General features: G+C 45.2%; 1 protein-coding gene and 1 pseudogene across 1 annotated transcript; both read left to right on the forward strand.

The window, feature by feature from the left end:
• Positions 1–21529: 21529 nt before the first annotated feature.
• Positions 21530–84644, forward strand: LOC147976260 (uncharacterized; annotated as a pseudogene).
• A 25633-nt stretch (positions 84645–110277) lies between these two features.
• Positions 110278–119222, forward strand: AT-HF (HIS HF). The gene is made up of 17 exons (XM_048715867.2): positions 110278–110491; positions 110604–110885; positions 110960–111129; positions 111209–111323; positions 111517–111572; positions 111660–111698; positions 111803–111901; positions 112093–112155; positions 112241–112303; positions 112385–112467; positions 112960–113068; positions 113144–113197; positions 114831–114918; positions 114990–115027; positions 115386–115491; positions 116594–116760; positions 118986–119222. The coding sequence occupies exons 1-17, from the start codon at positions 110344–110346 to the stop codon at positions 119046–119048; spliced, it is 1743 nt and encodes a 580-aa protein (XP_048571824.2). The 5' UTR covers positions 110278–110343; the 3' UTR covers positions 119049–119222.
• Positions 119223–144179: the final 24957 nt, after the last annotated feature.

The following is a 144179-nucleotide window of genomic DNA, read 5'->3' on the forward strand; positions in this document are numbered from 1 at the left end:
GAGGAGCTCAATGGCCCATTTTGCAATCTGGCCCATTGCATCACGGTTGTTTATAATATCATTGAGTGGTACTTCCGAGGTTACTGTTATTGAACACCCTTGAAAGTAGTGTCGTAGCTTCCGGGATGCCATGAATACCGCGTACGCGATCTTTTGATAATGTGGGTACCATGATTTGCAAGGAGTGAGGACAGTGGACACATAATAGACCGGCTTCTGAAGGGGGAATCTGTGTCCATCCGTTTCTCGTTCGATGACGAGCACTGCGCTTACAACCTGATGTGTTGCTGCAATGTATAATAGCATTGGTTCACCAATATTTGGCGCGGCCAGGACTGGGTTTGTTGCAAGTATGGCTTTTATCTCCTCAAGTCTGGCCGTGGCTGCATCCGTCCATTCGAAGTGTTCGGTGCACCGAAGGAGGCGGTAAAGGGGTAGGGCCTTTTCTCCCAAGCAGGAGATAAAGCGGCTTAGAGCTGCCACGCATCCGGTTAATTTTTGTATTTGTTTGAGGTCCTTTGGGATATCCAATTGCGACAGAGCTCGGATCTTGGCCGGATTTGCTTCGATTCCTCTACCGGATACAATGAAGCCCAAGAGCTTTCCGGCTGGAACGCCGAAAACGCATTTTTCCGGGTTGAGCTTGATGTCGTATGTTCGGAGGTTATCAAATGTGAGCCTCAAGTCGTCTACTAGAGATTCGACATGTCTTGTTTTGACGACCACATCATCTACATATGCCTCCACTATTTTGCCGATCTGGCTTGCCAGACATGTCTGAATCATGCGCTGATATGTTGCGCCGGCGTTTTTGAGACCGAAGGGCATTGTGTTGAAGCAGAATGGGCCGTGTGGTGTGATAAATGACGTTGCGGATTGGTCAGATTCTGCCATCTTGATTTGATGGTAGCCGGAATATGCATCGAGGAAACACAACGAATCGTGTCTTGCGGTAGCGTCGATAATTTGATCGATGCGGGGGAGGGGGAAGGGATCCTTTGGGCAAGCCTTGTTAAGGTCTTTAAAATCAACGCACAAGTGCCAGGATTTGTCCTTCTTTGGTACCATCACCAGGTTTGCTAGCCAGTCCGGATGTTTTATATCTCTGATGAATCCGGCCTCCAATAGCTTTGCTAGCTCCTCTCCCATAGCCTGTCTCTTAGGTTCGGAAAAACGTCGAAGAGCCTGTTTGACAGGTTTGAATCCTGTTTGGATATTTAAGCTGTGCTCGGCCAGCCTGCGTGGGATTCCTGGCATGTCTGAAGGGTGCCAGGCGAAAATGTCCCAGTTTTCTCGTAGGAACTGTCGCAGTGCGGCGTCTACATCATGGTTTAACTGTGCCCCGATGGAAGCTGTTTTATTTGGGTCCGTTGGATGGACTTGGAATTTGACTATTTCGTCCGCCGGTTTAAAGGAGGTGGACTTGGATCTTTTGTCGAGTACCACATCGTCCCTATTCACCATAGAGCGCAGCGCAGTCAGTTCCTCAGCCGCTAGGGCTTCGGATAGTGCCTCGAGGGCCAGTGCAGCTGTCTTGTTTTCGGCGCGGAGTGCTATGTCCGGATCACTAGCAAGAGTGATGATCCCGTTAGGCCCGGGCATTTAGAGCTTCATGTACCCGTAATGGGGTATTGCTTTGAAGATTGTGAACGCTTCCTGCCCTAGCAGAGCGTGATAACCGCTGCTGAACGGAGCCACATGGAACGTGATCTCTTCGGACCTGTAATTATCCGGCGTGCCGAACACCACATCTAGTGTAATTTTTCCTGTGTAGCGTGCTTCCCGACTGGGGATTATTCCTCTAAAGGTTGTGCTGCTTCACTCAATGCGGTTCTAGTCTATTTCCATTTTTTGAAGGGTTTCCTCGTAAATGAGGTTCAATCCGCTGCCGCCGTCCATGAGTACCTTGGTAAGACGAAAGACGTCCACTATTGGGCTGAGGACCAATGCGGCTGGTGCTCGGGCTGTTCGGAATTTAGGTTCATCACTGGCGTTAAAGGTAATAGCCGTGTCACTCCATGGGTTTATTGTTGCTACTTGGTAGACTTCGGCAAGGCTACGGAGTGTCCTTTTTCGCATATTATTTGATGCGAAAGTCTCGAAGACTGTTAATACCGTATGGGTGTCTCTAGGGTGGCTTTTTGTGGCCTCCGGAATTAGGAGGTTTTCGCCAATTTTGGCCACCTGCCGGAGTATCCAACATGCTCTAAGGCTGTGAATTGGTGTGGCGTCCTCTGTACTGTGAATTTTACAGGGTCCGTTAAGCCATCCTTCCAGTACGGTTCCATGCTCTATAGAGGGTTTTTGCTTTTTGGTATTTGACCTGGGTGTCTGGTTATGCTGCACCCTTTTATTTCGGACTGGGTTTTTACTTTAAGGCCGGATTGTCCCAAAATTTTATTTTGGTTTTCCAGGCGCTTTCCATCGCACAATACTTTTGTACAATGGACGCCAAGTCAGCGAAGCGTGTGATATCATGGCGACTTATGGCGTTGAGTATTCCCTTGTCCGTGCAATTATTGCAGAAGATTAAGATTGCATCTTCCTCGCGGCAGTTCCTTAGCCTATTCTTAACCAGGAGGAATCTAGCCCAGTAATGATGTACTGTTTCGTTGGGCTCTTGTATGATTTTGGATAGATCGCTTATGTTGGGGTGGGTGGGTGGAGTTAAATCCGAAGCCTCACCCCGTCTGAGACTCGGAGGCCGAGGAATTTTTGAACTTGAAAATATGGATCCCTGGGTGTTGTCCAATGAATCCAGCCCGTCGCCTGACTCTAAGTTCAGGTCTTGAGTGATATCCTCCCCTCCACGGGTATCCGGCTTGGAGGGATCGGGAATCCGGACGTAGCGAGTCCTTAAGATAGACGAAGGGTCGCCGCATTGTCCCTCTACCACGGCAACGTGGTGGGTGACTTGGGGAGAGTTAATCTCTCTCAGATCAGTTTTAGGCCCAATCTGGTTGTAATCCGTAGCGACTCCCAGGGCGGCGAAGTGATCCAAGAGCTCATTTATGGAGGAAAGCTCCATTGGATCTAACTGCTCGGCAAGTTCCGAACTGACATGAAGATTGTTTTCGATGGCTCGAGAGGTCATCATCGGCGCAGAAGCCGAACAGGCGGTCATAAGAAAACCACCTAGCCGGAGGGTTTGGCCGACAGCCAAAGCTCCCTTAGCAACGGTGCCGTCTTTAAAGATGGGGCGAGGCATCCTTCCTGATGGCGACGACACAGAGGAACTCTCAATGAAAGCACCAATGTCGGTGTCAAAACCGGTGGATCTTGGGTAGGGGGTCCCGAACTGTGCGTCTAGCCCGGATGGTAACAGGAGGCAAGGGACACGAAGTTTTACCCAGGTTCAGGCCCTCTCGATGGAGGTAAAACCCTATGTCCTACTTGATTAATATTGATGATATGGGTAGTACAAGAGTAGATCTACCACGAGATCAGAGAGGCTAAACCCTAGAAGCTAGCCTATGGTATGATTGTTGATGTGTATGTTGTCCTACGGACTAAAACCCTCTGGTTTATATAGACACCGGATAGGGTTAGGGTTACATAGAGTCGGTTACAATGGTAGGAGATCTGAATATCCGTATTGCCAAGCTTGCCTTCCACGCCAAGGAAAGTCCCTTCCGAACACGGGACGAAGTCTTCAATCTTGTATCTTCATAGTCCAGGAGTCCGGCTGAAGGTATAGTTCGGCTATCCGAACACCCCCTAATCCAGGACTCCCTCAACACCCTCATAATACATTTTGGGGTGGCAATGCTCCTTGCCCTGCGGCGGCCCCTTCGTCACTAGCTTCTCGGCGTCCATCTTGGTCTAGTGCACCTTCGCACGGGCAAAAGCCCGACGTGCACCTTCGATGCAGACAGACCGCTTTATGACTTTGAGCCGTGGGCAGGCATCCACAAGCCGCCTCACCAGGCCGAAGTAGCTATTGGGAAGGGAGTCGCCAGGCCACATACGGACTATAAGGCCCCTCATGGCCTGTTCGGCCGCCTTGTGCAGCTCGACCAGTTGCTTCAGCTGGTCGCTCATAGGCATCGGGTGTTCGGTCCCAATATACTGAGACCAGTACAACTTCTCCGTCGAGCTTCCCTCCTCGGCCTGGTAATACTTTGCGGCATCCGACACGCTGCGGGGAAAATCTGCGAATGCTCCTGGAGAGCTCCGGACTCGGGTGAGTAACAAGTAATTTACTTTCACATGCTTGCTTTGCATATTGAAGGCCTTACCCACCGCTATCTTCCTCATCGCCTCAATTTCTTGGAGGGGCTTTTGGGCTTCATCCTTGGCATGATTTGTGCTCTCGAGGGCCGCGGCAAGCTCGGACTCTCGCATCTTCGAGTCAAGCTCCAAAGCCTCATGCTTCTTCACGAGAGCCTGGAGCTCTTGCTGCACCTCGCCCACCCGTGCCTCTTGTTTTTCCCGCTCGGTGCACTCCTTGGCCGCTTTGTTTTCGGCCTCGGACAGCGCTTGCTTCAGGGTCGCCACTTCGGTCGTGGCCCCTGACACATCCATGATGATCCTATCATTTTGCAACCGCATCTTATATATATATATGGACAAGGCATTACTTACCTTTGTTCTCCTCGAGCTGCCTCTTGGCAAGACCGAGCTCTTTCTCGGACCGCTCGAGGTTCTGCCTCAGTGCAGCGACCCCCGCAATCAGTGCGGCAGAGGTCAGCAGCGAAGCCTGCATACGCATACAGACATACTTATCTTAGACTCCTGCAGATATTATTTGATCCTCTATTCGGCTTTTCTTTGTGAACACCAAACAGAGCATCAAGGGCTACTGTCTATGCGGTAATATTTTCCTATATTTTAAATACTTACCTCAAAGCCTGTGAGAAGGCTGGCACAGGCTTCAGTCAGTCCACTCTTGGCGGACTGAACCTTCTTGATCACCGCACTCATAATAGTGCGGTGCTCTTCGTCGATGGAAGCGCCGCGAAGCGCTCCCAGCAGGTTGTCCAGTGCCTCTGGATGGACAGAGGTCACCGGCATGGGCGGCTTGCCCCTCTTGGAAGGGGGCCGCCTGCCGGAGTCCGGAACCACTGGAGGTCCCGGCACGGCGTTCGGCTGGGGGCCAAACTTGGAGCCCCTGGGAGTCTTGCTCCCTTCACGCCTGGAGTCCGGAAGGTCGCCTTGAAGCGCCTCCGGGACTGTCTCCCCCCGGCTCGGTGCCCCTTGAGACAGTACCTCGACATCGTCCGTAGGGCGAGGAGAGGAGGCGGTTGGAAGTGTATCACTGTCCATATCCAACGAGTCCAAGGAACCGTCCGACGAGGATAGGGCTCAGGGCGGACTGCATGATCATATTCGACGATTAGGAGAAGCAGTGCAATAAAAGTATGCTATGAGTTACTCTGGTATCTGAATACTTACGACTTCACCAGGGGCTTGGCCCTGAGTAACCACTCGTCTTCGCCGTCGGCGGCGGTGGTGGAACAATCCGAAAGGAGAGCCCTTCCCTTCTTGGACCCTTCGGCCTCCTCGGTTGGGGTGGCCTTCCTTTTCTTGTCTCCCCTGGCTGGAGGGGGAGAGTCTTCATCTTCCACCTCCTCGTTTTCACGGGAGGAGTGCATCTTGGAGTTATCGGATGAAGAGTCCGATACCACCTGGCGCCAGGAACTCTTTCGGGTTCCCTTGGCCTTCTTCTTGGTCTTCTCCGGCACCTCATAAGGAGCCGGAGTCCGCATCTCTGTCCGGAGATCGTCCGCAGGGTCTTCGGGTAGAGGGTCCGGACAGTTAATCTGCTCTGATGTCTCCACCCAGTCCTGTTAAAGGCATGGGAGCTCAGACCCCGCACATGGTTAAGCTATGGGAAATAAGTACCCTATGTACAAAGCTTAACGGATTCGTAGGGTGCTTCGTGTTTAGCCCGCCATCCTCGGTAAGAGAAGGGGGCACCTCGGCGCCCTTGAATAGCACCTTCCAGACATCCTTATGTGTCGTGTCGAAGAGCTCGCGCAGAGTCTGGTGCTGGGCCAGGTCAAACTCCCACAAGTTGAAAGCCCATTGTTGACATGGGAGGATCCGGCGGAAGAGCATGACCTGGACTATGTTGACAAGCTTAAGTTTCTTGCTTGTCATGTTCCAGATACACTTCTGGAGTCCGTCCAGCTCCACCGATGAGCCCCAAGACAGGCCCTTCTCCTACCGGGAAGTGAGCCGCGTGGGGATTCCGGATCGAAACTCGGGGGCCGCCACCCAGTTGGTGTCGCGCGGCTTAGTGATGTAGAACAACCCCGATTGCCACCCCTTTATGGTCTCCATGAAGGAGCCCTTGAGCCATGTAACGTTGGGCATTTTGCCCACCATGGCTCCGCCGCATTCCGCTTGTTGGCCGCCTACTACCTTCGGCTTGATATTCAAGGTCTTCAGCCATAAACCGAAGTGGGGCCGGATGCGGAGGAAAGCCTCGCACACGACGATGAACGCCGAGATGTTGAGGATGAAATTCGGGGCCAGATCATGAAAGTCCAGCCCATAATAGAACATGAGGCTGCGGACGAATGGATGGAGGGGAAACCCCAGTCTGCGGACAAAGTGGGGGAGGAAAACCACCCTTTCGTGAGGTTCTGGGGTAGGGACGATCTGCCCCGCGGCTGGCAGCCGGTGCGCGATATCCGCGGCTAAGTATCCCGCTCCACGTAGCTTTTTGATGTGTACCTCCGTGACGGAGGAGGCCATCCACTTGCCTCCCGCTCCGGACATGTTTGGAGAGAGTTGAGGAGGAGGATGTGGACTTGGGCGCTGGAGCTCGAGTGCGCGAGAATGGGTAAGCGAGAAGGAAGAAGGCGTGGGTGTAAAAAGTAAATATATGTCCCTTTATAAGGGCGGAGGAGGCGATGAGTCTCCCCACTTGCCTGGCAAAACTGCTTATTCCCCAGGCGCCGCAATTAATGGCGCGGTTGGGTTACCCACGTCCATATTGATGAGAATCCCGTGATAAGGGGAACACGATCTCTACTTTGACAAGACGTATCAAGAAAACCGCCTCGCGATATGTGCGGAGCTGGTTGAGAAAAGTGGTTCGAATAATAACCGGGCCATGAAGTGATGTCATACTATCAAAACGCGTCAGCAAATTAGATTTGTGAAAGTATTATTCTCTCTACGGTGGTATGTGGAACTTATTTTGCAGGGTCAGACACTATCCTTGCATTCAAACTCTTCCATGGTGTATTCGTAGGAGGAACCCGCCTTGCAATGCCGAAGACAACACTGCGTGCCGGACTCATCGTCATTGAAGCCTTGTTCAGGGGCTACTGAGGGAGTCCTAGATTAGGGGGTCTCCGGACAGCCGGACTATATCCTTTGGCCGGACTGTTGGACCATGAAGATACAAGATTGAAGACTTCGTCCCGAGTCCGGATGGGACTTCCTTGGCATGGAAGGCAAGCTTGGCAATACGGATATGTAGATCTCCTTCCTTGTAACCGACTTTGTGTAACCCTAGCCCCCTCCAGTGTCTATATAAACCGGAGGGTTTTAGTCCGTAGGACAATATACAATCATACCATAGGCTAGCTTCTAGGGTTTAGCCTCTCTGATCTCGTGGTAGATCTACTCTTGTACTACTCATATTATCAAGAATAATCAAGCAGGATGTAGGGTTTTACCTCCATCAAGAGGGCCTGAACCTGGGTAAAACATCATGTCCCCTGCCTCCTGTTACCATCCGCCTTAGACGCACAGTTCGGGACCCCCTACCCGAGATCCCCGGTTTTGACACCGACAACATGGAATCGGAGAAATTTCGAATAACACTATGTTACCTCAACGGGGATATGCACATCCCCAACAATAAGAATATCATATTTCTTTTTGACAGTAGGTAGAGGAAATTCAAAACCTCCAATAATAATCGATGGAATTTTTCCAATAGAGTTGATACTGTGGACTCGAGGTTGTTTCCTTGGAAAGTGTACCATATGCTCATTACCATTAACATGAAAAGTGACATTGCCTTTGTTGCAATCAATAACAGCCCCTGCAGTATTCAAAAAGGGTCTTCCAAGAATAATAGACATACTATCGTCCTCGGGAATATCAAGAATAACAAAGTCTGTTAAAATAGTAACGTTTGCAATTACAACAGGCACATCCTCACAAATATCGAAAGGTATAGCAGTTGATTTATCAACCATTTGCAAAGATATTTCAGTAGGTGCCAACTTATTCAAATCAAGTCTATGATATAAAGAGAGAGGCATAACACTAACACCGGCTCCAAGATCACATAAAGCAGTTTTAACATAATTTCTTTTAATGGATCATGGTATAGTAGGTACTGCTGGATCTCCAAGTTTCTTTGGTATTCCACCCTTAAAAGTATAATTAGCAAGCATGGTGGAAATTTCAGCTTCAGGTATCTTTCTTTTATTAGTAACAATTTCTTTCATGTACTTAGCATAAGGATTCATTTTAAGCATATCAGTTAATCGCATACGCAAAAAGATAGGTCTAATCATTTCAGCAAAGCACTCAAAATCCTCATCATCCTTTTTCTTGGATGGTTTGGGAGGAAAAGGCATTGGTTTCTGAACCCATGGTTCTCTTTCTTTACCATGTTTCCTAGCAACAAAGTCTTTCTTATCATAACATTGATTCTTTGATTGTGGGTTATCAAGATCAACAACAGTTTCGATTTCTACATCATTATCATTGCTAGGTTGAGCATCATCATGAACATTATCATTAACATTATCACTAGGTTCATGTTCATTACCAGATTGTGTTTCAGCATCAGAAATAGAAATATCATTGGGATTCTCAAGTGTTTCAGTAATAGGTTCACTGGAAGCATGAAGAGTCCTATCATTTTTCTCTTTCTTCCTTTTAGAAGGACTAGGTGCATCTATATTATTTCTCTGAGAATCTTGCTCAATACTCTAGGGTGGCCTTCAGGATACAAAGGTTCCTGAGTCATTCTACCCGTTCTAGTAGCCACTCTAATAGCATAATCATTATTCTTACTATTCAATTCATTGAGCAAACCATTTTGAGCTTTAAGTACTTGTTCTACTTGAGTGGTAACCATAGAAGCATGTTTACTAATAAGTTTAAGTTCACCTATAACATTAGCCATATAATCACCCAAGTGTTCAAGCATATTTGAATTGTATTTCAATTGTCTACCAAAATAAGCATTAAAAATCTTCTTGCTTCACCATAAAATTATCAAACTCATCTAAGCATTGGCTAGCAAACTTAGTAAGAGGGATTTCAGCTTTATCATATCTATATAGAGAATTTACCTTTACTACCTGTGTCGGGTTATCAAGACCATGTATTTATTCAATAGGTAATGGATTAAGATCATATGTTTCTTCAACAGGCGGTAAATTAAGACCGTGTATTTCTTCAATAGGAGGTAAATTCTTAACATCTTCAGCTTTAATACCTTTTTCTTTCATAGATTTCTTTGCCTCTTGCATATCTTCAGGACTGAGAAATAGAACTCCCCTCTTCTTAGGAGTTGGTTTAGGAATAGGCTCAGGAAGTGTCCAATTATTTTCATTTGTCAACATATTATTCAATAGAATTCCAGCTTCATCCAGTGTTCTTTCCCTGAAAACAGAACCAGCACAACTATCCAGGTAACCTCTGGAAGCATCGGTTGGTCCATTATAAAAGATATCAAGTATTTCATTTTTCTTAAGAGGATGATCAGGCAAAGCATTAAGTAATTGGAGAAGCCTCCCCCAAGCTTGTGGGAGACTCTCTTCTTAAATTTGCACAAAATAATATATATATATATATATCCCTCAAAGCAGCTTGTTTCTTATGAGCAGGGAAATATTTAGCAGAGAAGTAATAAATCATATCCTGGGGACTATGCACACAACCAAGATCAAGAGAATTAAACCATATCTTAGCATCACCCTTTAATGAGAACGGAAATATTTTAAGGATATAAAAGTAGCGGGTTCTCTCATCATTAGTGAATAGGGTGGCTATATCATTCAATTTAGTAAGATGTGACACAACAGTTTCAGATTCATAGCCATAAAAAGGATCAGATTCAACCAAAGTAATTATCTCAGGATCAATAGAGAATTCATAATCCCTATCAGTAACAAAGATAGGTGAAGTAGCAAAAGCAGGATCAGGTTTCATTCTAGCATTAAGAGATTGCTGCTTCCATTTAGCTAATAACTTCTTAAGATTGCTTCTATCATTACAAGCAAGAATAGCTCTAGCAGATTCTTCATCTAGAACATAACCCTCAAGCACAACAGGTAATTCATATTTATTAGGGGGAGAGTCTTCATCATCACTATCTTCAGTATAATCAATTTCAATAATTTCATTCTCTCTAACCCTAGCAAGTTGTTCATCAAGAAATTCACCAAGTGGCACAGTAGTATCAAGCATAGAAGTAGTTTCATCATAAGTATCATGCATAGCAGAAGTGGCATCATCAATAACATGCGACATATCAGAATGAATAGCAGAAGCAAGTTTAGGTGTCGCAAGCTTACTCAAAACAGAAGGTGAATCAAGTGCAGAGGTAGATGGCAGTTCCTTACATCCCCTCGTAGTTGAGGGATAAATCTTGGTTTTTGGATCTCTCAAGTTCTTCATAATGATAAGCAGATATAAATCCCAAGTGACTCAAAGAATAGGGCTATGCTCCCCGGCAACGGCGCCATAAAGAAGTCTTGATAACCCACAAGTATAGGGGATCACAACAGTTTTCGAGGGTGGAGTATTCAACCCAAATTTATTTATTCGACACAAGGGGAGCCAAAGAATATTCTCAAGTATTAGCAGCTGAGTTGTCAATTCAACCACACTTGGAAACTTAATATCTGTAGCAAAGTATTTAGTAGCAAAGTAATATGATAGTAGTGGTAACGGTAACAGTAGGTACTGATAGCAAAGGTAATCTTTTTGGTATTTTGTAGGGATGATAGCAATAGCAACGAAAAGGTAAATAAGTGAAGAACAATATATGGAAAGCTCGTAGGCAATGGATCGGTGATAGAGAATTATGCCGGATGCGGTTCATCATGTAATAGTCATAACCTAGGGTGACACAGAACTAGCACCAATTCATTAATGTAATGTAGGCATGTATCTGAATATAGTCATACGTGCTTATGGAAAAGAACTTGCATGACATCTTTTGTCCTACCCTCCCGTGGCAGCGGGGTCCTAGCGGAAACTAAGGGATATTAAGGCCTCCTTTTAATAGAGTAGCGGACCAAAGCATTAACACATAGTGAATACATGAACTCCTCAAACTACGGTCATCACTGGGAGTGGTCCCGATTATTGTCACTTCGGGGTTGCCGGATCATAACACATAGCAGGTGACTATAGACTTGCAAGATAGGATCAAGAACTCTCATATATTGATGAAAACATAATAGGTTCAGATCTGAAATCATGGAACTCGGGCCCTAGTGACAAGCATTAAGCATAGCAAAGTCATAGCAACATCAATCTCAGAACATAGTGGATACTAGGGATCAAACCCAAACAAAACTAACTCGATTACATGATAAATCTCATCCAACCCATCATCGTCTAGCAAGCCTACGGTGGAATTACTCACGCACAGCGGTGAGCATCATGAAATTGGTGATGGAGGATGGTTGATGATGATGATGGCGACAGATTCCCCTCTCCGGAGCCCCGAACGGACTCCAGATCAGCCCTCCCGAGAGGTTTTAGGGCTTGACAGCGGCTCCGTATCGTAAAACGCAATGAATCTTTCTCCTTGATTTTTTTCTCTCCGAAACCAAATATGTAGAGTTGGAGTTGAGGTCGGAGGAGCTCCAGGGGGCCCACGAGGTAGGGGGCGAGCCCAGGGGGCAGGCGCGCCCCCCACCCTCGTGGCTAGGGTGTGGGCCCCCTGGTCTTCATCTTTTGCAAGGATTTTTTATTATTTCCAAAAATATGTTCCGTGAAGTTTCAGGTCATTCCAAGAACTTTTGTTTCTGCACATAAATAACACCATGGCAATTCTGCTGAAAATAGCGTCAGTCTGGGTTAGTTCCATTCAAATCATGCAAGTTAGAGTCCAAAACAAGGGCAAAAGTGTTTGGAAAAGTAGATACGATGGAGACATATCAGCGGCTCTCTCCCCCTCTCTCCCGGTGGCGCCGGAACACCGCCGGGGCCATCATCGCGACAACGATCTACACCAACAACATCACTGCCGTCATCACCAACTCTTCCCCCCTCTATGAAGCGGTGTAGCCCCTCTTTTACCCACTGTAATCTCTACTTAAACATAGTGCTCAACGCTATATATTGTTTCCCAATGATGTATGGCTATCCTATGATGTTTGAGTAGATCCGTTTTGTCCTGTGGGTTAATTGATGATCGTGATTGGTTTGAGTTGCATGTTCTATTATTGGTGTTGTCCTATGGTGCTCTCCGTGTCGCGCAAGCATGGGGGATCCCTGTTGTAGGGTTTGCAATATGTTCATGATTTTCTTATGGTGGGTGGCGTGAGTGACAGAAGCACAAATCCGAGTAAGTAGGTTGTTTGCATATGGGAGTAAAGAGGACTTGATGCCTTATAATGCTATGGTTGGGTTTTACCTTAATGATCTTTAATAGTTGCAGATGCTTGCTAGAGTTCCAATCATAAGTGCATATGATCCAAGAAGAGAAAGTATGTTAGCTTATGCCTCTCCCTCAAATAAAATTGCAATAATGATTACCGGTCTAGTTATCGATTGTCTAGGGAAAATAACTTTCTCGTGACAAAAAGCTCTCTACTGAAACTAACTTAGTTGTGTCTTTATCTAAACAGCCCCTAGCTTTTATTTACATGCTCTTTATTATCTTGCAAACCTAGCCTACAACACCTACAAAGTACTTCTAGTTTCATACTTGTTCTAGGTAAAGCGAACGTTAAGCGTGCGTAGAGTTGTATTGGTGGCCGATAGAACTTGAGGGAGTATTTGTTCTACCTTTAGCTCCTCGTTGGGTTCTACACTCCTACTTATCGAAAGAGGCTACAATTGATCCCCAATACTTGTGGGTTATCACACCATAACATAGATGATGGGTCAGCATTCTCAGGATTCGGTCCTCGGACCATGCATGGGTAGAAGCCTTGAGCAATGGTTTCAGGCTCCGACTTTGGCTGCAGATTCCTGTACAAGATATCACCCCATGGGTGCTTGATAGCATTCTTCTCTACATATTCAGGAGTTACAAAGTTATACTTGAACCATTGTTCAGCCCAATATCTTTGAATGCATTGAATTCGGGTCTTGCGCTGACCGTAACTTTCTTCAGGATCTAATTTGTACAATTCATACAGATCCGGAGCTGTGTTGCCTCTGCGCTGCCTGCCACCTTTCCATTGAATTCGGGTCTTGCGCTGACCGTAACTTTCTTCAGGATTCTAGAGCTATGTTGCCTCTGCACTACCTGCCACCTTTTCTTGCTGATTTCTCTGTTGCCATTATATTCAGACTGATTGGCTTTAGAACAGTGAAAGGCTTCCGTCTACTGGTCAGACAAGAACTGGCTTCAGGGGAGTGAATATGATGCTGTAAGAACTCTGCAAATGAATGCAGACTATGAGAACCAAGGGATTCTCCCACGGACATGTACTTGTGACAGCATTAAAGGTGCGAGGGAAGGGGAAGAGGTCATGTGCATTCTTAGAAGATTTTGAAGATAAATTGGTTTGAAGACATTGACCTCACAGAGCAAAGACATTCACTTATTTGAAGAGAGTTGGTTCCAGATTTGTACGAATCCAGGAATAAGTACAAGTGAGGAATCTAACTAGTTATGAAGCATAAGTGAATACTCTTAGCATGATATGAGATGCAGATAAATACGGATCCATATTTGGAAGTGTAGAAACCACTTTTGGTTGAAGTGGATGGATTTGACGGATTGAAAAGGCAGTAAAAAGTGAGATTGAGTTACCACTTACGAACTGCTAGACAAGGCAGAGTTAGAAGCCGAGCAGTTCAATCTCCCGCGCCCTAACTTGGCGGCAGAAGACACCTACGGTGGCGGCGGAGAGGATGAGGTCCGCGGCCGGCGTGAGGGCGGCATCGAAGAAGTCGCGGCAGCTAAGCGCTTTGTCTCCGGCGTCGACTCGAGCTAGCAGAGGCGCTAGGGTTTGTGCAAGGTGGTGAGGTGGAAGAAGAGATAATGACCGCGAGGTGTGCGTATTTATAAGGATAGGGGCGGCACAGCATAATTACGCAGGTGCCCCTAGTGGTTCACATCTGAAGGACATGTGGCATGCATGCAACTTATTGGAAGTTGTTCCATGTTCCCACGCATGCCTGGATAGTCTGGTGGTCGTTCCGGCTTCTTCGGTATTCATGCAAAAAGGATATGGCATTTAAAATAGATTTAAATGTTTGTCTCTGTGTCTTCTGCTGACAAGGACTCAGAGAAGACATTTGACAGGTTTCAATAGAGTGCATATGACTTGGATAGATAGAATTTGAGGTAGAAGCACAGAGAGGGTTAGGATCCGATCACATTCACTTAGATCAGAAAAATTCAAGAGTGAAGACATAGCTATAAGTGAATTTTGTAGAGGACAGAACACACACACACGCACACACACACACACACACACACACACACACACACACATATATATATATAGAGAGAGAGAGAGAGTGGCACTATTCTAATCCCAGGATTAGAATAGCTATTTGGATCATGGGGCCCTATATAGGGAGCGACGCGGTGTTCCTCAAATCCCAAAGATGCAAAAAAGCACCAACCACCGTCCCCCACCTCCCGCACCTCTCTCCCCTGGATCCCCGTTGCCACCCAGGAAACCACTGACCCACCCATCACCGGGGACCACCCAATCGCCGCCGCCCTCAACCCCAGGTGCCGTCACCCCCGACCGCAGGCGCCGCCACCCCGCCAACCCCGTGCACCGCTGCCCCTGAAAACCCCCAACCGCGAATCAACACAGGCTGCCTACCCCACCTAGCGTGACGACGCCTCCTACCGTGCCGCGGCCGCAAGCCTTCTACTGCGACGCCAACGTCGGCCTCCTCCCATAGCACCGCTGGCGCTTTGCCGGTAGAAGTTTGAGGCTGAATCCGGAGGAAGTTCGAGGGATCCTCCTGACATCTCCTGTAGCACGCCAGAGCCGCTCGCCACCCCCCGTGTGAGGATCCTTCTGGAGAAAATGAGATTGACCTGCCAAACCAATGGCTCTTCCCGAGGTCTGCCGCCCTGATCCCATGATCGCCGGCCCCCTGCACCAACGCCCTTGCTCCCCGAAGCCGCCGCCCAGGGGCATTACGCAGTCTGCATGGCCTCTATCCAAACACACCATGCTCCTTAACTCAACTCTGCAACTGCTGCCTTGGCATCCTTCATGCGTGACCTTCTATAGCTCCTTTGATTGACCTTCCCATCATCTCTTGCTTGAACCTCTGCACCACTTCTTCCAAATCAGCTCTACTCGTTCAAAGCTACAGGAAACTTTGTTGCTTCTACAATATTGTTTGCAAATTCAATTTTGCTGGTTCTCTACTGTTCATCTTAGTATGTTAAAAGAAGAACCATGGACGATTGGGTCTGTATTGATCTTCATAAAAGGGAGCCCATTTCTGAGTATCGATTTGAAAATTCATTTCATATGCTGTTAAAAAAAGAATTAACCATGTATAATGTGAGGAACTGAGATGTACATGCTAATGCATGTGTTCATACTTTATGTCTACAAACAAAGGACCATTTAGAAATCCTAATGTGCAGTTGTTCTTATGTGTGTGTTTTGTCCTTCAGAGCCTTTTCTTCTAGGCAGTGGAGAGCACCCTCACCTTGATCCGATCTGCAGGGCCACCACGCGTCCTCCCAAAGCAACCCGAGTCGTTGAACTACACAGCCACGGGCCGTTCAACGACAAAGCCGCTGGCTGTCCATGAACACATCAGCCTAGATCCTGCTGCCCACCATCCAGTTCAACTTCTACTGAATCTAGTGAAGGGAGACTTCTTCTGAGACCAATTCCCTCTTAACTTTTTTTTGTTCAAAGTTTTAGTTTATTACCTACCATGGGTGGCACGCATTCAGCTAGGACTTTCTTTCTGTTTCCACATGTCGCTAGTTGCCATTTGCCTGAAAAGATTTATGTATACTGGGATCTCCATGTACTGTACATGTTAAAAAGATATCTCATGTATATTCGTACCTCGTGTGCTGCAGCCCCTTAGCTCGCCGCGACTTCTCCAGCAACCATGGTGGTGAGTTATGCGTGACCCTACATCCAAAATTGTTCCTGGCAGAGACGCCGCTCTGCTTGTCGCTACCTACATCCCGTGGAAGACAGCGCCCATGGCCTTGTTGTAGACCCTGCACGTTGCTGGCGGTTGTACTCTTGGCTACCTAGACGTGCCCTTGCCTCTAGCACCCCCGGCTGCCCCGCTGGCCAACTCCAGAATCCCTCCAGAAAATTGGCCACCATTGCAGGTCCGCTTCTCCTGATGGGCAAGTCCAGCTGCAAAAAGAAGAATGCATGGAAGCTTCTCCAGAAAATTGGCCACCATTACGGTTGCTTTCTGAATCAAGATGTTGCTTGTTTCAGAGTACAGGGAATAAGAACAAAAGCATGAAGCAGATAATGCATCAACACTTTGTGGATAACGTGAGACAAGATACGAAGGGAATGTGTGGTGGAGAAATGTAAGTCTGCCACTAGTTAGTGCATTTTTATGTAAAAAGGATTGGGTGCATGTAGTTACTGTGTGGCCAGGTCATTTGAGAATATTGTTTGTAAGCGTGCACTGTCTTTTTGCTGCTGATTCTTATGCTCAAATTATCCCCAAATTTCTATAGCTTTTGCACACTCATTTTACATCTTTCCTTCTTCTCTTTGTGCATGTTTTGCAACTTAGAAATTGTCCTATTGAAAAGTTCATGTATTACTACCAAGGAATTCATGAAACAAAAATTTAGAAGTCGGTTTTTTAAATCTAGAATGAGTTTAATTTTTTTAGCTCGGCAAGTTCATAGGAAAAAACGGGTGGTTTTATTTTCTTTTTTTTGTATATAAGAGAAAGAGAAAGAAGTTCAAATATAAGAAAAAAAAAGTTCAAAAAATTGTAACATGATAAAAAGTCCATGTATGAAATTCACGTGCAGAAATAAAATGAAAATTCATAATGAAATTCATGTATAAAAAAACTTGAAGTTTGCATAGAGTAAAAATGTGCATTTTTGAGAAGATGTACTGAAAAGTAGATCTTCCTAATTCCTGATTTTTGCATGGTCGTCCCCGAGGCGTAAAAACACAACGGTTTGAAGGTTATTAAAATAAAACTAAGATTTGTTTTTTCCGTTACTACAAAAATTAATAAAAACCAAGAAGTCCATGTTGTGGTGCGTGGACTACAGCAACGACTGAATCAGACCTTCCCCAGCATCACCATTCTTCCTCTCGCCTGTCTGACAACCTGCACCGCCACTTGTGAGGCTCCACCCACTAGTATCAGAGACAAAACAATTTTGTACTAGAGAAGTTCATGTATTATGCTAAAAAAATTCAGGGAAGTTCGTTTGTTTATGCTTGTGGGAGTGTAACCTTTTTCATTTGACTACCAAAAAAATTGTGGATGTGATGTGCGTGTGTGTGCTTAGTACACAAAAATGAGAAAAAATATATTTTCTCATGTACAACGAAAAAAGAACAGAGAAGAGAAGGAAGTTCGATGTTTACGAAAAATTATTGAGATTTTTTTCATTACTAAAAGAAAAATAAAACCTAAAACGGTGATTTTCTCGTAAAATACTAGAAGTTCAAATACAAATAGCAAAGCGGTTCAATGCTTATTATTACATTAGGATTTTTTTTCCCTTACTAAATAATAACCCAAGAAGGCCAAATTAAAAAAATAGAGCAGCTCAAAATTTATAGAGGAAATGGAATATCCCCGTTCTACAAAAAAACCTAGAGGTTCTAATTTAAATAATGGGGAAGTTCCATGTTTATTACAATATCAAGAATGTCAAATTGAAAAAATAAAACTGCATAAGATATAACATAGTAAGTTCATAGAAATGGTGGAAAACATAATTTTGTTTTGTAAGTTTAACCATTTTTAAAAAATACCTTGAAGTTCAAATTTATATAATACGGCGGTTCAATGTTTATTACAAACCTGTAATTTTTGCCGTCATTATAGAATAAACCAAGAACTTCAAAAACTAAAAATGGAGCAGTTCGAAAAGTTTATACAAAAAGGTGTTTCTACATTTTATTAAAAAATTGGAGAAGTTCCAATTTAAAAAACATAGAAGTTCAAAATGTTTATAAAAACCAGGAAGGTCAAATTAAAAAAACGATCAGTTTAAAAAGTATGTAAACATGGATTTGCCACTGTTATTTTAAGATCTGGAAGTTAAAATTTAAAGAAGTGAGTCGTTCGATGTTTATTACATAACTAGGACTTTTCCCTATAGTAGTGAATAACACCAAAAAATCATATAGTCCTAATTAAAAAATCTTGATATTTCAATTGGAAAAAGCGGAGCAGTTTGATACTATATTTGAAAAATTGGATTTTTCCAGTTAGTAAAGAATAAACCAATAAGTTCAATTCAAATCAATGAAGAAGTTTGATGTTTCTAAAAAACCTCCAATTTTCACATTTCTAAAAATACACAAACGAAGTTCAAATAAAAAAGGTAGAGCACTTCAATGTCTATAAAAAAACTCAGATATTTTCACGTAACCGAGAGAAGTTCGGTTTGATAACTGCCAGAAGTTCACGTACTACCTTGTGTGCATTTGTATGAAAAAAAAGAATGAAAAAGCAAAGGCCGAAGGTTTTGTTGCTAGAAGTTCAAGTGCTCGGCCCCATAAAGTTTCAAAATTCTTCCGAGAGAGGTTGAACAAAAATACGTGACAGAAATTCAAGGAGAAAACAACGGCAAGTTCAACTACTACACGGAATGCGTTTCAGGTGAGAATAAAAGAATGTAAAACTAAAAGCCTAAAACGTTTGTTGCAAGAAGTTCACGCGTGCTCCTCCCAATGAAGTTCAAGAACTCTAGTCTGAGACGTCCGACCTTCAATTACATGTAAAAAATAGGCAAAAATGATGTTGTTTTGCCATTTTTAAAACTGCTCTTAAACGACAACAAATTTGTAAACGCATGTCTACATCAAAAAGATGCTCCTATTCATAAGCTTTCCAATTGTATATAATATGTGCTATATTCCGATGAATGGTTTAAAAGTTTTATGTATACTGTTTAAAACACATTTTTGTGTATTCAAAAAATTCTTTTGAACCATCACGAGTATGAAAAACTGATCAACATAGGAAAGTTGCGAGTTTTCAACAGGTTTCATCGGTATATCATTTGCTCAATTTCAGTAAGTGGTTTGGGAGTTACTGGCAAAAAATAGCACGTCAAAAACGGAGTGAAGTTCAACTAGACATGCCCCAGAAGTTCAACTACTTCGCGCAGTGCATTTCCTTTCGCGTTGAACACAGAAATCATGATCTCTCCATTTTCCAATTTACTTTAAAACGGCAGGAATATCATTTGTGTGAGTTCAAGTCCTCGGTTGGAGAAAGTGCAAAAAATTATGGTGAGAGAGGTTTGTACAAAAGGAATATAATTTGTGTAACACTGATGAATGGATGAGAAAATTACAAAAAAAAAATACGTCATAGAAGTTCAACGTGAAAACAACACAAAGTTCAACTACTACGTTGAATGGATTTTAGAGAAAAACTTTTATAATCGTCACGAGTATGAAAAAATGATCAACACGTGAAAATTGTGTGTTTACAACAGCTTTCCATCGGTATATCACTTGCTCAATTCCGGGAGTGGACCGAGAGCTACGAGTAGTGGATGGAGATCTGCGAGCAAAGAAAAGCACGTCGAAAACAGAGTGAAGTTCAGGTAGACATGCTGAGAAGTTCAGGTTCTTCACGCGGTGCATTTTTGAAGAATCTGTTTCACGATAGAGGCAGAACGAATGATACCGCCATTTTCGAAATTACTTGAAAAAGGCTAAGAATCAAAGAAAACCATCAACATGAAAAAGTTTTGCATTTTCCGTAGCTTTTCAACGGTATATTATTTGCCCAATTCTGATAAAGTTTGTAGAAATTACGGCGAAAATACGTTTTTTGCCATTTTCGAAACTGACTTAAAACCATAAAGAATTGGGACCAAAAAGTTCCCCATTTGTTCAAGCTTTCCAACGCCATATCATTTTCTGCATTCGGACGCACGATTAAAAAATTAGCTCGAAAATACGAACTCGGTAGGACTTGGACCATTTTCTAAATTACTCTTAAACACTTCAAAATTAGAAAAAAACTTTCAAGATGAAAAAGTAGCGCATTTTCATAAGCTTTCCAACACAATATCATATGCCTCCATTGGATTAGCCGTTTAGAAATGACATCGAAAAAATGAACTTAGCTATTCGGTTTACGAAAGTTTACCATTTTTTCAAATTACTCTATAACGATAGGGAATTAGAGAAAACTTTCAACATGTGGAAGGAGCTGTTTTGCAGCAGCTTTCCTACACCATATTATATGCCTCATTCCGACAAACGGTTTAAAAATGAGATTGAAAATACGATTCACGTTTTTTGTGTGAAGAAAAAACGGTTTTCAAAACTGCTCTTAAACCGCTTACATTTTGCCAAAAAATTAAGTTGGGTCATGATATTGGGGTCCATAGCTTTCCAACGGTATATCGCAAGTCCCATTTGGGAAATGTTGGCGGAAGTTCAACCTAGTTCATAGGGAAGTTCAACGTACTACTAGCGGGACAGGTCAGGTTGTGATCAGAATATTATTCTGATCCCGTGATCAAAATAGTGTTTATATATAGAGTGGCACTATTCTGATCCTGGGATCAGATAACTATTTGGATCATGGAGCGCCCTATAAGGGCCCGATGGATCCCTCCCGAACTCTGCGAGCCCCCCAGCCCCGCTGCGCACCCCAACCCCCCTGCCGGCCCACCCGCCTTCCCATGCCATGGCCGTCCCGCCTCCCCCACACCTCGATCCCATCCCGCCCCCATCCTCCCTGCCTTCCCAGACCTCCGTCATGAGATCCCGTCGCTGCCACGTGGATCCAGCTCCGCGTCGGATCCCGTCGCCGACGCGCGGATCCCGGCACCAACCCCGTCAACCGCCAAGACCCAACAACCCATCGCGCCACCGTGACCCAGCCACCGCCCCCACACTGCCGCTTTGGTCGAGCTTCCCCAAAGAGCAACCACCAACCGTGATGCACTCCCCAACCACCGCGCATCCCTGGATCCGTCGCCACCACGCGACGGCGAACTCCCCCGGCAGGGATCCACTGGGGACGGCGGCGGCCCGATCCCCTGCCGCGCCCAACGACCTCCTGCTCTGCCCTTGCTGTGGTGGCCGCCGCCGGCCTTCCTCCGCGCTGGAGCTGCCCGTCCCCTACCTCCCGACGATGCCTTGGTCTCCCCCACCTTCGGCAATAGCTACAACGTCGGACATCTCATGCAGTGGATCAGGTCATTGACCACTGCCTGATGCGGCGTCGGACTAGCGGATCCACGCTGCTCCTCCACCTCCTGACCAATGCCTCTGGCCCGTCCTACTGCTCACCTCCTCCTCGCATATGCATCAACAAAATATGGCAGCCGCTGCAGTCCACATCATTGAACAGTAGCAGGTTAACTCCTGCAAGGTCACACGAGCTCGCCGCCAAAAGCCCATGGTCTATTGAGCCAGAGATGGAACTGGACGCCGCCGTGGCCGGTCATCTGGATCGGAGCCACCAACCCACGTCCGCACAGAGGGGGCTGGTAGCAGCCCCGTTGATGGGGATTGGGCACTATCTTCAGCTACAGGTGGCATCGACCTGCAGCTGTAGGGAGGGTCGACCTGCAGCTGGAGGAGGTGTTGACCTAAAGCTCGCCACACACGGCACTACGACCTACAGCCACAACGGTCCACCACCTACAGCTGGCACTGCAGCGCCTCGGTCGTTCAACTATGCCACCTCAGGCCGTTCAACTCCACTCGGTGCTCGTCGTGGATGACCCGCCATCGTCGACTCCATTGGCTTCCTTCCGTTCTACGCGGCCAGCTCCATGAGCTACTCGCCTCTACTCTGTTTAGAAGAGCGTCGTGAGCTCGTTCAACTATGGCTGCTTCTCTGCTGGTATGTATGCCCATGGAAAGAGTGTAGGAAAAAAGTTCAGACAAAACTAGCAGGCAAACTTGTTCAGTGTTACATTCAAAAAGCAATTTGTTCAGTGATGCGTTCTTGCATGTTCGTTGCTTCAAAATGTCAACCTTTAGTAGATGCTGGTAGTTCATTCTTTAATTCTCAGGGCACCGACAATGGCCGGTCCCTATTATCTTGATGTACTATAATCTTCTGACCATTACATTTGACATGTTCGATGGAAAACTTACTGTTTCATGGCAATTCACTAACAAAAAGAATTGTTGCAGTAAAAATATAAAAGTATTTGAAAATTAACTAAGAAGGGAATAATCCAATTTCTATACAAATAATGTGGTACTAGTTCAAATATATATATTTACAACAGTGCGTTGAGAAAAAAGAAACACACCTAAAAGAACTCAAAGAAGGTCGTGCATATTTTTGCAGACCTTGGATTCAAAAGAAAAGATGTGTATAAAAACGGGGTGATTACGAAAGTTCAGGTTAAAAAACATCGAAGTTCAAACCAAAAAAATGTAAACAAAAAAACATGGAATTCAATGATTAATAACTATGGAGCTTCATAAAAAAATAGCACGCGAAGTTCATGTTTCAAAAATTTCAAAGTTCATGTATAGTATATATAGAAGAAAAATCATCAAATGAAAAAGGGGTCGCCTAGGCCATATCACCAAAAAGCAAAAAATGCATAAAATGTCGCGATAAAATTCTATAAGAATTTCAAATTTTAAACCGAAGCAGGTCGACGTTAACAAATGAAGTTTTTAATATGTAAAAGTCAAATTTGGAAGTTTCAAAAAATTTGAGCAAGAAGTTCAAATAAAAAAAGTACTTCAAAAATCTTTATAACAGGGTTTCCCCATTTATAAAAAAAAATTAGAGAAGTCCAAATTAAAAAATAGGAGCATTTCAAATGATTTTATAAAAACTATCAACATGTGGAAGTCCAAATGGTTTTCCAAATTACTCTTTAATCATAGGGAATTAGAGAAAACTATCAACATGTGGAAGGAGCGGTTTTGCGGAGCTTTCCAGCGCCATATTATTTGCCTCATTCCGATAAACGGTTTAGAAATGCGATCAAAAATACAATTCATGTTTTTTGTGTGAAGAAAAAACAATTTTCAAAACTGCTCTTAAACCGCTTATATTTTGCCAAAAATTTAACTTGGGTCATGATACTCATGTCCATAGCTTTCCAACTGTATATCGCAAGCCCCATTTGGGCAATGTTGGCCGAAGTTCAACCTAGCACTGGAGGAAGTTCAGGTCGAACAAATCAGGCAGTAAAATTGCAAAAAACGCAAGTTCATCACGACCCAAGAGCAAAATCTGCCAACGAGCGAGTGACAGAAGTTCAAGGAAAAAACAACGGGGAGTTCAACTACTACGCGGAATGCGTTTCAAGTGAGGATAAAAGAATGCAAAACTAAAAGCCTAAAACGTTTGTTGCAAGAAGTTCACGTGCTTCTCTGAGTGAAGTTCGAGAACTCTAGTGCTAGACGTCCGACCTTCAATTACATGTGAAAAACATAGTGAAGTTCAAACAAGCATGCCCCAGAAGTTCAACTACTTCACGCAGTGCATATCCATTCGCGATGAACGCAAAAATCATGATCTCGCCATTGAGGTTTGTTAAAAAAATATTGTGAGAGGGTTTTGTACAAAAGGAATATCATTTGTGTAACACCGACGAATGGGTGAAAAATTACAAACAAAAATAGGCGACAGAAGTTCAACGTGAAAACAGAAGGAAGTTCAACCACTACGCTAAATGAATTTCGGGTGAAAATGTTATAAACCGTCGTGAGTATGAAAAAAATGATCAAGACGGAAAAGTTGCGTGTTTACAGCAGCTTTCCATCGGTATATCACTTGCTCAATTTTGGTGAGTGGATGAAGAGCTACAAGCAGTGGATGGAGAGCTGCGAGCAAAAAAATACATGAAAATAGAGTGAAGTTCAGGTGCGCATGCCGAGAAGTTCAAGTTCTTCACGCGGTGCATTTTCGACAATCTGTTTCGCGAAAAAGGCAGAACAAATGATCTCGCCGTTTTCAAAATTACTTGAAAACGGCTAGGAATCAGAGAAAACCATCAACATGAAAAAGTTTCACATTTTCCGTAGCTTTTCAACGGTATATTATTTGCATCATTCCGATAAAGTTTGTACAAATTATGGCAAAAATACATTTTCTGCCATTTTTTAAATTGACTTAAAACCGTAAGGAATTAGGAGCAATAATATATACCAAAAAGTTTCGCATTTCCTCAAGCTTTCCAACGCCATATCATTTGGTGCATTCTGACCTACGGTTCAAAAATTATCTCGAAAATACGAACTCGGTGGAACTTGTATCGTTTTCTACATTACTTTTAAACCGTTGAAAATTATAAGAAACTTTTAACATGGAAAAATAGCGCATTTTCATAAGCTTTCCAACCCCATATCATTTGCCTCAATTGGATTAGCCATTTAGAAATGGCATCAAAAATACGAACTCGACTGTTCGGTTTGCAAAATTTTATGATTTTCCAAATTACTCTTTAACCATAGGGAATTAGAGAAAACTTTCAACATATGGAAGGAGCGGTTTTTCAGCAGCTTTCCAACGCCATATTATTTGCCTCATTCCGATAAACGGTTTGGAAACGCGATCAAAAATACGATTCACGTTTTTTGTATGAAGAAAAAATGATTTTCAAAACTGCTCTTAAACAACTTACATTTTGCCAAAAATTTAACTTGGGTCATGATACTCATGTCCATAGCTTTCCAACGGTATATGGCAAGCCCCATTTGGGCAATGTTGGCGGAAGTTCAACCTAGCACTTGGGGAAGTTCAACGTACTACTGTCGGGGCAGGTCAGGTTGTGATCAGAATATTATTCTCATCCCGTGATCAGAATAGTGTTTATATATATATATATATAAGACCAACTCAACATTGCGATGATAAACTTAAAAGTCAAGTCAATGTTGAAGACAAACCAAATGCGAAGACTATGCAATTATGACGCCAAATTAAACACTTCAAAAGGTTTTTGGTGGTGGCGTTACCCACCGTATAGGAAGTATTAGACCCAGACACGGTGCACAATTATCGTGGCGCTCTGAAGTCAAATTCCGCGTTGATGTATTCACACTTAGAGTGTATGTCTTCATTGATTGAAGAGATACATTACTTCATGTGTTGCACATCTAAGTCATCAACATGCATAAGCGTTAGGATGCGTGTCCAGCTACAGGACATTTGAGGATTCTAAGATATTTAGCTCACACCGCAACTTGAAAAACCTTTTCTCATCCAAGGGCTTTGTGAAGATATCTGCCAATTGCTCTTCAGTGTTGACGTGAATGATATCAATATCTTCTTTCATGACGTGATCTTTGAGAAAGTGATGACGGATCTGAATGTGCTTTGTCTTCGAGTGCTGAACTGGGTTGTTGGAAATCTTGAGGGTGTTTTCATTGTCGCAGTAGAGAGGCACATGCTTCAAGTGGATGCCATAGTCCTTGAGAGTTTTCTTCATCCATAGAAACTAAGCGCAGCAAGATCCAGCAGCAATTTATTCAGATTCAACAGGGGAGAGGGATACACAGTTCTGCTTTTTTAAAGACCAACAGACAAGAGATCGTCCAAGAAAGTGACATGTGCCTGATGTGGACTTGCGATCAACCTTGTCGCCAGCATAATCAGCATCTGAGAATCCAACTAGATCAAACTTGGAGCCCTTTGGATACCATAATCCTAGTGTTGGGGTGTAAGCCAAATATCAAAGAATTTGCTTCAGAGCTAAGTGATGTGATTCCTTTGGTGCCGCTTGGAATCGGGCACACATGCAAACGCTAAGCATTATATCTGGCCTAGATGCACATAAATAGAGTAAAGAACCAATCATGGAGTGGGGTACCTTTTGATCGAACTCTTTACCATTGTCATCGGGGCCTAGATGACTTTTGGTTGGCATTGGTGTCGTGTACCCTTTGCAGTCTTGTATTCCAAACTTCTTCAGGCAATCTTTGAGGTATTTTTCTTGTGATATGAAGATGTTGTTGCTCTGCTGATGGATTTGAAGACCGAGGAAGAATTTTAGCTCACCCATCATGGACATCTGATATTTCTCTTGCATCATGTGTCCAGACTCGTCACTGTATTTCTTGTCTGTGCAGCCGAAGATAATGTCATCCACATAGATTTGGCATACAAACAGTTCGCCATCGTATGTCTTCGTGAAGAGTGTGGGATCTAGGGAACCAGGTTTGAAGCCTTTGCTCTTCAGGAAGTCTTTGAGCGTGTCATACCAAGCACGAGGAGCTTGTTTGAGGCCATACAGTGCCTTGTTGAGCTTGTATACCATGTCAGGATGCTTTGGGTCTTAAAAACCAGGTGGTTGTGCAACATACATTTCTTCTTCAATTTTTCCGTTCAGGAAGGCACTCTTCACATTCATTTGATACAGAAGGATGTTGTGATGGTTGGCATAGGCCAACAGTATGCGAATGGCTTCAACCCTAGCCATGAGAGCAAATGTTTCATCAAAGTTAATCCCTTCTACTTGAGTGTAACCTTGAGCAAGTAGACGAGCCTTATTTCTGACGACTTGACCATGCTCATCTTGTTTGTTGCGATAGATCCATTTGGTGCCAATGATGTTATGCTTGCGAGGATCGGGACGCTTAACCAGTTCCCACATATTGTTCAGCTCAAACTGTTGAAGCTCTTCTTGCATAGCTCGGATCCATTCGAGTTCCATGAAGGCTTTAGCAAATTTCTTAGGTTCGGATATAGAGACAAATGCAAAGTGCCCACAGAAATTTGTTAGCTGTGTTGCTCTCCAACGAGTGAGTGGACCAGGTGCATTGATGCTATCAATTATCTTCTCAATATGTACTTCATTTGCAACACGAGGATGAACTGGACGAAGATTTTGCTCTTGCTGATCGTTGTCTTCATATTCAGCATTGACTTCAGGCTGAGCATTGTCTTCGGGTTGATTAGGTGCAGAAATGATGATTTCTTCTTCAGCTTGAGCCTCTTAAGGTATGATTTCTCCAGTACCCATAAGCTTGATAGATTCACTCGGTGAGGCTTCATCTAGCACATTTGGTAGGTTCTCTCTTTGCGAGCCGTTAGTCTCATCGAATCGCACATCCATAGTTTCAACCACTTTATAGTGAAAGAGATTGAAGACTCTGTAGGAGTGAAAATCTTTTCCGTATCCAAGCATAAAACCTTCATGTGCTTTCGGTGCAAATTTTGAAGTGTGATGCGGATCCTTGATCCAGCACCTAGCACCAAATACTCTGAAGTAGCTGACGTTTGGCTTCTTACCAATTAGTAGCTCATATGATGTCTTGTTTAGAAGCTTGTGAAGATAAACACAGTTGATGATGTGGCATGCAGTATCAATGGCTTCAGGCCAGAACTTTCTTGGAGTCTTATACTCATCAAGCGTCGTTCGTGCCATCTCAATGATGGTTCTTTTCTTGCACTCCACGATGCCATTCTGCTGAGGTGCGTATGGAGCTGAGAACTCATGTGTGATTCCCAATGTATCAAGATAAGTGTCGAGGCCGATGTTCTTGAATTCTGTGCCGTTGTCACTTCTGATGTGCTTGATCTTGATGCCATAGTTCGTCATGGCATGATTGGCGAATCATCTAAAGACATCCTGCACTTCATTCTTGTAGAGGATTATGTGCACCCATGTATATCTTGAGTAATCATCAACAATGACGAAGCCATAAAGACAAGCAGTGGTAGTAAGTGTAGAGTAGTGAGTAGGGCCGAATAAGTCCATGTGAAGCAGCTCGAAGGGACAAGATGTCGTCATGATTGTCTTCGATGGATGCTTGGCCCTAGTCATCTTTCTAGCTTCGCGGGCACCATATAGATGATCCTTCTTGAACTTGACGCCCTCGATGCCTACGACATGCTTCTTCTTCACTAGAGTGTACAATTTCCTCATGCCGGCATGCCCTAGCCTCCGATGCCAGAGCCAGCACTCTGAAGTTTTTGCTAGAAGACATACGGCCAACTGTGGTCGTGCTGAGAAATCTACCATATACAGATCGTCTTCTCGATATCCTTCAAAGACTAGAGACTTGTCAGATTCCATAAGAACAAGGCAACGATATTTCCCAAATATCACAATCATGTTCAGATCACAAAGCATTGAGACAGACATTAAGTTGAAACCAAGGGATTCAACAAGCATCACTTTATCCATGTGCTGATCCTTTGAGATTGCAACTCTACCTAGACCCAATACCTTGCTTTTACCAGTGTCAACAAATGTGATGTGACTCTTGTCAGATGGACGTAGGGTTGAATCCATGTGAAGACTTCGATCACCAGTCATGTGGTTAGTGCATCCACTGTCCATAATCCACTCAGAAGCCTTTGATGTCGTACCCTACAGTGCAGTTTGGGGGATAGGCTTCACCAAGGGAAATGTGAAGCATAAACATTTGAAGAACAAGCATATTATCAAAGTTCAGATCCTGGTTAGGATAGATAGGATGGTTGTCAAGGAATCCTGGAATTAAATACATAGTAAGACCATTTGGACATTTTATCTTGTGTCCCACAAGATGTTTTAGGTCCCCAGCATAAGCATCAGAAGCCTTTGATTTTTGGCTGGAGACCTTTCCCTACAAAAGAGAGTTAATTTTTCTTAGCCACCCACATCTTCATGTGGTCTCTAATAACAATCGATATACCCGCTTTTTACTACCCATACGCAGCTTGCCCTTGAATAGGACATGTCAAATAGTCCTATTTTTTGCTTATTGCACTACTCGTATCAGTACGCTTCGACGTATTATTTAAAATAACAATGCATAGAATTAGTCTATTATTGCATTATCCATCCTTTTTTATATGTTCATTTACGACAACTTGCACCCGTACATTCTGGTACGGTCAATACGCCAGGGGCTTTCGTTTACCCCATAATACGGCGTGAGAAGTCCGAACACTTTCGACAGTGCAGCACCCCGAACTTATAGCATTATATGCATCAGCTCAGAATCATGTCTTGGGTCAATAGTTGGGTTTGCCCGGCTCCCATGTTTTGGCACCTTACGTTCCGCTATATCGGCTAAGGTAGCACTGGGAGAACTACTGCGATTGTGTCCCGGTTCTTCCGGACGAGCACCTTAGTAGAGAAAGCCAAAAACTGACGGTCATGATAAGGCGAGAGCTGGTCGCTGTTCGAGAGGTCTCAAGTCCTTAAAGACTTTTTTTGCTTCGGGCGAGGAGTCGGCCTTGCCCGACTTAGGTGTATATATAGCCCCAAATTCGGCCTTCCGAATACTAGGGGCTTCGCCAAAATTTAAAAATGTAGACTTCTATGGCTAACTGAGAGTGATAAAGCCTTATAGTCCGATTGCCTGGTTCGTTGTGTTGAACACCTCCCTCAAAGGACCCAAAATTCAGATAAAGAGTGCTCAGGTTTATCCTGAACACCCCAGTACTAGTTACATGGGGGCAGAAGCCGACGACTGGCCAACTCTCAGATTTTATAAACGGTCGCACAGAAGGTAATATTTTAAATTCAAAAAGCGTTGCATAGCGCAAATGAACTCGTTTCACATTACAAGATCACATGAGCATGTTAATTCAAAAATTACATCTCTAGCACATTCCTCCGCCACAAGGCAGGAACACTTCAGGACATTGTCATAATACATTTCGGGACAGCGATGCTCCTTGCCCTCCGGCGGCCCCTCCTTCACCAGCTTTACGGCGTCCAGCTTCGCCCGGGCAAAAGCCCTGCGCACCCTCGATCTAGACGGACCGCTTTATGACTTCAAGCCGTGGGCAGGCATCCACAATCCACCTCACCAGACCAAAGTAGCTGCTAGGCAGGGGATCGCCAAGCCACATCCGGACTATAAGACCCTTCATGGCCTGTTCGGCCGCCTTGTGAAGCTCGACCAGTTGCTTCAGCTGGTCGCCCAAGGGCATTGGGTGTTCGGTCCCAGTATACTGACACCAGAACAAATTTTCCATCGAGCTCCCCTCCTCTGCTCGGTAAAACTCCGCGGCATCGAGCACACTGCGGGGAAGATCTGCGAACGCTCCTGGAGAGCTCCAAACTCGGGTAACTAAAAGGAAAGTTTCCCTCACATGCTTGCTTTGCATAATGAATGCCTTACCCGCTGCTATCTTCTTCACCGCATTAATCTCCTGGAGGGCCTTGTGGGCTTCAGCCTTGGCGCTCTGTGCGCTTTCGAGCGCCTTTGCAAGCTCGGACTCTCGCGTCTTAGAGTCAAGCTCCAAGGACTCGTGTTTTTTGGCAAGAGCCTTGAGCTCTTGCTGCACCTCGCCTACTGCTACGTCTTGAGCTTGCGTCGGTTTTCCCCGAAGAGGAAGGGATGATGCAGCAGAGTAGCGTAAGTATTTCCCTCGGTTTTTGAGAACCAAGGTATCAATCCAGTAGGAGCCCACACTCAAGTCCCTTGTACCTACACAAAGCGATAGCTACTCGCAACCAACGCGATTAGGGGTTGTCAAGCCCTTCACGATCACTTACGAGAGTGAGATCTGATAGATATAATATTTTTGGTATTTTTGATATAAAGATGCAAAGTAAAAAAGTAAAGACAAAGTAAAAAAGCAAAACAATATTAAAGTGATGGAGATTGATATGATGAGAATAGACTCGGGGGCCATAGGTTTCACTAGTGGCTTCTCTCAAGAGCATAAGTATTCTACGGTGGGTGAACAAATTACTGTTGAGCAATTGACAGAATTGAGCATAGTTATGAGAATATCTAGGCATGATCATGTATATAGGCATCACGTCCGTGACAAGTAGATCGAAACGATTCTGCATCTACTACTATTACTCCACTCATCGACCGCTATCCAGCATGCATCTAGAGTATTAAGTTAAAAACAGAGTAACGCCTTAAGCAAGATGACATGATGTAGAGAGATAAATTCATGCAATATGAAATAAACCCCATCTTGTTATCCTCGATGGCAACGATACAATGCGTGCCTTGCTGCCCCTTCTGTCACTGGGTAAGGACACCGCAAGATCGAACCCAAAGCTAAGCACTTCTCCCATGGCAAGAACTATCAATCTAGTTGGCCAAACCAAATGGATAATTCGAAGAGACTTGCAAAGATAACCAATCATACATAAAAGAATTCAGAAAAGATTCAAATATTATTCATAGATAGACTTGATCATAAACCCACAATTCATTGGTCTCAACAAACACACCGCAAAAAGAAGATTACATCGAATAGATCTCCACAAGAGAGGGGGAGAACTTTGTATTGAGATTCAAAGAGAGAGAAGAAGCCATCTAGCTACTAACTATGGACCCGAAGGTCTGAGGTAAACTACTCACACTTCATCGGAGGGGCTATGATGATGTAGAAGGCCTCTATGATGACGGCCCTCTTCCAGTGGAGCTCCGGAACATGCCCCAAGATGGGATCTTGTGGATACAGAAAGTTGCGGCGGTGGAATTAGGTTTTTGGCTCCTGTTCTGATCATTTGGGGTTACGTGTGTATATATAGGAGGAAGGAGTACGTCGGTGGAGCACCGAGGGGCCCACGAGGCAGGGGGGCGCGCCCTAGGGGGGTGCCCCCCACCCTCGTGACCTCCTCTTTGATCCCTTGCAGTAGGGTCCAAGTCTCCTGGATCACGTTCGGTGAGAAAATCACGTTCCCAAAGATTTTATTCCGTTTGGACTCCGTTTGATATTCTGCTTATCCAAAACACTGAAATAGGCAAAAAAACAGCAATTCTGGGTTGGGCCTCCGGTTAATAGGTTAGTCCCAAAAATAATATAAAAGTGGAAAATAAAGCCCAATATAGTCCAAAACAGTAGATAATATAGCATGGAGCAATCAAAAATTATAGATACGTTGGAGACGTATCAGGCATCCCCAAGCTTAATTCCTGCTCGTCCTCGAGTAGGTAAATGATAAAAAGAGAATTTTTGATGCGGAGTGCTACTTGGCATAATTTCAATGCAAATCTTCTTAATTGTGGTATGAATATTTAGATTAGAAAGATTCAAGACAAAAGTTTATATTGACATAAAAAAATAATAATACTTCAAGCATACTAACAAAGCAATTATGTCTTCTCAAAATAACATGGCCAAAGAAAGTTATCCCTACAAAATCATATAGTCTGGCTATGCTCCATCTTCCCCACACAAAGTATTTAAATCTTGCACAACCCCGATGACAAGCCAAGCAATTGTTTCATACTCTAACTTTTTCAAAACTTTTTCAATCTTCACGCAATACATGAGCTTGAGCCATGGATATAGCACTGTAGGTGGAATAGAAATGGTGGTTGTGGAGAAGACAAAAAGGAGAAGATAGTCTCACATCAACTAGGCATATCAACGGGCTATGGAGATGCCCATCAATAGATATCAATGTCAGTGAGTAGGGATTGCCATGCAACGGATGCACTAGAGCTATAAATGTATGAAAGCTCAACAAAGGAAACTAGTGGGTGTGCATCCAACTTGCTTGCTCACGAAGACCTAGGGAAATTTGAGGAAGCCCATCATTGGAATATACAAGCCAAGTTCTAAAACATAAAATTCCCACTAGTATATGAAAGTGACAACATATGAGACTCACTATATGAAGAACATGGTGCTACTTTGAAGCACAATATATGAGATTCGCTATATCATGGTGCTACTTTGAAGCACAAGTGTGGAAAAAAGGATAGTAGCATTGCCCCTTTTTTAGGGGGGGGGCTTTCTTTTTTTCTTTGGCCTTTCTCTTTTTTTATTTGGGACAATGCTCTATTGAATGATGATCATCACACTTCTATTTATTTACAACTCAATGATTACAACTCGATACTAAAACAAAGTATGACTCTATATGAATGCCTCCGGCGGTGTACCGGGATATGCAATGAATCAAGAGTGACAAGTATGAAAGAATTATGAACGGTGGATTTTCCACAAATACTATGTCAACTACATGATCATGCTAAGAAATATCACAATGATGGATGTGTCATGATGAACTAGATGGTGGAAAGTTGCATGGCAGTATATCTCGGAATGGCTATGGAAAAGCCATTATAGGTAAGTATGGTGGCTGTTTTGAGGAAGGTATATGGTAGGTGTATGATACCGGCGAAAGTTGCACGGTATTAGAGAGGCTAGCAAGGGTGGAAGGGTGGGAGTGCGTATAATCCATGGACTCAACATTAGTCATAAAGAACTCATATACTTATTGCAAAAATCTAGAAGTTATCAAAGCAAAGTATTACGCGCATGCTCCTAGGGGGATAGATTGGTAGGAAAAGACCATCACTCGTCCCCGACCGCCACTCATAAGGAAGACAATCAATAAATAAATCATGCTCCGACTTCATCACATAACGGTTCACCATACGTGCATGCTATGGGAATCACAAACTTCAACACAAGTATTCTTTAAATTCACAACTACTCAACTAGCATGACTTTAATATTATCACCTCCATATCTCAAAACAATTATCATGCTTCAATCTTTTCTTAGTATTCAACACACTCAAAAGAAGTTCCACAAATCTTGAATACCAAGCATATTATTATTAGGCAAATTGCCATGCTATTAAGAGACTCTCAAATTAGTTTAAGTGAAGCATGAGAGATCAATAGTTTCTTTAAAACGAATCCACCACCGTGCTCTAAAAGATCTGAGTGAAGCACATAGAGCAAAACTACTTATCTCAAAATATATAAGTGAAGCACATAGAGCAAAACTACTTAGCTCAAAGGATATAAGTGAAGCACATAGAGCAAAATTACTTAGCTCAAAAGATATAAGTGAAGCAAATAGAGTATTCTATCAAATTTTAATTCATGTATGGCTCTCTCAAAAGGTGTGTACAGCAAGGATGATTGTGGCATACTAAGACACAAAGACACAAATAATACAAGACACTCCAAGCAAAACACATATCATGTTGGTGAATAAAAATATAGCTCCAAGTAAATTACCGATGGAAGTGGACGAAAAGAGGGGATGCCTTCCGGGGCATCCCCAAGCTTTGACTTTTTGGTGTCCTTGGATTATCTTGGGGGTGCCATGGGCATCCCCAAGCTTAGGCTCTTTCCACTCCTTGTTCCATGATCCATCAAAAGAATTCACCCAAAACTTGAAAACTTCACAACACAAAACTCAAAATAGAAAACTCGTGAGCTCCGTTAGTGAAAGAAAACAAAAGACCACTTCAAGGTACTGTAATGAACTCATTATTTATGTATATTGGTGTTAAACCTACTGTATTCCCACTTCTCTATGGATTATAAACTATTTTACTAGCCATAGATTCATCAAAATAAGCAAACATCACACGAAAAACAGAATCTGTCAAAAACAGAACAGTCTGTAGTAATCTGTAGCTAGCGCAAAATCTGGAACCACAAAAATTCTAAAATAAATTTCTGGACGTGAGGAATTTATATATTAATCATCTTCAAAAACAATTAACTAAATAGCACTCTTAAAATAAAAATTACAACAGTTCTCGTGAGCACTAAAGTTTCTGTTTTTTTACAGCAAGTTCAACAAGACTTTCCCCAAGTCTTCCCAACGGTTATACTTGGCACAAACACTAATTAAACACAAAAAACACAACCAAAACAGAGGCTAAATAATTTATTTATTACTAAACAGGAGCAAAAAGCAAGGAATAAAAATAAAATTGGGTTGCCTCCCAACAAGCGCTATCGTTTAACGCCCCTAGCTAGGCATAACAAGCAAGGATAGATCTAGGTATTGCCATCTTTGGTAGGCAATCCATAAGTGGCTCTCATGATAGTTTCATATGGTAATTTTATTTTCTTTCATGGAAAGTGTTCCATGCCCTTTTTTAATGGAAATTGAAATCTAATATTCCCTTCCTTCATATCAATAATCGCACCAACCGTTCTAAGGAAAGGTCTACCAAGAATAATAGGGCAAGAAGGATTGCAATCTATATCAAGAACAATGAAATCTACGGGCACATAATTCCTATTTGCAACAATAAGAACATCATTAATTCTTCCCATAGGTTTCTTAATAGTGGAATCCGCAAGATGCAAGTTTAGAGAGCAATCATCAAAATTACGGAAATCTAGTAAATCACACAAAGTCTTGGGAATAGTAGAGACACTAGCACCCAAATCACACAAAGCATAAAATTCATGATCTTTAATTTTAATTTTAATAGTTGGTTCCCACTCATCATAGAGTTTTCTAGGGATAGAAACCTTCAACTCAAGTTTTTCTTCATAAGATTGCATCAAGGCATCAACAATATGTTCGGTGGAGGCTTTATTTTGACTATAAGCATGTGGAGAATTTAGCACGGATTGCAACAAGGAAATACAATCAATTAAAGAGCAACTTTCATAATTAAATTCCTTGAAATCCAATATAGTGGGTTTAGCAACATCTATATTTTTATTTCTTTCAATCCCACTTTCATCAATTTCATCATTAAGATCTAAACACTCAAAAATTTTAGAACGCCTTCTAGGTAAAGGAAGATCATATTCAGTTTCATCAAGATTCATATTGCAAAATAAAGATTTAATTGGAGACACATCAATAACTTTTAGATCTTCATCTTGATTTTCATAGGTATTCGGTTTAGCGGCCATCTTATTGACTAAGGTGGCTTGCATATCCGAAATTTCAGCAGTCATCTTCTCTAGACGAGCAATCTGGGATCTTATACCCTCAAATTCTTTAGACATATCATCAAGCTCTTTATTCATATAACTCATAAAACTTTTTTGTTCCTTAAGCTCGTTTCTAAAGAAATTATTATGCTCAAATTGCAAAACCATAAACTTCCAAACGTTGTTTTCGATCTCCTCTAACCTTTTAAGGTGAAGATCAGCAAATTTTGGTTGAGCCATCGCGACAAACAAGCAATCTAACACACGAGCAAACAAAAAAAGCAAGCGGACAAAAGAGGCAAATAGAGAGGGAGGATAGGGAGAGAGAGGACAAATAAAACGGCAAGGGTGAATTGGGGGGAGAGGAAAACGAGAGGCAAATGGCAAATAATGTAATGCGAGAGATAGGGATTGTGATGGGTACTTGGTATATTGACTTTTTGCGTAGACTCCCCGGCAACGGCGCCAGAAATCCTTCTTGCTACGTCTTGAGCTTGCGTTGGTTTTCCCCGAAGAGGAAGGGATGATGCAGCAGAGTAGCGTAAGTATTTCCCTCAGTTTTTGAGAACCATGGTATCAATCCAGTAAGAGCCCACGCTCAAGTCCCTCGTACCTGCACAAAGCGATAGCTACTCGCAACCAACGCGATTAGGGGTTGTCAAGCCCTTCACGTTCACTTACGAGAGTGAGATCTGATAGATATAATATTTTTGGTATTTTTGATATAAAGATGCAAAGTAAAAAGTAAAGACAAAGTAAAAAAGCAAAACAATATTAAAGTGATGGAGATTGATATGATGAGAATAGACCCCGGGGCCATAGGTTTCACTAGTGGCTTCTCTCAAGAGCATAAGTATTCTACGGTGGGTGAACAAATTACTGTTGAGCAATTGACAGAATTGAGAATAGTTATGAGAATATCTAGGCATGATCATGTATATAGGCATCACGTCCATGACAAGTAGATCGAAACGATTCTGCATCTACTACTACTACTCCACTCATCGACCGCTATCCAGCATGCATCTAGAGTATTAAGTTAAAAACAGAGTAACGCCTTAAGCAAGATGACATGATGTAGAGAGATAAATTCATGCAATATGAAATAAACCCCATCTTGTTATCCTCGATGGCAACGATACAATACGTGCCTTGCTGCCCCTTCTGTCACTGGGTAAGGACACCGCAAGATCGAACCCAAAGCTAAGCACTTCTCCCATGGCAAGAACTACCAATCTAGTTGGCCAAACCAAACGGATAATTCGAAGAGACTTGCAAAGATAACCAATCATACATAAAAGAATTCAGAAAAGATTCAAATATTATTCATAGATAGACTTGATCATAAACCCACAATTCATCGATCTCAACAAACACACCGCAAAAAGAAGATTACATCGAATAGATCTCCACAAGAGAGGGGGAGAACTTTGTATTGAGATTCAAAGAGAGAGAAGAAGCCATCTAGCTACTAACTATGGACCCGAAGGTCTGAGGTAAACTACTCACACTTCATCGGAGGGGCTATGATGATGTAGAAGCCCTCTGTGATGACGGCCCTCTTCCGGCGGAGCTCCGGAATAGGCCCCAAGATGGGATCTCGTGGATACAGAAAGTTGTGGCGGTGGAATTAGGTTTTTGGCTCCTGTTCTAATCGTTTGGGGGTACGTGTGTATATATAGGAGGAAGGAGTACGTCGGTGGAGCACCGAGGGGCCCACGAGGCAGCGGGGCGCGCCCTAGGGGGGCGCACCCCCACCCTCGTGACCTCCTCTTTGATCCCTTGCAGTAGGGTCCAAGTCTCCTGGATCACGTTCGGTGAGAAAATCACATTCCCGAAGATTTTATTCCGTTTGGACTCCGTTTGATATTCTGTTTATCCGAAACACTGAAATAGGCAAAAAACAGCAATTCTGGGCTGGGCCTCCGGTTAATAGGTTAGTCCCAAAAATAATATAGAAGTGGAAAATAAAGCCCAATATAGTCCAAAACAGTAGATAATATAGCATGGAGCAATCAAAAATTATAGATACGTTGGAGACGTATCACCTACCCGGGCTTCTTGTTTTTCCCGCTCAATGCGCTCCTTGGCCACTTTGTCTTCGGCCTCGGACATCGCCTTCTTCAGGGTCGCCACCTCGGTCGTGGCCCCTGGCAAATTCATGATGATCCTATTATTTTACAACCAAATTTCTTTTTAATATATAGACAAGGTATTGCTTACCTTTGCTCTCCTCGAGCTGCCTCTTGGTAAGGCTGAGCTCGTCCTCGGACCGCTCAAGGTCCTGCTTCAGTGCAGCGACCTCCGCAGTACGTGCGGCAGCGGCCAGCAGTGAAGCCTGCATATGCACATAGACATATTCTGATTAGACTCCTGAGTCATTATTTGACCCTCTATTTGGTTTTTCTTCACGAACGCCAAATAGAGCATCAGGGGCTACTGTCTATGCGGTAACATTTTCCTATATTTTGATTGCTTACCTGAAAGCATGTTAGGTGGCTGGCACAAGCTTCGGTCAGTCTGTTTTTGGCGGACTGAACTTTCTCGATCACCGCACTCATGACAGTGCGGTGCTCTTCGTCGATGGAAGCGTTGCGAAGCGCTTCCAGCAAGTTGTCCGGTGCCTCTGGATGGACAGAGGCCACTGGCACGGGAGGCTTGCCCCTCTTAACGGGGGGTCGCCCGCCGGAGTCTGGAACCACCGAAGGTTCCGGCGCAATGTTCGGCTGGGGGCCGAACTTGGAGCCCGTGGGAGTCTTGCTCCCTTTGCGCCCAGGGTCCGGAAGGTCGCCTCGAGGCGCCCCCAGGACTACCTCCCCTCAGCTCGATGCCTTTTGAGACAACACCTCGACGTTGTTCGTAGGTCAAGGGGTGGAGGCGATCGGAAGTGAATCGCTATTCATATTCGACGAGTCCAAAGAACCGTCCAACGAAGATACGTCGATACGGGCTCGGGACGGACTGCATAATCATATTCGGCGTAAGAAGAAGCAGTGCAATAAAACATACCATGAATTACTATGGTATCCGGATACTTACGACTTCGCGAGGGGCTTGTCCCTGGGTAACCACTCGTCGTCGCTGTGGGCGGCCGTCGTGGAGCAGTCCGGAAGGATGGTCCTTCCCTTCTTGGACCCTTCGGCCTCCCCGGTTGGGGCGGCCTTCCTTTTCTTGTCTCCCCGGCTGGGGGAGAACTTTCCTCTTCCTCCTCCTCGTTTTCATGGGAGGAGTGCGCTTCGGAGTTATCGGACGATGTGTCCGATATAACCTTGCGCCGGAGACCCTTTCGGGTCCCCGTGGCCTTCTTCTTGGCCTTCTTCACCGGCACCTCGTAAGGCGCTGGAACCAGCATCTCTGTTAGGAGAGCATCTGCAGAATCTTCAGGCAGGGGGTTGGGCAATCGATCTGCTCCGATGTCTCTACCCAGTCCTGTTAATGGCATGGAATCTTAGATCCCGCACATGATTAAACTAGGGCAAATAAATATCATGTGAGATATAAAAACTTACCGGATTGGCATGGCACTTTGCGCTGAGTCCGCGGTCCTTGGTAAGGGGAGGAGGTACCTCGGCGCCCTTGAACAGCACCTTCCAGACGTCCTTGTGCGTCGTGTCGAAGAGCTCTTGCAGTGTCTGGTGTTTGGCTGGGTCAAACTCCCACAAATTGAATACCCGTCGTGGACACAAGAGGATCCGGCGAAAGAGCATGACCTGGACCATGTTGACGAGCTTGATTTTCTTGCTCATCATGTTCTTGATGCAGGTTTGGAGTCCGGTCAGCTCTACCGGGGAACCCTAGGATAGGCCCTTCTCTTTCTAGGAGGTGAGCCGCGTGGGGATTCCAGATCGAAATTCGGGAGCCGCCACCCAGTTGGTGTCGCACGGCTCGGTGATGTAGAACCACCCCGATTGCCACCCCTCTATGGTCTCCACATAGGAGCCTTCGAGCCAGGTGACGTTAGGCATTTTGCCCACCATGGTGCCTCCGCACTCTGCTTGCTGGCCGACCACCACCTTCGGTTTAACATTGAAGGTCTTCAGCCACAGGCCGAAGTGGGGCCTGATGCGGAGGAAGGCCTCGCACACGACGATAAACGCCGAAATGTTGAGGATGAAATTGGGGGCCAGATCATGAAAATCCAGCCCGTAGTAGAACATGAGCCCGCAGACAAACGGGTGAAGGGGAAATCCCAGTCCGCGGACAAAGTGGGTAAGGAAAACTACCCTCTCATGGGGTTTGGTGGTAGGGATGATCTGCCTCGCATCTGGCAGCCGGTGCGCGATGTCCGCGGCCAGATATCCGGCTTCCAGTAGCTTTGTGATGTTCTCCTCCGTGACGGAGGAGACCATCCACTTGCCTCCCGCTCCGGACATGCTTGGAGTGTTTTAAGGAGAAAGACGCGAACTTGGGTGCTGGAGCTCGAGTGCGTGAGAATGGATAAGCAAGGAGGAAGAAGGCGTGGGTAAAAAGGGTGAATCTTTGTCCCTTTATAAGGGCAGAAGAGGCGATGCGCCTCCCCACTTACCTGGCAAAACCGCTTATTCCCCAGGCGCCGCAATTAATGGCGCGGTTGGGTTACCCACGTCCATATTGATGAGAATCCCGTGATAAGGGGAACACGATCTCTGCTTTGACAAGACGTATCAAGAAAACCGCCTCACGATATGTGCGGAGCTGGTTGAGAAAAGCGGTTCGAATAATAACCAGGCCATGAGGTGATGTCATACTATCAAAACCTGTCAGCAGATTAGATTTATGAAAGTATTATTCTCTCTACGGTGGTATGTGGAACTTATTTTGCAGGGTCGGACACTATCCTTGCATTCAAACTCTTCCATGGTGTATTCGGAGGAGGAACCCGCCTTGCAATGCGGAAGACAACACTGCGCGCCGGACTCATCGTCATTGAAGCCTGGTTCAGGGGCTACTGAGGGAGTCCTGGATTAGGGGGTCTCCGGACAGCCGGACTATATCCTTTGGTCGGACTGTTGGACTATGAAGATACAAGATTGAAGACTTTGTCCCGTGTCCGGATGGGACTCTCCTTGGCATGGAAGGCAAGCTTGGCAATACGGATATGTAGATCTCCTTCCTTGTAACCGACTCTGTGTAACCCTAGCCCCCTCCGGTGTCTATATAAACCGGAGGGTTTTAGTCCATAGGACAATATACAATCATACCATAGGCTAGCTTCTAGGGTTTAGCCTCTCTGATCTCGTGGTAGATCTACTCTTGTACTACTCATATTATCAAGAATAATCAAGCAGGATGTAGGGTTTTACCTCCATCAAGAGGGCCCGAACCTGGGTAAAACATCGTGTCCCTGCCTCCTGTTACCATCCGCCTTACACGCACAGTTCGGGACCCCCTACCCGAGATCCGCCGGTTTTGACACCGACAACATGGAACCGGAGAAATTTCGAATAGCACTATGTTACCTCAACGGGAATATGCACATCCCCAACAATAAGAATATCATGTTTCTTTTTGATAGTAGGTAGAGGAAATTCAAAACCTCCAATAATAATCGATGGAATTTTTCCAATAGAGTTGATACTGTGGACTCGAGGTTGTTTCCTCGGAAAGTGTACCGTATGCTCATTACCATTAACATGAAAAGTGACATTGCCTTTGTTGCAATCAATAACAGCCCTTGCAGTATTCAAAAAGGGTCTTCCAAGAATAATAGACATACTATCGTCCTTGGGAATATCAAGAATAACAAAGTCCGTTAAAATAGTAACGTTTGTAACTACAACAGGCACATCCTCATAAATACCGAAAGGTATAACATTTGATTTATCAGCCATTTGCAAATATATTTCAGTAGGTGCCAACTTATTCAAATCAAGTCTACGATATAAACAGAGAGGCATAACACTAACACCGGCTCCAAGATCACATAAAGCAGTTTTAACATAATTTCTTTTAATGGAGCATGGTATAGTAGGTACTACTGGATCTCCAAGTTTCTTTGGTATTCCACCCTTAAAAGTATAATTAGCAAGCATGGTGGAAATTTCAGCTTCAGGTATCTTTCTTTTATTAGTAACAATTTCTTTCATGTACTTAGCATAAGGATTCATTTTAAGCATATCAGTTAATCGCATACGCAAAAAGATAGGTCTAATCATTTCAGCAAAGCGCTCAAAATCCTCATCATCCTTTTTCTTGGATGGTTTGGGAGGAAAAGGCATGGGTTTCTGAACCCATGGTTCTCTTTCTTTACCATGTTTCCTAGCAACAAAGTCTTTCTTATCATAACATTGATTCTTTGATTGTGGGTTATCAAGATCAACAGCAGGTTCAATTTCTACATCATTATCATTGCTAGGTTGAGCATCATCATGAACATTATCATTAACATTATCACTAGGTTCATGTTCATTACCAGATTGTGTTTTAGCATCAGAAATAGAAATATCATTGGGATTCTCAGGTGTTTCAGTAATAGGTTCACTGGAAGCATGAAGAGTCCTATCATTTTTCTTTTTCTTCCTTTTAGAAGGACTAGGTGCATCTATATTATTTCTCTGAGAATCTTGCTCAATTCTCTAGGGTGGCCTTCAGGATACAAAGGTTCCTGAGTCATTCTACCCGTTCTAGTAGCCACTCTAACAGCATAATCATTATTATTACTATTCAATTCATTGAGCAAATCATTTTGAGCTTTAAGTACTTGTTCTACTTGAGTGGTAACCATAGAAGCATGTTTACTAATAAGTTTAAGTTCACCTTTAACATTAGCCATATAATCACCCAAGTGTTCAAGCATATTTGAATTGTATTTCAATTGTCTACCAAAATAAGCATTAAAATCTTCTTGCTTCACCATAAAATTATCAAACTCATCTAAGCATTGGCTAGCAAACTTAGTAAGAGGGATTTCAGCTTTATCATATCTATAGAGAGAATTTACCTTTACTACCTATGTCGGGTTATCAAGACCATGTATTTATTCAATAGGTAATGGATTGAGATCATATGTTTCTTCAACAGGTGGTAAATTAAGACCGTGTATTTCTTCAATAGGAGGTAAATTGTTAACATCTTCAGCTTTAATACCTTTTTCTTTCATAGATTTCTTTGCCTCTTGCATATCTTCAGGACTGAGAAATAGAACTCCCCTCTTCTTAGGAGTTGGTTTAGGAATAGGCTCGGGAGCTGGCTCAGGAAGTGCCCAATTATTTTCATTTGTCAACATATTATTCAATAGAATTCCAGCTTCATCCGGTGTTCTTTCCTTGAAAACAGAACCAGCACAACTATCCAGGTAATCTCTTGAAGCATCGGTTAGTCCATTATAAAAGATATCAAGTATTTCATTTTTCTTAAGAGGATGATCAGGCAAAGCATTGAGTAATTGGAGAAGCCTCCCCCAAGCTTGTGGGAGACTCTCTTCTTAAATTTGCACAAAATAATATATATATATATATATATCCCTCAAAGCAGCTTGTGTCTTATGAGCAGGGAAATATTTAGCAGAGAAGTAATAAATCATATCCTGGGGACTACGCACACACAACCAAGATCAAGAGAATTAAACCATATCTTAGCATCACCCTTTAATGAGAACGGAAATATTATAAGGATATAAAAGTAGCGGGTTCTCTCATCATTAGTGAATAGGGTGGCTATATCATTCAATTTAGTAAGATGTGACACAATAGTTTCAGATTCATAGCCATAAAAAGGATCAGATTCAACCAAAGTAATTATCTCAGGATCAATAGAGAATTCATAATCCCTATCAGTAACAAAGATAGGTGAAGTAGCAAAAGCAGGATCAGGTTTCATTCTAGCATTAAGAGATTGCTGCTTCCATTTAGCTAATAACTTCTTAAGATCGCTTCTATCATTACAAGCAAAAATAGCTCTAGCAGATTCTTCATCTAGAACATAACCCTCAGGCACAACAGGTAATTCATATTTATTAGGGGGAGAGTCTTCATCATCACTATCTTCAGTATAATCGGTTTCAATAATTTCATTCTCTCTAACCCTAGCAAGTTGTTCATCAAGAAATTCACCAAGTGGCACAGTAGTATCAAGCATAGAAGTAGTTTCATCATAAGTATCATGCATAGTAGAAGTGGCATCATCAATAACATGTGACATATGAGAATGAATAGCAGAAGCAGGTTTAGGTGTCGCAAGCTTACTCAAAACAGAAGGTGAATCAAGTGCAGAGCTAGATGGCAGTTCCTTACATCCCCTCGTAGTTGAGGGATAAATCTTGGTTTTTGGATCTCTCAAGTTCTTCATAATGATAAGCAGATATAAATCCCAAGTGACTCAAAGAATAGGGCTATGCTCCCCGGCAACGGCGCCATAAAAAATTCTTGATAACCCACAAATATAGGGGATCGCAACAGTTTTCGAGGGTGGAGTATTCAACCCAAATTTATTTATTCGACACAAGGGGAGCCAAAGAATATTCTCAAGTATTAGCAGCTGAGTTGTCAATTCAACCACACCTGGAAACTTAATATCTGCAGCAAAGTATTTAGTAGCAAAGTAATATGAAAGTAGTGGTAACGGTAACAGTACGTAATGATAGCAAAGGTAATGTTTTTGGTATTTTGTAGTGATGATAGCAATAGCAATGGAAAAGTAAATAAGCGAAGAACAATATATGGAAAGCTCATAGGCAATGGATCGGTGATAGAGAATTATGCCGGATGCGGTTCATCATGTAATAGTCATAACCTAGGGTGACATAGAACTAGCACCAATTCATTAATGTAATGTAGGCATGTATTCTGAATATAGTCATATGTGCTTATGGAAAAGAACTTGCATGACATCTTTTGTCCTACCCTCCCGTGGCAGCGGGGTCCTAGCGAAAACTAAGGGATATTAAGGCCTCCTTTTAATAGAGTAGCGGACCAAAGCATTAACACATAGTGAATACATGAACTCCTCAAACTACGGTCATCATCGGGAGTGGTCCTGATTATTGTCACTTCGGGGTTGCCGGATCATAACACATAGCAGGTGACTATAGACTTGCAAGATAGGATCAAGAACTCTCATATATTGATGAAAACATAATAGGTTCAGATCTGAAATCATGGCACTCGGGCCCTAGTGACAAGCATTAAGCATAGCAAAGTCATAGCAACATCAATCTCAGAACATAGTGGATACTAGGGATCAAACCCAAACAAAACTAACTCGATTACATGATAAATCTCATCCAACCCATCACCGTCTAGCAAGCCTACGGTGGAATTACTCACGCACGGCGGTGAGCATCATGAAATTGGTGATGGAGGATGGTTGATGATGACAATGGCGACGGATTCCCCTCTCCGCAGCCCCGAACGGACTCCAGATTAGCCCTCCCGAGAGGTTTTAGGGCTTGGCGGCGGCTCCGTATTGTAAAACGCAATGAATCTTTCTCCTTGATTTTTTCTCTCCGAAACCAAATATGTAGAGTTGGAGTTGAGGTCGGAGGAGCTCCAGGGGCCCACGAGGTAGGGGGCGCGCCCCCCACCCTCGTGGCTAGGGTGTGGGCCCCCTGGTCTTCATCTTTTGCAAGGATTTTTTATTATTTCCAAAAAGATGTTCCGTGAAGTTTCAGGTCATTCCGAGAACTTTTGTTTCTACACATAAATAACACATGGCAATTCTGCTGAAAACAACATCAGTCCGGGTTAGTTCCATTCAAATCATGCAAGTTAGAGTCCAAAACAAGGGCAAAAGTGTTTGGAAAAGTAGATACGACGGAGACGTATCAGGGGCTCTCTCCCCCTCTCTCCCGGTGGCGCCGGAACACCGTCGGGGCCATCATCGCGACAACGATCTACACCAACAACTTCACTGCCGTCATCACCAACTCTTCCCCCCTCTATGCAGCGGTGTAGCCCCTCTTTTACCCGTTGTAATCTCTACTTAAACATAGTGCTCAACGCTATATATTATTTCCCGATGATGTATGGCTATCCTATGATGTTTGAGTAGATCCGTTTTGTCCTATGGGTTAATTGATGATCGTGATTGGTTTGAGTTGCATGTTTTATTATTGGTGTTGTCCTATGGTGCTCTCCGTGTCACACAAGCGTGGGGGATCCCTATTGTAGGGTTTGCAATATGTTCATGATTTGCTTATGGTGGGTGGCGTGAGTGACAGAAGCACAAATCCGAGTAAGTAGGTTGTTTGCGTATGGGAGTAAAGAGGACTTGATGCCTTATAATGTTATGGTTGGGTTTTACCTTAATGATCTTTAGTAGTTGCAGATGCTTGCTAGAGTTCCAATCATAAGTGCATATGATCCAAGAAGAGAAAGTATGTTAGCTTATGCCTCTCCCTCAAATAAAATTGCAATAATGATTACCAGTCTAGTTATCGATTGTCTAGGGAAAAATAACTTTCTCGTGACAAAAAGCTCTCTACTGAAACTAACTTAGTTGTGTCTTTATCTAAACAGCCCCTAGCTTTTATTTACATGCTCTTTATTATCTTGCAAACCTAGCCTACAACACCTACAAAGTATTTCTAGTTTCATACTTGTTCTAGGTAAAGTGAACGTTAAGCGTGCGTAGAGTTGTATTGGTGGCCGATAGAACTTGAGGGAGTATTTGTTCTACCTTTAGCTCCTCGTTGGGTTCTACACTCCTACTTATCGAAAGAGGCTACAATTGATCCCCAATACTTGTGGGTTATCACACCATAACATAGATGATGGGTCAGCATTCTCAGGATTCGGTCCTCGGACCATGCATGGGTAGAAGCCTTGAGCAATGGCTTCAGGCTTCGACTTTGGCTGCAGATTCCTGTACAAGATATCACCCCATGGGTGCTTGATAGCATTCTTCTCTACATATTCAGGAGTTACGAAGTTATACTTGAACCACTGTTCAGCCCAATATCTTCGAATCCATTGAATTTGGGTCTTGCGCTGACCGTAACTTTCTTCAGGATCTAATTTGTACAATTCATACAGATCCGGAGCTGTGTTGCCTCTGCGCTGCCTGCCACCTTTCCATTGAATTCGGGTCTTGCGCTGACCGTAACTTTCTTCAAGATTCTAGAGTTGTGTTGCCTCTGCACTGCCTGCCACCTTCTCTTGCTGATTTCTCTGTTGCCATTATATTCAGACTGATTGGCTTCAGAACAGTGAAAGGCTTCCGTCTACTGGTCAGACAAGAACTGGCTTCAGGGGGTGAATATGATGCTGTAAGAACTCTGCAAATGAATGCAGATTATGAGAACCAAGGGATTCTCCCATGGACATGTACTTGTGACAGCATTAAAGGTGCGAGGGAAGGGGAAGAGGTCATATGCATTCTCAGAAGATTCTGAAGATAAATTGGTTTGAAGACATTGACCTCATAGAGCAAAGACATTCACTTATTTTGCAGGGTATCAGTAGATTAGATTTGTGAAAGTATTATTCTCTCTACGATGGTATGTGGAACTTATTTTGCAGGGTCAGACACTATCCTTGCATTCAAACTCTTCCATGGTGTATTCGGAGGAGGAACCCGCCTTGCAATGCCGAAGACAACACTGCGCGCCGGACTCATCGTCATTGAAGCCTAGTTCAGGGGCTACTGAGGGAGTCCTGGATTAGGGGGTCTCCGGATAGCCGGACTATATCCTTTGCCCGGACTGTTGGACTATGAAGATACAAGATTGAAGACTTAGTCCCATGTCCGGAGGGGACTCTCCTTGGCGTGGAAGGCAAGCTTGGCAATACAGATATGTAGATCTCCTCCCCTGTAACTGACTCTGTGTAACCCTAGCTCCCTCCGGTGTTTATATAAACCGGAGGGTTTAGTCCGTAGGACAACAACAATCATACCATAGGCTAGCTTCTAGGGTTTAGCCTCTACGATCTCGTGGTAGATCAACTCTTGTAATACTCATATCATCATGATCAATCAAGCAGGACGTAGGGTATTACCTCCATCGAGAGGGCCCGAACCTGGGTAAACATCGTGTCCCCCGCCTCCTGTTACCATCCGCCTTAGACACACAGTTCGGGACCCCCTACCCGAGATCCGCCGGTTTTGACACCGACGAAGTTCTTCGTACTTAACGTGAAGGTTTTTAATGTCTTCAGTTAACGACTGAGTTCGAGTCATTTCCGCGTCCAACAGGTCATTGCTTTTGTCTATCAACTTTTGAATATGTTCCATAGCATTTTGTTGTTCTGTTGCAATTTTAGCAAGTGTTTTGTAGCTAGGTTTAGATTCACATTCAGAGTCATCTTCACTTGATGTTTGAAAGTAAGCATCATGTGAGTTTACCTTGGCACCGCGTGCCATGAAGCAGTAGGTGGGAGCAGAGTCATCCTCATCATCAGCATCGGCGTTGGTGACGAGGTCATTGTCTTCGGTGTTGAAGATGGACTTGGCGACATATGCTGAAGCTAGAGCCAGGCTTGCCATGCCTGAATCAGACTCATCCTCAGACTCCACCTCCGCCTCCTCAGAAGCAGACTCCTCCTCTGAATCCATCTCCTTTCCAACAAACGCACGAGCCTTGCTTGATGAGCTCTTCTTGTGTGATGAAGACTTAGATGAAGATTTTGATGAAGACTTTGAGGATTTCTTCTTCTTGTTGTCATCATAATCATATTCTTTGGTCTTCTTCTTCTTCTTGGTCTCATTGTCCAATTGAGGACACTCAAAGATGTAGTGACCAGGTTTCTTGCACTTGTGGCATGTTCTCTTCTTGTAGTCATGAGAGGAAGCTTCATCATTTCTTGAGCTGGATCTTGAAGACTTTCTGAAGTCCTTTTTCTTGGTGAACTTCTGGAAATTCTTCACAAGCATAGTGAGCTCCTTTCCAATGTCTTCAGGATCCTTAGAACTGCAGTTAGATTCTTCTTCAGATGAGGAAACAACTTTTGCCTTCAAAGCGCGAGTTCGGCCATTGTTGGGACCGTAGATATCTCTTTTCTCAGATAACTGGAACTCATGTGTGTTGAGCCTCTCAAGTATGTCAGACGGATCGAGAGTCTTGAAGTTAGGGCATTCTTGAACCATCAGGGCTAGGATGTTAAATGAGCTATCAAGTGATCTCAGGAGCTTCTTGATGATTTTGTGCTTGGTGATCTCAGTGGCGCCGAGTGCGTGAAGCTCATTTGTGATATCAGTGAGGCGATCAAATGTGAGCTGGACATCCTCATTATCGTTTCTCTTGAAGTGGTTGAAGAGGTTGCGAAGAACATCAATCCTTGAGTCTCTTTGGGTTGAGATGCCTTCACTGACCTTGGAGAGCCAGTCCCAGACTAGCTTCGCAGTTTCCAGTGCACTCACACGGCCGTACTGTCCTTTGGTCAAGTGACCACAGATGATGTTCTTGGCGGTCGAGTCCAGTTGAATGAACCTCTTAACATCAGCAGTGGTGACACCTTCACCGACCTTGGGAACACCATTCTTGATGACATACCAGAGGTCAACGTCAATGGCTTCAAGATGCATACGCATCTTATTCTTCCAGTAGGGGTAATCAGTGCCATCAAAGACAGGGCACGCAGCGGAGACCTTGATTATCCCTGCAGTCGACATAGCTAAAACTACATGTGGTTAAACTGAATCACATAGAACAAGGGAGCACCTCGCTCTGATACCAATTGAAAGTGCTAGTTATCGACTAGAGGGGGTGAATAGGTGATTTTTATGGAAGTCTTTAATACACGGGGGTTTTGAAGACAAACAGTATAAATGAACCTATTGATATGCAGCGGAAGGTAGACTACACTAGATAGGCCATAGTCAAGTAAGCAATGAAGTGAAAGCGCGAAGACTATCAGCAGCTAGGTAGTATGGATCAAGATGGAAGATAGTATGAAGCTAAGCGGTAAACAGTCTTCAAGCAGTGAAGACACTCAGATCATGCCAGCAATCAATGACTTCACGAAGACAAACTGTAAAGTAAAGGGAAGTGAAGGATAGAACCAGTAGCTTGGAGAAGACAAGGATTTGGTAGACCAGTTCCAGTTGCTATGACAACTGTATGTCTGGTTAGGGAGGCTGAGATTTAACTCAGAAGACCGTGTCTTCACCTTATTCCCCTTGAGCTAAGGACACACAGTCCTCGCCCAATCACTCTGGTAAGTCTTCAAGGTAGACTTACAAACCTTCACAAACTTTGTTCACCGACAATCCACAATGACTCTTGGATGCTCAGAACGCGACACCTAACCGGCTGGAGGATTCAAAGTCCTCAAGTGTAACAAGTCTTCAAATCACGCGGACAGAAAGACTTTAGTGATGCCTAACACTCTTTGACTCTGGGTGTTTTGGGCTTTGTCCTCGCAAGGATCTCTCTCTCATATGCTTCAGAGGTGGGTTGCTCTCAAACGACAAAAGCCGTGCACTAACTGTGAGCAACCACCAATTTATGGTGTAGGGGGTGGGCTATTTATAGCCAGGAGGCAACCCGACCTGATTTGTCCGAAATGACCCTGGGTCACTAAGGAACTGACACGTGTCCAACGGTCGGATTTCAAACACACGCGGCAGCTTGACTTGGGCTACAAGTAAAGTTGACTCATCCAGCTCTGGATAAGATTTGCTCTCATTGTCTTTGCTCTAAGACATAGGATTTGGTTGAGCATCACTTCAGTCACTCTGACTTTGTTCACTTGGACCCCACTTAATAGTATGGTGGTTCCTATGACTCAACAAAGAAGAAAAGGAAAATGCGAAACAACTATGTCTTCACACTCCATAGTCTTCATGTGAATGTCTTCTCATGTCATAGTCTTCACTGTGAATGTCTTCACAGACCACCATTGTCTTCAATGTCTTCACACATTTTTAGGGGTCATCTCTGGTAGGTAAACCGAATCAATATGGGACTACTACCTGTGTTATCCTGCAATTCTCACAAACACATTAGTCCATCAACCAAGCTTGTCGTCAATACTCCAAAACCAACTAAGGGTGGCACTAGATGCACTTACACTAGGTCTCATTATGCTCATGGGGGAGTCGCCACATAAACCAGCTCTCCTCTAGTTGTGTCTAGCCTTCAAGATTATTTCGCCCCTTCTTGGGGTGCCCTGCCCCTCCTTATATAAGTTGGAGGGGCGGGTTACATATGGATTCCTACCAGGATTATGACTAGTTTATCTTCTAATGCAAAACCGGATACTAGTCCGGGTCTTGATTCCTTGTAAGGGGAATATTCCTCATGCCTTTCCTCTTAAGTTGGTCCACCATCACATGAACTGGCCTACTAGGCCTTGGGCCTTGTCGTCCGTCCAATCCACCCGCCGGGTCACCAGTGAGTTGCAATGTTCAGGCGGGTTGCCCGTAAACCGCCAGGTCTGGGCGGGTCATCAGTAACTCGCCAAGCTCTAGCCGAGTCATACATCCAGCGGGTTACACCATGGGGTATATCCCCGATAGCTCTTGAAACATCTCATATGCTCCATGGCATTCAAAACATTTTGAAGTCCCGGTTCTAAGCCGTAAAGCATGGTGCACTAAACTATCAAGTAGTCATCATACCGAGCTTGTCATATGTTCATAACGTCTGCATCTGCTCCTGCAATAGGTCTGTCACCTAGCGGTGCATCAAGGACATAATTCTTCTGTGCAGCAATGATGACAATCCTCATATCACAGACCCAATCCACATCATTGCTACTATCATCTTTCAACATAGTTTTTCTCTAGGAACATATCAAAAATAAAATAGGGGAGCTATACGTGAGCTATTGATCTGCAACATAATTTTCAGAAACTACCAAGACTAAGTGCATGATAAATTAAGTTCAATTAATCATATTACTTAAGAACTCCCACTTAGATAGACATCCCACGAGTCATCTAAATGATCACGTGATCCATATTAACTAAACCATGTCCGATCATCACGTGAGATGGAGTAGTCTTCAATGGTGAACATCTCTATGTTGATCATATCTACTATATGATTCACGTTCGACCTTTCGGTCTCCAGTGTTCCGAGGCCATATCTATACATGCTAGGCTCGTCAAGTTTAACTCGAGTATTCCGCACGTGCAAAACTGTCTTGCACCTGTTGTATGTGAATGTAGAGCTTATCACACCCGATCATCACGGGGTGTCTTGGCACGACGAACTGTCGCAACGGTGCATACTCAGGGAGAACACTTATACCTTAAAATTTTAGTGAGGGATCATCTTATAATGCTACCGTTGTACTAAGAAAAATAAGATGCATAAAAGATAAACATCACATGCAATCAAAATATGTGACATGATATGGCCATCATCATATTGTGCCTTTGATCTCCATCTCCAAAGCACCGTCATGATCTCCATTGTCACCGGCTTGACACCTTGATCTCCATTGCAGCGTCGTTGTCATCTCGCCAACTATTGCTTCTACAACTATCGCTAACGCATAGTGATAAAGTGAAGCAATTACATGGCGATTGCATTTCATACAATAAAGCGACAACCATAAGGCTCCTGCTAGTTGCTGATAACTTTTACAAAACATGATAATCTCATACAATAATGTTTATCACGTCATGTCTTGACCATATCACATCACAACAAGCCCTGCAAAAACAAGTTAGACGTCCTCTACTTTGTTGTTGCAAGTTTTACGTGGTTGCTACGGGCTTCTAGTAAGAACCATTCTTACTTACGCATCAAAACCACAACGATTTTTTGTCAAGTGTGCTATTTTAACCTTCCACAAGGATCGGCCTTAGTCAAATTCGATTCAATTAAAGTTAGACAAAACAGACACCCGCTAGCCACCTTTATGCAAAACAAGTTGCGTGTCGGTCAGTGGAACCAGTTTCATGAACGTGGTCATGTAAGGTTGGTCTGGGCCGCTTCATCCAACAATACTGCTGAATCAAAATAAGACGCTGGTGGTAAGCAGTATGATTATGATCGCCCACAACTCTTTGTGTTCTACTCGTGCATATCATCTACGCATAAACCTGGCTCGGATGCCATTGTTGGGGAACGTAGCATGCAATTTATCAAAAATTCCTACGATCACGCAAGATCTATCTAGGAGATGCATAGCAACGAGAGGGGGGAGTGTCTCCACGTACCCTCGTAGATGGAAGGCGGAAGTGTTAGTTTAACGCGGTTGATGTAGTTGAACGTATTCTCGATTCAACCGGTTAAGTACCAAACATACGGCACCTCCGAGTTCAGCACATGTTCAACTCGATGACGTCCCTCGAACTATTGATCCAGCAAAGTGTCGAGGGAGAGTTCCATCAGCACGACGACGTGGTGACGGTGATGGTGAAGTGATCCGCGCAAGGCTTTGCCTAAGCACTACGTGAATATGACCGGAGGCATAAACTGTGGAGGGGGGCGCCACACATGGCTAACAATGTTTTGTTGTGTGTTCTAGCGGTGCCCCCCCACATATATATATATATAGGTTGGAGGGGAGGAGAGGCAGCCAAGGGGGCACCCCAAGTAGGAGGAATCCTACTTGGGGTCCTCCCAATTCGGCCTCCCCCTTTCCTATTCCTATTCGGAGTACGAAGGGAAGAGAGGGAAGGGGGTTCCATTCCCTTTTTCCTTTCCTTCTTCCCCTTTCCTTCTCCAATTTGTCCATCCCATATGGGTGGGGGCGCACCAGCCCTTAGTGGCTGGTGTGTTTCCCCTCTTGGCCCATTAGGCCCATATAGCTTGTCGGGGGTTGCCCGGAACCCCTTCCGGTGACCTGATACGTACCCGGTACCCCCAGAACACTTCCGGTGTCCGAATACTATCGTCCTATATATGAATCTTTACCTCTCGACCATTTAGAGACTCCTCATCATGCCGTGATCTCATCCGGGACTCCGAACAACATTCGGTCACCAAATCTTATAACTCATATAATACAAAATCGTCATCGAACGTTAAGCATGCGGACCCTGCGGGTTCGAGAACTATGTAGACATGACCGAGACACCTCTCCGGTCAATAACCAATAGCGGAACCTGGATGCTCATATTGTTTCCTACATATTCTATGAAGATCTTTATTGGTCAAACCGTAATGTCAACATACGTTATTCCCTTTGTCATCGGTATGTTAGTTGCTCGAGATTCGATCGTCGGTATCTTCATACCTAGTTCAATCTCGTTATCGATAAGTCTCTTTACTCATTCCATAATGCATCATCCCGCAACTAACTCATTAGTCACATTGCTTTGCAAAGCTTATTATGATGTGCATTACCGAGAGGGCCCAGAGATACCTCTCCGATACTCGGAGTGATAAATCCTAATCTCGATCTATGCCAACCCAACAAACACCTTCAGATATACCTGTAGAGCATCTTTATAATCACCCAGTAACGTTGTGACGTTTGATAGCACACAAGGCATTCCTCTGGTATTCAGGAGTTACATAATCTCATAGTCAAAGGAATATGTATAAGTCATGAAGAAAGCAATAGCAATAAAACTTAACGATCATTATGCTAAGCTAACGGATGGGTCGTGTCCATCACATCATTCTCCTAATGATGTGATCCCGTTCATCAAATGACAACTCATGTCTATGGTTAGGAAACATAACCATCTTTGATTAATGAGCTAGTCTAGTAGAGGCTTACTAGGAACACTGTGTTTTGTCTATGTATTCACACATGTATCAAGTTTCCGGTTAATACAATTCTAGCATGGATAATAAACATTTATCATGATATAAGGAAATATAAATAACAACTTTATTATTGCCTCTAGGGCATATTTCCTTTAGCATTACCATAAAATATATTACTCATATAAATAGAACAACCATTATTCTCTTATTTAAATGAATAACCGTCTCGCATCAAACAAGATCCAGATATAGTGTTCATGCTCAACGCTGGCACCAAATAACAATTATTCGGGTCTAAAACTAATCCCGAAGGTAGATGTAGAGGTAGCGTGCCGACGGCGATCACATCGACCTTGGAACCATTTTTGACGCACATCGTCACCTCATCCTTAGCCAATCTTCGTTTAATCCGTAGCCCCTGTTTCGAGTTGCAAATATGAGCAACAGAAGCAGTATCAAATACCCAGGCGCTACTACGAGCATTAGTAAGGTACACATCAATAACATGTATATCAAATATACCTTTCACTTTGCCATCCTTCTTATCCGCCAAATACTTTGGGCAGTTCCGCTTCCAGTGACCAGTCCCTTTGTAGTAGAAGCACTCAGTCTCAGGCTTAGGTCTAGACTTGGGCTTCTTCCCTTGAGCAGCAACTTGCTTGCTATTTTTCTTGAAGTTCCCCTTCTTCCCTTTGCCCTTTTTCTTGAAACTAATGGTCTTGTTAACCATCAACACTTGATGCTCCTTCTTGATTTCTACCTCCGCAGCCTTTAGCATCGCGAAGAGCTCGGGAATTGTCTTCTCCATCCCTTGCATGTTATAGTTCATCACAAAGCCTTTATAGATTGGTGGCAGTGATTGAAGAACTCTATCAATGACACTATCATCAGGAAGATTACCTCCCAGTTGAGTCAAGTGGTTATGGTACCTAGACATTCTGAGTATGTGTTCACCGACAGAACTATTCTCCTCCATCTTGCAGCTATAGAACTTGTTGGAGACTTCATATCTCTCAACTCAGGCATTTGCTTGAAATATTAACTTCAACTCCTGGAACATCTCATATGCTCCATGATGTTCAAAACGTCTTCGAAGTCCCGATTCTAAGCCGTAAAAAGCATGGCACGCTGAACTATCGAGTAGTCATCATCTTTAGTCTGCCAGACATTCATAACGTCCGGAGTTGCTCTTGCAGCGGGTCTTGCACCTAGCGGTGCTTCCAAGATATAATTCTTCTGTGCAGCAATGAGGATAATCCTCAAGTTATGGACCCAGTCCGTGTAGTTGCTACCATCATCTTTCTTAGCTTTCTCTAGGAACGCATTAAAATTCAAGGGAACGATAGCACGGGCCATTGATCTACAACAACATAGATATGCAAAAACTATCAGGACTAAGTTCATGATAAATTAAAGTTCAATTAATCATATTACATAAGAACTCCCACTTAGATAGACATCCCTCTAGTTATCTAAATGATCACGTGATCCATATCAACTAAACATGTCTGATCATCACGTGAGATGGAGTAGTCTTCAATGGTGAACATCTCTATGTTGATCATATCTACTATATGATTCACGTCCGACCTTTCGGTCTCAGTGTTCGGAGGCCATATCTGCATATGCTAGGCTCATCAAGTTTAACCCGAGTACTCTGCACGTGCAAAACTGGCTTGCACCCGTTGTATGTGAACGTAGAGCTTATCACACCCGATCATCACGTGGTGTCTCGACACGACGAACTGTAGCAACGGTGCATACTCAGGGAGAACACTTGTACCTTGAAATTTAGTGAGGTATCATCTTATAATGCTACCGCCGTACTAAGCAAAATAAGATGCATAAAGGATAAACATCACATGCAATCAAAATATGTGACATGATATGGTCATCATCATCTTCTGCCTTTGATCTCCACCTCCAAAGCCCCGTACTGATCTCCATCGTCACCGGCTTGACACCTTGATCTCCATCGTAGCATCGTTGTCGTCTCGCCAACTATTGCTTCCACGACTATCGCTACCGCTTAGTGATAAAGTAAAGCAATTACATGGTGATTGCATTTCATACAATAAAGCGACAACCATAAGGATCCTGCCAGTTGCCAATAACTTTTACAAAACATGATCATCTCATACAACAATTTATATCTCATCACATCTTGACCATATCACATCACAACATGCCCTGCAAAAACAAGTTAGACGTCCTCTACTTTGTTGTTGCAAGTTTTACATGGCTGCTACGGACTTCTAGCAAGAACTGTTCTTACCTACGCATCAAAACTACAATGATTTTTTGTCAAGTGTGCTATTTTAACCTTCAACAAGGACCGACCGTAGTCAAATTCGATTCAACTAAAGTTGGAGAAACAAACATCCGCCAGCCACTTGTATGCAAAGCACGTTGGTAGAAGCGGTCTCATGAACATGGTCATGTAATGTTGGTCCGGGCCGCTTCATCCAACAATACCGCCAAATCAAAATAAGACATTGGTGGTAAGCAGTAAGACTATTATCGCCCACAACTCTTTGTGTTCTACTCCTACATATCATCTACGCATAGACCTGGCTCGGATGCCACTATTGGGGAACATAGCATGTAATTTCATAAATTTTCCTACGATGACGCAAGATCTATCTAGGAGATGCATAGCAATGAGAGGGGGAGAGTGTGTCCACGTACCCTCGTAGACCGAAAGCGGAAGCGTTAGTTTAACATGGTCGATGTAGTCGAACGTCTTCACGATCCAACCGTTCTTAGTACCAAACGTACGGCACCTTCGAGTTCAGCACACGTTCAGCTCGATGACGTCCCTCAAACTCTTGATCCAGCAGAGGGTCGAGGGAGAGTTCCGTCAGCACGACGGCGTGGTGACGGTGATGGTGATGTGATCCGCGCAGGGCTTCGCCTAAGTACTATGACGCTATGAACGGAAGAGTAAACTGTGGAGGGGGGCACCACACACGGCTAAGAGAACAATTGATGTGCCTTTGGGGTGCCCCCGCCCCCGTATATAAAGGAGGGGAGGAAGAGGTGGCCGGCCCTAGGGGTGGCGCACCACGGGGGGGAGTCCTACTAGGACTCCACTCTTAGTAGGATTCGGCCACCCTTCCTTCCAACGGAGAGGGGAAAGGGGAATGAGGAGGAGAGGGAGAAGGAAAGGGGGGCCGCGCGCCACCTCTTGTGGCCTGCCTCCCTCTATCCACTATGTCCCATGAGGCCCATTAACTTTCCTAGGGGGGGGTTCCGGTAACCTCCCGGTACTTTGAAAAATCCCTGAACCTTTTCGGGACCATTCCGTTGTCCGTATATAACCTTCCAATATATGAATCTTTACCTTTTGATCATTTTGAGACTCCTCGTCATGTCTGTGATATCATCCATGACTCCGAACAAACTTCGGTCAACAAAACACATAACTCATAATGCAAATCGTCATCGAACGTTAAGCGTGCGGACCCTACAGGTTCGAGAACTATGTAGACATGAACAAGACACATCTTCGGTCAATAACCAATAGCGGAACCTGGATGCTCATATTGGTTCCTACTCCCTCCGTCCACGAATAAGTGTACTTCTACATTTTGTTCTAAGTCAAAATTTTAAAATTTTGACCAACTTTATAAAAAATAGTAGTAACATATACTCCCTCCGTCCGGAAATACTTGTCCTAGAAATGGTTGTATCTAGACTTATTTTAGTTATAGATACATTCATTTTATCCATTTCCAAGGACAAGTATTTCCGGACGGAGGGAGTATGACATAAAATTGGTGTATTACGAAAGTACATTTCAAAACGAATCTAGTGATACTATTTTAGTGCCATAAATGCTGCTACTTCTCCCGATAAAGTTGGTCAAAGTTTTAAAACTTTGACTTGGGACCAAAGCTATGTACACTTATTCACGGATGGAGGGAGTACATATTCTACGAAGATCTTTATCAGTCAAACCGCATAACAACATACGTCATTCCCTTTTGTCATCGGTATGTTACTTGCCCGAGATTCGATCATCGGTATCATCATACCTAGTTCAATCTCGTTACCGGCAAGTCTCTTTACTCGTTCCGTAGTGCATCATCCTTTAACTAACTCATTAATCACATTGCTTGCAAGGCTTATAGTGATGTGCATTACCGAGAGGGCCCGGAGATACCTCTCTGATACTCGGAGTGACAAATCCTAATCTTGATTTATGCCAACATAACAAACACCTTCGGAGACACCTGTAGAGCATCTTTATAATCACCCAGTTATGTTGTGACGTTTGATAGCACACAAGGGGTTCCTCCGGTATTCGGGAGTTACATAATCTCATAGTCAGAGGAATATGTATAAGTCATGAATAAAGCAATAGCAATAAAACTTAACGGTCATTATGCTAAGCTAACGGATGGGTCTTTTCCATCACATGATTCTCTAATGATGTGATCCTGTTCATCAAATTACAACACATGTCTATGGTCAGGACACTTAACCATCTTTAATTAACGAGCTAGTCAAGTAGAGGCATACTAGGGACACTCTGTTTTTTCTATGTATTCACAGATGTACTAAGTTTCTGTTTAATACAATTCTAGCATGAATAATAAACATTTATCATGATATAAGGAAATATAAATAACAACTTTATTATTGCCTCTAGGGCATATTTCCTTCACAAACACCTTCGGAGACACCTGTAGACCATCTTTATAATCACCCAGTTACGTTGTGACGTTTGATAGCACACAAGGTGTTCCTCCGGTATTCGGGAGTTTCATAATCTCATAGTCAGAGGAATATGTATAAGTCATGAAGAAAGCAATAGCAATAAAACTTAACGATCATTATGCTAAGCTAACGGATGGGTCTTGTCCATCACATCATTCTCTAATGATGTGATCTCGTTCATCAAATGACAACACATGTCTATGGTCGGGAAACTTAACCATCTTTGATTAACGAGCTAGTCAAGTAGAGGCATACTAGGGACACTATGTTTTGTCTATGTATTCACACATGTACTAAGTTTCCGGTTAATACATTTATAGCATGAATCATAAACATTTATCATGATATGAGGAAATATAAATAACGACTTTATTATTGCCTCTAGGTCATATTTCCTTAAATAACTACTCTACAAACCCGTAGTCCAGAAGGTGAACTACTCACACCACATCGAGAAACAATGGAGGATGAATTATTGGTGAAGGTGGCAGTGAATTGCCCCATCCTTCAGACTACAACACATGATTGTAGATGAATTTTGGCTCAGATAGCAAAGTACGTAGCTGTGATGGAAAATGGCACGATAATTTGCGAAATCCAGGTCTAGGGGGCACCTATGGGCCCACATGCCATAGGCCTAAGGTGTGTGGTCCTATAGCCCACGATCCCATCTTTTGGTAGGTGTCTTCCTTCGTTGAAATGTTAACGCTTGAATTTTCTTGGATTTGTCAAAGTTCAGTAAGGTTCCTATATCCACAAACACTAAAACATGAAATTCCCTTTGGCTGGTAATTACTTGGTTAGTCCAATAAAGTATTAAATAATGCGTTAAATGATAAGAAATAAGGATGACAATTTCAAAATGTATAGGTACAAGTAGGATGTGTTTGGCATAGAAATGTCTTTTTAAGTCCATGTTTACTTCTGCCTCAAAGATGGCACTTTCAAAAAACAAATCAAAGTAGTGTTTATGTTATAGATTTGTTTTTACAAAAGTGGTGGTTCAGTGTAATTTACTTGCTCAAACGGTAACTCTTTGAAGATGTTAAGACGTAGATGAACACAAGAAGGATTGGACACACTTCACCGTGTGGTTGGTGTAGTTGGGATTTCATTAAAAAATCGGATTGACGTGTGGGAGAGATGATGAAGTGTTTTTTTTATTGTAATGTGGTATTTTGATGGTTTCTTTCTGGAGATTAATTTTTTGTGAGTTCATAATCAATTATGGCAGTACAAAGAAGACTGAAAGTAAAAAAAATTACAACCAGATCCATGGATCAATCATGAACGTATAATTATGTGTTATTGCTACCTCTTGAGCATGCGTTGGTTTTCCCTTGAAGAGGAAAGGGTGATGCAGCAAAGTAGCGTAAGTATTTCCCTCAGTTTTTGAGAACCAAGGTATCAATCCAGTAGGAGACTACACGCAAGTCGCCTAGTACCTGCACAAACAAACAAGAACATCGCAACCAACGCGATAAAGGGGTTGTCAATCCCTTCACGGTCACTTACGAAAGTGAGATCTGATAGAGATAATAAGATAAATATTTTTGGTAATTTTATGGTATAGATTGGAAAATAAAGATTGCAAAATTCGTAAACTAGAATTGTAGATTGGAAACTTATATGATGTAAAGTAGACCCGGGGGCCATAGGTTTCACTAGTGGCTTCTCTCAAGATAGCATGTATTACGGTGGGTGAACAAATTACTGCCGAGCAATTGATCAAAAAGCGCATAGTTATGATGATATCTAAGGCAATGATCATGAATATAGGCATCATGCCTGTGTCAAGTAGACCGAAACGATTCTGCATCTACTACTATTACTCCACACATCGACCGCTATCCAGCATGCATCTAGAGTATTAAGTTCATAAGAACGGAGTAACGCATTAGACAAGATGACATGATATAGAGGGATAAACTCAAGCAATATGATATAAACCCCATCTTTTTATCCTCGATGGCAACAATACAATACGTGTCGTTTCCCTTTCTGTCACTGGGATCGAGCACCACAAGATTGAACCCAAAGCTAAGCACTTCTCCCATTGCAAGAAGGATCAATCTAGTAGGCAAAACTAAACCGATAATTCGAAGAGACTTGCAAAGATATCAAATCATGCATATAAGAATTCAAAGAAGAATCAAATAATATTCATAGATAATCAACTTCATAAACCCACAATTCATCGGAACTTGGCAAACACACCGCAAAAAGAGTTTACATCGAGTAGATCTCCAAGAAGATTGAGGAGAACTTTGTATTGAGATCCAAAGAGAGAGAAGAAGCCATCTAGCTAATAACTATGGACCCGAAGGTCTGTGGTAAACTACTCACACGTCATCGGAGAGGCTATGGTGTTTATGTAGAAGCCTTCCGTGATCGAATCCCCCTCCGGCAGATCGCCGGAAAAGGCCCCAAGATGGGATCTCACGGGTACAGAAGGTTGCGATGGTAGAAAAGGTGTTTCATGGCTCTCCCCGAAGGTTTCAGGGTATAAGAGTATATATAGGTGAAAGAAGTAGGTCGGTGGAGCAGTGAGGGGCCCACGAGGGTGGGGGCGCGCCTGGCCCCCCTGGGTGCGCCCTCCTGCCTCGTGGCTTCCTTGCTGCTTTCTTGACGTCCACTCCAAGTCTCCTAGATTGCGTTTGTTCCAAAAACGATCCTCGCAAAGGTTTCATTCCGTTTGGATTCCGTTTGATATTCCTTTTCTGTGAAACACTAAAATAGGCAAAAAAACCTGCAATTTGCACTGGGCTTTCGGTTAATAGGTTAGTCCCAAAAATAATATAAAAAAGGTATAATAAAGCCCATTAAACATCCAAAACAGATAATATAATAGCATGGATGTAGCGACCCGACCTCAAACGGTCAAGTCTCTGTGCTTCAGTGTCATCCCTGGATCGATAATGCTGACACACAGTACTCGAAGGATTTATAACAGAGTAGCAATCACACACTTATTACATCGAATGTCTCGAAAGAGAACTTATTACAATAAATATGAAATAAGGCCATCTAATACGATAACAGCGAAAGGCTTGGAAGATAAAGTGAGTCCATCAACTCCAACGGCACAGCTGAGCTGCACGGCAACGACCTAACGAACCTTACTCCTCGTCTGAAAAGTCTGCAACATAATACGTTGCAGCCCGAAAACGGGTCAACACATGGAATATGCTGGCAATATAACACAGTAGAGCAAGAACATAATAATGCTATCACTACATGCATATTTGGCTGCTGGAAAGGCTCTATGGTTATAGTTTTGTGAAAAGCCAATTTTTCCCTACAACAAAGGAATAGATTTTATTTAAATATCATGGTAGTTGAAACATCATTGAGAAGGTTCCGCCAACTCAATCCCAATTAAAAGTAATTATCAACCCAACAATATTAAATTAGAGTGATGAGATACATATGATAATCCAAGTACTAGATACTCAAGATGTCCTTAACCAGGGACACGGCTAACCATGATTAGATTGTACACTCTGCAGATGTTTGCGCACTTTTCCCCACAAGACTTGATCTCCTCCGTTGGATTTCTCACACTACATGGTGTTTGAGAAACGGATGACCGAGACACAGTCTTTCAGAAGCATTAACTCTAACCCCGGGTAGACAGTACCAACCTACATCCCTCTACATCTGCTAGCCTACCACAGGAAGAGGTCACGCAACTTACTCAACTATGCTAGAGCTCATAATAGCTTGTGGCTGCACATGGAAGTTTCTAGCATGAAATATCTCAGTTCCCTTTGAGCCTGGGTGGCGTACCTTAGGATTATCACACGGGTACTCCGGGATATCCTAGGACAACACTGGATTCTCCAGGTGCCCGACAAGCAATCCACCCAGATGTGTATTAAAGTTGCCACCTTAAGTTGAACCATTAATTAACAATCTCACATCTGTCATGGATTCACTCACCCAAACCACGTCTATGAGCATAGCATAGCAATATAAGCAATACATAGAAGTAACTCCCAAGGGTTTGATAATAACAGGGTAATAGTGTGACGCCCCGAGACCGATGCGCTAGGTGTCTTCCAGTTATTCGCCGTTGTTGCCATGTCATTTGCTTGCGTGTTGCATCTTGTCATGTCATCATCCGCATTGCATCTGCATGTTTTCAAAACTTGCATTCGTCTGGGTTCCCCCAGTTCCGTCTGTTTTCCGTTCTGAGCCCAGACACACTTGCACGCGCCCGCGGCATGTCCGAAATAGTATTTTATAAGTGGCCGGAAAATGTTCTCGGAATGGGATGAAAGTTGGCGTGTGGTCTTATTATAGTGTAGATAGACCGCTTGTCAAGTTTCATCGCATTCGGAATTCGTTTGACGCCCCAACGATTAACTATAGAGACAATATAGTCGGTCAAACGTCGGACGTTTTTGGTCTCCTGAAACAGTCGCCGGGCCTCTCTTCTCTTCTCTCAGCCTCAGACCTTCTGCACAGTCCACTACTCACCGCCAGGCCCTACCTAACCTCTCTCATCAGCCCACGACCCTCCTCGCGCGCGCCCGAAAGCTGTCCCGGACCCGACTCGGGCTGTCGCTACCGTTGTGTCCGGGTCATCCCCGAACATCTACAAAACGTCTTTGTTTCTTTATTTGGACTCCCCAACCTTTTTATCTCGACCGTCCGATCTAAATCAGAGGGTCCAAATAGCCCTTTATCTCATTGCTATATATATTTAGGCCAACCCTAACATCTAGGGAGTCTGTCCCATCACTCCTCCTCGTCGCCGCCACTCCACAAAATCCACCTCGGGATCCTCCCAGATCTCCTTCTGCTCGATCTCCCCTGCCACCAGCGACCCAACCAGAGCACCCAGCCCCGCCGCCTCTGCACAGGGCTCGCCGGAGCAGGCACCACCAGGCCATCCCCTGATCCCCTCCTCTCGATCCAACCTCCTCGACCTCGCCGGAGCCACCGACCGCTGCATCAGGCCGGCCCCCTCACCCCGCGCCCGTGTCTCTTCTCCCTTCCCTTCCCTTTCTCTCTCTCCCTCTCATCTCCTTGCTTCCTCTCTCTCGCAGGAAACACAAGGACCCATGGAGCTCCGTGGCCGCCGATGCTCAAATCATCACCGGGAACCGCTCCTCCGCCTTGGGTCCGCCCATATCAGGACCGTCCCGGCCTTCCTCGCACATCCTAACGGCAAGCGCCGCCGCCTTGCCCTTCGCCGAGATGACAAGGACGAGGACGCCAAGCCCTGTGCGTCGCCGTCGCCTCGCGTGGTCTTCTCGACCCTCCATTCGTCGCCAGGCCAGACTCCCTCGCGCCTCTCTCCTTCTTCCTTCTCCCTGTCGTCATCTCTCTCTCTCTGAACCAGAGTCTCAGGCCACCATGGACAGCCCCAGGAACTCCCTTGCGCCGCCGGATCCGAGACCCGGACCTGCCCGTTCCCGGCGCTCGCGTCGCCGTCAGCCAACCATCGCCGGAGTCCATCGAGCCCCATCCGCCGCCGCGCCCTGCATCGCCTGAAGCCGCCCCGTCTCCCGTCTCCTCTGTCTGCTTCATCTGCATCGAGCGAGGCCAGGAAACCGCGCCCGCGTTGACTTCTCTCGTGTGGATCCACCCAGGCCTCAACCGCCTCCAAGCCCAGCACCACCAAGGCCGGCCTACCTCTGCTCCAGATGGGCCAAGGCCCGATGTGAGCAGTCCCAGCCCTCTCCTGTGTGATATGGGCCCAGTCAGTTTTAGCCCATGTTGTTTTTTCCCTGAACAATTTTGTCTATTTTCCAGAGGAGAGCAGTTTTACAGAAAACCCCCCAAGCATCATGCATTTAATAACTGTTGAACCGTGCATCGGCTTAAAACAAACTTAATATGAAAGTTTCTTAGAATTTTGTGTAGTTTCATAATATGTCCTTTTCATCCATGTCTAAAATGTTTAAAATGTTGTTTGTTTAGATTTGCTCCTATGTCATGCTAAAATGATTTAATTCATAACTAAATAACCGTAGCTCCAAATTTAACAAACTTTATATGTAAATGGGGTAGAAAAATGCCTAGTTTAACATGGTGGCATCACTTTGCATGTTTAACAACTATAAAATAGTGTTTAGGGCAGAACAGTACCAAACCTTAAAATATGCACATGAGGAGTTTCCGGAATTGTTGTTCGTTGCTTCCGGACTCATTTAAACTTGACTAGATAGGTAGTTTTACTTAGCTTCACCTCTTGCCATGTTAATCAACATTTAATCTTGTTGGGTACATGAACGAGGTCGAACTAAATAAGTCACGTGGTGTTTCGTCAATATGCAACGGAGTTGCATATTGAGCTCCACTTAATTTGTAGGGTTGTTTGTGCTTTTTGCCATGCCTTGCCTCATTAAACCGGAAATGCATCATAATTGTTTGTGCATCATGCCATGTTTATGTGATGGTTGTTTACTATGTTGTTTGCTCCTTTCCGGTGTTGCTTCTTCGGGTTGGTTCCGGTAACGTCGCGTTTGTGAGGATCCGTTCGACTACGTCCGTTTGTCTTCTTCATGGACTCGTTCTTCTTCCTTCCGTGATCTCAGGCAAGATGACTGTCGGTGTCAAAACCGGCGGATCTCGGGTAGGGGGTCCTGAACTATGTGTCTAGGATCGATGGTAACAGGAGGCAGGGGACACGATGTTTACCCAGGTTCGGGCCCTCTTGATGGAGGTAACACCCTACGTCCTGCTTGATTGATATTGATGATATGAGTATTACAAGAGTTGATCTACCACGAGATCGTAGAGGCTAAAACCCTAGAAGCTAGCCTATGGTATGATTGTTGTATATATCTCTATCGACTAGCCTGGCCTCGGTTTATATAATGCACTAGAGGCCTAGGATAACAAGAGTCCTAGCCGAATACGTCGGCGGGGAGGAGTCCTTGTCTTGATCACTAAGTCTTGTGGAATCTTCCATGTATGCGGCAACTGTCCGAACTGGCCCATGAGTATACGGCCACGGGGGTCCTCGGCCCAATCTAACAAATCGGGAGACGACGTGGTGAGTACCCCCTAGTCCAGGACACCGTCAGTAGCCCCCTGAACCGGTCTTCAAGTTAGGGACGCTCCTCGATTCTTCCGAACTGTTCTTCATCTTCGGTTGTCGGTCTTGAAAACTGGTTCAACAAATCTTCTCATCTTCGATCTTGAGGATTTGCCGAAATGCATTCGACGAGTTTACACGTCGGGTATCCGAGGAGCCCCTTTAAGTTTTCGGCCTTTATCAATGCCTTGTTATTTTTATGCCACACCTCGGGTTCGAAGTTGTTCCCGGGAGGCAGTGTCCTCTTGCGTCCGAGTTCTAACGCCGGACTACATTCGAGGTATTTTTTGCAGCCGAGCACCAATGCCGGACTGCTTTCGAGCTCCAACACCGAAATGTATCCGAGCTCCAACGCCGAAATATATCCGAGCTCCAACGCCGGACTGTGTCCAAGCTCCAATGTCGGACTATATCCGAGGTGTCATATCACCTTGGTTCAAAAAAGTTGAAGGAACTTAGCCGAGCTTAATGCCGGAAATGCCCTCTATGGAGCCAGCCACTAGCGCTTGAGCTTTATGCCGGACTGCTTCAGAGGTGGTGCACCACCCCGATTGTGGGCCGACTTTTTGTCAATGTTTTTTATTGGTGCAATTTATTCTCTGCCGAGATATATAGCCAGTAGCCCTCAAGGTGTGTATCGGTCTAAAATCCGAGATGCACCTGAAGGATGACGTAAGACCGCTGATCCCAGTAGCCGCTGAGATCAGGTTGATTTGCAAAATTGGCCTGAGGATCAAGTCCTAGCTCGGCAGAATACTTCGGGACACAAAAAGCGGCTTGCTCAGTCCTCGAGACTCAGGTTGGGTGCGGCCGACCAACTTGAGGATCATAATCTCCTCGAAAACTACCTTGCACTTAAATTTTCTGCACTGGATTGCCAATGTAGTAGCCCCCGAGACACTGGTCGGGTGGCAACACCAGATCAGGGGATCGATGTGCCCCTTTAATATTTGTAAATAATAAGCCTGAAGCCCAGTAGCCCCCGAACCTTAATGTGGGCACGGGTGGCCGAATTAAGAATCGATATCCATAGTAAAATCACAAATTATGTGTAATGACTCTATGTATCCAAGTACTATACGTCATTAATGCTCGGATCCGCATTGTACAAAACTTTGTTGACCGACCATCGGCTTCAACCTCCTCGGCCAGTAGCCGGGGAGTGTTTGTCCTACTTTATAAAGCCTTTATGAGGGCAAAGATTTACGACAAACAAGGCAAACTGGCCATACAGTTTTATAAACAAAGGTACGCAGAGAGATATGTTATATTACTTTTTAACATAAGAAATGTTTTCCAAAGAAAATAGTACCACTATCGGTTCCTTTCTTTGGGTTGTCATGCTAAGCATGATCATGAAACCTCAGCTCTAATGTAAGAGCAAAATATCGAGGATTTAGTTTGGGAGGCCAGTTAATAGCCCCCGGTAGTGTTCGGCGACAGTCGAGGTCAAGCCGTAAACACTTCGGCCATTGTTATGAATGGCCCTTCATTTAACACAGTCATCGGATCGCTGACCAGTTTACGCTTATTGTGACAGTCAGTTTTTGGCTTTCTCCACTGAGGTGCTTAACCATGTGAGATGGAAGCACAATCGCAGTGGTTCTCCCTTTGCACACCTAGCTGAACAAAGTGGAACATAGGAAGCAAGTGCAGGAGTCGGGCAACCCAACTATTGACTGAAGACATAATTCGAAACCGATGCATATATAGCAATATCCGAGAATGTTTTTGTCGAATGTCTAAAGGTGTCTGGCGTTGCACTGCGAGACTTCTGCTGAAAACACACAAATAGTTTAAAAGTGCCATAAGCTTGGAAAACCAAAAAATGTCAGTAAAAACTTGACGTCCGAACAAGATCAAGTGTTCGGTGCCAATCCGAAAATTGGCCTTAGAAAAAAGTGCTTCCGTCGTGCTTTAACATGACACATCCTATCTCAAGACTTCAAGCGGGTCAGCCTACGACTTCAACCTCCTATCCCAAGGGCAGAGTACTTCTCATTAGGTCAGTTTAGCAAACTAAACTCTAGCGGCTTTGTGAGAGAAATTAGGCTCCCCGGCTAGTGACCACACGCTCGTGTCGAAAAAAGGAGTGATAAATAATAATAGTAATAAAAACTTTGCAACGACTAAGAAGAAGAACACTTATTATAAAACGGCTCATATAAATTTACGAGCCCCCAAGTGACTTGGGTAAAAGAATTCTATGTATAATGATTGTATGTACCGAAGTATTAATATCATATCTTTGTTCACCCGAACTTTAAACGCGTCTTAACCGACCGTCGGCTTCTCCCTCTTCGGTCAAGGACCGAAAAGTATAATGCTTGGTCGAACCGAACACAAGTTAAAAATTTAAAACTTTGAGCATGAAGGCAACTTAGCTAGTTAATGTGTTCGGTATTGATGACGCGGTCCGAGCTTGATGCAGGACAAGGTTCCATCCCCCAAGCCGGTTCCGAGCTGGCAGAGCAAAGGGCTCGGCACTCCGAAGTGGTGACATAGCACGGTCTGTGCAGGCCGGCAGAGTGATGCCGAATTCCCCGGCATGGGGTACTGAAGTGTTAATGAAGCCCCCCGTCCAGCCGAGGTGGAGTGGTATGTCAGTACGCCGAGTTGACGATACTACCCAACCCGGATCATTTTCCCGTGCACAAAAAATAGTGCAAACCGGAGATAATAGTAATAATAATAATTAAAAAAACATTGCATAATAAATAATTTATGCAAAGTGAGTAATAAAAGAAATGTGGCCTGGTGCCGAAGTCAATGTCGATGCAGGGCGTCGGCGTGATGCGGTAAAGGCGTGGCAAAGCCTGAATTCACAGGTCGGTCCAAGTTTCGGATGCGGCGTCCGCCTGACCATGTACAGAAACTGACCGAACCACCATGCGACCCTTGTTAATGCGGCCACCATTTGATAGACCTGCGTACATATGATGGACAAAGCAGAGTAATATTTCCTTGGGAAAAATGAACCCAAACAAGCAAAAAATACTAGGATTAATAGCACCTGGTTTATTTGTTGTAGCAATCCGAAGAAAGGTGATTCCCAAAATTGGGACTTGATCCGCACACCCATTGCCTGATGGGCGATAAAGCGACAGCATGGCGATGCTGGCAAAGGTTGGCTCGCCGAGGCAAAGCCCTCGGTCCAGCTAACGTGACGGAGCTGGTCGGATATTGACGCCGAACTCTCCGGAGTAGGTTGATGAAGAGATGGTGAAGCCCTCGGTCCAGCCGAGATGTCGAAGCCTCGATGTCAGCCGATGAGTCGAAGTAGGTCGGCGTGATGGACACCAGTTTGAAGAAGCAATAGTGCGGCCCTGCCGATGCAGGTCATGACGTGGTCGATGCCAGCTTGATGAAGTGACCGTGCGGCGATGCCGGTATGCCCGCTCCGTGTATTCCGTGGGGCGGCAATGTTGGTGATGATTTATCCTTCGCGATGCCGGACTCTTGTTAGGCTTGCCGAGATGATGATCCGAAGAAGTTGAGCTCGGCTAAACAAAGTGACGACATGTCTAGCGCAGGTCGGCAGCCTTGGAGCAATATTGCCGGACTGGTTTGACACCAGCATGATGATGAAGATGACCTCAGGGGAGGCTTAAAAATTTACGGGCACGTGTTTAAAAACAACGCACAATACCCTAGAAGAGAATTCCTCTAAAAAGGTTGTCCAATATCACGTTCGTAAAGAAACATGAATTCGGGTCGGATCCGTATTCACGCAGAGAACGGATCCGGAAATTGATCCACTTATCAGAAGGTTCCCGGAGTTTGAACCGTCGGATTGAGCTGAAATTTGGAGGGGTGGTAGATATGGGAATTCTGCAGTAGATGAATCGTTGGATCTTCCAAAGGACCTCTGAGATGGGCTCTGGAGACCACGCCCTAAACTCGTCCAGATTCCCATCCAGATTTGACAGGGCTCCGGTATATCGTAGATTGTCGGAGATTCCTCCATCGGAACTCGACGAAATTTTACATGGCTGTTGTAGACGTAATTCCGCACTATTCCACCGAAGCAATCGTCAAACCGACGCTCGAGGAGGTGGTGACGGCAAATACAAGTTCGTTGTCCATGAAAACAGCATGGCCGCCCGAGGGCAATGTTGACATTGAACCCTCGAGCTCCATGGATGACTCCTCTATGATCATGATAGAGATCGGAGTTGATGTTGAAGAAGGCCCCCGTCCGAACATGACAATCGGAGATGGAGCACGGTCCTCGGTCGAGCCAAGGTGACCAGTCGAGCCGGCGACGAAGATGCCGGCGTCGCAGTTGACCTGCGGGCGAGCCATTGATCCTTTTGCCGATCACACAGCGGAACTCTCAATGAAAGCACCAATGTCGGTGTCAAAACCGGTGGATCTCGGGTAGGGGGTCCTGACTGTGCGTCTAGGATCGATGGTAACAGGAGGCAGGGGACACGATGTTTACCCAGGTTCGGGCCCTCTTGATGGAGGTAATACCCTACGTCCTGCTTGATTGATATTGATGATATGAATATTACAAGAGTTGATCTACCACGAGATCGTAGAGGCTAAAACCCTATAAGCTAGCCTATGGTATGATTGTTGTATATATCAATATCGACTAGCCTGGCCTCGTTTATATAATGCACCAGAGGCCTAGGATAACAAGAGTCCTAGCCGAATACGCCGGTGGGGAGGAGTCCTTGTCTTGATCACCAAGTCTTGTGGAATCTTCCATGTATGCGGCAACTGTCCGAACTGGCCCATGAGTATACAGCCACGAGGGTCCTTAGCCCAATCTAACAGATCGGGAGACGACGTGGTGAGTACCCCCTAGTCTAGGACACCATCAATGACCATACCCTCGAAATCACTTCTATCTTTGCTTGCTAGTTGCTCGCTCTTTTGCTATGCCTATGCCGCGATACCTACCATTTGCTTATCATGTCTCCCATATTGTTAAGCCAAGCCTCTAACCCACCTTGTCCTAGCAAACCGTTGTTTGGCTATGTTATCGCTTTGCTCAGCCCCTCTTATAGCGTTGTTAGTTGCAGGTGAAGATTGGAGTTTGTTCCATGTTTGGAACATGGATATTTTGTTGGGATGTCAAAATATCTCTTATTTAATTAATGCATCTATATATTTGGTAAAGGGTGGAAGGCTCGGCCTTATGCCTGGTGTTTTGTTCCACTCTTGCCGCCCTAGTTTCCGTCATATCGGTGTTATGTTCCCAGATTTTGCGTTCCTTACACAGTTGGGTTATAATGGGAACCCCTTGACAGTTTGCTTTGAATAAAACTCCTCCAGCAAGGCCCAACCTTGGTTTTACCATTCGCCACCTAGCCTTTTTCCCTTGGGAGTCGCGCATCCCGAGGGTCATCTTTATTTTAACCCCCCCCCCCCGGGCCAGTGCTTGTCTAAGTGTTGGTCCAAACTAGAGCCCCTTGCAGCGCCACCTCGGGGAAACTCGAGGGCTGGTTTGAGCTGTACGGATTGCTTATCCGGTGTTGCCCTAAGAACGAGATATGTGCAGCTCCTATCGGGATGTCGGCGCATCGGGCGGTCTTGCTGGACTTGTTTTACCATTGTCGAGGATGTCTTGTAACCAGGATGCCGAGTCTGATCGGATTGTCTTGGGAGAAGGAATATCCTTCATTGACCGTGAGAGCTTGTGATGGGCTAAGTTGGGACACCCCTGCAGGGATTTCAACTTTCAAAAGCCGTGCCCGTGGTTATGGGCAGATGGGAATTTGTTAATGTCCGGTTGTAGAAAACCTGAAGTTTATCTTAATTAAAATGCATCAACCGCGTGTGTAACCGTGATGGTCTCTTCTCGGCGGAGTCCGGGAAGTGAATACGGTGTTGGAGTAATGCTTGACGTAGGTTGTTCTAGGATCACTTCTTGATCATAGTTGTTCGACCGTGCTTTTGCCTTCTCTTCTCGCTCTCTTTTGCGAATATGTTAGCCACCATATATGCTAGTCGCTTGCTGCAGCTCCACATCATACCTTTACCTTACCCATAAGCTTAAATAGTCTTGATCACGAGGGTGTGAGATTGCTAAGTCCCCGTGACTCACAGATACTTCCAAAACCAGCTTGCAGGTGCCGATGAGACCATGCATGTGACGCAACCGAGCTCAAGGAGGAGCTCTATGAAGATCGTATTCTTTATGTTGTTCCGTTTTCCAGTTGATGAGTAGTGGAGCCCAGTTGGGACGATCGGGGATCTGTGTAGCATTTGGGGTAGTCTTCTTTTATTTTGGTTCCGTAGTCGGACCTTGATGGTATCTGGATGATGTAATGCTTTATTCATGTAATTGTGTGAAGTGGCGATTGTAAGCCAACTATGTGTCTCTTTCCCTTATGTATTACATGGGTTGTGTGAAGATTACCTCACTTGCGACATTGCTTTCAATGCGGTTATGCCTCTAAGTCGTGCTTCGACACGTGGGAGATATAGCCTTCCCCGACTTTAGGAGCCCACTGCTTGATCGAATCGCTGGCGTTGTTGAGTCTAGAAAAAAATGTTTTGAGTCATTTAGGATTATATATATCGGAGAGTAGGATTCTTTTTACTCCTCAGTCCCTTCGTCGCTCTGGTGAGGCATCCTGACATAGAGTTTTGACTCTTCTCTTCCCAAATTTCAATAAAAAAATTTAGGATCACGCGGGTATCTTGGAATCGTTCTGATGGTTTTGTGATGAGAACATTGTTCTTGGTGCCTCCTGACATTTAGGGGTTGTGACAGTGTCCCGGGGAGTTGAGCTCCGAGGTGTTGTCGTCATAATTTTATCGTTGCACTTCTAGAATACCTGAGTTTGCCGACATCGAAAATCTCTTTTATGCAGTTGTTGGTGAGATAACCTCGACGCCACCCAGTACTGGGGCGGGAGTTCGGGAGTATTGCCATAACTCGTATAATGGATGCTTTTCGAAGGTAGAGGTAAATGATTTCCGAAGGTTTCTTGGTTATGTGTTGAAGGATGGATACAGCTGGATGTAGGATTTGCTAGTTTTGGGTGAGATATTATGCTTCCCCTGTATCCCCAACACCTGATTGCATAACCGGAAAATTTCGGGAGTTTATAAGTGGGAATTCAAGTAGACTTAGGATATCTTTCCGACAGATGTATGATATGAAATTGGGGTTCGACGTCTAGTGGTCCGCCTATCCACGGTTGGTTTTACAGTGGTCTCGTTGTGTCTTAAAGAGTCCTTGGCTATGCCGACTCAGGGACGCTTCATATGTCATGTGCACTTCCTTGTACATGATGGTGCTGTACGATCGAGCCCGTGTAGGCCCCACCACGAAAACTTTGGACGAAATCTCTATCATATGTTTGTTTCGGCTTATTCTGCAAGCCAATCCTTGTTTTGTTTTCAGTTGTGGTATTCGAGTTCCTTCGAAGTCAAATGTTGATTCCATACCTTTCCTAAGCAGTGCTCTCATACCTCTATGTGAATACTAATCCTTCATGATAATCGAGACTGTCATGTCAATTCTTTTCAACCGGCGTTTCTCTCTTCAAGTGGATCCGTTCATTTCAACATCCGCAAGATCAACTCAAAGTCTTCTCAACATTGTTTGTTTCATCCGTCCTAAGTTGTCTTTGTTTTCCCACCCTCCCACCCTTTTTCTTCAAGGACTCATATGTCTTAATCAAGTATCCTTTTATTGATGGGAAGTCTCTCCATTCTTTTCCTCATTTCAAATGCTTGCCCATGCCGTTGCACCTCATAATCATCCATTTCTCGCTATTCTATTGTTCCGGTGCCTTAAAAATATCTCAGAAGACTCGTCTTGTCATTCAAGATCCATTCAAGTTCTTTTCGAGGTTGTTATCTCATTCAAGCCACTTAATTCAACCGGTATAATCTCTCTTCAAGATCATTACAACGGTGTTTCCTTGAGTGGGCCCTAACCCACAGGTCTTTTCCCAGGATCTTACCTGACTCTTCTAATTCTACCGGAGTTATTCTCAAATTCATTTCAAAAGTTTGACGTAAGAATGATTCATCATCAATCACATGTATTTCTCCAATATCTTTCAAATTCTTTTCATCGTTGGCTCTACCTCTTCGCTTTTGATTCTTCCGGAGTGTCTAAACAATTCATGGTGGTGTTTCTCGTCGTCATTCTCGGATTTTGAAGATCGAAGAAGAGTTTCTCTTTAATCTTGCTCCATTCTCTTCAAAGATTCATGGTGCTAGCTTGTTGTCATCCTCTCATATTTGTTTCTATTGTGAGAATCCTTTTCACCCATCAGGAGCTATTCACGATTCTTTTCAGTTTGATTCTCCGAAGGCCGTCATTTTGGGATTATTCATTCTCAGCTTTCAGCTCTTGTTATCTAAATCTTACCGATGCATCATTCAAGCTTTCTATAATCAGCTCGTGATCTTGGCGTTCACTTGTATCTAAACTCTCTAATGTATGTTCGTTCATTTGCTAATCCTTACCGGTGATTCATCCTTTTATTTCATTCGTTGTTCAATTCTTACGGTGGCTCTTCCAGGATTCTCTTCCGCTGTTATCATATCAATTCATTCGTTGTTCCAATCATACCGGTGGTTCGTTGAAGACCTTCTCAAGTTTGCGCTATATCTCTCTTAATCCTTTCTACAAGAATAAGTAGTATGCCAAATCCGCTGCTTGTCATCAATTTAAATTGGTGAAGGATACGCATAACGTAATTCTTATTATTGTTTCATCCAAGTGATTAATTCTTTATTCCGGAGGCTCATCAAATTCCTGATTTCATTTGTTCATCTTCTCTTTTCCCGGAGTTCCAACCTTTTTCAACTATTTCATCACGGAGATTCATCTAAATCGGTACAAGGATTCACCTTGTGTTTTCAACTCCTCATTCCTTTCGTTTGATCATCCTTTTATTTACCGGAGTTCTTCATGGAGGGTCTACATGTTGGCCCAACAAGGATTTAATTCCTTCTCGAAGTTTTCATCGAGATTCTTTTCAGAGGAGCTCAAGTATTCTTTATCTTGCATTTCAAAGTGCAATTCTTTCAACCTTATCATTTGAGGTGGTGTTATGTCATTCGTTATAATTTGAGTTCATGTTTCATGATTCACAGGTTGTTAAGAATGGAGTATTTTAAATCCATAAATCTCTTCATTGGAGTTATCTTGGGTTATATTTCACCTAAAGCTTTCCCTAAGGATTGTTGCTATTTATGGTGTTTATAAATGACCCAAGTTCTTCTTTTATCCTTCCGGTGAATAAGTTTCTCGTCTCCTTCTTGATATCAAGCCAATCTATTGTTTCGTTAGTGGCAGAATTTCACCTCATAGTTTTGAGATGTTCTCCATAAGCCCACTACAAGTTTACTGTTTTCGTTGTTGGTTTTCCAACAACTACTTTCGACCCTTCTCCTAAAGATGCTTCAATCTTATTCGAGATAGAAGATATTGTTTTTTTTTCTCCTCCGTTCATTCCATTCCATTATCTCATTTCTTCCGGAGGCATTGTGATGCTGCTCTCTTCAAACCTTCTTCTTGTTCTTGTTAGGATCTTGTTTTTTTCATGCTTATCCATTTAACCGGAGTGTTGTGCCCTTTTACTCAAGTTCTTTTCGCCTTATCAAGCCTTGCATCTCTTTTCAACCGGAGTGCTGTCCGAATTTGTTCTTCCTTGTTACTCTTCCCTACCGGAGTGTTTTCAACTTTGTTCTTCTTCGTTGCATTCTTTCTTTCAATTTGTTCAACCTTTCAAGGTTCTTTGGTTTCACTCGTTTGTCAAAGAAGCAACTTAGTTTTACCTCTTCTCTTTCCTCTTCCTTTTCCCTCCGGTGCCATTCTAGATCTCGGACGAGATCCTCTCGTAGTGGTGGAGTGTTGTGACGCCCCGAGACCGATGCGCCAGGTGTCTTCCAGTTATTCGCCATTGTTGCCATGTCATTTTCTTGCGTGTTGCATCTTGTCATGTCATCATCCGCATTGCATCTGCATATTTTCAAAACTTGCATTCGTCCGGGTTCCCCCAGTTCCGTCCGTTTTCCGTTCTGAGCCCAGCCACACTTGCATGTGCCCGCAGCATGTCCGAAATAGTATTTTATAAGTGGCCGGAAAATGTTCTCAGAATGGGATGAAAGTTGTCATGTGGTCTTATTATAGTGTAGATAGACCGCCTGTCAAGTTTCATCGCATTCGGAGTTCGTTTGACGCCCCAACGATTAACTATAACGACAATGTAGTCGGTCAAACGTCGGACGTTTTCGGTCTCTGGAAACAGTCACCGGGCCTCTCTTCTCTTCTCTCAGCCTCAGACCTTCTGCACAGTCCACTACTCACCGCCAGGCCCTACCTAACCTCTCTCGTCATCCCGCGACCCTCCTCGCGCGCGCCCGAAAGCTGTCCCAGACCCGACTCGGGCTGTCGCTACCATTGTGTCCGGATCATCCCCGAACATCTACAAAACGTCTCCGTTTCTTTATTTGGACTCCCCAACCTTTTTATCTCGACCGTCCGATCTAAATTGGAGGGTCCAAATAGCCCTTTATCTCATTGCTATATATATTTAGGCCAACCCTAACATCTAGGGAGTCTGTCCCATCATTCCTCCTCGCCGCCGCCACTCCACAAAATCCACCTCGGGATCCTCCCAGATCTCCTTCTGCTCGATCTCCCCTGCCACCAGCGACCCAACCAGAGCACCCAGCCCCGCCGCCTCTGCACAGGGCTCGCCGGAGCAGGCACCACCAGGCCATCCCCTGATCCCCTCCTCTCGATCCAACCTCCTCGACCTCGCCGGAGCCACCGACCGCTGCATCAGGCCGGCCCCCTCACCCCGCGCCCGTGTCTCTTCTCCCTTCCCTTCCCTTTCTCTCTCTCCCTCTCATCTCCTTGCTTCCTCTCTCGCAGGAAACACAAGGACCCATGGAGCTCCGTGGCCGCCGATGCTCAAATCATCACCGGGAACCGCTCCTCCGCCTTGGGTCCGCCCATATCAGGACCGTCCCGGCCTTCCTCGCACATCCTAACGGCAAGCGCCGCCGCCTTGCCCTTCGCCGAGATGACAAGGACGAGGACGCCAAGCCCTGTGCGTCGCTGTCGCCTCGCGTGGTCTTCTCGACCCTCCATTCGTCGCCAGGCCAGACTCCCTCGCGCCTCTCTCCTTCTTCCTTCTCCCTGTCGTCATCTCTCTCTCTCTCTGAACCAGAGTCTCAGGCCACCATGGACAGCCCCAGGAACTCCCTTGCGCCGCCGGATCCGAGACCCGGACCTGCCCGTTCCCGGCGCTCGCGTCGCCGTCAGCCAACCGTCGCCGGAGTCCATCGAGCCCCATCCACCGCCGCGCCCTGCATCGCCTGAAGCCGCCCCGTCTCCCGTCTCCTCTGTCTGCTTCCTCTGCATCGAGCGAGGCCAGGAAACCGCGCCCGCGTTGACTTCTCTCGTGTGGATCCACCCAGGCCTCAACCGCCTCCAAGCCCAGCACCACCAAGGCCGGCCTAACTCTCCTCCAGATGGGCCAAGGCCCGATGTGAGCAGTCCCAGCCCTCTCCTGTGTGATATGGGCCCAGTCAGTTTTAGCCCATGTTGTTTTATTCCCTGAACAATTTTGTCTATTTTCCAGAGGAGAGCAGTTTTACAGAAAACCCCCCAAGCATCATGCATTTAATAACTGTTGAACCGTGCATCGGATTAAAACAAACTTAATATGGAAGTTGCTTAGAATTTTGTGTAGTTTCATAATATGTCCTTTTCATCCATGTCTAAAATGTTTAAAATGTTGTTTGTTTAAATTTGCTCCTATGTAATGCTAAAATGATTTAATTCATAACTAAATAACCGTAGCTCCAAATTTAATAAACTTTATATGTGAATGGGGTAGAAAAATGCCTAGTTTAACATGGTGGCATCACTTTGCATGTTTAACAACTATAAAATTGTGTTTAGGGCAGAACAGTACCAAACCTTAAAATATGCACATGAGGAGTTTCCGGAATTGTTGTTCGTTGCTTTCGGCCTCATTTAGATAGGTAGTTTTACTTAGCTTCACCTCTTGCCATGTTAATCAACATTTAATCTTGTTGGGTACATAAATGAGATCGAACTAAATAAGTCACGTTGTGTTTCGTCAATATGCAATGGAGTTGCATATTGAGCTCCACTTAATTTGTAGGGTTGTTTGTGCTTTTTGCCATGCCTTGCCTCATTAAACCGGACATGCATATGGGGTTTTACCGGAATTGTTGTTCGTTGTTTCCGGCCTCATTTAAACTTGCCTAGATAGGTAGTTTTGTTGTGCTTCACCTCTTGCCATGTTAATCAACATTTAATATTGTTGGGTACATAAATGAGATCGAACTAAATAACTTGTTGTGGTGTTTCGTCAATATGCAACTCGTTGCATATTGATCTCCACTTAATTTGTAGAATTGCTTGTGCACTTTGCCATGCCATGCCTCTTTAAACCGGACATGCATCATACTTGGTTGTGCATCATGCCATGTTCATGTGGTGGTTGTTTACTGTGTTGTTTGCTTCTTTCCAGTGTTGCTTCTTCGGGTTGGTTCCGATAACGTCGCGTTTGGGAGGACCCGTTCGACTACGTCCGTTTGTCTTCTTCGTGGACTCGTTCTTCTTCCTTGCGGGATTTCAGGCAAGATGACCATACCCTCGAAATCACTTCTATCTTTGCTTGCTATATGCTCACTCTTTTGCTATGGCTATGCCGCGATACCTACCACTTGCTTATCATGCCTCCCATATTGTTGAGCCAAGCCTCTAACCCACCTTTACCTAGCAAACCGTTGTTTGGCTATGTTACCGCTTTGCTCAGCCCCTCTTATAGCATTGTTAGTTCTAGGTGAATATTGGAGTTTGTTCCTTGTTGGAACATGGATATTATTGTTGGGATATCACAATATCTCTTATTTAATTAATGCATCTATATATTTGGTAATGGGTGGAAGGCTCGGCCTTATGCCCGGTGTTTTGTTCCACTCTTGCCGCCCTAGTTTCCGTCATATCGATGTTATGTTCCCGGATTTTGCGTTCCTTACACGGTTGGGTTATAATGGGAACCCCTTGATAGTTCGCTTTGAATAAAACTCCTCTAGCAAGGCCCAACCTTGGTTTTACCATTCGCCACCTAGCCTTTTTCCCTTGGGAGTCGCGCATCCCGAGGGTCGTTTTTATTTTAACCCCCCGGGCCAGTGCTTGTCTAAGTGTTGGTCCAAACTAGAGCCCCTTGCAGCGCAACCTCGGGGAAACTCGAGGGCTAGTTTTAGTTGTACGAATTGCTTATCCGGTGTTGCCCTGAGAACGAGATATGTGCAGCTCCTATCGGGATGTCGGCGCATCGGGCGGTCTTGCTGGACTTGTTTTACCATTGTCGAGGATGTCTTGTAACCGGGATGCCGAGTGTGATCGGATTGTCTTGGGAGAAGGAATATCCTTCGTTGACCGTGAGAGCTTGTGATGGGCTAAGTTGGGGCACCCCTGCAGGGATTTCAACTTTCGAAAGTCGTGCCCGCGGTTATGGGCAGATGGGAATTTGTTAATGTCCGGTTGTAGAAAACCTGAAGTTTATCTTAATTAAAATGCATCAACCGCGTGTGTAACCGTGACGGTCTCTTCTCGGGGGAGTCCAGGAAGTGAACACGGTGTTGGAGTAATGCTTGACGTAGGTTGTTCTGGGATCACTTCTTGATCATAGTTGTTCGACCGTGCTTTTGCCTTCTCTTTTCGCTCTCTTTTGCGAATATGTTAGCCACCATATATGCTAGTCGCTTGCTGCAGCTCCACATCATACCTTTACCTTACCCATAAGCTTAAATAGTCTTGATCGCGAGGGTGTGAGATTGCTGAGTCCCCGTGACTCACAAATACTTCCAAAACCAGCTTGCAGGTGCCGATGAGACCATGCAGGTGACGCAACCGAGCTCAAGGAGGAGCTCTATGAAGATCGTGTTCTTTATGTTGTTCCGTTTTCCAGTTGATCAGTAGTGGAGCCCAGTTGGGACGATCGGGGATCTATGTAGCATTTGGGGTAGTCGTATATTATTTTGGTTCCGTAGTCGGACCTTGATGGTATCTGGATGATGTAATGCTTTATTCATGTAATTGTGTGAAGTGGCGATTGTAAGCCAACTATGTATCTCTTTCCCTTATGTATTACATGGGTTGTGTGAAGATTACCTCACTTGCGACATTGCTTTCAATGCGGTTATGCCTCTAAGTCGTGCTTCAACACGTGGGAGATATAGCCGCATCGAGGGCATTACAAATAGGTTCTACCTCATCAACTGTTGGGGAACGTTGCAGAAAACAAAAATTTTCCTACGGTTTCACCAAGATCCATCTATGAGTTCATCTAGCAACGAGTGATCGGATGCATCTACATACCTTTGTAGATCGCGAGCGGAAGCGTTCAAAGAACGGGGATGAGGTAGTCGAACACGACGTGATCCAAATCACCGGAGATCCTAGCACCGAACGGACGGCACCTCCGCGTTCAACACACGTACGGTCAGCGTAACGTCTCCTTCTTCTTGATACAGCAAGAGGGAAGGGGAGGTTGAGGAAGATGGCTCCAGCAGCAGCACGACGGCGTGGTGGTGATGGAGCTGCAGTACTCCGTCAGGGCATCGCCAAGCGCTATGGAGGAGGAGGAGGTGTTGGAGAGGGAGAAGGAGGCAACCAAAGGCATGGATCAAAAAGCCCTCCTTCCCCCACTATATATAGGAGGGCCTAGGGGGGGCGCCGGCCCTAGGAGATCCAATCTCCTAGGGGGGCGGCGGCCAAGGGAGGTTTCCCTCCCCCCAAGGCACCTAGGGGTGCCTTCCACTTGTGGGACTCTTCCCCTTTGGAAACCCTAGGCGCATGGGCCCCTTGGGGCTGGTGCCCTTGGCCCATGTAGGCCAAGGCGCACCCCCTACAGCCCATGTGGCCCCCGGGGCAGGTGGACCCACCCGGTGGACCCCCGGGACCCTTCCGGTGGTCCCGGTACAATACCGATGACCCCGAAACTTGTCCCGATGGCCGAAACAGGACTTCCTATATATAATTCTTTACCTCCGGACCATTCCGGAACTCCTCGTGACGTCCGGGATCTCATCCGGGACTCCGAACAACATTCGGGTTACTGCATATACATATCCCTACAACCCTAGCGTCACCGAACCTTAAGTGTGTAGACCCTACGGGTTCGGGGGACATGTAGACATGACCGAGACGACTCTCCGGTCAATAACCAACAGCGGGATCTGGATACCCATGTTGGCTCCCACATGCTCCACGATGATCTCATCGGATGAACCACGATGTCGAGGATTCAAGCAACCCCGTATACAATTCCCTTTGTCAATCGATATGTTACTTGCCCGAGATTCGATCGTCGGTATCCCAATACCTCGTTCAATCTCGTTACCGGCAAGTCACTTTACTCGTACCGCAATGCATGATCCCATGACCAGACACTTTGTCACTTTGAGCTCATTATGATGATGCATTACCGAGTGGGCCCAGTGATACCTCTCCGTCATACGGAGTGACAAATCCCAGTCTTGATCCGTATCAACCCAACAGACACTTTCGGAGATACCCGTAGTCTACCTTTATAGTCACCCAGTTACGTTGTGACGTTTGGCACACCCAAAGCACTCCTACGGTATCCGGGAGTTACACGATCTCATGGTCTAAGGAAAAGATACTTGACATTGGAAAAACTCTAGCAAACGAACTATACGATCTTATGCTATGTTTAGGATTGGGTCTTGTCAACTTGTGGCGCCCCCGATTCAATCGTACACTAATCATGCACGCAAATGTGTACGATCAAAATCAAGGACTCACGGGTAGATATCACAACACAACTCTACAATTAAAATAAGTTATACAAGCATCATATTACAAGCCAAGGGCCTCGAGGGCTCGAATACAAGAGCTCGATCATAGACGAGTCAGCGAAACCAACAATATCTGAGTACAGACATAAGTTAAACACGTTTGCCTTAAGAAGGCTAGCACAAACTGGGATACAGATCAAAAGAGGCGCAGGCCTCCTGCCTGGGATCCTCCTAACTACTCCTGGTCGTCGTCAGCGGGCAGCACGTAGTAGTAGGCACCTCCGATGTAGTAGGAGTCGTCGTCGACGGTGGCGTCTGGATCCTGGGCTCCAACATCTGGTTGCGACAACCAGGTAGAAGGGATAGGGTGAAAAGAGGGAGAAAGCAACCGTGAGTACTCATCAAAAGTACTCGCAAGCAAGGAGCTACACTACATATGCATGGGTATCAAATGGAATAAGGGTATCATATGTGGACTGAACTGCAGAATGCCAGAATAAGAGGGGGGTAACTAATCCTGTCGAAGTCTACGTTTCTGGCAGCCTCCGTCTTGCAGCATGTAGGAGAGGGTAGACTGAAGTCCTCCAAGTAGCATTGCATAGCATAAACCTAACCGATGATCCTCCCCTTGTCGCCCTGTGAGAGAGCGATCACCGGTTGTATCTGGCACTTGGAAGGGTGTGTTTTATTAAGTATCTGGTTCTACTTGTCATAAGGTCAAGGTACAACTCCAAGTCGTCATGTTACCGAAGATCACGGCTATTCGAATAGATTAACTTCCCTGCAGGGGTGCACCACATAACCCAACACGCTCGATCCCATTTGGCCGGACACACTTTTCTGGGTCATGCCCGGCCTCGGAAGATCAACACGTCGCAGCCCCACCTAGACCAACAGAGAGGTCAGCACGCCGGTCTAAACCTAAGCGCCCAGGGGTCTGGGCCCATCGCCCTTAGCACACCTGCACGTTGCGTGGGCGGCCGGAAGCAGACCTAGCCTAGTGGCGTTCCAGTCCAATCCGGCGCGCGCTGCTCCGTTGCTGACGTCACGAAGGCTTCGGCTGATACCACGACGCCGGGATACCCATAACTACTCCCACGTAGATGGTTAGTGCGTATAGACCAAATGGCCAGACTCAGATCAAATACCCAGATCTCGTTAAACGTGTTAAGTATCCGCGAACGCCGACCAGGGCCAGGCCCACCTCTCTCCTAGGTGGTCTGAACCTGCCCTGTCGCTCCGCCTCAAAGTAACCGTCGGGGGCCGTCGGGAACCCAGGCCCACCTCTACCGGGATGGAGCCACCTGCCCCTTCAGCCCCCATCTCCGAACAGTATAACAGGTAATGTAACTGTGTAAAGTATATTGTATATGCCCGTGATCACCTCCCGAAGTGATCACGGCCCAGTAGTATAGCATGGCAGACGGACAAGAGTGTAGGGCCACTGATGGAACACTAGCATCCTATACTAAGCAGTAGGATAGCAGGTAATGGTAACAACAGTAGTAGCAAGGACAGGCTATGCATCAGGATAGGAATAACGGAAAGCAGTAACATGCTACACTACTCTAATGCAAGCAGTATAGAGAAGAGTAGGCGATATCTGGTGATCAAAGGGGGGGCTTGCCTGGTTGCTCTGGCAAGAGAGAGTGGTCGTCAACTCCGTAGTCGTACTGGGTAGCAGCGGCGCCGGTCTCGGTGTCTAGCGAGAGAAGAGGGGGGAGAAACAATAAATATTTAAGCAAACAGATGCATAGCGATGCATGACATGACAAGTAGCGGTGCTAGGGGTGCCCTATCGCGGTATGAGGTGATACCGGTGTGGGGGGAAACATCCGGGAAAGTATCCCCGGTGTTTCGCGTTGTCGGACAGATGAACCGGAGGTGAAATGTTGCAGGTTCACTATGCTAGGGACGCGTGGCGGACGAACGGGTTGCGTAACCGGATTCGTCTCGTCGTTCTGAGCAACTTTCATGTATAAAGTTTTTTCATCCGAGCTACGGTTTATTTTATATTAATTATTAAAGATTTAAATCATTTTAGGACTAACAGAATTAATTAATTTAGGAAATACAATTATGATGTCAGCATGACATCAGGGTGATGTCAGCAGTCAACAGTTAGTTGACTTGGTCAAATTGACGCATGGGTCCCACATGTCATACTAATTAATTAGCTAATTAACTAACCAGGTTAATTAGATAACTAATGTTTAATTAAATTAATTATTTGTTTAGTTTAATTAATCAAAATTAATTAAGTTAATTATTTCTGTAATTAATATTAATTAATTAGTTATATATTTTTATATTTATCCTTTTTTTAATTCTTCTTTTTTTCTAATAAAACGTTCTGGGGCCATGGGGCCCCCGTGTCAGTGGCCCAGGGGGCCTATCGGGCGCGGGTACTCGCGGGCAGTGGGCGCCCGGGCGTGCACCCGTGGCCGCCCAGTGGGGCGTCGGCGTCGGCCACGGCGACGGATCGGAGCAGGGCGGCGCAGGCTGGAGGTGGGGGCGTGGCCGGGCCGGTGCGGGGACGCACGACGATGCGGTGGCGGAACAACGTGGACGCGCGGCGAGCGGCACTGGTAGCGGAGCAGCAGCAGCGGGGCTACACAACAGGGGGAGAAGAGCGGCGGCAGGGGCGATGGTGCAGGGCGAGGCCACGGCGAGCGTGGGAGTCGACGGCTAGAGCAGGGGGAAAGTGGGGCCGGTGGCTGGTGCGCGGCGTGGGGGGGGTTGGAGGAACGCCGGGAGCTGCGGCGGGCGGCGCGGTTCGCGAGCGGGCACGGCCGGCGCACGGAAGGACGCGGCGGGGCGTGGCCAGGGGCAGCCAAGGTGCGCGGACGCATCCAGGGCTCGCGGCGAGTGGAGCCGAGCGGTGGTCGGGCACGGTCGTGTGCGAGACAGAGGCGCGATGAGTGTGTGCTCATCGTGAGCTCGTCGCGACGATCTACGGCGGGAGAAATGGAAGGGGAAGAGGGGGTCGACGGAGGGCCTCACAGGGGGCGCAGGGTCGAGGGGAAGTCGAGGTCGAAGGGGGCCGAGGATGCGACGGAGCGTCGAAGTGGTGGCCGAGGCGGACGTGCACCGAGCGACGATGGACGAAGGCGAGGCGACGACGGGGTTGCCGCCGGCAACGGCGCACGGCGACAGAGGCGAAGGAACCGGGGCGAGGAGCTCCTCACCTGTGTGCGTGTGTGTGTGGTGTGGTGGCGGCGGGTGAGTGAGACGAGGGGAGAGGTGGGGATCGTGCGGGGAGTGGGGTGATGGGCTAGGGTTCGGTGGTGTGGGGTGGCCTATAGGCCAGGGGGCGGCCGGCTGGGCCATGGCCCAGTTGGGCCAAGGGGTCCAGTGGGGGGTCTCTTTTGTTTTAGTTTAGTTTTCTGTCAGTTTTTTTTATTATTATTTTATTTCTTTTTCTGTTTTGGCCAATTGTTTGGGCACCAAATGAGTTTTGTAAAATATGAGAGTTGTCCCACAATTCACAACACAATATATCCTACCACCAAAAACTAGTTTGGGGTAATTATCATTTCATATTTATTTTTTATTAATAAAAAGGTTAGTAAATAATGTTTTCAGCCACTGTTTGAGGTTGTTTAAGTCACTTATCAAATTTCAATAATGTTGTTTACAATTTTATCATAGCCTCTGATTTATCTACTATTTATTGAACATTCTAGTTTTAATATTTGAAAAACTTTTATTGTTTGCTTGATTTTGATTTTGAATTTGAATCGGTTTCGAACTAACGCGAGATTACTAACAGTAATCAAAGCGACGTGGCATCGTTAACGTGGGATTACTGTAGCCTAATTATCCGGGCGTCATAGTCCATCACATCATTATCCTAATGATGTGATCTCGTTATCAATGACATCCAATGTCCATAGTCAGGAAACCATGACTATCTGTTGATCAACGAGCTAGTCAACTAGAGGCTTACTAGGGACATGTTGGTGTCTGTTATTCACACATGTATTACAATTTCCGGATAATACAATTATAGCATGAATAAAGACAATTATCATGAACAAAGAAATATAATAATAATGCTTTTATTATTGCCTCTAGGGCATATTTCCAACAGTCTCCCACTTGCACTAGAGTCAATAATCTAGTTACATTGTGATGAATCGAATACCCATGGAATTCTGGTGTTGATCATGTTTTGCTCTAGGGAGAGGTTTAGTCAACGGATCCGCTACATTCAGGTCCGTATGTACTTTACAAATCTCTATGTCTCCATCTTGAACATTTTCACGAATGGAGTTGAAGCGACGCTTGATGTGCCTTGTCTTCTTGTGAAACCTGGGCTCCTTGGCAAGAGCAATAGCTCCAGTGTTGTCACAGAAGAGTTTGATTGGCCCCAACGCATTGGGTATGACTCCTAGGTCGGTGATGAACTCCTTCACCCAAATTGCTTCATGTGCTGCCTCTGAGGCTGCCATGTACTCCGCTTCACATGTAGATCCTGCCACGACGCTCTGCTTGCAACTGCACCAGCTTACTGCCCCACCATTCAAAATATACACGTATCTGGTTTGAGACTTAGAGTCATCCAGATCTGTGTCGAAGCTAGCGTCGACGTAACCCTTTACGACGAGCTCTTCGTCACCTCCATAAACGAGAAACATTTCCTTAGTCCTTTTCAGGTACTTCAGGATATTCTTGACCGTTGTCCAGTGTTCCTTGCCGGGATTACTTTGGTACCTTCCTACCAAACTTACGGCAAGGTTTACATCAGGTCTGGTACACAACATGGCATACATAATAGAACTTATGGCTGAGGCATAGGGGATGACACTCATCTCTTCTATATCTTCTGCCGTGGTCAGACATTGAGCTGAGCTCAATTTCACACCTTGCAACACAGGCAAGAATCCCTTCTTAGACTGATCCATATTGAACTTCTTCAATATCTTATCAAGGTATGTGCTTTGTGAAAGACTTATGAGGCGTCTTGATCTATCTCTGTAGATCTTGATGCCTAATATAAGCAGCTTCTCCAAGGTCCTTCATTGAAAAACTCTTATTCAAGTAGGCCTTAATGCTGTCCAAGAGTTCTATATCATTTCCCATCAAAAGTATGTCATCTACATATAATATGAGAAATGCTACAGTGCTCCCACTCACTTTCTTGCAAACGCAGGCTTCTCCATAAGTCTGCGTAAACCCAAACGCTTTGATCATCTCATCAAAGTGAATGTTCCAACTCCGAGATGCTTGCACCAGCCCATAAATCGAGCGTTGGAGCTTGCACACCTTGTTAGCATTCTTAGGATCAACAAAACCTTCCAGTTGCATCATATACAATTCTTCCTTAAGGAAACCATTAAGGAATGCCGTTTTGACGTCCATTTGCCATATCTCATAATCGTAGAAAGCGGCAATTGCTAACATGATTCGGACGGACTTTAGCTTCGCTACCGGTGAGAAAGTCTCATCGTAGTCAACCCCTTGAACTTGTCGATAACCCTTAGCGACAAGCCGAGCTTTATAGATAGTCACATTACCATCCGCGTCTGTCTTCTTCTTAAAGATCCATTTATTTTCTATGGCTTGCCGCTCAACGGGCAAGTCAGTCAAAGTCCATACTTCGTTTTCATACATGGATCCTATCTCGGATTTCATGGCTTCTAGCCATTTGTCGGAATCCGGGCCCGCCATCGCTTCTTCATAGTTTGAAGGTTCACCGTTGTCTAACAACATGATTTCTAAGACAGGGTTGCCGTACCACTCTGGTGCGGAACGTGTCCTTGTGGACCTTCGAATTTCAGTAGGAGCTTGATCAGAAGTATCTTGATCATTATCATTAACTTCCTCTCTAGTCGGTGCAGGCACCTCAGGAACATTTTCTTGAGTTGCGCCATTTTCCGGTTCAAGAGGTAATACTTCATCAAGTTCTACTTTCCTCCCACTTACTTCTTTCGAGAGAAACTCTTTCTCTAGAAAGGATCCATTCTTGGCAACAAAGATCTTGCCTTCGGATCTAAGGTAGAAGGTATACCCAATAGTTTCTTTAGGGTATCCTATGAAGACGCATTTTTTCGACTTGGGTTCGAGCTTTTCAGGTTGAAGTTTCTTGACATAAGCATCGCATCCCCAAACTTTTAGAAACGACAGCTTAGGTTTCTTCCCAAACCATAATTCATACGGTGTCGTCTCAAGGATTTCGACGGAGCCCTATTTAAAGTGAATGTGGCAGTCTCTAAAGCATAGCCCCAAAAAGATAGCGGTAAATTGGTAAGAGACATCATAGATCGCACCATATCTAATAGAGTGCGATTACGACGTTTGGACACACCATTACGCTGAGGTGTTCCAGGCGGCGTGAGTTGTGAAACTATTCCACATTTTCTTAAGTGTGTGCCAAATTCCTGACTCAAGTATTCTCCTCCACGATCTGATCATAGAAACTTGATTTTCCTGTCACGTTGATTCTCAACCTCACTCTGAAATTCCTTGAACTTTTCAAAGGTTTCAGACTTGTGTTTCATTAAGTAGATATACCCATATCTACTCAAGTCATCAGTGAGGGTGAGAACATAACGATAGCCACCGCGAGCCTCAACACTCATTGGACCGCACACATCAGTATGTATGATTTCCAATAAGTTGGTTGCTCGCTCCATTGTTCCTGAGAACGGAGTCTTGGTCATTTTACCCATGAGGCATGGTTCGCACGTGTCAAATGATTCCTAATCAAGAGACTCTAAAAGTCCATCTGCATGGAGCTTCTTCATGCGTTTGACACCTATGTGACCAAGGCGGCAGTGCCACAAGTATGTGGGACTATCGTTATCAACCTTACATCTTTTGGTTTTCACACTATGAACATGTGTAGCATTACGTTCGAGGAAGAATAAACCATTCACCATCGGAGCATGACCATAAAACATATCTCTCATATAAATGGAACAACCATTATTCTCGGATTTAAATGAGTAGCCATCTCGAATTAAACGATATCCCGATACAATGTTCATGCTCAAAGCTGGCACTAAATAACAATTATTGAGGTTTAAAACTAATCCCGTAGGTAAATGTAGAGGTAGCGTGCCGACGGCGATCACATTGACCTTGGAACCATTCCCGACGCGCATCGTCACCTCGTCCTTCGCCAGTCTCCGCTTATTCCGCAGCTCCTGCTTCGAGTTACAAATGTGAGCAACTGCACCGGTATCAAATACCCAGGAGCTACTACGAGTATTGGTAAGGTACACATCAATTACATGTATATCACATATACCTTTTGTTTTGCTGGCCTTCTTGTCTGCTAAGTATTTGGGGCAGTTCCGCTTCCAGTGACCACTTTCTTTGTAATAAAAGCACTCAGTCTTGGGCTTGGGTCCATTCTTTGGCTTCTTCCCGGCAGCTTGCTTGCCGGGCGCGGCAACTCCCTTGCCGTCCTTCTTGAAGTTCTTTTTACCCTTGCCCTTCTTGAACTTAGTGGTTTTATTGACCATCAACACTTGATGTTCCTTCTTGACTTCTACCTCTGCTGATTTCAGCATAGCAAATACTTCAGGAATGGTCTTTTCCATCCCCTGCATATTGAAGTTCATCACAAATCTCTTGTAGCTCGGTGGAAGCGACTGAAGGATTCTGTCAATGACCGCGTCATCCGGGAGATTAACTCCCAGATGAGTCAAGCGGTTATGCAACCCAGACATTTTGAGTATGTGCTCACTGACAGAACTATTTTCCTCCATCTTACAGCTGAAGAATTTGTCGGAGACTTCATATCTCTCGACTCGGGCATGAGCTTGAAAAACCATTTTCAGTTCTTCGAACATCTCATATGCTCCATGTCTCTCAAAACGCTTTTGGAGCCCCGGCTCTAAGCTGTAAAGCATGCCGCACTGAACGAGGGAGTAGTCATCGGTACGTGCCTGCCAAGCGTTCATAACGTCTTGTTCTGCAGGGAGAACAGGTGCGTCACCCAGCGGTGCTTGTAGGACATAATCTTTCTTGGCAGCTATGAGGATGATCCTCAGGTTCCGGACCCAGTCCGTGTAGTTGCTGCCATCGTCTTTCAGCTTGGTTTTCTCTAGGAACGCGTTGAAGTTGAGGACTACGTTGGCCATTTGATCTACAAGACATATTGTAAATATTTAGACTAAGTTCATGATAATTAAGTTCATCTAATCAAATTATTCAATGAACTCCCACTTAGATAGACATCCCTCTTCTAGTCATCTAAGTATAACATGATCCGAGTCAACTAGGCCATGTCCGATCATCACGTGAGACGGACTAGTCAACATCGGTGAACATCTTCATGTTGATCGTATCTTCTATACGACTCATGCTCGACCTTTCAATCTTCTGTGTTCCGAGGCCATGTCTGTACATGCTAGGCTCGTCAAGTCAACCTAAGTGTTTGCATGTGTAAATCTGTCTTACACCCGTTGTATGTGAACGTTGGAATCTATCACACCCGATCATCACGTGATGCCTAGAAACGAACGAACTGTCGCAACGGTGCACAGTTAGGGGGAACACTTCTTGAAATTATTATGAGGGATCATCTTATTTACTACTGTCGTTCTAAGTAAACAAGATGCAAAAACATGATAAACATCACATGCAATCAAATAATAATAGTGACATGATATGGCCAATATCACATAGCTCCTTTGATCTCCATCTTGGGGCTCCATGATCATCTTGTCACCGGCATGACACCATGATCTCCATCATCATGATCTCCATCATTGTGTCTCCATGAAGTTGCTCGCCAACTATTACTTCTACTACTATAGCTAACGCGTTTAGCAATAAAGTAAAGTAATTTACATGGCGTTTCTCAATGACACGCAGGTCATACAAAAATAAAGACAACTCCTATGGCTCCTGCCGGTTGTCATACTCAGCGCCATGCAAGTCGTGATTCCTATTACAATAGCATGAACAACTCATACATCACATATATATCATTCATCATTCATCACAACTTTGGCCATATCATATCACAAAGCACTTGCTGCAAAAACAAGTTAGACGTCCTCTAATTGTTTGTTGCAAGTTTTACGTGGCTGAAGTAGGGTTCTAGCAAGAACGTTTTCTTACCTACGTGAAAGCCACAACGTGATTTGTCAACTTCTATTTACCCTTCATAAGGACCCTTTTCATCGAATCCGCTCCAACTAAAGTAGGAGAGACAGACACCCGCCAGCCACCTTATGCAACTTGTGCATGTTAGTCGGTGGAACCGGTCTCACGTAAGCGTACGTGTAAGGTTGGTCCGGGCCACTTCATCCCACAATACCGTTGAATCAAGATAAGACTAGTAGCGGCAAGAAAGTTGACAACATCTACGCCCACAACAAATTGTGTTCTACTCGCGCAAGAAGAACTACGCATAGACCTAGCTCATGATGCCACTGTTGGGGAACGTTGCAGAAAACAAAAAATTTCCTACGGTTTCACCAAGATCCATCTATGAGTTCATCTAGCAACGAGTGATCGGATGCATCTACATACCTTTGTAGATCGCGAGCGGAAGCGTTCAAAGAACGGGGATGAGGTAGTCGAACACGACGTGATCCAAATCACCGGAGATCCTAGCACCGAACGGACGGCACCTCCGCGTTCAACACATGTACGGTCAGCGTAACGTCTCCTTCTTCTTGATACAGCAAGAGGGAAGGAGAGGTTGAGGAAGATGGCTCCAGCAGCAGCACGACGGCGTGGTGGTGATGGAGCTGCAGTACTCCGTCAGGGCATCGCCAAGCGCTATGGAGGAGGAGGAGGTGTTGGAGAGGGAGAAGGAGGCAACCAAAGGCATGGATCAAAAAGCCCTCCTTCCCCCACTATATATAGGAGGGCCTAGGGGGGGCGCCGGCCCTAGGAGATCCAATCTCCTAGGGGGGCGGCGGCCAAGGGAGGTTTCCCTCCCCCCCCAAGGCACCTAGGGGTGCCTTCCACTTGTGGGACTCTTCCCCTTTGGAAACCCTAGGCGCATGGGCCCCTTGGGGCTGGTGCCCTTGGCCCATGTAGGCCAAGGCGCACCCCCTACAGCCCATGTGGCCCCCGGGGCAGGTGGACCCACCCGGTGGACCCCCGGGACCCTTCCGGTGGTCCCGGTACAATACCGATGACCCCGAAACTTGTCCCGATGGCCGAAACAGGACTTCCTATATATAATTCTTTACCTCCGGACCATTCCGGAACTCCTCGTGACGTCCGGGATCTCATCCGGGACTCCGAACAACATTCGGGTTACTGCATATACATATCCCTACAACCCTAGCGTCACCGAACCTTAAGTGTGTAGACCCTACGGGTTCGGGAGACATGTAGACATGACCGAGACGACTCTCCGGTCAATAACCAACAGCAGGATCTGGATACCCATGTTGGCTCCCACATGCTCCACGATGATCTCATCGGATGAACCACGATGTCGAGGATTCAAGCAACCCCGTATACAATTCCCTTTGTCAATCGATATGTTACTTGCCCGAGATTCGATCGTCGGTATCCCAATACCTCGTTCAATCTCGTTACCGGCAAGTCACTTTACTCGTACCGCAATGCATGATCCCATGACCAGACACTTTGTCACTTTGAGCTCATTATGATGATGCATTACCGAGTGGGCCCAGTGATACCTCTCCGTCATACGGAGTGACAAATCCCAGTCTTGATCCGTATCAACCCAACAGACACTTTCGGAGATACCCGTAGTCTACCTTTATAGTCACCCAGTTACGTTGTGACGTTTGGCACACCCAAAGCACTCCTACGGTATCCGGGAGTTACACGATCTCATGGTCTAAGGAAAAGATACTTGACATTGGAAAAACTCTAGCAAACGAACTATACGATCTTATGCTATGTTTAGGATTGGGTCTTGTCCATCACATCATTCTCCTAATGATGTGATCTCGTTATCAATGACATCCAATGTCCATAGTCAGGAAACCATGACTATCTGTTGATCAACGAGCTAGTCAACTAGAGGCTTACTAGGGACATGTTGGTGTCTGTTATTCACACATGTATTACGATTTCCGGATAATACAATTATAGCATGAATAAAGACAATTATCATGAACAAAGAAATGTAATAATAATGCTTTTATTATTGCCTCTAGGGCATATTTCCAACATCAACTACTTCCCAAACCCACATGTTATATCACAACCTAATCATGCAATGTTTGAGGATTGGAACTAATGCATAAAAACTCGGTGATAAAGGGGTATGATCAAAGTGTTACTTGCCTTGTTGATGATCCACAAAACCTAGAGACTCATAGTAGCATGCTTCGCACTCCGGGTGTTCTATCGCAAACAAACAATACCATATATAAGTAATCAAGCAAAGATGCACAGGTAAACCACGAATAAGAAGATCTAACCAGAAAGTTCAACTTAAGAACTCAGGTTTGCAAAAAGAATCAAATCAAACGGAGCAACGAAACTCAAACTGCAAAAGAAACAAGATCCGATTACTAAACTGTACTAAAGTCAAATTTTACAATACCAAAATCTTGTTCAAGTTGGTTAAACGGAAAGAGGGCTTCGAGAAGAAGATCTAGGCGCTTGAATCGCCTGATTCCGATAAAGAGCGAAAAGATGAACTAAAACGAAAATCGGATCAGAAATCACGATCGAAAATAATCACGAAAAATCCGAGGAAAAGAAAACTGACGAACAGGCTAACGAACGAACGCTCGTTGTCTGCGACTAGCGGGCGAAAACATTCGTTAAAACGAACATATGGATGAACGTCCGCTAAATAACTAAACCGAGAAAACCAGCGAACCGATCTATTAAATAATAAAAAAACGAAACTAGGGTTTACGAAATAAAACCGATCGGTTTTAAAAAACGATGGCTACCTCAAACTTCGGCGGGCGGCGGCGCGGTGGCTCCGGCGGCGGTGGTCGGCGGCGATGGGCCGCGGCTGCGGGGCGCGGCAGCGGGCAGCCGGGCGGCATGGGGGCAGTGGCGGGCGGCGCAGCACGGCGGCGTGGGGCGGCAGCGGGCGGCGTGGCACGGCGGTGGCGCTAGGCGGCGCTAGGGTTAGGGTTTGGGCGGCGGCGGGGCTGGTTGGGCTGCGGTGGGCTCGGCGGCGCGGCTTATAAAGAGGGGTTGGGAGGAGTCCGGGCCGGATACGGCCCGTAGGTCGGTTTCCTTTTTTTTTAAATAATTCCGACGCGCAGAAAAAGAAAGAAAAGAAATACTAAACAGACTCCAAAAATCCCGAAATAAATTTTCCCCGTCCTCTAAAAATAGGCCGGACAAGGTGAACATTTATTTAGGCCTAAAATGCAATTTTGAAAAACGCATTTGTTTTCCTAATTCAAATAAAATAGCGATAAAACTCCGAATAAAAATCTTATTCGATTTTAATATTAAATCTCCAATATTTCTTTATTTTGAGGAAGTCATTTTATCCTCTCTCTTTTATTTTTATAAAAGAAATATTTGAAGATAAAATAATTAAAATCAAGTGATCCTCTTTTCAAAATTTGAGGAAACTCAAATATGAAAATAACGAAATTCTCAACTCTCTCCGTGGGTCCTTGAGTTGCCTAGAATTTCTAGGATCTAGCCAAACGAATATGCAATAAAATATGATATGCATGAATGATCTATGTATAACATTCCAAATTGAAATTTTGGGATGTTACAAACCTACCCCCCTTAAGATGAATCTCGCCCTCGAGATTCGGGTTGGCTAGAAAATAGGTGTGTGTGGTCTTTGCGAAGATCATCCTCTCGTTCCCAGGTGGCTTTGTCCTCGGTATGGTGGCTCCACTGAACTTCACAAAACTTGACAACCTTGCTACGGGTGACTCGGCTGGCAAATTCAAGAATCCTGACTGGCTTCTCCTCATAGGTCAGATCACTGTCCAACTGAATCGCTTCCAAGGGCACTGTATCTCTCAGTGGTATATCGGCCATCTCAGCATGACACTTCTTCAACTGTGAAACATGAAATACATCATGAACGCCTGACAATCCTTCTGGTAACTCCAACTTGTAGGCAACTTCTCCCATGCATTCCAAAACACGGTATGGTCCTACAAACCTCGAGGCTAACTTTCCCTTAAATCCAAAACATTTAACACCTCGCAGGGGTGAAACTCACAGATACGCTCTGTCTCAGATTTCATAGACTACCTCCTTGCGTTTTGAGTCTGCATAACTCTTCTATCGGGACTGAGCTACCTTCAGTCTATCTCGAATCAGTTTAACCTTCTCTTCTGATTCCTTAATCAAATCTGGTCCAAACAACTGGTTGTCTCCAACTTCATCCCACATCAGCGGCGTCCTGCACCTTCTTCCATACAGGGCTTCGAACGGTGCCATCTTCAGATTGGCCTGGTAACTATTGTTGTATGAGAACTCCGTGTAGGGCACGTTGTCATCCCAACTAGATCCATAATCTAGTGCACAAGCTCTCAACATATCCTCCAGAATCTGGTTGACTCTCTCGGTCTGTCCATCTGTTTGCAGGTGAAAAGCTGTACTGAACTCTAGTCTGGTTCCCAAAGTTTCATGCAACTGATTCCAAAACTTTGAGGTAAACTGGGTTCCTCTATCTGATACAATGGTCCTCGGAACTCCATGCAAACATATGATCCTGGTCATGTATATCTTGGCCAACTTCGCACTTGTATAGGTGGTTTTCACTGGGATAAAGTGAGCCACTTTGGTCAAGCGATCAACTACTACCCATATAGAATCATATCCTGATTTGGTCCTGGGCAATCCGGTGATGAAATCCATGCCAAGCTTATCCCACTTCCATTCGGGTATCGGCATAGGTTGTAACAATCCTACTGGCTTTTGATGTTCTGCCTTCACTCTCTGACATACATCACATACGGCTACATACTCGGCAATATCCTTCTTCATACTAGTCCAGCAGAAACACTCCTTCAAATCCAAATACATCTTGGTGTTTCCGGGGTGTATCGAGTATGGTGAGTCATGAGCCTCCTGAAGTATTAACTTCCTGGTCTCTGTGTTATTGGGCACATAAACACGGTCCTCAAACCACAAGGTGTCGTGTTCATCCTCACGAAAACCTTTGGCTTTTCCTTTGCTCATTCTCTCTTTTATTTCGGCAATCTCTTTGCCATCCTTCTGAGCTTCTCGAATCTTTCCTAACAATGTAGACTGAACTTCCATTGTTGCAACAAAACCTCTAGGAACAATCTCCAATCGAATTTCCCTAAGATCCTCTGCTAACTCCTTTGGCAATCCTGTGCTTACGAGGGTGTTAGCATAACTCTTCCGGCTCAAAGCGTCTGCTACGACATTGGCCTTGCCTAGATGATAGTGAAGCTTCATGTCATAATCCTTTATAAGCTCCAACCATCTCCTCTGCCTAAGGTTCAGCTCCTTCTGTGTGAAAATGTACTTCAAACTCTTATGATCAGTGTACACATCACAACGGTTTCCAATAAGGTAATGTCTCCAAGTCTTCAACGCATGCACTACGGCAACCAACTCCAAATCATGCGTGGCATAATTTAACTCATGCGGTTTCAGTTGTCGCGAGGCATACGAAACAACTCTTCTGTCCTGCATCAGTACTCCTCCAAGTCCTAAGCGAGACGCATCGCAATACACTTGGAAATCCTTGCATATATCCGGCAGAATCAGCACTGGGGTTGTAGTCAGACATTTCTTTAACTCCTGAAAACTCGCCTCACACTCTTCCATCCATTTAAATTTGGTATCCTTCTTCAATAACTCCGTCATTGGCTTCGCAATCTTGGAAAAATACTCAATGAATCTCCGATAGTATCCTGCGAGTCCAAGGAAACTGCGGATCTCACTAACTGAAGTGGGTGCCAACCATTCAGTGACTGACTGAACCTTGGTGGGGTCTACTGCTATACCTTCTCCTGATATAACATGTCCAAGGAATCCAACTTCCTTCAACCAAAACTCACATTTGCTGAACTTGGCATACAACTGATGTTCCTTGAGTTTCTCGAGAACTAAACACAAATGCTCCTTGTGCTCCTCTTCATTCTTCGAGTATACCATTATATCATCAATGAACACCACAACAAACTTATACAAATATTCCATGAACACCTTGTTCATCATGCTCATGAAATAGGCAGGGGCGTTAGTCAGTCCAAATGACATGACCGTATATTCATATAACCCGTACCTTGTGGTAAATGTGGTTTTAGGTATATCCTTCTCCCGGATCTTCAGCTGGTGATATCCTGATCGCAGATCAATCTTCGAAAACACCTTAGCTCCTTGCAATTGGTCAAACAAATCATTGATCATCGGCAGTGGGTATTTGTTCTTGATCGTCACCTCATTCAACGCACGATAATCAACAACCATTCTTAGAGGCTTATCCTTCTTCTCAACCAAAAGCACTGGGGCTCCCCATGGTGATGAACTCCGTCGGATGTAACCTTTCTCCAATAACTCCTTGATCTGCTTCTTAATCTCCTCCAGATCATTTGCGGGCATCCGGTAGGGTCTCTTTGCTATTGGCCCTGTACCTGGCAATAGCTCTATCAAAAACTCAATGTCTCGATCCGGTGGCATGCCTGGTAACTCCTCTGGAAAAACATCTAGGTAATCCTTCACCACAGGCACTTCCTCCTGAACAACTCCCGTGAGGGTATTTACTTGGCTCCTCCTAGGCGCATGCCTAGATACATACTTGATACTTTTTCCCTCCGGGGTGGTGAGATAAATCGACTTACTAGCACAGTCAATGCTTCCTCCATACTTTGACATCCAGTCCATGCCTAATATCACATCCAATCCTTGTGACTCCAAAATTATTAGGTCTGACAGGAAAACATGGCTACCAATGGTTAAGGGTATCCGGTCGCACCATCGGCTAGCCATATACTCTGCACCAGGTGAACTTACTAACAGAGGGGTCCTAAGGGCTTGGGTTGGTAGTTTAAACTTATCCACGAATCCCCTTGATATGTATGAATGTGATGCACCAGTATAAAAAAGAACAAGGGTGGTAAAAGACTTAACCAACAGCTTACCGATAACTGCGTCTGGCTGCCCTTCAACCTCCTCCACATTAACGTGGTTCACTTGTCCTTTGTTGAATGGATTGGGCTTCTTCCCAGCGCTCCCATTACCGTTTCCATTCTTCGCTTCAGGGCACTCCGTGGCATAGTGTCCAGTCTTCCCGCACTTGAAGCAAGTAATGTGACTTAGGTCTCTCTTGGCGGGTGTGGCTGGATTGGAGCAGTTCTGATTGTTGCTTGTTCCGTTCCCAGTCCCATTCTTGGAACCATTGTGGTTATGGGAACTTCCTCCGTTGTGGTTATGACCTCCATGGTTATGAACAAGTCCTCCCGAGTTCGGGGTCAGACGAGGCTTCTGTTGAGCTCCTGCGTTGTACTTTCCTTGTCCATACTTCCTTTTGCGGCTCTCAATTTGCTGCTGCTTCCCTTCAATCATAAGAGCCTTGTCTACCAACTTCTGGTAGTTGTTAAATGTTGCCACCATCAATTGCATGCTAATATCATCATTCAGCCCTTCCATAAACTTCTCCTGCTTCACGGCATCTGTGGCCACATCGTCAGGGGCATAACGAGACAGCTTACTAAATTCATCCACGTACTGCCCCACAGTACGGTTCCCTTGGCGCAAGTTGCGAAACTCATGCTTCTTCATGCTCATAGCTCCTGTTGAGACATGGGCGGTGCGGAATGCTTGCTGAAACTGATCCCATGTAACAGTGGCTATAGGGTAGGTGACAGTGTAATTCTCCTACCATGAGGCTGCCGGTCCATCCAACTGATGTGCGGCAAAACGCACCTTCTCAGCATCTGTACATCTGGCAGTGGTTAACTCCGTTCCAATCCTGCGGAGCCAATCATCTGCCACTATCGGCTCGGTGCTACTGGAAAACACCGGCGGCTGCAACCTCAAAAAGCAGGCCAAGTTGTCAACTGATGGTGGTGGCGGTGGGTTGTTGTTGTTGTTGCTTTGGTTCTAAACTAACAACCGCATCAGTGTATTCTGCTGCTGGATCAACTGAGTGAGCTCCGGTGGGAAGGTAAATCCAGGGTCACGTCTCGGAGGCATCTGAGGGTTTAGAGGGAAGAGAATAGAATAGAATGAGGTCTAGTGAGAGAAACACTACCCATATGCACATGAGACAAACACAATCATATCACTCAGTCCATCAAGCAAGGCATACAATCGATCTAACTATCGTTACAAAAGTGCTCGGACTATACTATATACATGGTGGAATACTACTACTGATGTGGTGGTCTACTAGAAATATTGATCGGTCGAAGACTCCATGATGTCTGCTCCAGCTTCGTCTTCATAGTCATCATCGCTATCATCGGGGTCCGAGTCGGTGTCGTCTATGATGATGTAGTCCTCAGAATGAATCTCCTTGGGTTCATCGTCTTCTCCTCCTGGCGCAGGCTCTCCCATGAAGACTCCTAGCTTCCTTTCCAGATCGTCATTATTCTCCACTAGTACGACGATTTCCTCCTCATAATCTTCGCGAGTAGCCTTGAGTTATTCCTCCAGTTCTGTGATCCTTGTCATCGCCTTCTTCAGATCTATCATGCCTGCGCACATCTGGTTCTCCTGGCGATGAATGTGCTGGTTTAACTCCTGGATGAAAGCTGCGATTGATCTATCCTTCCTGGTGCTGATCATCTCCCATTGCTCATCTCGGTGCCCACAAATCTGGTAGATAGTATCCTTAAGCTCCTTATGGTAAACTTCTCCAATGCGTCCCATGGTGGTGTGGGCCGCCATACTCTTTCCTAGACTCCAGGTTGGTGCATCAAAGGAAAACTCTATGGGCTTAGTGACTGGCGCGAATGTCCTTCCTGGAACTTGAATCATCCATCACTCCTCTTCTGGTAAAGTGGCGTTGTAAGTCCCATTGAAGCTTGGTATTCCGATGTTCAGGTACTTAGTGACTTCCTTCAAGTGTCGTCCAAAAGGTGCTTCTTCATCCGGTTGTGCAAACTTGTTCCTTGCGTCCGCCATCCTAAAGAGTAGAAAATGGAGAGGAGTCAGAAATGAGAAGAGAGTAGTGATCTAGGGCTTTTAGCTTAGTGGTCGTGCCCTATACTCAGTGTGTGCTCTGATACCATCTTGTAGCGACCCGACCTCAAACGGTCAAGTCTCTGTGCTTCAGTGTCATCCCTGGATCGGTAATGCTGACACACACAGTACTCGAAGGATTTATAACAGAGTAGCAATCACACACTTATTACATCGAATGTCTCGAAAGAGAACTTATTACAATAAATATGGCATAAGGCCATCTAATACGATAACAACGGAAGGCTTGGAAGATAAACTGAGTCCATCAACTCCAACGGCATAGCTGAGCTGCACGGCAACGACCTAACGAACCTTACTCCTCGTCTGAAAAGTCTACAACATAATATGTTGCAGCCCGAAAAAGGGTCAGCACATGGAATATGCTGGCAATATAACATAGTAGAGCAAGAACAGAATAATGCTATCGCTACATGCATATTTGGCTGGTGGAAAGGCTCTATGGTTATAGTTTTGCAAAAAGCCAATTTTTCCTACAACAAAGGAATAGATTTTATTTAACTATCATGGTAGTTGAAACATCATTGAGAAGGTTCCTCCAACTCAATCCTAATTAGAAGTAATTATCAACCCAACAATATTAAATTAGAGTGATGAGATACATATGATAATGCAAGTACTAGATACTCAAGATGTCCTTAACCGGGGACACGGCTAACCATGATTAGATTGTACACTCTGCAGAAGTTTGCGCACTTTTCCCCACAAGACTTGATCTCCTCCGTTGGATTTCTCGCACTACATGGTGTTTGAGAAACAGATGACCAAGACACAGTCTTTCGGAAGCATTAACTCTAACCCCGGGTAGACAGTACCAACCTACACCCCTCTACATCTGCTAGCCTACCACTGGAAGAGGTCATGCAACTTACTCAACTATGTTAGAGCCCATAATAGATTGTGGTTGCACACGGAAGTTTCTAGCATGAAATATCTCCGTTCCCTTTGAGCCTGGGTGGCGGACCTTAGGATTATCACACGGGTACTCCAGGATATCCTAGGACAACACTGGATTCTCCAGGTGCCCGACAAGCAATCCACACAGATGTGTATTAAAGTTGCCACCTTAAGTTGAACCATTAATTAACAATCTCACATCTGTCATGGATTCACTCACCCAAATCACGTCTATGAGCATAGCATAACAATATAAGCAATACATAGAAGTAACTCCCAAGGGTTTGATAATAACAGGGCAATAGGTTCTACCTCATCAACTACTTCCCAAACCCACATGTTATATCACAACCTAATCATGCAATGTTTGAGGATTGGAACTAATGCATAAAAACTGGGTGATAAAGGGGTATGATCAAAGTGTTACTTGCCTTGCTGATGATCCGCAAAACCTAGAGACTCGTAGTAGCACGCTTCGCACTCCGGGTGTTCTATCGCAAACAAACAATAGAATACATAAGCAATCAAGGAAAGATGCATGGGTAAAACACGAATAAGAAGATCTAACCAGAAAGTTCAACTTAAGAACTCCGGTTTGCAAAAAGAATCAAATCAAACGGAGCAATGAAACTCAAACTGTGAAAGAAACAAGATCTGATTACTAAACTATACTGAAGTCAAATTTTACAATACCAAAATCTTGTTCAAGTTGGTTAAACGGAAAGAGGGATTCGAGATGAAGATCTAGGCGCTTGAATCGCCTGATTCCGATAAATGAGCGAAAAGATAAACTAAAACGAAAATCGGATCAGAAATCACAATAAAAAATAATCGCGAAAAATCCGAGAAAAAGAAAACTGACGAACAGGCTAACGAACGAACGTTCGTTGTCTGCGGCTAACGGGCGAAAATCGTTCGTTAAAACGAACGTACGGATGAATGTCCGCTAAATAACTAAACCGAGAAAACCGGCGAACCAATCTATTAAATAAAAAAACGAAACTAGGGTTTACGAAATAAAACCGATCTGTTAAAAAAACCGGCGGCTACCTCGAACTCCAGCGGTCGGTGGCGCGGCGGCTCCAGCGGCGACGGGCGGCGGGCGGCGTGGGGCCGCAGCGGGCGGCGCGGCACGACGGCGGCGGCGCTAGGGTTAGGGTTTGGGCGGCAGCCGGGTTGGTTGGGCTGTGGTGGGCTCGACGGCGCGGCTTATAAAGAGGGTCTGGGAGGAGTCCGGGCCGGATACGGCCCGTAGGTCGGTTTCCTTTTAAAAATAATAATTCCGACACCTAGAAAAAGAAAGAAAAAAAATACTAAACGGACTCCAAAAATCCCGAAATAAATTTTCTCCGTCCTCTAAAAATAGGCCGGACAAGGTGAACATTTATTTAGGCCTAAAATGCAATTTTGAAAAACGCGTTTTTTTCCTAATTCAAATAAAATAGCGATAAAACTCTGAATAAAAACCTTATTTGATTTTAATATTAAACTCCAATATTTCTTTATTTTGAGGAAGTCATTTTATCCTCTCTCTTTTATTTTTATAAAAGAAATATTTGAAGATAAAATAATTAAAATCAAGTGATCCTCTTTTCAAAATTTGAGAAAACTCAAATATGAAAATAACGAAATTCCCAACTCTCTCCGTGGGTCCTTGAGTTGCGTAGAATTTCTAGGATCTAGCCAAACGAATATGCAATAAAATATGATATGCATGAATGATCTATGTATAACATTCCAAATTGAAAATTTGGGATGTTACAATGGAACAATCAAAAATTATAGATACGTTGGAGACATATCAAGCATCCCCAAGCTTAATTCCTGCTCGTCCTCGAGTAGGTAAATGATAAAAACAGAATTTTTGATGTGGAATGCTCCCTAACATAATTTTCAGTGTAATTCTCTTTATTGTGGCATGAATGTTCAGATCCAAAAGATTCAAGATAAAAGTTTAATATTGACATAAAAATAGTAATACTTCAAGCATGCTAACCAAGCAATTATGTCTTATCAAAATAACATAGCCAAAGAAAGCTTATCCCTACAAAATCATATAGTTTGGTTATGCTTCATTTTCGTCACACAAAATGCTCCCATTATGCATAACCCCGATGACAAGCCGAGCAATTGGTTCATACTTTTTAACACGCTTCAGCCTTTTCAACCCTTACGCAATACATGAGCACAAGCCATGGATATAACACTATAGGTGGAATAGCATATGATGATGGGGGTTATGTGAGAAGACAAAAAAGGATAAAGTCTCACATTGACGCGGCTAATCAATGGGCTATGGAGATGCCCATCAATTGATGTCAATGCGAGGAGTAGGGATTGCCATGCAACGGATGCACTAGAGCTATAAGTGTATGAAAGCTCATCAAAATAAACTAAGTGGGTGTGCATCCAACTTGCTTGTTCACGAAGACCTAGGGCATTTTTAGGAATCCCATCATTGGAATATACAAGCCAAGTTCTATAATGAAAAGTTCCCACTAGTATATGCAAGTGACAAAATAAGAAACTCTCTATCATGAAGACCCTGGTGCTATTTTGAAGCACAAGTGTGGAAAAAGGATAGTAACATTGTCCCTTCTCTCTTTTTCTCTCATTTTTTTCATTTGGGCTTCTTTGGCCGCTTTTTTTATTTGGGCTTCTTTGGCCTTTCTTATTTCACTTTCCTCACATGGGACAATACTCTAGTAATGATGATCATCACACTTTTATTTACTCATAACTCAAGAATTACAACTTGATACTAGAACACAAATATGACTCTATATGAATGCCTCCGGTGGTGTATCGGGATATGCGATGAATCAAGAGCGACATGTATGAAAGAATTATGAAAATGGCTTTGCCACAAATACGATGTCAACTACATGATCATGCAGAGCAATATGACAATGATGGAGTGTGTCATAATAAACGGAACGACAGAAAGTTGCATGTCAATATATCTCGGAATGGCTATGGAAATGCCATAATAGGTAGGTATGCTGGCTGTTTTGAGGAAGATATAAGGAGGCTTATGTGTGATAGAGCGTATCGTATCACGGGGTTTGGATGCACCGGTGAAGTTTGCACCAACTCTCGAGGTGAGAAAGGGCAATGCACGGTACCGTAGAGGCTAGCAAATTGCGGAAAATGTAAGAGTGCGTATGATCCATTGACTCACATTAGTCATAAAGAACTCATATACTTATTACAAAAGTTTATTACCCCTCGAAGCAAAGTACTACTACGCATGCCCCTAGAGGGATAGATTGGTAGGAAAAGACCATCGCTCGTCCCCGGCCGCCACTCACAAGGAAAGCACTCAAAGAACACCCCATGCTTCAAATTTGTCACACAATGTTTACCATACGTGCATGCTACGGGACTTGCCAACTTTAACACAAGTATTTCTCAATTTCACAATTGTCCAACTAGCATGACTCTAACATTACCACCTCTATATCTCAAAACATCTATCAAGAATCATAGTATTCAATGCACTCTATATGAAAGTTGTGATCATACCCATCTTGAATGCCTATCATATTAGGACTAGTTTTATAGCCAAAGCAAATAACCATGCTGTTCTAAAAGAATCTCAAAATAATATAAGTGAAGCATGAGAGATCAATAATTTCTACAAAATAAAACCACCACCGTGCTCTAAAAAATATAAGTGAAGCACTAGAGCAAAATTATCTAGCTCAAAAGATATAAGTGAAACACATAGAGTATTCTAATAAATTCCGGTTCATGTCTGTCTCTCCCAAAAGGTGTGTACAGCAAGGGTGATTGTGGTAAACTAAAAATCAAAGACTCAAATTATACAAGGATCTCCAAGCAAAACACATATCATGTGGTAAATAAAAATAAAGCCTCAAGTAAAGTTACCGATAGACGAAGACGAAAGAGGGGATGCCTTCCGGGGCACCCCCAAGCTTAGGCTTTTGGTTGTCCTTGGATTTTACCTTGGGGTGACTTGGGAATACCCAAGCTTAGGCTCTTTCCACTCCTTGTTCCAAAATCCATCAAATATTTACCCAAAAACTTGAAAACTTCACAACACAAAACTCAACAGAAAATCTCATGAGCTCCGTTAGTACAAGAAAACAAATCACCACTTTAAGGTACTGTAATAACTAATTATTTATTTATATTTGTGTTAAACCTACTGTATTCCAACTTCTCTATGGTTCATACCCCCCGATACTAGCCATAAATTCATCAAAATAAGCAAACAACACACGAAAAACAGAATCTGTCGAAAACAGAACAGTCTGTAGTAATCTGTAGTTTTCTAATACTTCTGTAACTCCAACAATTCTACCAAATTATGAAGATCTAAATAATTTGTATATTGATCTAATTCAGTTGGAATTGGTATTTTATCGCTCTCTGGTAAAAAATGAAAATTATTCTCGTGAGCGCATACTTTCTGTTTTTTAGCAGGATCAAACAACAATCATCCAAGAAGATCCTAAAGGCTTTACTTGGCACAAACACTAATTAAAGAATAAAAAACACAATCATAACAGAGGATAGATGATTTATTTATTACTAAACAGGAACAAAAAGCAAGGAACAAAAATAAAATTGGGTTGCCTCCCGACAAGCGCTATCGTTTAACGCCCCTAGCTAGGCATCTATAATTTTAATGATGCTCACATGAAAAATAGCAATTGAAACACGAAGGGAGCATCATGAAGCATATGAAAATAACATCTAAGTCTAACATACTTCCTATGCATAGGCATTATATAAGCAAACAAATTATCAAGACAAGCAAAGACTAGCATATGCAAGGAAGGAGAAAGAAACAATAGCAATCTCAACATAACAAGAGGTAATTTAGTGACACGAAAATTTCTACAACCATATTTTCCCATCTCATAATAATTACATGTGGGATCATAAGCAAACTCAACAAAATACCTATCACATAAGATATTTTCAACACGATCCACATGCATGCAATGTTGACACTCTTCCAAAATAGTGGGATTAACATTAACTAAAGTCATGACCTCTCCAAACCCACTTTTATCAAAAACTTCATAAGATTGAACATTATCCAAATATGTGGGATCTAAAGTTGACACTCTTCCAAACCCACTTTCAATATTATTGCAAACATTATTATCAATCTCATATTCATCATAGGGCTTAAATAAATTTTCAAGATCAGAAGAAGACTCACCCCAACCATGATCATTGCAACAAATAGTAGTCATAGCAAAACTAGCATCCCCAAGCTTGAGGTTTTGCATATCATTAACACAATTGACATTAAGAGAATTTATAATAACATCATTGCAATCATGCTTTTCATCGAAGGCACTATCAAGTATGGGTGCAATAGCAACGATCTCATGTTTAACATAAGGAACTATAGCAAATTCATCTTCATAAATATTGGCATCATGGCCACAAGAATAGCAAGCATCATGTTCATCAAGGGATATTTCAATCAAATCATCAGAATCATAATTATCTATAGATTCATGCATATCATTATTTTCTTTCAGAGCAACGGTCATTCTTTCAATAAATTCTTTGACATAGAGATTATGAGCATAGTTTTCATAGCAATAATTTAGTATGTCAAAATTTTCAAATTCGTAGAGAGTAATATCATACTTTTCAATCAAAGAAGCAACTTCATAAGCACCCTTAAAAGCAACAAATTCTCCAATCTGTTCGATATCATAGTAACTATAAACACCCTTTGCATAAGAAGATAAGATTTCATTATCATTAAACTCACATAGGCAGGGGAGGTGTTTTTAGGGTTCTTAGAGCAACAAGTAAAATCATAAATTTCACAAAGATTCCAAGCATAACACAACAATCTGTTTATTTGATCACATAAGAGTCTCCCTTTTTCAGACAAACGGTGACACACAAAATGAGCATGCTCATCATTCCCATCAACTAGGCTAGTTGAGATTTCAGCACGAGCGCATAAGGATCGAAGATGATCCAAGTATAACACTTTAAGTGGATTCATATCAATAGATTTTTAGCAAGCAAAGATGCAAGCAAATGGAAGGCACATGGAAACACAAACAAAGATACATACGGGAAGAAGGCGAATAAAACAACAAAGGTGAAGTGGGGGAGAGGAAAACGAGAGGCAAATGGCAAATAATGTAATGTGAGGGATAAGAGTTTGTGATGGGTACTTGGTATGTCTTGACTTGTGCGTAGATCTCCCTGGCAACGGCGCTAGAAATCCTTCTTGCTACCTCTTGAGCAAGCGTTGGTTTTCCCTTGAAGAGGAAAGGGTGATGCAGCAAAGTAGCGTAAGTATTTCCCTCAGTTTTTGAGAACCAAGGTATCAATCCAGTAGGAGACTACACACAAGTCGCCTAGTACCTGCACAAACAAACAAGAACCTCGCAACCAACACGATAAAAGGGGTTGTCAATCCCTTCACGGTCACTTGCGAAAGTGAGATCTGATAGAGATAATAAGATATTTTTTTGGTATTTTTTTGGTATAGATTGAAAAATAAAGATTGCAAAATAGATAATAAACTAGAATTGTAGATTGGAAGCTTATATGATGTAAAGTAGACCCGGGGGCCATAGGTTTCACTAGTGGCTTCTCTCAAAATAGCATGTATTACGGTGGGTGAACAAATTACTGCCGAGCATTTGATAGAAAAGCGCATAGTTATGATGATATCTAAGGCAACGATCATGAATATAGGCATCACGTCCGTGTCAAGTAGACCGAAATGATTCTGCATCTACTACTATTACTCCACACATTGACCGCTATCTAGCATGCATCTAGAGTTCATAAGAACGGAGTAATGCATTAGGCAAGATGACATGATGTAGAGGGATAAACTCAAGCAATATGATATAAACCCTATCTTTTTATCCTCGATGGAAACAATACAATACGTGTCGTTTCCCTTTCTATCACTGGGATCGAGCACCGCAAGATTGAACCCAAAGTTAAGCACTTCTCCCATTGCAAGAAAGATTAATCTAATAGGCCAAACTAAACCGATAATTCAAAGAGACTTGCAAAGATATCAAATCATGCATATAAGAATTCAGAGAAGAATCAAATAATATTCATAGATAATCAAGTTCATAAACCCACAATTCATCGGATCTCGGCAAACACACCGCAAAAAGAGTTTACATCGAATAGATCTCCAAGAAGATCGAGGAGAACTTTGTATTGAGATCCAAAGAGAGAGAAGAAACCATCTAGCCAACTATGGACCCGAAGGTCTGTGGTAAACTACTCACACATCATCGGAGAGGCTATGGTGTTGATGTAGAAGCCCTCCGTGATCGAATCCCCCTCTGGCAGATCGCCGAAAAAGGCCCCAAGATGGGATCTCATGGGTATAGAAGGTTGCGGCGGTGGAAAAGGTGTTTCGTGGCTCTCCCCGAAGGTTTCAGGGTATAAGAGTATATATATAGGTGAAAGAAGTAGGTCGGTGGAGCTGCGAGGGGCCCACGAGGGTGGGGGGCGCGCCTGGCCCCCCCTGGGCGCGCCCTCCTGCCTCGTGGCTTCCTCGCTGCTTTCTTGACGTCCACTCCAAGTCTCCTGGATTGCGTTTGTTCCAAAAACGATCCTCGCGAAGGTTTCATTTCGTTTGGATTCCGTTTGATATTCCTTTTCTACGGAACACTGAAATAGGCAAAAAAACAACAATTTGCACTGGGCTTTCGGTTAACAGGTTAGTTCCAAAAATAATATAAAAAGGTATAATAAAGCCCATTAAACATTCAAAATATAATAGCATGGAACAATAAAAAATTATAGATACGTTGGATACGTATCAGTTATGTGCAAATAAACCCACACGTATGCACGCCAATTTCTTGCAGTGGTGAAGATATGTGTTATATTGGTAGTACAGCGTCACATGTTGACTTTTTTTGTCAGGTGATGAGAGGGTGCGAGACAGATGTATTTTTATAAGCTGGTTGTTGCGGATTGATTTGAGAAAACATTGACCAATCAAAATCGTGAACTAAATTCAAAATTGAACACCTCACTAGAATGAGAGAGCTCCTTGAGAAATTGTTGACCAAGTCCAAAATTGGGAACTCAATCCAAAATCATATTGGTCCTACAATATTGCATGTCCATATTTATTTTGACAGATGACGAGAGCGTGGGCGAGATTGATATATTTTTATAAGCTGGTTGTTGCCGATTAATTTGAGAAATCATTGACTAGTCAAAGTCATGAGATCAAATTTAAGATTGAACATCTCACTTGAATGAGAGAGCTCCTTGAAAATTGTTGATCATGACAAAAATTGGAAAACCAATCCAACATCATTGTCCTCAATTGAATGAGAGGCCTTCACTCCCTCGAAAAAAAAGAATGAGAGGCCTTCACCCTCTAGGGTGGAAAAAGCCCGACCAAGTTAAAATTGGGAATCCAATCCGAAACCAGTGTCATTGGTTAAAGGCCTTCACCCCCTAGTCGATTAACGACAAAATCTCTTGTTTTAACTTACTTCCTCAAACGATAACTCTATGAAGAACTAAAGACATAGATGCAAAATGTAGCAGTAAAGACCATGGCTTTGAAGAACCTGCATGTAGCTTTTTAGTTTATCATGGTTTTTTTCTCAGTCATGTTTGTCACAATCAATTTGTTGCGATGTACTTTTTAGTTACCAATAAATAAAGTGTTACAAGCACCTTTGTGAAAACCCAATTACCGATCTGCCATGTTTTTTTACACCATTATTCTTGCCGCTTCTCCTTGCCTCAAGCGGCCATTCTAGTGCTATGCGGTGGATGAATTTGGTGTGGTTCACGTGTGTGTGTGTATATATATATATTCAGTGTTAGGTTGATGGTGGCCCTATGACCAATGGATACAACGCCACACGAAATAGAAGTCCCTTGGTTCCATGCATGTAACGAAATGGTTTTCACAGCTGACATTTGGGAGGTGGTGGTGTTTTGATCTTCATGGAAGCATTTCTTCGACAACCTGCCATGGACTTGAGATATCCCAACTTGTAAATGCTTGATCTAAAATCATCTCCAGCTCGAGAGAACGTTGACATTGAAAGCGAAGACAATGGTGCCGAACAACCTTGATGTAACATTTTTTTATTGAGGGTCCATGTTGCTCGTGCTTACTAAAAATTATTTGATCTATAGTGCTGATTTTTTTACAAAAAGTAGTTTTTTATTTATAAACAATAAATAATGTCAAATTACTGAAAGATACTGCCTTATTTCGCTCTGCCCCCTTTTTTTTGTTATTAATCGAGCAAGGCCTTTCGAAGTAAAAAAAAAGCAAGGCATTAAAATGCAATTGGGCTTATTTGGGCTTCAATCGATTGAAATTTGCATTTGCCCAATTGCCCGTGTGACTGTGACTTCTGAGAGTCGGGAGAGCCAACAACCAAAAGAGGCCAATGCCGCCGCCGCCGCCGCCGTCGCAGGGAGCAATGGCCACCGGCGCCGCCAACCACCTCCTCCCCTGCTCCGTCGGCCGTCCGAAGGTGACGAATCAGCGGCGCAGACCCGCCTCCCTCTCCGTGCGCGCGTCCAGCGACGCCAACAGTAAGCCCCACTCTACCATCCCCACCCCCTTTCCCTTCCAGAACTCGTCCCATCCTATCCATGGCTTGACCGCTGCGTTTGCTTTGTTTCGCCGGTCGGTCGGTGGCCGCAGCCGTGACGCTCCTGGACTATGGCGCGGGCAACGTCCGCAGCGTGCGCAACGCAATCCGTCACCTCGGCTTCAACATCCGCGACGTGCGGAGCCCCGAGGACATCCTCGCCGCCGACCGCCTCGTATTCCCCGGAGTCGGAGCTTTCGGCTCCGCCATGGATGTCATCAACAGTACAGGCATGGCCGACGCGCTTCGCGAGTACATCCGCAGGGACCGCCCCTTCCTGGGTATCTGCCTCGGCCTTCAGCTGCTATTCGATTCCAGCGAGGAGAATGGCCCGGGTAAGGCTTTTAGCACTCTACTTGCTTGGGAACATGTTGGTGAGTAGGAGCTGATAGTGCATTCTCTACTGTAGTAAGCGGCCTTGGTGTGATACCTGGAGTTGTCAGGCGGTTCGACTCTTCGGAGGGTCTCATAGTGCCTCACATTGGATGGAACGCGCTCCAGATCACCAAGGACACGCAGCTGCTGCAAGGAGCCGATGGCCACCATGTGTACTTCGTTCACTCCTATCACGCTCTACCTGTAAGGAGTAACTCCATTTAGATGCTTTCTCTTATTGTGGAATCAAATTTGAGTTGTTTCTTCCTTTCTGCACCCTTAGTCAGATGCGAACAGAGACTGGATTTCGTCAACATGTAACTACGGTGAGAGTTTCATATCATCTATCTCGATGGGCAACATTCAGGCAGTTCAATTTCATCCAGAGAAGAGCGGAGGTAAAATATGTAGTTTATTCGTTAATATACATGATATTCCACAGATAAATATTGATGATATATGTTATAATGTAGATATAATATTGTAAGTTACTGATTTCTGGTAGTTTGCTTTGCCTGAATCGCCAAGGCTTGTGAAGTGTACAGGGTACATTCCAAGTGTATATTTACTATGTTCTTTTGTTTCGAGCAGCTACTGGGCTTTCCATTTTTGAAAAATTTCTCAGTCCTAACTCTTCAGGGGCAAAGGTAATCATCATGTCTGGCTTTATTATTTGCACTTCCTTTTAATTTTTTTCCTCGACATGAAATTTCACACTTTTGTTTGCAATGCAGGCCCCAGCTCATAGGAAAGCATCAAAACTTGCAAAGAGAGTAAGCTTTTTATTGCCGAATGTTCCAGCGTCCATCACATATTCCATTACCATCTCGAACACCAGTTTCCATTGCCATCATACTTGTTATCTCCTATTTTGCAGGTGATAGCATGCCTTGATGTTCGGTCAAATGATAATGGGGATCTTGTAGTAACAAAGGGTGACCAGTATGATGTAAGAGATCATAGTAGTAGCAAAGAGGTACCAAACTTTATTCATCAACCCTGGGATATCAGTTTTCTACACATTAGAGCTAGTTCTTAGTTGGCCATTTAGGGATAGTTATTTTCTGATGTACCTGTACAATCAAAAAATAATTTAAAACATCTTTACTGTTCTACCTAAACATAATCATTGTGTAATGGAATATATTTTTTATTCCATGCTTATAGGTAAGAAACCTTGGAAAGCCAGTGGAATTAGCAAGTCAATACTACATAGATGGGGCTGATGAGGTATTTTTCTACATAATGTTTACATATATGTATATATTTGCAATGCACATATGATCTGATACCATGAATACAAATTCCCCTTTAGGTCAGCTTCTTGAATATAACTGGTTTCCGTGCCTTTCCATTGGGTGATTTGCCAATGCTAGAGGTTTGTTTGAGTTTTATAACTATCAAGTATTTCCATTACTTGCCTTTATCTGGTGAAGTGACAGGTTCATACAATTGGTAGGTGCTACGTTGCGCATCTGAAAAAGTTTTTGTGCCACTTACAGTTGGTGGCGGTATAAGAGACTTCACAGATGGAAGTGGACGGTTAGTTCCTCTCCAGTTTTGAGCCAATGCTGCTACTGCTATACATATGTTTTCTTTCTTGTATGATTTGGTTAGAATGGAGGTCCTCATGTGAAATTGCATTGGTATGCTCAACATGGTAGAGACCATCATGCGCCGAGTCATTATCTTTGTGAGCAAATGTTGATCCCAGCACGGATGAACAGTATATTATTCCCGTTGACTTGATGAGATAATCTGTACTGAAATGGAAAAATTTCCCTGATTTTATTCTGAATATATCTGATTTTTAATATATATTTCCTTGTGTTCCAATCTCTGAGGGGTGTCAGACAGTCTACTATCTTATTCCTTTTTACTAGGGCCTACTTGCTACTCTCCATGTTTAATATTTTTATGTGTCCCTTCCCAACCGCAATATCCCTCACACTTTTTCTCGGGTGATATTTGGTACTAGTCAATACCAAGAAAATGGTTATGGCAGAATAATGATGACAATTTATCTCTTTTCAGATACTATTCAAGCTTGGAAGTAGCATCAGAATATTTCAGGTCTGGTGCTGACAAGATTTCAATTGGAAGTGATGCTGTTTTTGCTGCTGAAGCCTATTTACAGACTGGTGTATGTATCTTATTTTCCCTGCAATGTTCAGCTAATTTAGTAATTTCCCATAGCATAATTTTTCCTGTGTATCAGGTGAAGACAGGGAAAAGCAGCTTGGAGCAAATTTCTAGAGTATATGGAAATCAGGTTTACCTTTTGTTTATCTTCACAACTGCTTTTGTGTTTCTAGTAGTTTATTACCAACTATAATCTGAAATCGCATCTGGTACTCATATTAGCATGCCATTTTCTTTAAAAAAATAACATTGTGAAAAACTCAATAAATCATAATCAAGTCTGTGTGGGCTTTGATCAGGTCCAACGTATCAAAACGTTGTAAGGAACTATTCCAACAAAATCATATTCCAGCTATCTTTGCTGATCCTACTTAAAAATGATGCATGCAGTGGCGGAGCTACAAGGAAAAAACTGGCGGGCCACGCTACTGAAGAGCACACAAAAATTTAAAATTGGAACCATATACTATTTCAGTAGGCATAATCAGTACAGAGCTGCATGCTTGTTCTCATTGATTACAAGATGCACACACACATTTATGTACATATATACTAGTACTAAGCAAAAGAATCCATAGTAGTTTAGCACCAGTCTTGATCATCATGGTGTTACATACTATAAATCAGCTTTCCGATCCACAATGCTTCTAAAGACGTCAGTGATATCTTCATAGCTGTATTTCTCCAGAATTTCACCCTCTATGTTGGCAAGGGAGAAATTTACCTGACGAAATTGACTGCTCGTTGTCCTCTTGGGTCGCCTACAGCACGGAAATGATGCTGGAATGGTCGTCCTCGCAGCGGCCAGTAGCTCAATTCCAGTCGCCGCTCGTTGCTCTGCTTGCCGCCGCTGCCGGGTCGCCACTGCCCACTGGCCGGCTCGCCGCCGCAGCTAGTGCCGCCACACCAGATGGTGGATGAGGGATGGATCGCCACTGGCGGCAGAGTTGAGGCTAGCTCCGACTAGCTGTGGCCGCGCCAGCTGCTGGTCCTCCACCGCCGTCCAGTGCCGTGCCCTAGTGAAGTACGTGAACAGGGGATGGATTAGGTCTGTTGACTGTTGGACTGGAACGCCTTTGACCCTTTGTGTTATGGAGCGTGGTGGGCTGGCCATCATGTGGGCTGTGTGTTTGGGCTATGCCGCACATGTATATAATTTTTTTTTCGCGATTTTGCTGGACGGGCCACGGCACAGTTTTGCCCGTGAGTAGCTCCGCCAGTGCATGCAATACTCCACATTTTCGTTACTGCAACGCCCCAGATTTCTATTCTACCTTGTGGTTGTACCACACTACTCTAAATATCACAAAGTACAAGAAATACTCCAAATTATGGGTATTTACTGTACTTTGAGATATTTAGAGTAGTGTGGTAGCATCGCAAGGCAGAGTAGAAATCTGGGGTGTTAAAATTACATTGAAAAGTACCACGAAATTCTTTTGCTACCAATATTCCTCTTTTATTAGTTTTCCAAGTAACAACACAAAAGAATTATATGTCTGAGCATGATTGTTTTTCCTTATCCATTTAAATATCGAGGAGGTTTCGTAGGCACATTCAGGTCTTCTCTGTGGTCCATAACTGGGACCCTCAAACTTAGCTCCAGTAATAATTATTTCCATGTTTTCAGTTAACGAATTTTGATTTGCAACTGATGCAGTTTCTTTATCGCCATTTCAGATGAAGGACCTGTTTTTTCAGTTCTGTAGAACAGTTAGATAACCTGTAAATCACTCATTGTAACAAAGCTTTTTCTATCTCAGGCTGTAGTTGTAAGTATTGATCCTCGAAGAGTATATGTAAAAAGTCCAGATGAGGTGCAATTTAAAACTGTAAAAGTGTCCAGTAAAGGTATGCTTGCATATATTCCCTGTACAAATTTGCGTCTTAAATGTTCTCACATTTCCCGGTACGTCCTTCAGGTCCATCAGGAGAAGAATATGCATGGTACCAGTGCACAGTAAGTCATTTCTTCTGCTTTTGATTATCTCTCTCGTGATATGCCATTCATGCATGTGTGGTGTCATTACACAAAGATTTAGTTTACTACTCATCTAAGTGCCTATACAAATGGTTTACTCCAGATTATTGAAAAAAGGGAGCTCCCTTCAGATATTTCGAAGTTAATTAGTTTAGGTACAACCGTACAAGCGTATGTTTGTGTCTTGCGATGTGTTCATATCTTGCAGTATTAAACTATTAATTAAGATACTGGGTCTTTTCTAGTGGAGTTTTTGTGTGTCTACTTTTGCATTCTATAGTGTGGTGTCTTTTTTCTTTTTTGTACCAGTATAAGTGTTGATTTATTTCTGCTCCAGGTAAGTGGTGGGCGTGATAGCCGGCCTATAGGAGCATATGAACTAGCAAAAGTTGTCGAAGAATTGGGCGCAGGAGAAATACTACTCAACTGCATTGATTGTGATGGTATGCTAAATAGTTTTAATTTGTTAGTACACAAAGCTTATGTACGATAAGCTGGGTGGAACTTCTTATTGTCTTATTCAAGCCTCTGAAGCAATATCAAGAATCTTCTAGTTATGTTTGAGTACTTTTGATGAAGCTGCTTATGCTTGTAGCAAACTGTCAGAAGGTACCTTTTTCTAATCAAAACGCACAATTTGAAATATTCTTTGAAGGCGCTTAATCAACTGGGTGCACCAGTCACAAGATTCTTTTCTTTTCTGACATACCCCTGTTCTAATCAATTGGAATGGTCTTAAACAACTGGTTGCATCTCTAAGATACACATTGTAATTTCTGCCTGTCGCGAAGCTGCGACGTGGGGCAAATAAAATGGCGGAGTGTTTTCCTCCTGATATGCAGCACCGAGGGGGGCTAAAGGCCTTGGGATCCTCCACCTCACCTTCTTCATGCAAGGCATCAGGTCATATGCTGATGCATGTGGTCCATGCTTCGTTTATAGGTCGATCCGGTTGGTCAGAGTCTGTTGATTGGAACGGGTATTCATTAAAGTGTAGTTTCTGTGGTAGGATCAGAGTTGTGAAGGGCACGCCGCAAAAATATTTCAAAGTGTAGTTTTATGGTAGTTTAATTGAAGTATGATACATATAATTTCATGAAATTTGCTATATGTTTCTTCTTTTGGTAATCCTGATGATTTTCTGTTTTTGATGTTTGCTTTGTTTTGGATGTTTGCTTTGTGGTTTCATTCGTGATTGGGCACTTTAGGTACTTAATGGAGCCATTTCAAACAAGTGACACATGATTGTAGGACACTTTGTGCTTTTCCAATCTGGAATGATGATTTCACTCTATTATTCCTCACAAATTCTTAAGTATACAAGCCAACTTATCTTCATCAATATGTCAGCATTTTTTTAACTGAGTTAAGCGCAAGAAGATTACCTGTTTTGGATTACAGCTTGTTAATTTACTATGTAAATATGGTGTAAAATTTATAACTTGTAGCACATACTTTTCTTATATTGAATGTAGTGCATTTGTTGCTTGTTTTGTAGTGTTCTATAAAGCCATGCTGAATGCATCATGTCATTCTATCTTGTAGGTCAGGGAGGTGGGTTTGATATAGATTTGATCAAAATGGTGTCGGATGCTGTGACAATTCCTGTCATTGCAAGCAGTGGTGCTGGTGCTGTGGAACATTTTTCTGAAGTCTTTGAGAAAACAAATGCTTCTGCTGCCCTTGCTGCTGGCATTTTCCATCGGAAAGAGGTATACTATCCCACCATTACATTTCATCCAAATGCTGTCATAAGGGCTACTCCAATGCGCCGACCCAAACGGATGCGGATTTTGTTTGCTTTTTGTCCGTTTGGGTCGGCCGAGTGGACAGCGTGTCCGCTTTTTTGTTTGGGCCGGCAGGTGCGCCCAACGGTGGCCGACGCATTTTGTCCGCGTGGACTTAAAAAAAGTTCAAACACATGCGCACAAAATTAAACATAGTTAAACATTAAAACGGCCGGTCAATCGCTGTCCCAAGTCCACCTAAACATAATTTTTTTTAAAACATGCGCCTCCTAGCCGCCCAGCACGCTGCGCGAGGCGTTGTCATTGTCATCATCGCCGCTGAGGTCGACGAAGTCCGGCGGCATCGGAGCCCATGGGAAGGCCTGTTGCCACGCCGCGCGCGCCGCCTCCTCTAACGTCTGCTGCGTCGGCAGCTCTGCCGCGCGATGCGCGCTCCTTCTCTTCCTTCGGTGCCCAGCGGGCACGCCACTCCTCCTCGCGCTCGGCCTGCATTCGCCGCTCGCCGTCGGCCCGCTCCTCCGCCAGCGCGCGCTGCCTCCACTACTCGAGGTATGCCGCCTCCTGCTCCGGCGTCGCCGCCAGCCAGATGGCTGGCGTGCTCACCCACTCGCGCAGGCCGCCAGTCCAGGCGTACTTCTCTGGCTCGGCCTCTATGGGCTCCTCCTTGGGGGCAGCGGGCGCTGGTTCAGGCAGCGGCGGCGGTGGCGGAGGGTAGATGCAGTCCCCCGCCGCCGGCAGCTGCAGCGCCTCCTCCATGCCCGGCCAACGCGAGTCCTCCTCGCGCTTGGACTCATCTCCTCTAGGGCGCGCTGGAGCACCTCCTCCAATGTGGCTTGGTAGGCCTCCTCCTCCTTCGACGCCACCATTGGGGCGGTGGTATGTAGCCGGCGTCAAGTTGAACGCCGCCGCCGCGGGCCACATCGAGCTCGGTGGCGAACGGCGTACGCCGGATCGCGACGCTGCTCCGATGTTAGGAGGGCACGGGCACGACGCTTGCACACCTCCGCATGCGCGCGCGGCGACCGCGACAACGTCGACACCTGGATGCCGTGGGGGAGATTGATGTGCCAGTGGTACCGCGCGCAGTGCACCGGGATGTAGAGCCGGTCCCGTGGCCGGTGACCCCTCCCGGCACGCGGCACCATTGCGAAGCCGTCCAGCGGCATTGGCGGCGACACATGGGATGAGCCAGCGCCGGTGTTGAACTTGTACTTTCCCTTGTTGATGGAACCCATGGCGGACGCGCGGGCTGGCTAGGCTAGGGTTTTTTGTCGCCGGCGCGGGAGCGAGGGTGGCCAGATGTGGACAGGGGTGAGAGGAGCAGTGGATGAGGCCGGCCCCCTCGCACGCTCGTGGACTCCGAAGGCTTGCCCCAAGGTAGGTGGACGCATTGACTAGGACCGCATGGGATAGGTGGGCGACCAACATACGGGCCCGAGACGGACACCAAGCGGATGTGCGGAGTGTCCGTTTCGTGTCCATGTGGACGCAAATCGGGCGCAAATATGGGCCAGGAATGCATCTAGACGGACAGCGGGCGGACGGATTTTGGGTTTGCGTCAGTGCGTTGGCACGGCGTTTTTGTCCGTTTCGACTCAAACGGACACGCATGGACCATTCCCAAGGTAGGTGGACGCATTGACTAGGACCGCATGGGGTAGGTGGGCGGCCAACATACGGGCCCGAGGCAGACGCGCGGCGCGTTCGTGTGGACGCAAATCGGGCGCAAATATGGGCTGGGAATGCATCTAGACGGACAGCGAGCGGACGGATTTGGGTTTTCGTCGGTGCGTTGGCCCGGCGTTTTCGTCCGTTTCGACCCAAACGAACACGCAAGATCATTTGCGTCGGCACGTTGGAGTTGCCCTAATGCCCAGCGAATACCATTTCTCTGACACCAATCTTGCCATCTTTTCATAGTAAAGTACATGACTATCCATTAGTTAATTGGTGTCAATACGTTATATCTTCATTCCACAAAGGCCGTGAGGTCTTGGTAATTCTTATGCACAGTATCTTAAGATCCTTGCTCCTCTTGAATTCTGCAATGGCCGATTTATTCCAGCAGCTATACCTTTTCTTGTGGTTGTAATTGTTCTATCAGCGCAGTGTAGGCATTCTCGATGGGTTAAAATTATCATCTGCCATTTGGTTTGAATTTGACACCTTGAACTTTTGCTTTGACACAGGTTCCCATTCTAGCAGTGAAAGAGCATCTGGTAGATGCTGGTGTGGAGGTCAGAATGCTGTAATCTAAGATGGACTAGCCTAACATACCGTGTGAAACCTTTGGTTTATTTGAAATTTTCTATCAGATGTAACAATGGTATCTTGGGAGCATGTGTGGTACAGTGGCAGTGCATAGAATATTGATTGGAAATGCAATTTCGGAATAAATTAATAAGAATGACGCTTTGAGTGCTCAAGTTGTTGCCTTTTCTTCATCATGCCAACCGAGCAAGCAGTAACACGGCTTCTGTCACAGAACGATGTGAAATCGAGGTAACGCTCGGGAGGGCGGGTCGTCCCTGATCCTTAGAGCATTTCCAATAGAAAATATAAATTTAGAGATGTAATTTCTTTTTACATCTCTAAAAAGTGTTTTTTTATCTGAAAATAAGGGACAACTCCAACAGAGATGCAAAACGAAGATGTAAAACAGCTGCTCCAATAGAAGATGCAAATGGAGATGTAAAAACTATATTTCAACTAGTACTTCATTTGAGGGAGTGGCGAGGTCGGGCGGCGGCGAGGTCAGGTGAGGTCAGAGCGGTGGCATGCAGAGGTGGGCGGCGATGGGGCGGACAACGCAGGGGCAACGAGGTCGAGCGGCGGCGACAGTGCGGGGGCGGTGAGGTCGGGCGGCGGCGACGGGGCGGACGATGCGGGGCTAACGAGGTCGGGTGACGGCGCGGGGGCGGGAGGTTGTTGGGCGAGGTCGGGCGGCGGCAGCGTAGGGGTGGGGCGACTCGAGCGACGGCCGGGGGCTGGAGGAGGGGAGGCGACGACCGGGGGCTGGAGGAGGAGTGGCGGCGAGGCTGAATCGGGCGGCGATGGGCGGCGGAAATTAGTGGCGGCCGACGGAGGAGGAACTTTGGATTTGGTGTGGTTCGGCCGGCGGCGGCTAGTCGCACGAAAGAGAATGGAATGGTAGTTGGGCAATTGGCCGACAGTTGTCTTTTTATATCTCCTGTAGGTGGAGATGCAAATTTACACGACGAGGTGTTCTAGTTTACATTTTCGGAAGATGGAGATGTAATTTTTTTTCATCTACATCATTTGTTGGAGAGGTATTTTTGACCCCCGAGATGTAAAAATTAGTTTTTGCAATACATCTTCTATTGAGGTGCTCTTATCGGTTAGAATAATAGGAAGTGGCGCGAAACCTGGCAAAGAGAGAAACTGGAGATGTGGATAGGGACGGGTAGATCCAGGTTCTCCTCCTTCCGTTTATGATCCAGGTTCCCATATGAGGGCTCTTCGAGTAGAGTTTCGATCTCAAACAGGAATATATTACATTAATACGCAATGGCAGGAGAAATCAAATTTCTGGCTGATAAGAGTAGTCTACAGCCGATTCTTTAAGCAAAAGAAAATAAACGAAAGTGATAATCTCCGAGTTCTTCATATGTGGCAATCAGGCAGGCCATCTTCCACCGCCAAATCAGCAAACCAAGCTTACCAACGCACAGATCGATCATCGGCCAGAGCCGGCGCCGCCCTCGGTCACGTACAGGGCCACGTCCACGGTGCCGCAAACAACATTGGTCGGCTTTCGGCCCGGCCCCGGGGGCGGGGGACGCCAGCCCTGAAGCTCGACCCTCTCGTAGAACACCAGCGTCCCCTTGGCCGGAATAATTTTCAGATCAGCATTATTCTTCTGGAGCTCGAGGCGACTCAGGCGACTCTTCTTCTCCGCGACCGCCTCGTCGTCGCTGTCGTCGTCGCCCAGCACCAGCGCGTCCAGGAGCCGCACCTGCGCCGCCCCGATGGCCGCGGAGCAGCCGGAGGTGTGCGGCTCGTCCGTGCGGAGCACCTTCACGCGGCCCGTGTCCTCGTCGACGTCGCAGTCCTCGCGCACGGCCTCGAGGCGGAGGCACAGGTGCCGCCATCCACCGTCCACCTGAAACTCGTAGTGTTCCTTCCACGGCTTCACGTCGGCGTGCCTGCCGGGGAGCAGCAGCGAGCATACCCTCTTCTCCTTCATGTGCTCGCCGCAGAAGTACACTTCGAGGAAGGTGTACTTCTTCCACCCATGGCCCTCGATCTGGCGGCCTATCCTCCTTGGCTGACTTAAGAGGAGATGCAGCACCTGCCGCCGGCCGGCCGGCTTCTCCGCCTCCATGTTGGCTGCGGCTGCAGGGGCTCAATGGGAGACTTGCCGACGATCGATGCCTTATTAGATTTTATTTATGGGTACACGCTGCAGGGTTGTTACGGTGGGATAAAAGATTCAGTTTCGCTTAAGTAGTAACTAACGATGAAAAAATATGGAAGTGTATACAAACTGAATTGAAAGGGTGGAGTACGGCTTCTACTTTTCCTTTTCCTTTTTGAACAAGAGATATAAGTCTATCTCTCCGCCTTACATACTCAACACAGACACGAGTTTAAAAGGAACAGATCCATGAAAAGATATTGGCCTGATGTTCGGTCTGGGAGAGGCCGGACCGAACGACTCGTTTGGTACAGACAAGCCCATCGACCGAACGATCTCGTTCGGGAGCAGAAGCGCCCCCTGGCCCTACAGGCTTTTTTTTGCTGTGAAGAAAAAAACGAAAAATGTCATGGTTCAAACAAACAAAAAATGCAATAATGCACGAAAAAATTGATGTTAGTGTAGAAAGTGTTGTATTGGTACTGAGCAACCCTATACTGTCCTGCTCGCGAGGGCCTCTAGTACACCTCTCTTGTGTACGTGCTGGATGTCCCAAACCTTGTACTTCTTGTTGGAAATATGAGCAATTTATCAAATAACTTTGCTAACAGAAATACTAGATAAAGCATGACTAATATAGCAAAGATAAAGCAAGTCATGCAATCTGACAGAGAGAAGGTAAATAGCATCTGTATATATGAATTTGAACTAAACACAACTAGAACAGACACTAGATGAAGTTGCATATATGAAGTAGAACCTAACATATATAGGGCAGAAATTAAAGCAAAGAACTATGGCAGGACATCTAATAGAAAGAGCAAGAACACATATGAGACAGTAGCAGCAGAAGCACTGGACTTGGGGTCGACATCCTCTCCAGCCATGTCGTTGTTGAGATTGTCGACGTCGGGGAAGAAGTCGTCGTCGGGGAAGTAGTCGTCGGAATCCGTGATGAAGAAGCCAGTAGTCGCGCGGAGCGCTCACCAAAAACCTTATCACCCTTCTCTCATACAGGACTCAAAAGGTGCGGTTCCGGAGGCCTACTGTCCCGACCTGCGGTGCACGCCGCAAGCCGGGATGGGGAAGATTGTCGCAACAGCGCAGTGCTCGGGAACCTTGTGGCGAGAGGAAGAGGGTCTTCTGATGTGTCTCTCTGGAGTGGAGCGACCATCTCTTATATAGGCACAGGAGAAGGACGCGAACAGACTGCGACGGGAGGTGAAGCAAACAGGCAGCACGCAAAGAGGTGCACCGTTCGTATTCAGTCTCCACTACAGCAAAACGTTTCAGCTCCCGTGTGACCGTTCGTATACCCGTCATGCGTGGCAAAAATTTAGACATCGGCTCGGCTCATTCCCGCAACCCACGGAGCGGCGCGGCGCGGCGCGTCGTGACGAGGCGGGCGGCGGAGGAGGAGCGCGCGTGGATGTCCCTCTTGCTCTCATGCTCATGCATGTGGGGAAAGAGCCTCCCTTATAAAGAGGTTCAACTCCTCTAAACTAGCAATATGGGACTAAACTTTAGTTCCACCTCTTACCTTGCACGAATGGGCTACGTGAGCCTCTAGGATTTATTAGGAATTTTTGAAACTGCTATTGAGTTAGGCCTAAAATAAATAAAATTCCAGCACTTCTCACCCTATCTATCAATGCAAAGACACGCTCCCAGGTGTATTAGAGAAAAAAATAATGCATGAAAAAATTGCCATGGTCTTTTGCCATACTATGAGAAAGAAATAGGATAGATTTTACCATGTTCTATGAATTAAATTTGCCATGATAGTAAAACTGAAATTGCCATGGTGAAGTAGAAAAAGATGTCGAAAACACAACTAGCTAGCAAAAAAGCATCAAGGCATGAATTGGTGTACTGGGGCCGTAGTAACACTAGCAACGAACTTAAAGCCTGCACTCAAACCCCACTAAGATGTAATTCAACAAAGAAGAGTGGACAATCTGCCATGCCATTGTCCATGAAATTTTGCAACTCACCCCGTCCATGATGGCAAAAAAAAAACCTAGCAGTAACCATAGCAAGTTGCCGCAGAAAAGCTATATTTGGTTGCCATGGAAAAAAACGGAAAATAGTTGCCATGCCAAACACACAAGTACATAACCAATTAATGTGATGCCTACAAATCACCGCTCCAACAACAATATTTCAAGGACTACCATTGATCCTGATTCCGGCATTACACAGGAAAACCCCCCAAAAAAGTGCAGGTAACATAAAAAATGTAGAGTAATAGCAGCAACCTCATTCTCCTTCAGGTAATGGAAAAGTTGGAGCTGCATCTCACATTCTCGAACATCTACTCCAGGAGTATGTTCTCATGCAGCAGAGAGAGGACCAGCCTGAAAAGGAGAGCAGAACGAGGAACAGATCAAACAAAAATGCAGGGTTGTCCTCCGTAAATGGCAGAGAAGAAGAGGGGTGAGGGGGCACCTTGACAAGCTAAATGGCGTGCTCGAAACAGCAGATGAGTGGCGTACTAAGAAGAAACAACCAGACGGACGAAGCAGTGCCTGCCCACTCACTCCTCGTCTCGCTGCACACGCCTCGAGCACCAAAGGATGTGATTTTTCTTTTTCTGGAATACGCATAGCATGCGTATCTTGTATTAAAGAAGAAAGGGGTACAAGGACCCTTCACTGGGGTTTTTACAACACACCAACACCACTGAGGGTGCTACTTAACACCCTCACCACCGTACCCTAGACTAGCTCTACGTCTCGTCCATAGCCCACATGTGAAGCTGCTCAAAGAAGGATCCCATGTCCGTCCTTATGAGGCCCGCCATCTTCCAAGTTCTACCCTCAGAAAGGTACCTACGAACTAGTCTAGTAAGCGAAGGGGAGTCCCCGTCGAAGACAATCCCATTGCGATGCTTCCAAAGCTCCCAAAGAGCGAGAATGATGATAGCTCTCACATCCTTATCCGGCATACCCTCAATAGCCTTGTTGAGCAGCCAGTCCGGCAGTGTGTCGTCCGGTGCAGGGGTCCATCCTGGCTTGCCCAACGCCGTGCAAATCTGGAACCAGAATCCCCTGGAGAAAGCACATTGCAGCATGATATGGTTCATTGTTTCCTCCTCTTGGTCGCAAAGTGGGCAAGTGTCCTGGTGCGGCATGCCCCTCCTGGCCAAACGATCAGAAGTCCAGCAGCGGTTGCGAACAGCAAGCCGTAGGAAGAATCGGCATTGCAGGGGGGCACAGTTCTTCCATGTCAACGCGGCCGTCAGGGCTACCTCTCGACCCATGAACTTGGCCACGTACGCTGAGCGGGCGGAATATCTCCCATTGCGCTCCCACGCCCAGGTGATCGTGTCCGGTACTCCCTCCCGGAGTTGCACCGCGTCCACACGAGTCCACAGCTCCATGAATTCCCTGATCGCCGGTCCGTCCATGTCAGGGCCAACCTCATGTGCCCAGGATCCGCTTGTTATCGCCTCACTGACATGGAGCCGCTTCCGAATGTGTTTAGGGATGCAGGAGTGGATGTTTGGGGCAATTTCCTTGATCCTAAGTCCATCAAGCCACCTGTCCTCCCAAAACAAGGCGTCACTGCCGTCACCAATCGTCATGTGCATTGCCGCATTGCATAACTGCCTGGCTTCTTTCGGTATTGGCATTGTGAACTCGCTCCATGGCCTCGAGCTGTCGGTCCGAGCTATCCACGGCCACCTGGCCTGCATGGCCGTGTTCATCCACTTTATATCCGAGACGCCTAGACCATCGGCCCACTTAGGGGTCAGACCTCCGGCCATGCCACCGCACAGTTGCCCCCATTCGCCTCGGCTTTGCCACACCAGAGGAATCCTCTTAGAATTTTGTTAATAGCCTTTATCGTCTTGGCCGGAAGCTCGAACGCCAACATCGCATGGATCGGCATCGCCGACAGGACAGACTTGACGAGGAGCAGTCGGCCGTTCTTCGGCAGAGCAGATGCACGCCAGGTGGGCAGGCTTGCCGCGATGTGGTCGACAAGTCCTTGGAGCTGCGCCGTGGATTGCCGGCGGATGGTCAACGGGAGGCCGAGGTACTTTATCGGGAACCGGCCGATGGAGCAACCAAGGATGTTCGTGACCATATCCATCTGTGCCTGCGAGCATCTGATCGGGAGGGCCGCGCTTTTCGTCAGGTTGACGCGGAGCCCCGAGGCAGCAACAAAAATATCTAGGATCAAAGAGCATGCCTGCAGGTCCATCCGATGTGGCTTGAGAAAGAGCATAACATCATCCGCAAACATGGAGATTCTAGTCCGCATGCCTGATGGGGCTAAAGGCGTGAGCAGATGCATCTCTGAAGCTCGCTGAAAGAGACGGTGAAGCGGCTCCATGACCAAAAGGAAGAGCATGGGCGAAATCGGGTTGCCTTGCCGTAGGCCACACTTGTTGTAGATGGGCATACCCGGCACCCCATTTAGCATGATCCGTGTGGATGATGTAGCAAGCAATCCACAAACCCACTGTATCCACCTTCGACCAAAGCCCATAGTATGCATAACCTCCAACAAGAACGGCCACTTAACCAAATCAAATGCTTTTGAGATGTCCAACTTGAGGAGCACCGCGGGGTCTCGCAGAGCATGGAGGCGTCGAGCAGTTCCTTGCACAAGCATGAAATTATCATGCAAATACCTCCCCTTGACAAAGGCACTTTGGTGCTTGCCCACCAAGAACGACAGCTCATCCACTAGCCTGGTTGCCATTATTTTGTCAAAGATCTTGATCACTCCGTGAAACATGCTAACCAGTCTAAAATCCCGCAGCTCATCCGCGCCATCGAACTTCGGCAACAAAGAAACTAGGGCTTTGTTGATGGCAGGCATGGCCCGAGCGTCCCCACGATAAAACACATCCAAAGCTCTCATCAAGTCCAACTTTATGATGCTCCAACAGCTAGCGAAGAACCTGTTGGTGAAGCCATCCGGACCCGGCGACTTGTCCGGTGGCAAGGACTTAACCACTTTCTCCACCTCCTCTTCCGTGAACGGCAGCTCCAGGTGAGATAGATCACGCGTAGGCAGCCCCAGGTCCTGAAGCCGCAGGGTTGCGCCTCGAGCCTCCACATGGCCCAACAAGTTCTCATAGTAGGAATCCACTTCAACAACCATTTGATCATGGCCCGTGATCAGTTGCCCGTCCTTTCTTAGGGCGGTAATCATATTCCGCTGCCTTTGCCTCGCCTGCCTGTAAAAGAATTCAGTGCTGGCGTCGCCCTCTCGTAGGTATAGAATCCTGGAGCGCTGTCGGGTGATGCCCCTCTCCAACGAGCAGAGGCCGAGAAGTTTCCTCTTGAGAGTTTTCCTGAGCTGGAACTCCTCTGTCGAGAGCACTCTGTGGTCTGATGCACTGTCAAGTCTGTAGATGAGTTCCATTGCCATAGCAATCTGAAGCTTAATATTCCCAATCCAACGGTCGCTCCAACCTTGCAGCTTCCTAGCCATGGCTCTAAGCTTTTTGTCAAGAACAACAAACGGGTTACCAGCAGAGGGCACCGAGTGCCAAGCCGTGGCCACCGTGTCCATGAACCCCTCCGCACGCGGCCAAAAGGCTTCAAACTTGAAACGACGACCCACATAGAGATCAGCATGGAGGTCCAAGAGCATAGGGCATTGGTCGGAGATCGAAGTACCAAGTGCTTTGAGGAAGCAATTCGGGTGTAAATCATCCCACTCATTGTTGTTGAACACATGATCAATTTTCTCCTTCGTGGCATTTTCACGCTCATTGGACCAAGTGTACCTCCTGCCACTTAGGTATAGCTCCTTGAGCTCCAGCTGGTTCAAGGTGGTCCTAAAGCGGCCTAGCATCCGCCGGTTGATCAGGTCATTGCTCTTGTCTCTTGCATTCGCTAGGAGGTTAAAATCCCCCACCACAGCCCAAGGGCCAGCGTGCAGATCCCTAATCTCCACGAGCTCCTCAAGAAACTCCATCTTATCGCGGTCGAGTTGGGGGCCGTACACGCAAGTAAGCCACCACTCGGACATGTCACTCGGTTTGACTAGGGCCGTCAAAGTGTTCCGTGTTGTATGCGGGTTATGAAGTGAGACCATGAGCGCGTCCCATGCAATCACAACGCCTCCACGCATGCCATTAGCTGGTAGATAGTAGAAGCTCTCAAATTTGTTTCCAAGGCAATGCCGGATAATGTCGACGGTTACAAGCTGAAGTTTTGTCTCCTGGAGACATACAATAGCCGGGTTGGCCTGCAGTACCACCTGACGAACAGCATTACGTTGTGCAGGGGAGTTAAGTCCGCGCACGTTCCACACCAAGACCTTGAGGGGCTGTGCAGCCATAGGACAAGCCTACAGAGGACCACCTCGCCGAACCGAGGTCTACGTGGCCGCTGCCAGCATGGCCGGCATCTCCTGCATGGGAAGCACGGAAGGCTCCCAACCGAAGAGGGCGAGAATAGCCACGATATGTGTATCCGAGAGTGGGTTGGAGAAGAGCTCGACGTATGCTTGGAGTGCATCATCCCCAATGACTTCCCCCTCATGGGCAAGACAGAGCTTGCGAATGATTGCCTGCTGGCCACGGAGCCGCGCCCCGCGCGTTTGGCAATGCAAGCACTCTGACATGGCGTAGAGATGGTGAGTTGCTGCCGCTTGCGGGGACGGCCTCTTGTTGTAGTGACTGCGGGTTCTGGTGGCCTGGATATTAGCGGAGTGAGCCAAGCATATTCTGTGAAAGTACCAGAGGAACACAATACTGAAGATTGTCTCAATTTCTGAATTTTGGTCTGCTATCACTTGCAGAGGCATGAAAAATCAGCCAAAACTGACAGAATCAAGAACGGCGCAGTGCACAGACCTGCTTGCCAACGATGAGGAGGCTGGGGATCTCCTGGAGCGCGAGGGTGCGGACTGCGGAGCGTATCAGTGGCCTACGCGGCCCGACCGTGGCGGCGTCAGCCTAGCGGACGCGGAGTGCCTCCTCGACGGCGATCTCGCACAAGGGCTGCATGGATATCTTCACGCTGTCTGCTGTCCCGCGAAGCCCCGGCGACCACCACCGTGCAGCCCCGACCGGAGCGAGCAGCAATATGATCCGAAGACGTTCAGATCAAAGAAGAATCAGAAGGTAAGCCAACGAACATCCTCAGTGGCGGAGCCAGAAAAATATTATATGGGGGCCGAGGGCTGTTAGAACTGCTTGGAAGGGCCAAATCACTAGGAAGTAGGTTTTTAGCAGCAAAATACACACTAATTGTGCATTGTTTATTAGATGACTAGCAGCAAATATGAGATGTTAGGGGGGCCAGTGCCCCTGTTGGTCCCCCTGTCTCCGCCACTCGCCCACTCTGCCACTAGACATCCCTCCATAGTTGTAACAACTGATGCATAGCGAAAGTTGTGCCTGGAGTGAAAACCGATGAATTTTCTCAAGCAAGGCGGTAGCCCTTTGTGCCATTGTCGAAGTAGCCGAGAGCATGGGTGGCATAGCCATGGTCGAGGTAGTCATGTGAAGAACGCCATGGTCGCTGTCGAGTCGGGGTGACTGGTGTCGAATAAGTCGCCGTGCAGCCACAGGCGTAAGGAGACGCTGAGTTAGTCCTAGGCACAGTGATGTTGAAATAGTGGTGCGCTGGAAAGAAGACATTGTTGATGAGGCGTCGCGCCGGGTTTGCAAGCCCGGGGGCACGTCATGGACGAAGCACACATCGGTATTGCTAGCACCGGGCATGTGTAGAGGGAAGAAACCGATGTTGATGATGCGCCGCTCCAGACTTGCCAGGCCTGGGAACACATCGGGGACGAAGGCACGCGTCGGTGTTGCCAGCACCGGGCATGCATAGACGGGGACTTGCATGAGCTGTACGCCATGTCGGAGGAGTCAGAGGGGCCAGCAGAGGAGGACTTGACGAGAATTGCGGTGCCAATTGACGTGGGGCTGATGTCGCCAACGGTGGTCGGAGTAGACGAAGTGGTTGGGGGATGACGACGACGCTGGCGATGAGCTGGTGTTGGACGAAGATGAAGGGGGTGGACGGATGGGGCAGCTCGGGTGAGCAAGCGGTAGCAGCATCGAGGAAGTAGAGCGGCAGCTTGAGAAGGCGGCAGCGAGTAGCTTAGGAGCGCGGCGGCGGTGCTCAAAGTAGGCGAGGAGAACCCAACAGTGTGACGGAGACCGGCACGAACGGTGGCGTTCCCATGCCTAAGGAGGCGGCGCAGCGCATACCACGTAGAGTTGACGCACGGGGATGGCAGAGTGAACCGCATGCCGCGACACTACGGCCCGAAGGGATGACGTAGCGACAACGTGTGGGTCAGGATGACGATGGGAAGACCTTGGGGGCGGCTGCGTGGATCGCGTGCCGCGTCGCTACAGCCCGATGGGGCTATGCATCGGCGGTGCGAGGGATGGTGCAACCATGAGGACGGCCTTGAGGCAGTGGTGTGGACCGCGTGTTGCAGTACTATGACCTGAAGAGGCGACGCGGCGTGGAGAACCACAGTGCAGTGAAGTTGCGGCCCGATAGGGCGACGCAACGGGAGCCCGTTGCTCAATCGGTGTAGGGGCGCGCTGTATTTGGGACGGTCCTCACGGGACATATGAAGGCGAGTGCAACCGATGGGTCAGATCGATCGCAAGACGTAGATGAAGCGGATCGCGGGCAGGCTGGTGATCAAACGATCGAACGCGAGGTCAGTGACGCGGCTCCATGGAGGCGGGGTGGGCGGCGGAGCCCAAAATGAAGCCGGCGACGACGGTCGGCATGAGACGGCGTGCGAACGAGCATAGCCGGCCCGAGGCCGCCGGCGAGCTTGACACAGTTGGCGAGCCCGACCAGCCGGTCCGAGACAGCCGGTGAGCCCGACATTGCCGGCAGCCGGTTCTACCTCTTTTAGCACTGTGTTGGTTTTCCCCGAAGAGGAAGGGATGATGCAGCAAATTAGTGTAAGTATTTCCCTCAGTTTTTGAGAACCAAGGTATCAATCCAGTAGGAGGCTACGCGCGAGTCCCTCGTACCTGCACAAAACAAATAAATCCTCGCAACCAACACAAATAGGGGTTGTCAATCCCTATAGGGCCACTTACGAGAGTGAGATCTGATAGATATGATAAGATAATATTTTTGGTATTTTTATGATAAAGATGCAAAGTAAAATAAAGGCAAAGTAAATAACTAAGTAGTAGGAGATTGATATGATAAAGATAGATCTGGGGCCCATAGGTTTCACTAGTGGCTTCTCTCGAGAGCATAAGTATTCTACGGTGGGTGAACAAATTACTGTTGAGCAATTGACAGAATTGAGCATAGTTATGAGAATATCTAGCTATGATCATGTATAAAGTCATCATGTCCGAGACAAATAGACCGACTCCCGCCTGCATTTACTACTATTACTCCACTCATTGACCGCTATCCAGCATGCATCTAGAGTATTAAGTTAAAAACAGAGTAACGCCTTAAGCAAGATGACATGATGTAGAGGGATAGACTCATGCAATATGAAGAAAACCCCATCTTGTTATCCTCGATGGCAACAATACAATACGTGCCTTGCTACCCTTACCGTCACCGGGAAAGTACACCGCAAGATTGAACCCAAAGCTAAGCACTTCTCCCATTGCAAGAAAGATCAATCTAGTAGGCCAAACCAAACTAATAATTCGAAGAGACTTGCAAAGATAACCAATCATACATAAAAGAATTCAGAGAAGGTTCAAATATTATTCATTGATAGACTTGATCATAAACCCACAATTCATCGATCTCAACAAACACACCGCAAAAAGAAGATTACATCGAATAGATCTCCACAAGAGAGGGGGAGAACATTGTATTGAGATCCAAAAAGAGAGAAGAAGCCATCTAGCTACTAACTATGGACCCGTAGGTCTGAAGTAAACTACTCACACTTCATCGGAGAGGCTATGGTGTTGATGTAGAAGCCCTCCATGATCGATGCCCCCTCCGGCGGAGCTCCCGAACAGGCCCCAAGATGGGATCTCGTGGATACAGAAAGTTACGGCGGTGGAATTAGGGTTTTGGCTCCGTATCTGATCGTTTGGGGGTACGTGGGTATATATAGGAGGAAGAAGTACGTCGGTGGAGCAACAGAGGGCCCACGAGGGTGGAGGGCGCGCCTGGGGGGGGCAGGCGCGCCCCCTACCTCGTGGCCTCCTGTTAGCTGGCTTGACGTAGGGTCCAAGTCTCCTGAGTTGTATTCGGTGAGAAAATCACGTTCCCGAAGGTTTCATTCCGTTTGGACTCCGTTTGATATTCCTTCTCTTCGAAACCCTAAAACAGGCAAAAAACAACAATTCTGGGTTGGGCCTCCGGTTAATAGGTTAGTCCCAAAAATAATATAGAAGTGGATAATAAAGCCCAATAATGTCCAAAACAGTAGATAATATAGCATGGAGCAATCAAAAATTATAGATATGTTGGAGACGTATCAAGCATCCCCAAGCTTAATTCCTGCTCGTCCTCGAGTAGGTAAATGATAAAAACAGAATTTTTGATGCGGAGTGCTACTTGGCATAATTTTAATGTAATTCTTCTTAATTGTGGTATGAATATTCAGATCCGAAAGATTCAAGACAAAAGTTCATATTGACATAAAAATGGTAATACTTCAAGCATACTAACTAAGCAATTATGTCTTCTCAAAATAATATGGCCAAAGAAAGTTCATCCCTACAAAATCATATGGTTTAGTCATGTTTCATTTTCGTCATACAAGAATGCTATCATCATGCACAACCCCGATGAAAAGCCAAGCAATTGTTTCATATTTTAGAAATCTCAAACCTATAAACTTTCACGCAATACATGAGCGCGAGCCATGGACATAGCACTATAGGTGGAATAGAATATAATGAGGGGGGTTATCTGGAGAAGACAAAAAAGGAGAAAGTCTCACATCAACGAGGCTAATCAATGGGCTATGAAGATGCCCACCGATTGATGTTAATGCAAGGAGTAGGGATTGCCATGCAAAGGATGCACTAGAGCTATAAATGTATGAAAGCTCAACAAAAGAAACTAGTGGGTGTGCATCCAACTTGCTTGCTCATGAAGACCTAGGGCACTTGAGGAGGCCCATTGTTGGAATATACAAGCCAAGTTCTATAATGAAAAATTCCCACTAGTATATGAAAGTGATAACATGAGAGACTCTCTACTATGAAGATCATGGTGCTACTTTGAAGCACAAGTGTGGCAAAGGATAGTAACATTGTCCCTTCTCTCTTTTTCTCTCATTTTCCTTTTTTTTCTTTGGGCCTTTTCTTTTTTATGGCCTTTCTCTTTTTTGGGCCTTCTCTTTTTTATGGACTTTCTCTCTTTTTTAATTCCTCACTTGGGACAATGCTCTAGAAAATGATGATCATCACACTTCTATTTATTTACAACTCAATGATTACAACTTGATACTAGAACAAAGATGACTCTATATGAATGCCTCCGGCGGTGTACCGGGATATGCAATGACTCATGAGTGACATGTATGAAAGAATTATGAATGGTGGCTTTGCCACAAATACTATGTCAACTACATGATCATGCTATATGACAATGATGAATGTGTCATGATGAACGGAATGATGGAAAGTTGCATGGCAATATATCTCGGAATGGCTATGAAAATGCCATAATAGGTAGGTATGGTGGCTGTTTTAAGGAAGATATAAGGAGGTTTATGTGTGAAAGAGCGTATCCTATCACGGGGTTTGGATGCACTGACGAAGTTTGCGCCAACTCTCAATGTGAGAAAGGGCAATGCACGGTACCGAAGAGGCTAGCAAGGATGGAAGGGTGAGAGTGCGTATAATCCATAGACTCAACATTAGTCATAAAGAACTCACATATTTATTGCAAAAATCTACAAGTCATCAAAAACCTCGGTACTACGCGCATGCTCCTAGGGGGATAGATTGGTAGGAAAAGACCATCGCTCGTCCCCGATCGCCACTCATAAGGAAGACAATCAAATAACACCTCATGTTTCAAATTTGTTGCATAACGTTTACCATACGTGCATGCTACGGGACTTGCAAACCTCAACACAAGTATTTCTCAATTTCACAACTAATCAACTAGCACGACTTTGATATTATTACCTCCATATCTCAAAACAATCATCAAGCATCAAACTTCTCTTAGTATTCAACACACTCATAAGAAAGTTTTATTATTAATCTTGCATACCAAGCATATTAGGATTTTAAGCAAATCACCATGCTATTAACACTCTCAAAATAATCTAAGTGAAGCATGAGAGATCAATAGTTTCTATAAAACAAAGCCACCGCCGTGCTCTAAAAGATATAAGTGAAGCACTAGAGCAAAATTATATAACTCAAAAGATATAAGCGAAGCACATAGAGTATTCTAACAAATTCCAATTCATGCATGGCTCTCTCAAAAGGTGTGTACAGTAAGGATGATTGTGGTAAACTAACAAGCAAATACTCAAATCATACAAGACGCTCCAAGTAAAACACATATCATGTGGTAAATAAAAATATAGCTCCAAGTAAAGTTACCGATAGAAGTAGACAAAAGAGGGGATGCCTTCCGGGGCATCCCCAAGCTTTGGCTTTTAGGTGTCCTTAGATTATCTTGGGGGTGCCATGGGCATCCCCAAGTTTAGGCTCTTGCCACTCCTTGTTTCATAATCCATCAAATCTTTACCCAAAACTTGAAAACTTCACAACACAAAACTTAAAGTAGAAAACTCGTGAGCTCCGTTAGCGAAAGAAAACAAAAGACCACTTCAAGATACTGTAATGAACTCATTCTTTATTTATATGTGTGTTATACCTACTGTATTCCAAATTCTCTATGATTAATAAACTATTTTACTAGCCATAGATTCATCAAAATAAGCAAACAACACACGCAAAACAGAATCTGTCAAAAACAGAACAGTCTGTAGTGATCTGTAGCTAGCGCAACATCTGGAACCCCAAAAATTCTAAAATAAATTGCTAGACGTGAGTAATTTATCTATTAATCATCTTCAAAAAGAATTAACTAAATAACACTCTCCAAATAAAATTGGCAGCAGTTCTTGTGAGCGCTAAAGTTTCTGTTTTTACAGCAAGTTCAACAAGACTTTCCCCAAGTCTTCCCAACGGTTCTACTTGGCACAAACACTAATTAAACACAAAAAACACAACCAAAACAGAGGCTAAATAATTTATTTATTACTAAGCAGGAGCAAAAAGCAAGGAATAAAAATAAAATTGGGTTGCCTCCCAACAAGCGCTATCGTTTAACGCCCCTAGCTAGGCATAACAAGCAAGAATAGATCTAGGTATTGCCATCTTTGATAGGCAATCCATAAGTGGATCTCACAATAGATTCATAAGGTAATTTAATTTTCTTTCTAGGAAAGTGTTCCACGCCTTTCCTTAACGGAAATTGGAATCTAATATTTCCTTCCTTCATATCAATAATTGCACCAATCGTTCTAAGAAAAGGTCTATCAAGAATAATAGGACATGAAGGATTGCAATCTATGTCAAGAACAATAAAATCTACGGGCACATAATTCCTATTTGCAACAATAAGAACATCATTAATTCTTCCCATAGGTTTCTTAATAGTGCAATCCGCAAGGTGCAAGTTTAGAGAGCAATCATCAAAATCACGGAATCCTAACAAATCACACAAAGTCTTTGAAATCATGGAAACACTAGCACCCAAATCACATAAAGCATAGCATTCATGATCTTTATTTTTAATTTTAATAGTTGGTTCCCACTCATCATAAAGTTTTCTAGGGATATAAGCTTCCAATTCAAGTTTTTCTTCATAAGATTGCATCAAGGCATCAACGATATGTTTAGTAAACGCTTTATTTTGACTATAAGTATGAGGAGAATTTAGCACGGATTGCAACAAGGAAATATAATCAATCAAAGAGCAATTCTCATAGTTAGATTCCTTGAAATCCATAATAGTGGGTTTAGCAACATCTAGGGTTTTTAATTTCTTCAATCTCACTTTTATCAAATTTAGCATCAAGATCAAAAGATTCAGAATTCTTGGAACACCTTCTAGGTAAAGGTGGATCATATTCAGTCCCATAATTATCAAGATTCATGTTGCAAAACAAAGATTTAATAGGGGACATGTTGGGGATATTACTGCTGGGCGTAAACCGGCCTATCTGGGCCGGGTCAACTTCATCAGTAGTTCAAGAGTGATAAAGCCCAAGAAGGCAGATGAGGGCCTAAGGCCCGTAGCCGGTTCAAGACTTGTAGCTATAAACCGGGATTTGTATATAAACTTGTATTGTAAGTTAGGAATAAGGAGAGACCAACCCGGAATACGATATCGACCGGTGTTGGGACTCTGTGAACCGACGGGTGTCACCCGTGTATATAAGGGGACGACCCGGTGGCGGTTCAAAGATAGACAACAACTCGAGAAATAGGCAAAGCTTGTTTGCTCCCTAGTCATCGAAACCCCATCAATTCCATCACAACTAGACGTAGGCTTTTACCTTCATCAAAGGGGCCGAACTAGTATAAACTCTCTTGCGTCCCTGTGTCCGCTTTAACCCCTTCAAGCTAACCCGTCGCGATGGCTCCACGACTAAGTCCTTTCTCTAGGACATCTGCCGTGACAAAACCATGACAGCTGGCGCCCACCGTGGGGCTATCGCACGATGGTTTCTGGTTCTTGGAGGGCCGCTTTGAAGGACTCGAGGGCTATGCTGTAGGCCGGATGACTAAGAGTCGTCGTGGCAAGTTCTACATCGACGACGCAGGCTGGGGCCCCGAGGCCGGCTCAATTGAGTACGGGTACCAGGTCCCGTTTGGTGGCATTCACGTTTTCATTGGCAAGATCGGTGAACCGGGCCCTGAGCCGGACATCTGCACTGACCTCGTCGAGACGGCTCAGCATGCGCGATCCGCCTGGGTTAAACCGGCCATGAAGCGTGCCTTCGTGGGAGTCATCCATGGAGGAAGTTATGAAGATGGATCGGAATCTCGCGGCGATACCGTCGTTTGTTCCGATGACGAGTCATCGACCGGAGAAACCGAATCTCTTTATCAGCTACAAGACAGCCGGATTGGGGGCTGTTCCGATGGCGACAGTATTCCGGACCCCTCTGATCTGCCCAACCGGGTTGGAATATTCATGACTGGCACACAAGCAGCGCTTCATTCTTCGATCGCTGCGGCAACAACCTCCGATTCAGCAGCGGCGACGGCTGCCGGGGCAGGAGGCCCGGTGCGCCCGCCGGCTCAAGTTCTATCAGAGCTATTTGATGCATTGGTTGTGCTTATGGCGGAGGCTAATCCGGCGGATCAGGGCGTTCACAACGCCGAGATTGCAAAAGTGAAGGAATAGATCACCCAGGCCAAGGCAGATCTGGCAGCTGAGGACAACAGGATGGCCACGGAGCGGGCCGCTTTAGACGCACAAGCCTATAGGCTCATGTTGGACCAGGGTGCGTCGCAGGAAGTCATGAGGAGGACGTATCGATCCCGTTTGCCTCTGGTTTTTGACGCCAGAGACCTTTTCAACACTCCAAGAGCAGGAACCGGCAATCCGCTGGAGGGAAACCAGGCGGAAGCTCCCGGGACCGGTGCACCGGTTCAGCCTCGTCAGATGGACCCGCCTCGTCAAAACACCGTTATACCTCAGGCTGTTTTAACACCTCCGGGTCACTACTCCAACCCGATGGACAATCTCGTTGCCGCTGCTGCACGGCTGGAGGCCATTCCAATTGAAGGTGATTCGCCGCAGGCAGTAGAGATGCGACGGGTCAAGGAGCTTCTGAGGACAGCTTTGGTCCAACAGGAAGCATACTCGTACAGCCGCGACCGGATCCACTCGACCCCCCGTCCAAGCCGGAGCTATAGCAGACATATGGATGAACCGACAGTGTCGAGTAACGAACGACGTGGAGCACCCCGTGGCAACAACCCGACGGGTGGTGCTGATAACGCTCAGGAGGTGGTGAACCGGGCCCGAGCGCGCAGGGAGGCCGAGTTAGCCACACAGCATCAGGTTCGGCAGCTCACGCTGGTTCGTCCAACCATCTCGATCGAACCTAGTGTTACTTCTAGTTCTTTGGGGGTGCCTTGCCTTATCCCCGCTTTACGCAATGTGCGCCTGCCCAAGGATTTCAAGGGCCCGCGCAAGGTACCAAATTACACGGCGGATCAGCCTCCAGAGACATGGGCGGAGAGCTATGAGATGGCCATGGAGATGCTTGATGTGGATGACGCGGCGTGTGCGAAATACTTCACCATGATGCTTGAAGGAACGGCCCGTACTTGGTTAAAAAGCTTGTCGGCTAATTCTATTAGTTCATGGGCCCAATTACGAGCTCGGTTTATCAGCAATTTCAAGGATACATGTAAACAACCTATGTCGATAGTGGACTTAGCTGCATGCGTCCAGGAGGAAGGAGAATCAACGACTCATTGGGTGCGCCGGGTTTCACAAGTGTTGCACTCATCAGACCGCATCAACGCTGACACCGCAGTATTAACCCTAGAAGGCAACTGCCGGTTTGGGCCCCTGAAGCTGAAGTTGGGACGGATGAAGCGTCATTGCACTGACATGGGGACCCTCATGGCCGCTTTGGTGAAATATGCTGATTCTGATAGTACCAAGGATCCCGAATCTGATGATGACAAGACAGGGAAGGGAAAGAGGAACAACAACTCCAAAGATCAGCAGCATCACTGGGCAGGCAATGGTGGTGGAGGCAAGCGTAAAGCGGATGGTAACGTGGACTTTGTGGCTAATGCCAACGCACAGGACAATGGCCAGCGATGCAAAGGTAAACCGAAAAATCGTAATGGGGCGCCCAACCCTAACCCAGACCGCCTAAACTATCTGCTAAGCCAGCCCTGTCCAAGACATGGGACGAAGGAGGCGCCAGCAAACCACCTTTGGAAGGATTGCTTTATTATGCAGGAGTTCAAGAATTCTAATAATTTCCGGTATGATCACGAATCTGGTGGTGGCTCAGGATCCGGGCCGGGTTATGGTGGAGGAAGTTCCGGTTCAGGATGTAATGGTAATCCGGGCGGACATAATGGTAAAAATAGTCAGAACAACCAGGGTGGTTACAACCAACAGCAGCAACAGTCAGGTTACCAGAGCAACCCAAAGCAGTTGAGTAGTGGGCAGTACCATGTCTTCACCACTAGCTTGGACAAGCGAGACCGGAAGGTTCAGAGGCGGGCGATCAACTCTGTTGAACCGGCCATACCCCGTTATCTACGTTGGTCTGAACAGCCAATCATATGGAGTAGAGAGGATCACCCTCCCCAGGTCGATAATCCGGGTCAGTTGGCCCTGGTGGTGGCGCCTCAGGTGGGAGGTTACAAGTTCACCAAGGTGCTCATGGATGGAGGTAGCAGCATTAATATCTTGTACTATGAGACCTTTCGTCGTATGGGACTGACAGATAAAAAATTTAAACCATCTAATACGGTGTTCCACGGTGTAGTACCTGGCAGATCAGCATATCCTGTTGGTAAGATAACTCTGGAAGTGGCCTTTGGGGATGATCATGATTCCAGGTCGGAGACATTGATGTTTGAAGTGGTAAAAATCCAAAGTCCATATCACGCCCTATTTGGGCGACCGGCCTACGCCAAGTTTATGGCACGACCCTGTTATGTGTATTTGCAGCTCAAGATGCCGGGTCACAAGGGGACAATAACGGTTCACGGAAGCCGCAAAATCGCTTTGGAGTGCGAGGAAGGTGATGCGGCCTATGCAGAGTCGGTTTGTGCCACTGAGGAGCTGAAGTATTATAAGGACAATGTTGATCCGGCGGACATGACTCCATTAAAGAAGCAAACTACGGAGCATGATCCGGCCCTGAAGTTCAAATCGGCAGCAGAAACTAAGCTTGTTGACTTTGTACCTGGCGATTCATCCAAGCAGTTCAGCATCAGTGCTAATTTGGATCCGAAATAGGAAAGCGCGCTCATCGAGTTCATCTGTGAGAATCGGGACATTTTTGCATGGAAGCCCTCTGACATGCCAGGTGTACCGAGGCAACTCGCTGAGCACACCCTTAATGTGGATCCTAAATACAAACCGGTGAAACAGTTCCTCCGCCGGTTTAACGAAGAAAGACGCAAGGCAATTGGAGAAGAGGTAGCCAGGCTCTTAGCAACTGGTTTTATTATTGAAGCTTTTCACCCTGAGTGGCTTGCCAATCCGGTACTGGTCCTTAAGAAAAATGGCACCTGGAGCATGTGTGTGGATTACACAGATCTTAATAAAGCTTGTCCAGCAGATCCTTTTGCCCTCCCCCGTATTGATCAAATTATTGATGCTACGGCGGGTTGTGAGCCTTTAAGTTTTTTGGATGCATATTCTGGCTATCATCAGATCAATATGGCAGTTAAGGACCAGGAGAAAACGGCATTCATAACTCCCTTTGGAGCCTTCTGCTATGTGTCTATGCCCTTTGGGCTCAAGAGTGCCCAGGCAACTTATCAACGTTGTGTGCAAAATTGTCTACACAAACAGATTGGCCGTAATGTACACACCTACGTGGATGGTATCGTGGTTAAATCCAGGGAGAAGGAGACTCCGATTGGTGATTTAAAGGAAACTTTTGATAACCTGAGGACATACAAGATGATGCTTAATCCGGACAAATGCGTCTTTGGTGTACCGGCGGGCAAGTTATTAGGCTTCCTGGTGTCCAATAGGGGAATTGAGGCTAATCCGGAGAAGATCACAGCCATCACCTCCCTGGCTAAACCGAAGTGTATCAATGATGTTCAACGCCTAGCAGGCCGGATTGCCGCGTTAAGCCGATTTATCAGTCGTCTTGGTGAGAAGGCAATCCCTTTGTATGAGATGTTGAAGAAGACGGATCAGTTTGTCTGGAGTTCTGCTGCTGATGAAGCATTTGAGGACTCAAAGCGGTAATTGGCCAATTCGCCTGTGCTCGCCGCTCCCATTGACAAGGAGCCGTTACTGCTATATGTTGCTGCTAATGCTCGGGCGGTCAGCATGGCTATTGTGGAGGAGCGAAAGGAGGCAGGTAAGGAGCATCCGGTTCAACATCCGGTCTATTATATCAGCGAGGTGCTCATTGAGTCCAAGCAAAGGTATCCGCATTGGCAGAAGCTGGTGTATGGAGTTTTTATGGCAAGCCGGAAGCTTAAACAATACTTCCAAGGGCATCCAATTACGGTGGTTAGTTCTGCTCCTTTGGGGGATATCATCCAGAACTGGGAAGCAACTGGCCGGATTGCCAAGTGGGCTATAGAGCTTGGGCCGCATGATTTGAAGTATGTGCCTCGGACGGCGATTAAGTCTCAAGCACTGGTTGATTTTATCAATGATTGGACGGAAATGCAAGCACCTGAAGAGAAGCCGGATCACACATATTGGACCATCCATTTTGATGGATCCAGGCAATTGGAAGGTTCGGGGGCTGGAGTCGTATTAACTTCCCCACGAGGTGATAAGTTTTGTTATGTTCTCCGCTTAATGTTCCCTTGTACTAACAATGCAGCTGAGTATGAAGCCTTGCTCCATGGTCTCCGGATGGCTAAGGAGATGAATCTAGGTCGAGTTAAGTGCTTCGATGACTCGGACCTCGTGGCTCAGCAAGTGTCTGGCACTTGGGACTCTAAGGATCCACTCATGGCAGGATATCATCATGAGGTGGATATTGTTGCAGGTCATTTCAAAGGCTATCAGGTGGACCACATGGACCGGCGGAAAAATGAAGCGGCGGACGCTTTAAGCCGGCTGGGCTCTCAGTGCAAACCGGTTCCGCCCAATGTTTTTCTGGATGTGCTGCACAACCCGTCGGTCAAGATCCCTGGTGAAGTGGATTTGGCTATTCCTGATCCGGAGGCTCAATTGGTGGCAGCTCTTCATGTTATTCTGGATTGGACGCTTCCCTACCTGGCGTACAAGAACCGGGGTGAGTTACCAGAGGATGAGACTCTGGCCAGACAGATAATCCGGCGATCCAAGTCCATGACTATTATCAACGGCGAGTTGCATCATTGCAGTGTGTCAGGAGCATTTCAACGCTGTGTGTCTCCTGAAGAAGGCCGTGAAATTTTGCGTGAGATCCATGCAGGAGATTGTGGTCACCACGCCGATTCAAAATCTCTGGTGGCTAAAGCGTTTCGCCATGGCTTCTATTGGTTAACTGCTCATGCTGATGCAGAGGATCTGGTCAGACGATGTGATGGTTGCCAAAAGTTCTCAAGACGTGCTCATGTACCAGCTCAAGAATTGAGAATGATTCCAATTACCTGGCCGTTTGCGACTTGGGGGCTGGATATGGTTGGGCCTTTCAAAAGGTCCAAAGATAAGAAGACCCACCTCCTGGTGGCGGTTGACAAGTTTACAAAGTGGGTGGAGGCAGAACCTGTTAGCAAGTGTGATGCGGCCACGGCGGTTCAGTTCATTAAAAAAGTGATTTTCCAGTTTGGCTTTCCACACAGTATCATCACAGATAATGGTACCAATTTGTCCAAAGGTGCCATGAAGGAGTTCTGCGAACGGGAGCACATCCGGCTCGACGTTTCATCAGTGGCACACCCACAGTCCAATGGTCAAGCAGAAAGAGCTAATCAAGAGATCTTGAGAGGCATCAAGCCCCGGCTCATGGTTCCTTTGCAGAGAACGCCAGGTTGTTGGGTAGAAGAATTACCATCTGTGTTATGGAGCATCAATACAACACCCAACAGGTCAACAGGATACACACCGTTCTTCATGGTTTATGGAGCGGAGGCGGTTCTCCCCAGTGATATCCGTCATGATTCACCTCGTGTGACGGCTTATATTGAAGCGGACAACGAGACAGCACGGCAAGATGCTTTGGACCGGTTGGATGAAGAGCGTGACATAGCAGCCGCCCGATCGGCGATTTACCAACAGGATCTTCGTTGTTATCACAGTCGCCGAGTCAGAACCAGAACCTTCCAGGAAGGAGATTTGGTGCTTCGGCTCATCCAAGATCAGACTGATATGCATAAGTTATCCCCACGTTGGGAGGGGCCTTTCGTGGTCAGCAAGAATCTGCACAACGGGTCATACTATCTGATCGATATTCGAGAGCATAAGGACTCACGTACATCAGAGGAGGAGACCAACAGGCCGTGGAACATAGCTCATCTTCGGCCTTATTATACCTGAGCCATTGGTTCTACTTATGTACATATTACAACGATGTATATATTATGATTAAATATAATAAACCGGAACCTCAGCTAAAGCGGGGTATCTGTTCTTTTACATCATGTGTGGTTACACGGAGTTGTTCTAAAGCGGCCTCCGGTTTACCCCTTGAGTTTGCTTTTTAAAAGCATCATGTTATATCACTTGGAGGTTTGGTCGTGTCCGAACCAATACCATACCTCTTGATAGGCGAGAGCCACCAGATCACTTGGGGACTTGGTCACGTCTGAACCAGTCATGCCTCTTGATCGGCCTAAGGCCACAGAATCACTTGGGGGCTTGGTCGAACCCGAACCATTGCCATGCCACTTGGTCGGCATAAATGCCATGGTTTCATTTGGGGACCTGGCTGACTAGAACCATAGTTACACCTAACGGGAGCTTGGTCGTGTTCGGCCATGGTAACGCCATTTGATCAGCTCAAATAAATCTTTTTTGCAAACGGTTTTGTCATTGCTTTTGCTTCACACTTTTCTTTGCAAGATACCTTTTTCTTTTTTTATTGCATTTTTTAACCGACAAAGTTTTCAACTAATCAATTGACGGAACACAGTTCACGTCAATCCGGAGACTATTTTCCCGGTTTGATCCTTGTTGTTAACATCCTCTTATGGAGCAACACGGTGTTTATTATAACCCGGCACGGTTTACATGGTAAACCAGCGTCATATACAGGAGCTGTTATCTCCTCCAACAGTGTGGATTTGCAAAACTCCGCTTCAAGATTGGCCAAGCCAACTTCACGCTCAACGATGGCAGGTATTATGTATCTCAAAAATTTGGTCATATACTTAAATTTTTTTGGATGTTTTGACTTCATATATGCAGACATCATATTCCGCCTGACGGTACAACCGCGGTGGCACTTGAAGAGTTTCTTATTGCAGAAAGTGCTTTGGAAAGTTCATCACCACAGGAAGAACAAATTATGCACGAAGGCACATCAACATCAAAAGTATCAGCTAGCCTATTACAAGGCAACACGGTGCCCATAATAATATCATTGTTTTTCGCAAAGGAGAGGCAGTTTTAGAACCGGTTTCCGGTTCAAGCTTGGTCACCAGCTTGGCCTGATGGTTGTGGGTCATCCTGCGCCGCTTCAGCCTCCGTTTCTCTACCCACTGGCTGGAAATCAACAGTTGTCCAGTCGATTCCCATTAATGCTTAAAAACAGCTTCATCATGGATCAACAATGACGGGTCAATATCGGGAGCGTAAGTATGCTTACGGATTGGAGGGATCAGATTTTCCAATTCATGGATTGGTGCAGCTATTCGCTTGTTCTGATTGTCATATTGGGCTTGATAATGAGACAAGTCTGCTTCTTCAGCCAATTGACAAGCTAGCGGACGTACCTCCCGGTTTATTGCTCGCAGATCCGCTTCACCAAACTCTGACCCGTCTTCCTTCAAGCTGGGATAGCCCTGAGATGCTTCAATAGGATCAAAATCTGGCACCCAGGCTTTTGCCCGGATTAAGGCATTGATCGCACCGGTTCGAGCAGCAGATTTCTTCAGCTCTTCAACCCGGGCAGGAAGCACCGACAGTTTCATCAGAGTGTCTTGAATCAAAGTGGGCGCCGGTTTGTTATGGGATGCGGTACAGATGATCCGCTGGGCACCAGTATACAATTGTTCAACCAATGTATAGGCGGCTTTCAGTTTCTTCCGCACATCTGACCCCAAGTGACCAATGCGTGTCCCTGAAATACCATAAAGGGTTAATAAACCGGCAACTCCGTAAGAAGGCAGAGCCAATTCAGAAGTCAAACTGGCTTACCAAAGATAGCAGTAGTCATGGCATGCACGTGCCGCTTTATGCTGGTCAGTTCATCC

The sequence above is a fragment of the Triticum urartu genome, chromosome 4A (assembly GCF_056163025.1).
Source record: "Triticum urartu cultivar PI428250 chromosome 4A, HENAU_Tu73, whole genome shotgun sequence".
NCBI classification, from domain to species: domain Eukaryota; kingdom Viridiplantae; phylum Streptophyta; class Magnoliopsida; order Poales; family Poaceae; genus Triticum; species Triticum urartu.

Excerpts from the sequence above, each read along its gene's own strand:
- AT-HF (XM_048715867.2), top strand. The coding sequence starts at position 110,344 with ATGCCGCCGCCGCCGCCGCCGTCGCAGGGAGCAATGGCCACCGGCGCC. Across the intron at positions 113,198-114,830 it reads CTAGAGTATATGGAAATCAG|GCTGTAGTTGTAAGTATTGA; the intron begins GTTTACCTTTTG and ends TTTCTATCTCAG. Across the intron at positions 115,028-115,385 it reads ATGCATGGTACCAGTGCACA|GTAAGTGGTGGGCGTGATAG; the intron begins GTAAGTCATTTC and ends TTTCTGCTCCAG.